The sequence below is a fragment of the Diplotaxodon limnothrissa genome, linkage group LG6, assembly GCF_057381915.1.
Source record: "Diplotaxodon limnothrissa isolate DT_005_m linkage group LG6, D_limnothrissa_male_GT1.1, whole genome shotgun sequence".
NCBI classification, from domain to species: Eukaryota; Metazoa; Chordata; class Actinopteri; order Cichliformes; family Cichlidae; genus Diplotaxodon; species Diplotaxodon limnothrissa.
Window position 1 is genome coordinate 35,216,204 of NC_140601.1, and position 112,692 is coordinate 35,328,895.

General features: G+C 39.7%; 12 protein-coding genes across 15 annotated transcripts; 5 read left to right on the forward strand and 7 right to left on the reverse strand.

Annotated features, from left to right (window-relative positions):
• Positions 1 to 7,069: 7,069 nt before the first annotated feature.
• On the forward strand, positions 7,070 to 14,328 carry taf5 (TAF5 RNA polymerase II, TATA box binding protein (TBP)-associated factor). The gene is made up of 11 exons (XM_085356301.1): positions 7,070 to 7,490; positions 8,967 to 9,195; positions 9,290 to 9,605; positions 9,830 to 9,993; positions 10,146 to 10,281; positions 10,648 to 10,768; positions 10,845 to 10,974; positions 13,003 to 13,167; positions 13,314 to 13,491; positions 13,651 to 13,828; positions 13,952 to 14,328. Exons 1-11 carry the CDS (start codon positions 7,070 to 7,072, stop codon positions 14,164 to 14,166), a joined length of 2,253 nt encoding a protein of 750 aa, XP_085212427.1. The 3' UTR covers positions 14,167 to 14,328.
• Positions 14,329 to 14,456: 128 nt separating this feature from the next.
• atp5mk (ATP synthase membrane subunit k) lies at positions 14,457 to 16,878 on the reverse strand. Its single transcript, XM_085356302.1, has 4 exons — positions 16,802 to 16,878; positions 15,514 to 15,618; positions 15,281 to 15,374; positions 14,457 to 14,569 (listed from the first exon to the last, which is right to left on the reverse strand). The coding sequence occupies exons 2-3, from the start codon at positions 15,598 to 15,600 to the stop codon at positions 15,285 to 15,287; spliced, it is 177 nt and encodes a 58-aa protein (XP_085212428.1). The 5' UTR covers positions 15,601 to 15,618; positions 16,802 to 16,878; the 3' UTR covers positions 14,457 to 14,569; positions 15,281 to 15,284.
• Positions 16,879 to 17,054: 176 nt separating this feature from the next.
• Positions 17,055 to 31,271, forward strand: pdcd11 (programmed cell death 11). Of its 2 annotated transcripts, none has more exons than XM_085356303.1 (36): positions 17,055 to 17,113; positions 17,410 to 17,532; positions 18,197 to 18,340; positions 18,511 to 18,675; positions 18,983 to 19,144; positions 19,224 to 19,344; positions 19,522 to 19,697; positions 19,819 to 19,926; positions 20,041 to 20,253; positions 20,363 to 20,487; positions 20,573 to 20,633; positions 21,294 to 21,440; positions 21,562 to 21,813; positions 21,919 to 22,044; positions 22,127 to 22,321; positions 22,476 to 22,646; positions 22,746 to 22,959; positions 23,115 to 23,264; positions 23,585 to 23,697; positions 23,802 to 24,301; positions 24,415 to 24,477; positions 24,749 to 24,845; positions 25,029 to 25,118; positions 25,204 to 25,306; positions 25,797 to 25,974; positions 26,787 to 26,843; positions 26,936 to 27,058; positions 27,181 to 27,303; positions 27,547 to 27,712; positions 27,990 to 28,106; positions 28,209 to 28,355; positions 28,533 to 28,783; positions 29,913 to 30,081; positions 30,192 to 30,345; positions 30,642 to 30,807; positions 30,960 to 31,271. In XM_085356303.1, the coding sequence occupies exons 2-36, from the start codon at positions 17,431 to 17,433 to the stop codon at positions 31,129 to 31,131; spliced, it is 5,421 nt and encodes a 1,806-aa protein (XP_085212429.1). In that variant the 5' UTR covers positions 17,055 to 17,113; positions 17,410 to 17,430; the 3' UTR covers positions 31,132 to 31,271. The 2 variants fall into 2 exon arrangements, with proteins under 2 accessions (XP_085212429.1, XP_085212430.1); XM_085356304.1 differs by having other exon boundaries at positions 28,212 to 28,355.
• Positions 31,272 to 31,477: 206 nt separating this feature from the next.
• Positions 31,478 to 39,735, reverse strand: LOC146631069 (RING finger protein 122). Its single transcript, XM_085356305.1, has 7 exons — positions 39,112 to 39,735; positions 38,556 to 38,921; positions 36,826 to 36,979; positions 35,365 to 35,407; positions 34,832 to 34,873; positions 34,119 to 34,201; positions 31,478 to 32,337 (listed from the first exon to the last, which is right to left on the reverse strand). The coding sequence occupies exons 2-7, from the start codon at positions 38,578 to 38,580 to the stop codon at positions 32,217 to 32,219; spliced, it is 468 nt and encodes a 155-aa protein (XP_085212431.1). The 5' UTR covers positions 38,581 to 38,921; positions 39,112 to 39,735; the 3' UTR covers positions 31,478 to 32,216.
• Positions 39,736 to 42,314: 2,579 nt separating this feature from the next.
• calhm1b (calcium homeostasis modulator 1b) lies at positions 42,315 to 48,611 on the reverse strand. The gene is made up of 2 exons (XM_085356306.1): positions 48,066 to 48,611; positions 42,315 to 42,824 (listed from the first exon to the last, which is right to left on the reverse strand). Exons 1-2 carry the CDS (start codon positions 48,609 to 48,611, stop codon positions 42,315 to 42,317), a joined length of 1,056 nt encoding a protein of 351 aa, XP_085212432.1.
• A 1,975-nt stretch (positions 48,612 to 50,586) lies between these two features.
• On the forward strand, positions 50,587 to 52,476 carry LOC146631071 (inositol 1,4,5-trisphosphate receptor-interacting protein). The gene has a single exon (XM_085356643.1). The coding sequence runs from the start codon at positions 50,587 to 50,589 to the stop codon at positions 52,474 to 52,476; it is 1,890 nt and encodes a 629-aa protein (XP_085212769.1).
• Positions 52,477 to 52,627: 151 nt separating this feature from the next.
• zp3c (zona pellucida glycoprotein 3c) lies at positions 52,628 to 55,170 on the reverse strand. Its single transcript, XM_085356307.1, has 8 exons — positions 54,619 to 55,170; positions 54,440 to 54,546; positions 54,216 to 54,319; positions 53,529 to 53,712; positions 53,328 to 53,451; positions 53,164 to 53,252; positions 53,006 to 53,079; positions 52,628 to 52,794 (listed from the first exon to the last, which is right to left on the reverse strand). Exons 1-8 carry the CDS (start codon positions 55,168 to 55,170, stop codon positions 52,628 to 52,630), a joined length of 1,401 nt encoding a protein of 466 aa, XP_085212433.1.
• Positions 55,171 to 55,949: 779 nt separating this feature from the next.
• On the forward strand, positions 55,950 to 61,068 carry LOC146631073 (ras-related protein Rab-40C). The gene is made up of 6 exons (XM_085356313.1): positions 55,950 to 56,610; positions 56,712 to 56,772; positions 58,063 to 58,123; positions 58,219 to 58,296; positions 59,291 to 59,513; positions 60,414 to 61,068. Exons 1-6 carry the CDS (start codon positions 56,457 to 56,459, stop codon positions 60,713 to 60,715), a joined length of 879 nt encoding a protein of 292 aa, XP_085212439.1. The 5' UTR covers positions 55,950 to 56,456; the 3' UTR covers positions 60,716 to 61,068.
• A 2,602-nt stretch (positions 61,069 to 63,670) lies between these two features.
• wfikkn1 (WAP, follistatin/kazal, immunoglobulin, kunitz and netrin domain containing 1) lies at positions 63,671 to 65,552 on the forward strand. Its single transcript, XM_085356312.1, has 2 exons — positions 63,671 to 63,931; positions 64,032 to 65,552. The coding sequence occupies exons 1-2, from the start codon at positions 63,671 to 63,673 to the stop codon at positions 65,550 to 65,552; spliced, it is 1,782 nt and encodes a 593-aa protein (XP_085212438.1).
• A 551-nt stretch (positions 65,553 to 66,103) lies between these two features.
• Positions 66,104 to 70,520, reverse strand: mettl26 (methyltransferase like 26). 2 transcript variants are annotated; one of them, XM_085356309.1, is made up of 6 exons: positions 70,226 to 70,520; positions 69,658 to 69,820; positions 68,402 to 68,461; positions 68,229 to 68,296; positions 66,519 to 66,597; positions 66,104 to 66,414 (listed from the first exon to the last, which is right to left on the reverse strand). In XM_085356309.1, the coding sequence occupies exons 1-6, from the start codon at positions 70,417 to 70,419 to the stop codon at positions 66,358 to 66,360; spliced, it is 621 nt and encodes a 206-aa protein (XP_085212435.1). In that variant the 5' UTR covers positions 70,420 to 70,520; the 3' UTR covers positions 66,104 to 66,357. The 2 variants fall into 2 exon arrangements, with proteins under 2 accessions (XP_085212435.1, XP_085212434.1); XM_085356308.1 differs by having other exon boundaries at positions 69,658 to 69,865.
• A 725-nt stretch (positions 70,521 to 71,245) lies between these two features.
• On the reverse strand, positions 71,246 to 90,099 carry LOC146631076 (girdin-like). The gene is made up of 29 exons (XM_085356311.1): positions 90,037 to 90,099; positions 89,865 to 89,956; positions 88,555 to 88,660; positions 86,176 to 86,245; positions 85,809 to 85,867; positions 85,640 to 85,723; positions 85,348 to 85,488; positions 85,008 to 85,186; positions 84,046 to 84,127; positions 83,182 to 83,340; positions 82,867 to 83,013; positions 82,576 to 82,720; positions 80,392 to 81,039; positions 80,093 to 80,298; positions 79,802 to 79,996; positions 79,001 to 79,131; positions 78,753 to 78,894; positions 78,503 to 78,676; positions 78,055 to 78,216; positions 77,638 to 77,915; positions 77,338 to 77,481; positions 77,039 to 77,225; positions 76,700 to 76,845; positions 76,420 to 76,512; positions 74,365 to 74,576; positions 73,624 to 73,704; positions 72,823 to 73,059; positions 72,577 to 72,642; positions 71,246 to 72,330 (listed from the first exon to the last, which is right to left on the reverse strand). Exons 1-29 carry the CDS (start codon positions 90,097 to 90,099, stop codon positions 71,246 to 71,248), a joined length of 5,514 nt encoding a protein of 1,837 aa, XP_085212437.1.
• Positions 90,100 to 94,709: 4,610 nt separating this feature from the next.
• On the reverse strand, positions 94,710 to 108,309 carry pld5 (phospholipase D family member 5). Of its 2 annotated transcripts, none has more exons than XM_085356314.1 (10): positions 108,151 to 108,309; positions 100,593 to 100,729; positions 100,093 to 100,276; positions 99,795 to 99,903; positions 99,165 to 99,292; positions 97,943 to 98,140; positions 97,187 to 97,338; positions 96,796 to 96,961; positions 96,584 to 96,674; positions 94,710 to 94,972 (listed from the first exon to the last, which is right to left on the reverse strand). In XM_085356314.1, the coding sequence occupies exons 1-10, from the start codon at positions 108,307 to 108,309 to the stop codon at positions 94,710 to 94,712; spliced, it is 1,587 nt and encodes a 528-aa protein (XP_085212440.1). The 2 variants fall into 2 exon arrangements, with proteins under 2 accessions (XP_085212440.1, XP_085212441.1); XM_085356315.1 differs by lacking the exon at positions 108,151 to 108,309 and adding an exon at positions 103,201 to 103,233.
• Positions 108,310 to 112,692: the final 4,383 nt, after the last annotated feature.

A 112,692-nucleotide genomic window follows, 5' to 3' on the forward strand; every position in this document is an offset into this window, starting at 1 on the left:
CACACATTTTTATCTTTTTTATCTAGCAAAGCATTATAATCTCTGCTTAAGCCTTGTATTGAACAGCATCCACTGGCTACAGGCACACACCGACAGGAATGCACATCTTATGTATAATTCAACTTTATTGTAATTCCAGTGCTATTTATAGAACTGCATCCTGGTTGTAACTAAAGCTAAAGTTCCAAAAGAACAAAAATCTAGAAAAGGCAAAAGAAAAAAAAGAAAAAGAAAAGCCTTCCACCTGCAGCTCTCTCCTCTCTGTTCTAAGCACCTCCCCCCAGGTGAGACTGGGCATATGGTTCATATGCATATTTTACCATGTGGATGTCATCCTGAGACCAACATTTGTACCATATCCACCAGACAACAACAGTGTTTCTAGTATCCCCGCGTTGGTGTTGTTCTGAATCATCATAATACTGTTAATGCAGGATCAACATTGTAACCGACCATTCATGATGTTGTGATGTCATAGCTTTGCAGGGTGAGGAAAAAGGGACAGAATGCCCTTCCTCCTGTGGAACTAATGGCAAGTGTTTCAAGCGTTTTCTTCAATAATTTATACAATATAATAAATATGTCATCAAGTTAGGTTTGCTGTTAGCAAAATTTAGGTCACTTCTATTGTTTTGCTAGTGATAGTTAGCTAACTTCTTGGCTAATGGAAACTGAACGCTCAGTTAAGAACAAAACCAATGCAAAGATATCAGATTTTGCAGAAAATAACTGCCTCAATGCCAGCGCATTAAAAAAAAGTTGGACTGACTTTGGGCTTGCTAGTATAAAATATAACAAATTTTTAATAGTTATCTAGTTTAACAATAGGACTACAAGCATTTTGGAAAATCACTGGTGTGTGTGCTTCATATCCAGTGAATGTCCAAACTTTCCTGTTACAAGAATATTGTGGATGACAACTTTATATACAAAACACAGAAAGAATTTTTATCCAGTTAAACAAAAATCAGGTTGTTTAACTGTTTAGCTGAAATCTCAGCCACTAGATGACAATGTGATAATTACTAACATGCTAGGATGGTGAGAACGATAATGATGACAGTGATTAGTAGACACAGTGGGGCTGCAAAATTAAGTGAATTTTAATGTCAGCCACAATTTTGGCTTCCCACACCCAAATGAACATGATTAATCACAACTATGATTAAAAAATACTAAAACAAGCAAAAAGACTATATCATGATTCAAGGACATGCACCTTGTTTGTTTGAAAAGATGTTTTAGTTAACAGGAAAACAGCACAATATAAAGGTGATTAAATTTTGTGTAAAGTTTTGCTACATTGTTTTATTTAAAGATTTGTTAATTTTCTTCTACATGCATTGAATTTAGGGGAATTTTATTTCACTGTGTGGATTTGTGCATTAACAGGAATGTTGCACAACATTGCATTTTGTGCAAAACATTTTTTCACTAAAACTCAATGAATATTCATGAAAAAAAAGGGATCTCAACACTGATCAAAGTCATTATGACACTGATTTTGGCCATAATTGTATCATGTGGTATTAGAAGCCCAAGGATAAACAGGCTCTCTTTCCAATGACTGGAAAATAAAACTAAATCATAATTTACAGAGCAAAGTCAGTTTGTTTTACTTCCAAATAAAATCACTTCTAAATAGTCTGGAAAAGAATTTGTTAAGACCTGAAAACTTCATTAGACTTCCTGTTTCCATCTGACTTTCTTTATAAAATCTTGCTTTGTCAGATTTCAGCTGTGACTGGCTGCAGTTGCATCTGACATACAGTGGCAGGTCATATACAAAATGTTGGAAAGCTTTTCTAAAACTTTTAACTTTACATTCAGCACGTCATTAATAAGTGAAACTATCTTAAAAGTATAGTTGAGCATTTTTGGGAAATATATTTATTCACTTTTACCGCATGTTTTTTTTAATGTTAAACATCAAGATACTGCTAAATTAACCCTGTTATTGGGATTTAGCTACACAAAAACCAGAAACAACACTACAAGACAATAAAGCATATATCCAAAACGCCAGCTAAGCTGTAAGACCAGCAAAGCTGATGTCTGCGTGCAGAATCCAGCTCTCCAGTTAGGTCAGTACTGAATAATGCAGACTCCCCACATTTCCGTTCCCCGAAATGGAGATCTCTAGTGCCACAATCACACCCATTATTCCGCTTGGATAGGCAAAAGGTCCACGGTGCATTCACGCACGCACACACAAACTTTCCTGACACAGGCCAAATAAATTAAGGGCCTCTGCCAGACAAGGAATGACAGGCTAGTAGGTGCTTTGAAGGCATTACTCTGACAAAAAGATGGATTTCAGGGCAATTGTTAGCTACCTAACGTGGTGCATGTGTAGCAATCTCAAAGCTTGTTGCACACTGGGTGCAAAACAATGTTTATCCAGTCTTCACAAATGGAGGCTTAAGTGTTTCTGAGGGATTAGTTATTGCGACAAATAATTATATTCAGTTAGCACTTATCAGCCTTTTATTATGGCCATCAAACACTGCAGCTTTTTATGTTTTGTATCATATCTGTGTAATTAAACCAGATAGAAATGAAGTTCTTATCTGTTGCCAATAGCTACTAGAAGACTTCATACCTACTGTATCAAGCCTGCTTCAGTTTCATTTTATACTTCATATGTTTCACACCTTATTCTGCACCTGCCTCTCACCTGTATATGTCACTTTTCACATTCACATTCACGATCATGTAATGTTTTTCCCTCGACCTTCTCTCAGCCGTACAGACTCTCATTTTACCATCTTTCCTGCGTTGTTACCGCTCCCCAAGTGCTGCCCCGCCCCACTCGGTTCCCGACCCTCTCCCCATCCCACACACCATGCTTCTACCTCCACCCTCCTTTTCTCTGCTTTCTCCTTTCATCCCTCCCTTACTCTCTCTTTCGCTCTCTCTCTCTCTTTCCCTTTCCATCTCTTCGGGTATTTTCCACCTCTTCTGAGAGTCACACCTCATGAATTATTTACTCGTGCATGTCAGTGGGGGATTTAAATCCGTTTCTTGACCGTTTATTGCTCAAAGACAGGAAGGCAGTGTTTTGTCAGCGGAAGAAAACTAATGGTTCTTTTAATAAAGGTGATCATTAGATGTCCTTTCAGTCACACTCTCTCTCTCTCCCCAGCTGACAGCAGAATACTCGTCAAAAAATTAAGGAAGGATTAACAGTGAAAACAGCAGGAGCACAAAGTGTTAGCCGTAAGGACACTCAAGGTGAAACAACAGTGATCAAGCCAAAATTACATCATCATTTGGATAATTTATGCATAAATAGTAATGTTCATGTAGTTGGATTCATTTAACTAAATCTCAAGAAACAGATATCCTCCACACACATCCACTGAAATAAAACATTAACAAAAAAAAGAAAAAAAGTGATTAGAAATCTGCCTCATCCCTCTCTGCACTTGCAGGACTGCATCGCATGAACATGCACATACACATACACACTTCCCTGCAAAGTGAATGCTTTTTTAATGATGACCTTTGCCATAAATCTTTTTTTTTGGAATAAATTAATATAAATCAAATGTGACAGAAACTTTCATCTGCTAACACCATCACTGAACCTGCAAACCTGCAGATTTTTTTTCGAATTTGCTGGTGACACCAATTGTAATTATCACATCAAACACCCCCCCAACACCCTCCCCAGTTTTATTGGGTTATATAAACATAAAGCACATCTTCTGTTTCTGTGCAGTAACCATGCAAACACACTCCAACACCCTTTTAATTTAACTCACTGATGCATGTCAGTCGTATCAGCACTCCGCTTATTAGTGCCATAGAAATGTAAGGGTTTATAGCAAGTAGAGAAAACCAGAGCAGTCGAAATAATGATGAAATACAGCATAGATATTGCTAAATGCTACAACTGACTAGATTTTATGGTAAGATTTTTAATTCAAATAGTATATCGTGGCACTAAAGCAGTGCGAATATCAGACTTTAAAGAGCACATGAAACAGTCGCTTTTTCTTTGAGGGTCTGTGTTCGCTCCAGAAAACCTGTCCCTGTTGGGGGAAGCCACACCCTGCTGCCTCGTGACAGAGAAACTGGGGATGGTGGAACAGTCCTCCAGCATACACACCAGCACAGCACACACACACTCTGGCGAGAGAGAGAAAGTGAGAGAGAGAGAACTGAGCAAAGTCATCACTGAGGTGTGAAGAGAGGATGAGACTGAACACGCGTCTCTTTTCACCTCACTCACCCATTTCATTATGACTGCAAAGAGCTCTAGAGCAGCTTCACATAAGATGAAGAAAAGACCACTTAATCAAACGAATGGCTTGAAAAGTGGGTTTTTTACTCGAATGTGGTCATTTAAGTCATTAAAATAAAATTTTAAAAAGGGAAAAGTGGACAAGAAAACAAGTGGCTTCCTATCCCCAGCTGCATTTGCTAGCCTGGCAGCACCGGGGAACTGAGGTTCATGTAGATCAGGGTGGGGCACAAAAAGATCATGCTGTGAAACACTGACACGTGGAAAATAATGGAAACACAAGAAGCTTCTTTGTTTAAACTGTTTCAGATATCCTCACCAGGGTGATTTTTATGAGGTAAAAACTAGAACTAGATGTGAAAAAGCGTTAGTTGATATTTTGCACTTAAAAATTTATACTAAACTGACAACTTATGGGACATTTTTGACAACTGGTAGGCTTTGGTACGCTTATTTACTGAGACAGGGATAGTATTGCTGTGTTGTACGATAGTAGTGTTCTGAATTTCTTAAATATTACAATCTGACAAATAACGCCATTATTAAAACAACAGAAAATAAAAATAACACTGAAACTTATAAAAAATAAACTGGAAATGAGCATGAAAACATTTTTAATGAGTAAACACAGACTGATAAACACTACTAAACCTTTTTTACTCATATTATGTTTCGCTAAATAACACAAGAGGTAGACAAAGGCAATATAAATGCATTTATTTTGCAGTAAAACTGTTGTCATAGTGAAGAAAAATTCTGTTATGCTTCATTGTGTGAGCATAAAAGTAATGTTAGGTGATATATTGTACCTATTTCAGAGACAGTTTACCATAATAGCCACTTTTAGACGAATAAACCTCAAGTAATCGTATCGGTGTCGACATCTGTAAAGAATCATGAAGCATCAAAACAGCTAGAGGAGATTTCTCTCGTTATTACTTTTTACACATCCTAATTTGATTTTCATTCACATCACATTAATCCTAGTAGAACTATTATTCTGTCATTTCAAAAAACAAACAAACAAAAAAGGAAAAAAGCACAACCACAAACTGTAGGGATTCAATACAAGTACAAAAGCAGATGCCGCTGTTTCCTTTATAGATACGCAGGCACTGGAAATTTAAGCCATATGGCTGCGCATGAGTAATCAGGCGCTTTGTAACTTGCTATATGAAGGAGTCACTTACAGATCAAAAACCTTCAGTCTGACGTGTTTTAAAGTGAAAATGAAAACAAAAATATGTCAGCCTACAAAGTAATGTTGTTATCTTTACACCACAGAAAGGAATGGATTTTCTCTCTAATTAGCAGCTTTACAATGGCCCTGTGCTGATGACCACACCCTGAGCTGCTGGTGTTCACATGTATGTCTCCCACTTTCACCAGCCAACCCCACCCCCATCTCTCCTCCACAAGGAGCAACATAGCCGCAGTGTTATACAACGCTTCTTGTGCCGTGAACCCTTCTTTTGTCCCAGTCTTTAAAATCGACTGTAGCCTGCGTGCTGAACCTGCTGCTGAGTTATCAAAGTCTTAATGTCGAGAATGCATTACACAGGTTTATAAGGTGGAGATCAGTTACAACCAGAGCTATACTCAATAATAGACTGCAAGTACATGTTTGTGTTCATTTTTTGTTAGAACTCAGTATTATTGTATTTACAGTACATGTATTATACTTGAGGGTGGAGTCAAATAAAAAAACAAACAAATCCAGATTTTTGCACTATTTCCAGCAGAGACACAATGAAACAAGATCAAGTTCTAATTTTTTACTGACAGGCTCCTTGAAATAAAAACAAATTAACTGCCTCAAAAGATGCACAGTCAGCTGTACATGAATGCATTGACAGACTGTTCGCTCAAGCAAGGTGTGCTGTCTTGTTCGGACAAAAATTCGGACTCAGCAGAATGCAAAGAAAACACCACTCATACTCATACACAGTTACTGTCCTTCTTGTATTTCCTCAGTGATACAAGCTGTCACTTATTATGAAAATGCTACTTATACCTCATCTTACTGTGTCACACATTTTCTGAAGACTCATATTGTATGTCAATAAAAGAGGCAGATGGATCATAAGATAATGTAAAGGTGCAGAAGATTGATGTATCAACAAACATCTATATTAATAACAGTGTAACTGAGGAGATGACGTAGAAATTTGCAAAGTAATTTTCACTTTGTTTTCATTCACCAATGTTTTATAGATTAAAAAGAATACCAGATTGTATTCATAGCAGCAACACATTGTCCAAGGAGGTGGCTGGGACGCTGGCCAGCTGTTGTGTGGGAACAAAGTGCCACCAACTGGTAAAAAATGATATAAATTGGATTGTATAATAATAATTATTATTATTATTAAGATAGATACGTCTTTGGCAAAACAAAGTACTGATTATTTTGTCACTCTATACACATAACAATTCTCTGGTGAAACCTATGCACTTGTGAATGCAGTCTTTATGCTGGGGTACAATTAGATATTTATACTTATATTTATATTATTATAGCATTATAGCATCAAGTTATGAAGTGGGCGTTGCCACAGCAGGTAATTCCATATGTTTGATTCGGCAGACTTTTGACATCAGCTGCCCTTCCAAACGCAAACCTCAAATCAGTTTTTCATCTCGAGCTGAAATCGAACCGGCGACCTTCCGCTCCCTAATGCGTAAACCGCTACACTACACTCACTCGAAGGGCGGGACTTCTGTAACACCACGCTCACTGGTAAGAACCAATCATATGTCTTGGTCTTGTACGGTTAGTGTTTTCCGTTGATTTACGTCGCACATGCGCAATTCATTCTGAAAATGGCGGCCGTACAAGGTGGTATGAGCGACGCTGACATAGAAACGGACATTAAAACAGAACCATCAACCGATGGCTTTGGAAATAACAATGCTAACGATGGTAGAGTGCTCTCTGCGTCTCCCGGCTCCGGCTCTTCGACTGGAAGCAACAAACAAACAGCCGCGGTTACCCCGGAGGACCAGCAGACATTGCTGGCAGTCCTGCAATTCCTCAAAAAGAACAAACTCATCGAGTCCGTCGAGATTTTGCGTCGTGAGGCGGGATTACCGGAAAATTCACTGGACCCGAAGGCAACTGAATCGGCCGGGGCAGGATCGGGAGGTGCTGCCGGTATTGTGGACTTAGAAGGCGGGGATGTGAGCTCTCTTCTCAGCCGAGTTACCGGATCATCCTCCGCCGGAGCCCAGGCGCCAACGAAAGGTACAGTACAGTTAGCTGCCGCTTTTATGTATGAAACACTTAACAAACATCTCCTGATCAACCACGAGTCTGACACAACAGCCTAATGTAGTGGTATCAGTTAGGGATAATGCTCAGAGCGCTAAGAGTTAAGCACTTCTTTACTACAGGGTGTGTTAACTTCGAGTACTAACATATTCGAAGTTTATATAGCTTTAAGTTTTACGGCAGGGTTACTTCGTGTTCATTCAGTGAAGCGATTGCAGTGATAATGTGTTTTTAATGTGATGATACCAGTAATAATATGCCGTGTATGATGTGAAAGTCTAATTGCAAATAGAAAGTGAAACAGCTAAATATATTGTTATTAACTGATCATACCCTTTAAAATTTAAAAAAAAAAAAAAAAAGGAGGCAAACTTGAGTTTATATGCGGTGGAAAGAAACCCAGGGTCAGATACAAACTCTGCAGTTTTTTTTTAAAGAAAAAGAAGGTTTAGCTTTACCAAGCATCAAAGTGTATCAATCAGACTTTTGATATATTGGTGATGGGAGGGATACACTGCAAAATCGAAAAGTTTGGAAACGGAATTTTTATGGTGGTTCGCATCAAACTCGAGATTTATACCTGGCATGCATGATAGAAAGTTCAAGCACTGGGCAAATAAAGGCATCGCAGCAATATGCACAATGTTTAAGGGGGAAAAATATGTTGGGTTTTGAAAGACTGAAGGAAAAATTAGAATTAGGTGAAGATGAACAATTTTGATACCTAAGATAAGTAAGGTATTATTGTGAGGAGGAGGATAAAACTGATCAAATAAAATGAGATTATTGAGGTATTTCAGAAGAAAACGCAGAGAAATCTCTGCTTTGTACAGAGATTTAAGGTCATGCAGAAAGACGTCCTTTCTGTATATTAAAGACAAATAGGATAAAAGAAAAGAAGGAACAAATTTAAGAAGGAACTTTAATTTTTAAAACACAGTGCATGGCCACTAACTCCAGGATACAGAGAGAATTTAACATGATCTGTTTTGTTGTTGTTGTTTTCTTAAGCTTCAAAAACTTGGAGGAATGCTGCATGCTGGAGACTGTGTGGACAAATTGATGTAGAATTGTGCACATGTATTTTGGTCTTGCCAAAAAATAAAGGGGTTGTGGAATAAAATGTGCAAAGCTTTAGGATATGGAATGCAAAAATCATGCAAGACATTCTATTTGGGCGACTAGTCAGATGACACAGGACAAAAGGAGGATGGAAATGTTTTTAATATTATCAGTCAGTTAAAAAGCAATCACCAGTATAAAGTGGGATCATTGACCTCGGAGCATTGGTGGTGCATTGTTGGTAAAAAATAAGTCTTAAAAAAGGCAAAGTTGTATTTACTTTGTAGTTACATTGACAGTTTAGGTAATCTTAAAAAGGATTTTTCCCACGTGGATACAACCAACACACTACTAATACAACCCATCTCATTGGGACTTCTTCATCAGCAGTTGCAGAGGACCAGCCAGATGTCCGTGTGGTACTGTCAGCTTACAGCCAGCAGGGAGATCCAACTCTTTATGAGGTCTACTACAGTGACCTCAAAAAGTTCATAGAAACAGTATTGGACTGTCACAGAGCTGAACTGTCCCAGGTCTTCTACCCACTTTTTGTCCACATGTATCTGGAGCTGGTGTACAACAACCATGAAAGTGAGGCTAAGGCCTTCTTTGAAAAGTGAGTCTAATTGTACATTATTCCAAATATCAACCACACTCCATTTTCCGTGCACCTTAATAACTTTATTTCTTTATGTTCACCTCCCTCTCAGGTTCAGTGGGGACCAGGAGTGCTACTATGAAGAGGACTTGCGTGTTTTATCTGGCTTGACAAAGAAGGAGCACATGAGAGGCAACGAGACTTTGTTGGACTTCCGCACCAGCAAGTTTGTCCTGCGTATCTCCCGCGACTCCTATCAGTTGCTGAAGAGACACTTGCAGGAGCGTCAGAACAACCAGATCTGGAATATTATCCAAGAGCACCTCTACATTGATATCTTTGATGGCATGCCACGCAGCAAGAGCCAGATAGATGCAATGTCTGGCAGCTTGGCAGGAGAGGCCAAGCGTGAAGCCAATAAAACTAAGGTTGGATTTTTACGCCACACATTTGGACGTTTGACAACTTGAATTTTGAACCCATGACCCTATACTGAGGGCATCCAGTAGCTTTTTAAAATTAAGATAGCCTCACATGTATCTGCCACCAGTTTGAGCAATTACTTCTGTCTTCTTTTCATGTTTCTTTACACTTATATACCAAAACCTTTGAAATGACATGTCCTTGTTCCTTTGTCACTCACCATGTGAAGGTTTACTATGGATTGCTGAAGGAACCAGAAATTGAGCTGCCCCTTGATGATGAGGATGAGGAGGCAGAGAATGAGGAGGGTAAACCCAAGAAGAAGAAGCCAAAAAAGGACAGCATGGGCTCCAAGAGCAAAAAGCAGGATCCAAATGCTCCTTCACAGAATAGGTAGGGATTGTTTACACAGTACTGTGCTGTGTGTTTGTTGCACACTACTGTAGAGGCTAATCTAATCTTCTTGGTCAGATATATTTTGAATGTCAAAGTCATGCTTTTTGAATCAACACAGAAAGAGGTCTGATAAAATGTGTCTTATTTAGGATACCCCTGCCAGAACTCAAAGACTCAGACAAGCTGGACAAGATCATGTACATGAAGGAGGCCACGAAAAGGATTCGTCTAGGATCAGATAACCTCCCCTCTGTCTGCTTCTACACTTTTCTCAATGCATACCAGGTAAAGCTTTATGATGCATTTAATTTGTTTGCCAGAGGAGCAGCAGTTCTCCAAAATGATGGTTAGTCAATACCTATTTTTTTGGCCATAGTTTCAGTTGACTTATGTTTTCCTATAGAGGGGACAAATAAAAATGGGGAAAAAATAATTTTATCCCACACCTGGAGACTTGTTCATGAGTGATGAATTTAAAAAACAAAAAAACCTCATTATGTTTCCGGTGTAGGGAAATATGTAGGATTGCGTTCTGATTGTGGGTGTTTGGATATGATATCGGTCGTAGTTTCAGAATTGTCATACCTCTAATGATTGTGCATTGAAGCAGTGAAAACTATGACATAAATTAATTGTATTTATTTTCTTAAGGGTCTGACTGCAGTGGACTTCACTGATGACTCCAGCCTGATCGCAGGAGGCTTTGCTGACTCCACAGTACGAGTGTGGAGTGTCACACCGAAAAAGCTCCGCAAAGTCAAGTCTGCAGCAGGTACACTATTTTATACTGACAACATCTTTACTTTTCTAAAACATTGCCCTTGAATTTTTTCCTATTTTCTTTCAAGACTTGAACTTGATTGACAAAGAGTCAGACGATGTGCTGGAAAGGATCATGGATGAGAAGACGGCCAGCGAATCAAAGATATTGTATGGACACAGTGGACCAGTGTATGGCATCAGCTTCAGCCCGGACAGGTAGAGCCACTCGTCCACCTGACGATAATGGAGATTACATGTTTTTTGTTAAATCCTTTAAAAATTACACTATTTATTAGGGGTGCAACGATACACAAAATTCACGGTTCGGTTCGATACTTTGGTGTCACGGTTCGATATTTTTTCGATACAAAAAAAATGTTCATGCCTTTTTAATTTGTCATTTATTAAATTTTCACGGCACATTCCGCACCACATCTCTGTGCGTTCATCATTTGTTTGAAGCCAGCTCACCTCCTGCAACTAGTTTTTCGAGAATACGTGCTTCTTTTGTGGTTCGGACTCCTGACATTTCTTTGGAGGTGGAGGAACATCACAGTAATTGCTTAAAGGAGCTTCTTCGACATCTTTAAGAGTTCTAAACAAATGTCTGTCCTCCTGAAAATCTTATGTACGCAAACACGCGTTGCAACTTCTTATCTTGTGCGCGTTTTTTATTTTGACAGCGAATGCGCACCTGCGGACCACTTATGTGCAGCCCCGGTTATATAGCTCGTCATATTGCAGCCACAGAAATTATTTTGTCCATGAAACCATAAAGCTGCACTTTCTTTTTGCCTTATAGTCTGATTTGTCATAACTTTTCCGTTTTGTGGTAAGCTTTTCTTTGGCTGTCACTTCTTCACCCTGACCTGTCTTATTTGGCTCAGCAGAACTGAAATATATATCCTGCTGCTTTTACACACGCACTCACATAACGCTCAGCGATTCTCTGCGCGATCAACCTCTCACATGTTTAAGCTTGCTGCGGGAGATTTCACTTGTCATGTTTGCATAGTAAGCTAACGATTGATAAGACGATGTCAGAGGAATTGGTGCGCAAATTATCATCACTCACCAATCAGTGCTGTCGCTCTCTATACACAGTTCGCGCGATTGCAAAGTGAAAGCAAAAAACAAGCGCAAATTCAAACGCGATTTCAATATGTCACATATTGACAGTGGCTCACCGATGCCAATGACATAATTACCCAGCTACATTTCTGAAAGAATGCAAAAGCATTGACATATATTTTTCCTTCGTACGATAGCCCGACGGGCAGGGCAGAGATAGATTTTGGTAGCCCGACTGGAAAAATCGCTAGCCCCAGGACGTCGGGCTAGCGATTTTGCGAGCCCTGTATCTGATTGAGGAATCACTCATCTTTGGAAAAGAGAGTTTATTACAGAGAAATGGCTCTTTCCAAAATAAAAGCTATACTATCCGCTTCTTCTGGGCTATATTCTCAGCAGCATATTAAACATATCAGGTCCCCATAAGGAGGATCATGTGCTAACAGCTGTCTAAATGACTCGGGTAAAGTTTGTAGCATGCGTGCTTGTTGTTTTTGTCTGCTTCCACTTGTCTTTGCACTAGGATGATGTCGGCGTAAATGTGCAGTCATATTCGTTGTGTTCCCACTAGTGCTGTCAGTGTTAATCTCGTTGAAATGACGTTAACGCCACAACACGGCAAATCTCCGTTAACGAGCTACCGCCGATCGCCCCGTGCATGGGGCTGGACGGCCAGCACGTTAACGAGCTAACTGCGCTAACACACTAGCTCCCACCCATGTAATTGAGCATTGCGTGGCACATCCAACATACTGTTTTACTTTAGTCCATGACGCGCTTACCTTCAGGGTCATACATCACATGAAAACCAAAATAGTTCCAAACGCCAGATCTGAATGAGGGTGGAGGAGGTTAAATTTGCCATGTTGCAAGGAGAGCTTAGCTTTCGTCTCGCTAGCTTGCCCTGCGCTCAGTGAATCTGCGTTCGACTACTCCGCCTAGGCTGCACTGTCGAGCGCAGATCCACTGAGCGCTCAACACAGACAGCATCGTCAGAAGGAAAGTTGATCAAATAAATTAAAAATGTTGTATTGTTCGATACATATGCGTACTGAACCGAAAGCACTGTATCGAACGGTTCAATATCGATACGAATATCGTTGCACCCCTACTATTTATTTATTTATACAACAGATCAAGCTGTATATGTCATGAAAATGTTTCTCTTTTCAGAAACTACTTGTTGTCCAGTTCAGAAGATGGTACAGTAAGGTTATGGAGTCTCCTAACGTTTACTTGTTTGGTGGCCTACAAAGGGCACAACTACCCAGTGTGGGACACGCAGTTTTCCCCCTATGGCTACTATTTTGTGTCTGGAGGACATGACAGGGTAGCCCGGTAAGAAACTTCAGACCTTGTTTTGTAATTATTTGATAGCATATTGGAACATCATGTTGTTGTTGATCCACATTGGCTCCTTCTACAGGTGCTTTTCATTGGTCCACCTTCTGCTCTTTTTTTTTTTTTTTCTTCTTTCTTAACAGACTCTGGGCGACAGATCACTACCAGCCTCTGCGGATATTTTCTGGTCACCTGGCTGACATCACTTGCACTCGTTTTCACCCAAACTCCAATTATGTTGCCACAGGATCATCTGACCGTACCATCCGTGTGTGGGATGTCCTAAGTGGAAACTGTGTGCGCATCTTCACTGGTCATAAGGTTAGAGTTCAACAGACATCATTTAGAAAATGTCATTTTAGTCACATTATATTGAAATGTGCATAATTGTTCATGTAATGATGTATAGTGCAGCACAGCTAGAAATAGTAAATGCTGTTTAAACATCTGTGAATCTAATATTTTAATGTCATCTTCCAGGGTCCCATCCATTCACTCGCTTTTTCCCCCAATGGGAAGTTTTTGGCATCAGGGGCCACTGATGGCAGAGTCCTCCTGTGGGACATTGGCCATGGATTGATGGTGGGAGAGCTCAAGGGCCACACAGATACCATCTATTCCCTCAGGTTCAGCAGGGATGGTGAAATCCTTGCTTCCGGTGAGTGTTGCAAGTTTCTTTATACTTTTCCATCAAGCGATTAACCTCAAACAAAAATGATATGACATGGTCACGGCTCAAAAATGCACTATAGCCAGAGTGACAAAGTGTAATGTTTTCCAGGTTCTATGGACAACACGGTTCGCCTGTGGGATGTAATGAAAGCATTCGATGACTTGGAAACAGATGACTTCACGGCAGCTACGGGACACATCCATTTACAAGATAACTCCCAGGAGCTTCTGCTAGGCACCTACACGACTAAATCAACACCTGTTATACACCTTCACTTCACCCGGAGGAACCTGCTTCTGGCTGCTGGAGCCTTCAATCCTTGAGACTATTTCCCTCTGAGAACATAATCAATGGAAGCTAGAAATTATGCAAAACTCTGACTGCCAGAAGTAACTGAGGAAGGTTATGGCACAGTGAAAATAACTATTTATCAGTTTACATTTGGCTAGCATAACAAATTAGGTTAGCCAACTATGAGAGCCAAACAGAGGACTGTATGTTTAAGTCGTTGTGTTGAGTACAGCCTTACTGAATACATGGCTGACATTTCTGTATTATAGTCTTTTATACTGGTGCACACTGTAAATAAAGAAAAGTGTTTTCTATGTTTTGAGCATAGATGTTTTTATTGTTAACATTGGAAAACCAAACACTCAAATTTCATTACAAGCATGTCCAGCTGCTCTTTCCATTCCAAGCTGTTTGAAATGATGGGCAAATGGAAGCCTGTAAGGACAAAAGAGAGTCAATCAATTCAACTGAATAACTACAACATGGTGCCAAAGAACACTTTCACATGTGGCAGAGTAAACGACCTGCTTTGCCATGCAAGCCACAGTTGCTTCCCCAATACTTTTCAAAACGAGCAAGATATGAGTTTCTATTCGTTAGCAATTTATCGTTTTTATGCACAGCAAAAAACATTGTTTGCATACCACAGACAAAATACACATTTAGTGCAAATATGCAAGTGTAGTAATAGATAAGCAGAATAAGCATGGGTGATAAATATGGATCATAACTCTTCTTTCAGCTGCTCCCTTCAGGAGTCACCACAGTGGATTATCAGCCTCCATCTCTCCCCACCCTAGCATCCTCTGTCACACCAACCCCCTGCATATCCTCCTTCACTACAGCTCCATATTACCATATAAATATGGGTCATAAATTCTACCATTAAGAGCAGAATAAAATTCTGTGTAATAAAATATAATTCAAGCTAACAATCAGAATTTCATCAATGTTTTGGTTTAGCAGGGAGTAGTGAAGAGTTACTATCGCAGTTTGAAAATCAGATATATTTAAAAGAAATAAATCACCTAATGACAACAGTAACGTTCTGCTAAAATTTGACTTGACCATAGTACTTGGAAAGCTGGTGGCTGGTTGCTTGCCTACAGACTTAACACTGAAAAGCAGAAAGACTAACATACTTACATAATCACTTTTCTGTGACAGCAGGCTTTTTCTTAGGCTTCAATTTGAAGAAAAGGGCGATGGCTGCAAGGCTAGCATATGTGGCCAAAACACACTAAAAAAAAAAAAAAGGGGGGGGGGGGTATATAAATGCTGTGAGCAATGCAGTATGACAAAGTATGACAGCAGCAGGGACGTAGAGCTTCTTGCTTTTAAACAATTATACAATTAAGCAGTTTATATACACAACTCACATTCCTCCTTCCTGTGATTGTGTATGAATTGAAGTACTTGGCAATTCCAGTGAACTGGTGCTGGGTTCCAGCGTCATGTCCTGCCATGATGGATATCAGATGGTCCTACACAAGAAAAATGGCAAATAAATAATTAGTATACTATATGATAAGCAGATATATTGACTGTACAGAAAAATAACGTCTTCCAGATGCTCCCTTTAGGGGTTGCCACTGTGCATCACCTGCCTCCGTCTCACCCTATCCCTAACATCCTCGACTGTCACACCAAACCTCTGCATAGCCTCCTTCGCTACATTTGTGAATCTTCTCTGTGATCTTCCTCTTATCCTCCTGTCTGGCAGCTCCAGCATCTTATTCTCAATTTAACCACCCTCTTCTCTACACTCAAACCATCCTATCCTCCCCTCTTGAACTTTGTATTCAAAGCGTTCAACCTGAGCTGTCCCTCAGATATATAATAATTTCTAATTCTGTCCATCCTGGTTACGCCCAATGGAAATTTTAACATCTTTAACACTCCCACTTCCAGGTTGCCCACCTGTCTTTCTGTTAACGCAACCATCTCACTACCATCGTCTAAAACTCCATTTTCACTCTTGCTGAAAGAACAAGTTCTCCCAAATGATTATTACACTTTGTAAGTAAATCATGTCTCTATTTAATGGTAGTGATTTGGTTGGGAGCTATTGATCAGAGAAGGCATGACACGACATATTATCATTTTCTGTAAATGTAGAGAGAGGTGAATTCAGAAATCATCAAGGTCCTAACAGAGACTATAGCTAAAATAAATTAATTCCTAGTACTGGGTAGACTTTATGGGTGTTATTTGAGAAGGGGGAGCTCGAGCACGTTTGCAACTACTACTCTGATGCACAACAAAAAACCTATCGGTAAATTAGCTACTTAAAATTAGTACCAGCATAGTTACATAAGAGAAGTTACAGCCTTTATAGTTGCTAGCCCAACATGGTACGTCATTAAAATATGACCGACGTGAAGGACATGTCTTCGCATGAACACCTAAAATGCCAGGTTTTGCTTCTGGTTAAACAACGCTGCAATTCAAATGCATTAATACAAGACATTTTAGCGAGTAATGCACACTCTGTAGTCAGTTAACGTTAGCTTGCTAGGTTAGCTTGCTAGGTAGTTTATTAGTTTCAGATCCATGGCTTAAGCAGTACAACATCACAGATGCATTGTAAAGACAACTTGACTCTACTTATAACTGCTCAAAGCAAAGTAAGTGGTCCAACTTCTTTCTCAAGGTCTTGAGGCTTACCTTAAACACTCGAGCACAGTACAACCAGAATGAGACAGGTGCCCTTCAGCAGAGGCCGCAATGCTAAACTCGCTAGGAAGTCCCGCCCATGGTCAGCGATCTAGGACTGCGCCATTATTTGTTAAAAATACTGTCACTCAAATTTAAGGCCGAGAGCGTTCACTGAATGGCTAAAGTCGGTGCCAATTATTCGTTCTTCGCGGTCATTGGACAAAATTTGAAACGCCCACCGGAGTTTTTCTTCCGGGCTAAGGTCATGGCGTGTTGCTGAACAGCATGTGAGTTTGGATAGCCACAAACCGGAGATTTAATGTAAGAAACCTTTCATGATTCTGATTGTATATTTAAATGTACGTTTACAGCAATACATCATATATTTAAATCTTCAGTCCAGTGGAGGTTTTTTGCTAGTGTTTGTTCGTTTTATACCCGGTATTATTTAGCTCGTAATGTCGTGCATTTGGAGTGATTAGATCGACGAATACAGATGGACTTTTATCACTAAATAAAATAATCTGGCTCTCGCAGTCTCAGTGATTTGAAACTTGTGCACATGTGAACTAATAACAATTAGATGTCTTTTATAATGGCGACATTATTTTTCTTAGACGTCTTAAAGAACTTCATAGATGGCATCGGCGGTGGAGGACTTCCCTCGAGGAGGGACAGCAAAGAAGTCTACTGGGAGTAAAACAGTGGTTCATCGAACAGAAGCGGACAATCTGTTTCAGGTAGATTTTAACTTCCATCTGTTTTTGTCTGTCTTACTGAGTGTAAAAAGAATTGATCTGGGTTCAGAGTGCAGACAAAAGTGATCAAAATTAATAACCACAGGTATGTTTTTCACAAGAAATCCTTTTTAGTTATTCAGTTTCAACTCGGAGTTCCTTTTTTGTAATGTGACAATAGCATGTACAAATGAAAATTAAATTGGAATTTATCTTTTGTTGACCCGAATGTGTTGCTGCCTACATCTTGTGGAGAGGCATTGCCAGATGTACAGTGAAGCCGTCCATATCACTAACCCAGCCCTTCTGCTACTCTGCATCTGGAATCACTTCTGCACAGAAGTACTTCTCAACTCAAAGTTGGCTCTGTTTTGGCTCAGAAACTCTGTGGCTTCCACTGCAAATCAAATTATAAATGAAACAGACATCAGTGAGGCAGAATTGATTGTTACTGCCCCTGATGCATCTAGCACAGGACAGACCTGGCAAAGAGATCTGCTCTTTGCCACACCCGAGCTCCTTAGCTATGAGGTTAGGCCAATATTGTTTAAAAAAAAAAAATCCCTTGATGTCACCTGGTCTTAAATAGGCTATTGTATACTACAACACTAGAGTGTATTATTAAAACATATTTCACATTTGGCAATAATTTGCTTTTCTCTTGCAGTCTAATGAGCAAGCTGAAACCAAGAAAAGAAAGGCAGGAGCCAAAGATGACAGCAAAAAGCTCAAGAAGCAAAAGGCAGAGGAAAAGAAAGTTGGCCTGACACTTAACGCTCCAGTCAAATGTGTGGAAATTCTGCATGTTAAGGTAATCAATCTCCCAATAACCTCTACAGTACATATACAGTATTTGAATGGGTTTTTTACGTTTCATTTCTTCTGTGTTTTCTGCATCTAAAAAAATAACACTCTTAAGCAATTTTTTAAGCTCTTGCAGGATGCTCGTCTCAGTAACGGCTTGTGTGTGTTTTTTCCCAGGATGTGAAGGAGGGCATGCTGATGCTAGGCTGTGTGAAAGAGGTGACAGACTTTGAAGTGACCGTCAGCCTGCCTAGTGGCCTGCAAGGCTTTCTCAGCATCAAGAACATCTGCGATTCATACACCAAGCTGCTGAGTGAGCAGCTGGACTCAGCTGACACAGAGGTTGGCCTATATAGTAATGAACAGAATGTTGTAGGAGATTTGAATTGTCTTGGTGTTGAGGACATTTCTGCTTGTGAGTGTGCAACAGTGTAATTCAGTCCACAATATTCATAAAATCTTTTAAAAAATCAAGACAACATTTCTATATTTGTATATTCTATAACACCGTCTTCACTCACATACTCAAAATGTGTTAGCTGACCCTCATACATAGTAACTCTGTATTAACTGTGTTTTAATTGTTGTGCAGCGTTTTGTGACTTTTAGGTCTGTAAAAGTGCCATATTAATTACTTTATACTTTGTAGGAAATCTGCTCTTTGCCACACCTTTTCTACCCCGGCATGGTGCTCAGGTGTGTGGTTGCCAAGTTGGATGTAACGAAGAGAGGCTCGCTTAGCATCCAGCTGTCAATCAATCCAAAACTGGTCAACAAAAGTCTGACCCCGAGTGGACTGAAAACTGGCATGGTGAGCTGTTAGTGAGAGTAGCTGTTTAAAAACATCCATCAAACCTGCATTTACAGAAATTGTTGTATCTTTTGTGTAGGTCTTGAGTGCGTGTGTGGAGAGCGTGGAGGATTACGGCTACATCATTGACATTGGTGTCAGTGGAACCAAGGCCTTTCTGTCTAAGGAATCCCTGAAATTCAAACACAACAATGCTCAAGGTATGGAAAATAACTTGTTGCTCATTTTGGGAAACAGTTGTTTTGTTTTTCATGCATGATTTGGTTGTGTTTCATTAGGACATTGCAGATGTTTTCAGTTTTTATAAAACAAATGTAATCAGTTGTTTTTTTTTTAAAAGGATCTCTCAAGCATTTGTGGTTTCTCCACATGTACAGAGCTGAAAGTGGGTCAGTATTTGACTTCCCAAGTAGAAGAGGTGAAGAATGATGGTCGCGTGGTCCAGCTTTCTGCTAACCTGACTACGATTGCTCAGACTTGTGCTGAACCCAAGCAGGGCTGGAACCTCACAACACTTCTTCCTGGCCTTCTGGTCAAAGCTGCCATCAAGGAGGTAAAGACAGTGTTTTTATGTTATCCGCTATATGTGTTCTGCTACTAAAACAACATGAAACAATCACCAGTGAAATATAACCTCTGAACTGCATGTAAAAGCCAGTATGTTGGTATTGCAGGTGACCAAACACGGCCTGATCCTGGACTTCCTGTCCTCGTTTAATGGCCAGGTGGATTTTCTCCACATGGAGCCAGAACAGGCTTCCAGCTACACTAAGGGACTTCAGGTAAAGTAGACCTGGCATGTTTAACACAGCGCTTATGATAAATGGGTGTTTAGAAATTTTGATGCCATGTGATAATTTGAGAGTACAAACCTCCTTTTGCATCCATCCATTCAGGTGAATGCGCGCGTGCTGTACATCGAGCCACAGACTCGTCTGGTGGGAATGAGCCTGCGCAGCCACCTTATTCATCTTGAGACTGGGATTGAGCCCGTTCCTGCAGGTAGGGAACGGATTGGAGAGGTGGTGAAGGAGTGCAAGATGACCGCTATGCACCACCTGTCTGGAGGAGTGTTGGAACTTCCGGACAAAACGTTGGCCTTTGTACATGTAAGTCAGCGTGATGCTTTGGACAAACTTTAACTTTTATAAATCTTGTATTTATATATTTTTTCTTCATAAGATGAGATTGAGATCATTTTGTTGTCTGCGTTGACAGCGGAACCACCTGAAGGAGTCTAATGAGCAAACTAATGAAAACAGAGTGTTTGCCCAGCCTGAGCACATCTGCAGGATCCTGGACTTCAGCCCCATGGAGCAAATTCATTTTGCTACTTTACGCAGGTATGTTACACTTCATTTGAGTGTCCACAGTAAATGTAGGCTTCACTGTTCTGATCTTTGCATGCCTCTCTTCTTTTGATTTTAGGAGTGTGATTGGGAAGCCTTTTTACAGATACCATGATGTTCAGGCCGGTCAGGTTGTGGAGGTAGGAACAGAGAATCATCTTTTGTTGGAAACTTGGCTTACATGTAACTTTTGATTATGAAAGTTTGAGTCAATGAAGTCTTTCAATGCATTAAGAGGATAACATCGACTTTATTAGGCAAAAAGCAAACTCATGGTCTGTTACTTATTGGGACAAATTTTAGTTTGTTTTTGGAGAAAACTTAAATTAACACTCACTCAAATGAACTCATTAAGTAACGTATTAAGTCTTACACAATAAGTTTGTTTCTATACAGAAGCAAATGGTACAAATATCACTTGTTTCTATTTCTTGACCACACCTGCGGTGTTGCTGTGAGGTTACTTTGGAACTTGTCTTTGCAAGAAAGCAACTAAGTGTATTTCCCAAAATATCCCTTTTAAAAAAATCCGTCTACTCAGTTTAATTTTTTATTGCGTCAAACCAGAAATGGAAATTCTCCTTGGCAGATATGTTAAAAATATCTTTGACTTAGGAACTCCAGTTTAATAATTTAAAATAGTGATGCTGAATGGAGAGATGACGCACATTAGTTAGAATTGCTGTAAATGAGCCTGAAACGGAAGGTTTAAACTGTGCACAGTTAAATCCTCACCTCTCTTTATTGTTCCCTGTTGTCTGTGTTACATTCTTTTCTCTCAATGTTTCTCTTTCTCCAAGGGGACAGTGTCAGTCCTGCTGAGTCATGGGATGGTGGTGCATCTGTCTGACCACATTAAAGGTTTGGTGCCTCGAACCCATCTGTCTGACATTGTCCTGCAGAATCCGGAGAAAAAGTACATGGAGGGCATGAAGGTCAAATGTCGGGTAAGTGCACTTCTGCCCTAACAAACAACTATAAAACTTCTGATGTGAAGTTTCAGCTGTGAGCGCTGATTTGCTGTTTATTGTTCCACTGAATATTTGTGTCTGCACACTTTGTCTTCAGGTGCTGTCAGTAGATGCAGAGAATAAGAAGCTGTACCTGACCAGAAAAAAGACTCTGGTTGAAAGCTCCTTGCCGTTGTTCCTGAGCTATAATGACACTCGTCCTGGTCGTGTGTCCCACGGCTATATCGTGAGCGTAAAAGACTTTGGCTGCATTGTCCGTTTTTACAATGGGGTTAAGGGTCTGGTGCCGCTCAGTGAGCTGAGCTCTGAGCCCATCGTTCGTCCCGAGGACATCTTCTACGTTGGGCAGGTAAGGTGATCGAATGTCATGTACACTGAGATTCCTGTATGGTCTTGATTTGTGTTGTTTCTGTGATGTATCTCACAAGTTTGCTGGTCTCGATTGATAATCCAGGTGGTAAAGGCTAAAGTTCTTCAGTGTGATCCTGAAAAGGGAAAGATGGCGCTTTCATTTAAGGCAGTGGTCAAAAAAGAAAATGAGGAGACTGAAAAACCTGAGTTTGACTGTGAAGTGGGGAAGGTAAGAAGTCGTCTCTGTGGCGTGTTCAATTGAAAATATAATCTTTTGTCTTATTTTTATTAATTTGTCTTATTTATTGTAGAGGCTGGATGCAAAGGTGCTGAAAAAGTCACTCAACGGTTTGGAAGTGGCCATCCTCCCGGATGAGATCCATGCTGTACTGCCTATGAGCCACCTGTCTGATCACATGTCCAACTGCCCTCTGCTGTGGGAGAGCCTGCAGGAAGGAGATATCATCTCAAAACTCATCTGTCCAAGCAAGAACAAGCAGAATATTGTATCCTTTTTTTCAGTAGCCTGCAGATATTTTGCAGATCTGACCACCCGATGACCTTTACTCAGCTTTGATTGATTCACTATGTCCTCTTGGGAAATTCATACATCATCTATTTTGAAAAATGTGTGTTTCCTTAGCTGCTTCTCATTTAAAGACTCTCACCAAGAAACCAACAGTGAGATGGTCACTGGAGGAAGGAGTGGTTGCCAAAGATTTCTCTGAGATCACTGTTGGACTTCAGCTGGTTGGCTGGATCAAAAATATCATGCCCTATGGTGTCTTTGTGGAGTTTCCATACGGCCTTTGTGGACTTGCACCCAAATCAGTAAGTAAAGAACTTTTAATTTGTAAACTGAAAGGCTCATACTTGTATAACAGTTATATATTTTCCTGGTTAAATTTTCAAATGTTTCTGCTTTTCCAGGCCATGACTGACAAGTTCATCCGAGATACGACGAACACCTTCCAGGTTGGCCAGACGGTCATTGCTAAAGTGACAAACCTCGATGAGGAGAAGCGGCGATTCCTGGTCACACTGAAGATTTCAGAGGTCATATCACCACAGGGGGATGCCCAGACAAGACTCATTAATGGTCTTCAGGAGAGAAGAGCAGTCACTGAAATGTTGGTTATGAAAGGTATGTGTGAAGTCAATTAGATATAAATAGTTGCCTTTTGCTAAGTGTGTCAATAAACGCTGGGAGCTATAGACCCACGAAAGGCCAAATAAGATTTGAGTTGCAGAATTCCAGACATTTAGTGAGACTTAAGTTCCTGTTTTTGTTTTTTCTAGATAACGGTGAACTTCAGCAGCAGCTGGCTGCTCTGTCTGTTGGACAGAAACTGAAGCTGACTGTGGATACTGTGAATGACACCGGTGCCACGTTTAAGTCTGATGCCTTGATTGGTGCTACCATTCTGGCCAATAAGCACCACATGATGGGTATGTACTGAACAGGAAAAAACTAAATATTTCTCATATTATTATTATTATTATTTTTTGCTTTGCTTTGGTCAGTGAAGCTTTAATTTTGAAGAAAATATTAAATTGGTTGGAACTTGTGGATCAAAAGCACAAGGTCAAATAGACGGGTGAGCTATTTAGTGTGTATGTTGTTTTCACAATATTCAAAACAATATTATATTATATCTAATAACAGATGAAGTATGAAGTTTACCGATTCATAACATCAGGAGGTTACAGAGAAGGTATTTTGTATGAAAGATGAGCTCATATGTAACCAAAAACTGTATTTTTTGCAGGTGTTAAACTGACCAACGGACAGAAAGTCGGTGCAGTTGTCCTTCATGTTGACATGCTTTCTGCTTGTGTCCATGTCTCTATCCTTTCCAAGGTGATGGGGAAGAAGAAATCTGTGAGTGTTTATATATATATATATATTTTTTATTTTTTTTTTAATTAGATCTATAAAAATATAAATCCACCATTTGATTGTAATGTTTTTAATTTTTTTTATAGCTGGCTGAAGGGTTGAAATACACAGCAATGGTGCAGCACATAGACAAAGACTTTGCCGTCATCTCATTGGGTGACACGGCACAGCTGACTGTGATCCAGACTTGCAGCCACCTGAATGAGCTATTCCTGTCTGAGTCAGAGAAGCTGAAGGCGGGCATGACTTTGTCAGCTGAAGTTATTGAACCCAGCTGTCAAGAGCTGCAAGGGCTCCCTTTGGTGTCGTGGGAGCGCAGTATGCCAGAGCGAAAGCGCACAGCTTCAGAAAACCAGACTGGCCGCAAGGGCCACTGCTTTGGTGAAATCCTGCAGGGCACGGTGCGGACAGTAAAACCTACCTGCATCCAGGTTACCTTAGAGGATGGAAGCTCAGGTAGCGTGCATGTGTCTGAAGTGGTGGAGCCTGCAGAAGTGCGCCTGGGATCTTTCCCCACGTCATCAGTGAAAGTGGGCAGCGTGGTCACCGCCAGGGTTATCGGAGGACGAGAGGCTTCCAGTCACAGGTAATGATGGCTGTTGTGCCTCATTTTACCTGTTGGAGTAGACATATGATATGTATTCACTTTCTTTGTGTTATGTAGTAATGTAGATGTAATCGCAACTGTTTCTGTTTCAGATTCTTGCCATTCTCCCATCCAAAGTTCACATACACCATTTCCGAGCTTACGCTGATACCCAGGTAAATGTACAACACAAATAAACTTGCATTCTGGTTTTTATATTGCGTCACCTGAGCCTGATCATTATTTAATCCTAAAATATCCAAACAACCATCATTCACACATTAACATCTCCAGCCTTTTCTGTTACTAAAATATTGCACATGTGTTTAAAATGAGTAAAATTTGTTGCACTATAATTTTCATTGGGAATTTCACCCTCCCCAAACTCTTGCATATTTTGTGCTTTTTCTGTTTTTCATCTTTTTGGTCTTTTTTCCCTCTCTGTAGCAAACTGAATGAGAGTGTCGATTTCAAACCAGTTACAGCAAAAGAAAAACTGAGCAGCTATACAGCTGGGGAGGAAATTACATGCTTTGTATCAAAGGTAAGCTTTGAAGATCGAGATGGCTGGCTTTATATTATTTTACAAGTTTTGCCCCAAACTTGAAGTGATTGTACATTTAAAAAATCCAAAAACAATTTCAAAGGAAAAAGAAAGCCAAAAAGCAAGCTTGGAATTTATGTCCTCTTTCTTTTTTCTTCAATGTCTTCATGTTTCTCTCGCCAGTTTAACTCAGACAGAAAGTCTTTGGAAGTCACAACTGATCCCAGTGTTTCTGGAACGGTTGAACTGCTGGCAATGACCACTGATTCTAAAGTAAGTTTGTGTCTTTGCAAATGTATAGGAAGAGCAAATGTTATTTGTAAAAGGTCAATCATCTTACACTTTGTGCTTATTTGAGGATATCGGCCACCCCGAGAAACTGTACAAGCTGGGCCAAGCAGTCCGTGCCAGAGTGGTAGAAGCGAGCTTCCCCCCTCATCGCTTTGTGCTGTCACTCACAGGTAAGAGCTACATGAGGACGATATAGCCTCAACATATAGATTAAGATGTTTCTAGGAAATGTGCAATAATGACATTTATAATGATAAAGAAAAAATGTTATTTTATTTAAAAAAATATCTGCAAACCAAAATAAGGGCATTTTGCATCCTCCTGTTCCATTAAGCTGCTATCAGACTACTGAAGTTACAGTTTGAATCTATTGCCACAAGGTGGCAGCAGCAGCAACATTATAGTAGTAGTGACACAGCATAAGTTCAATATAAGCACTAAAGTAGCCTAGCTAGGTGTTTTAGTGAAAGTGTAACATAACAGGTTAACATTTTAGTTAGCAGTAACTGAAGTAACTTAACTTCATTGTTGATTTAGCTCCATTTTTAGCTACTAAAGTTTTTGTGTTATGTTATTGTTGTTGGATCTTCTAGTTTTGAAATCTGTATCACATAAAATCGGGTTAATTTAATTTCTGGATTCCTTTTTTTTTTTCTCCAGGTGTCCATAAACTGGAGAAAGGCAGCATTACTTTGGGGATAGTAACAAATATTCAGCCACAAACTGGCCTGCTGGTCAAACTTCCCTTTGGGGGCATGGGGACTGTTGCTGTCACAGACCTTGCTGATGCCTACAGGCCAAACCCACTGGCTGTTTACAACAAGGATCAGTTTCTCAGGTCAGTGTGGATGATCTCTGTTATAGACCGTGTGCAGAAAAGAATAGTTTTAAGCTAATCTGCACTAGCTTCTGTTATCCAGTGCAAACTTTACTTTTGCATTTATTTCATTGTTTTTCTAAATTACCAGTAAGCAAATTAAGAGTTAAAACTTTTTGAGTGTAACAACGTTAAACTATATTTATTTAGTGGCTACTGAAACACTACAGCTCCCATCAGCTTGCATGATAAAACAATGCAAGTGTTGCAGCAGCAGTAGATTTAACTGTAACCTGTTTTCTTCTCTTATAAAAACCGATTTTTCATCATAGCTGTGATGTCTGCTGCAGTGTTCAGTTCTCTCTGTCCAGCTGTTACAGTAATGTGACACTCGTTGGCCCACATCTGTGGAGCAAAAATCTGAAAAGCTAAAGTTAGATCTAAAAAAAAAATTATTTTTTTTTAGAACTTTTCTTTTGGAGCAGCACCTGGAAGTTCTGTTTTCCCTTCAGCTTTTTTTTTAAATTCAATATGTCAACCCACACTTTACCTTGTGGATTTCTCTTTTTTATTAGCTGTAATATTGCTGTGCCAGCTTAAATAGAAAAAACCTTTTTCAGTGGTTTAGTCAATACAAGTACATTTGTTATTTGAAGTGGAGTCAAAATTCAGTCTGCAGAATTCAGTTATGTGTCACTGACATGAAAATATTAAAATATCATCACAACTTTAATCTCAAGACTTTCTGATTAAACATGTTTAGTGACTGTGAAGTAAATATTGATTATTTTTTATATTTATATTATATTTATATTTTTAAAATATTTTTTCAGGTGTTACCTTCTCGATAATGAAAATGACAAGTGGCAGTTGTCTCTGCGACCATCAAGGTATGAGAAGGAATCGTTGTAAAAGTTTGATTTGTGATGATTTTTGTTAATAAAGCAATAAAAATGTATCGTGTTATAATGTGTTCCTCCAGGCTGAACCCAGACAAGGCCAAGCCAGCAAAAGACCCAGAAGTGTTGTCTGTAAACAAACTGAAGGCAGGTCAGATCATCAGAGGCTATGTGAAGTCTGTTGGAGAGCAGGGAGTCTTCATCAGGTAACTAAGAGATCCATTCACAGCATACTAATGATTGTTTTTAGAAACATTTCAACATTTATTCTAACATTTCTGCTCTTACTTGTTATATCTTCTTACTGTTCTATATAATTGTCTTTCAGGTTGTCAAGAAGCATCATTGGAAGAGCTGAGCTCCAGCAAACCACCAAATACTTTGTTAAAAATCACAAAATCGTCTCTGAGCACCTGCCTCCCAACGCCCTGCTCACCACCAAAATTCTCAGGTAAAGTCAGCTCAGAGTTCAGAAATCACTCTTCAGAATTTATGCTTTGTTACCAATTTTCTACACCGATCCAGCTTAGAATTATATCTTAACTGCCATTAATGTAGCATTTAAAAATAAAAGGGAAAAAGTTCATTATCATACCAAGTTTCAGAAGTTCTCTGGGACGGCTTTAGGTAGGGACTATTTTCAGACTCCAAACTGCCATCCTACCATTTTAGTTTTTGCTATTCTTGTCTTCAGTATTGACAAGGAGGAGGAGTTTATCAACCTCTCGCTTCTCCCTGAGGACACCGGGAAGCCAGACGTCCTTCCAGAATCGCTCGGTCTGCCGCTGCGTCTCGTCAGAGAGGAGAAGAAGAAACAAGATAAGAAGAGCAAGAAACGCCCAGCATCTGAGAGCGAAGAGGTGAAAAGACACATTCAGTTTCTTTTTTACTTTCACATGTAAATTTATTTCATTTCCTTGTGTTTTTTATTACATTGTTAACTCTTTCATTTTATGCTCTGATATTTTTGAATCATCACTTTGCATTTTTGACAAAAACAAGGCCATTGTTTTTTCATCTTCCATTTATCATCTTTGGGTCTGACAATAATAAATCCTGCACTGATCTTTGCCTAGGTGACTTTATATATGTATTGAATTGTGGTTTACGTGGGTCTTAATGGTTCTTCATTGGCAGATCTCAAAGAAAAAGAAGAAGGAATCAAAGAAGGCAAGAACTGATGATAATGATAGTGGAGTAGAGGTGTACTTCAGAGAAGAGGAGGATAAGGAAGATGAAGGAAAACCTGCAAAAGTAAGCAACTGCTTATAAACCTTTACAGTCTTGTAAATCTCCATAGATTGGGTGATTTGAATACACTTAACCAGAATCTTATGAATACGTTCTCTCCCTCAGCAGGTTACATCCAGTGCATCGTGTCCATCTAGACTGCAGGTGACAGCAGGTTTCTCCTGGGATGTGGGTCTTAGCTCCCTGAAGCCTGCCTCTGCAGCGCAGGAGGAGGACTCGAGTGATGGAGAAGACCAAGAGGGAAGCACTAAGGTGAAAAAAGAAAAAGATGTACATTCTTAGTTAGTGGAGAAACAGAACTTTCAGCACATCAGTTTACCCCTTAAAAGACCTCATTCATAATTTATCCATTCTCAACCTTTCTCGGCTCTATCCCATCTCCTTTTCCTTCCTGTGTTTTACCTTAAATGTGCTCTTTCCGCCTCCCAGCCCCAGAAGAAGTCTCGTCATGAGCAAGAGCAGGAGAAAAAGGAAGCAGAGAAGGCTTTGATACAGAGAGAGGCTGAGCTGATGGATCCAAACCTGCGGCCCCAGGATGCAGCTGCCTTCGAGCGTCTGCTCCTAGCATCACCCAACAGCTCGCTGCTGTGGCTCCAGTTCATGGCTCACCATCTGCAGGCTACACAGATCGAGCAGGCCCGCACTGTCGCTGAAAGAGCCCTGAAAACGATCTCCTTCAGGTAATGGTAGACTTGTAGATGAATACACGCACTTAGCAACTTTATTAGTTACACGTGGCACACAGTACTGCTGGCTTAAGTCTGTATGATAGAGATTCAGCAAGGTGCTGGAAACATTGCGGTACTGACATCATAGTGTTACACAGGTGCTGCTTATTTATAAGAAGTTCTTTTATTGTGGTGCAGTTCTTTTATTCCACCTCATCCCAAAGGCTTTCTGTTGGATTTAGAAGCAGTTTGAGTTTTGAGTCAGTTCATGCTAATGCTTTCTCTGATAAAGGAGATATTTGACGACCTCCCCTGATGAGTTTTGACACCTTAGTATATAACAGTAAACATGTGGTTTGGCACGCTTTAGAACAGTTTAAGGTTTTTTCCCAAGGGGCATGTGTATAGGCAGAGACCATCTCACTAACATCTGATGCACACCCAGTCATTTTGTTCAATAAGCAGGCCTGAAATATGGCAGGAATTCCTCAGTTCAAAAAAGAGCTTCAAAAACTTTACTCCTAGCAAGGTTCAAGGAAGTCAAGGAGATGTGTGGAAGTAGGGAGGCAGAATCAGGAACAAGTGAAGGTTTTGTTAAAGCTTTAGCTATCTTTTTGACTTTAACCCCTGCTGCCACCACCTAAACAGAGAGGAACTAGTCACAAAAACAAGTTAAACAGAAGTTATCAAGCACACTCATATGCACGAGGATGAAGTGGCAACAAAGACATGCTGTCAGAACAATGGCTCTGTTGCACAGGGGCTTTCCTCTCTCTGGTCGCAAGTCCTCTCTTTACTCACTGCTTTGTGTTAGGCATTTAATAATGTGCTTTCTAAAATAGTCAAACCAGCCTTTCTCACATGAATGCCTTTCTGCATTCAGATCACCTTTTTTCTGCACTTTGATGTTCACTTTTAACTGCAGCAGCTTTTGAACTATATTTACACGCCCAAATGCTGCAAGTCTGTTCTAAAAATGGTTGACTAAATAATCGTAGTTTAGTCAACCAGTCAGCTACAGCAATGAGTAGTTGAATTTGTTTAACTGATAAAGCGATCTCTGCATCCAGTTGCAAGAAAGTTTGTGCACAATTTAACTAAAGATGGTTAGATGTGTAAAATTGTGCCTGTTGTGGTTCAGGGAGGAGCAGGAGAAGCTGAATGTGTGGGTGGCCCTGCTGAACCTGGAGAACATGTATGGCACAGAGGAGAGTCTCAAGAAGGTGTTTGAGCGGGCAGTGCAGTTCTGTGAGCCCATGCCTGTATACCAGAAGCTGTCTGAGATCTACGCCAAGTCCAACAAAATCAAGGTACTTTCTCAGAAAATACCAAAATATTTAGGTATGCATATTTAAATAAGCATCTGATATATGCACGATCTGTGTGTTGTTGACTCATTGTGGGGGTTTTTTGTACCCAGGAGGCAGAGGGCCTGTATAAGACGATGGTGAAGCGCTTCCGTCAGAATAAGGAAGTATGGTTTAGCTATGGGACCTTCCTGCTTCAGCAGGGTCAGAGTGATGCTGCCAGTAATCTCCTGCAGAGGGCGTTGAAGAGTCTCCCTCCAAAAGAAAGTAAGAGGGCCTGTTTAAACATCTTGTCATACTAAAGTGATCATAGCGTCTGTATGTACAATACCTCCTATGTACATTTAATGTATGCTGTCCACCAATAACTTAGCGCTCATGGTTTTTGCAGTTATTCTTAAATATTAGGGTGGCTGTTTATACAGTTGCATCCCACCACCCAACACCACCACTAGCACTGAAACTGATGCAATATTTTTAACAATTCCCATTCTTTTCACCTGTCAAAGCTGTGTTTTTCTACAGGACGTAACCTTTTCTGTGTTCTCATCCTCTTCTCTCAGGTGTGGATGTGATCGCCAAGTTCGCTCAGCTGGAGTTTCGTTACGGTGATGTAGAGAGAGGTCGCAACATGTTTGACAAAGTCCTGAGCACATACCCAAAACGTACCGACCTGTGGTCTGTTTTCATCGACCTCATGGTCAAACATGGATCGCAGAAGGAAATCAGGTGAACAGAAACTTTCTTTTCATCGTCATGGTTACCATACGTTATTCCATATGCTATAGCGTCTGTGTTCCTAAACAGTTACACACTCATAAGAACTGACATGTGAGATGGATAAGTGTGTAATATTGTATTACAACTTCTGCCTCTTTCAGAGCGCTCTTTGATCGAGTGATCCACCTGAGTGTTTCTGTGAAGAAGATCAAGTTCTTCTTCAAGCGTTACCTGGAATATGAGAAGACACATGGCACCCCTCAGAGCATCCAAGCAGTAAAAGAAAAGGCCATTGAGTTTGTGGAGGCTAAAGGCACAGAGGGTACCAAGTAAAGTCCAGATATATGCAGGCAAACACCTTATAAATGCAGGTGGACACACGTGACTTGCTGTGTACTTGTATCCTCAGATGAGGAGGAGCATTTTCCTCAAAATGACCAATATTTTAGCTTGTAATTAAGTTTTTTGTAATAGTTGTGGACTCTTGAGTGTTGAACTTGTATGCTACAATACTGTGGGTCTATAAAACAACAGTTTTGTATGATAATGAGTAAATCATGTCATGATGATTGCTGACTGTTTGAACAGATTTATAAAAGCTTCAATAAAACCTTTGTCAGTTGACTCGTTGACCTTTCAATAAATCCAAGGCTGTTACAATACATTACATGACGCTTTATTTAAAATACAAAAGGACAATATATATAGGGAGACATTACATACAATAGATACAGGCAAGACTAGTTTTCTATCAGTCTTTTTTTTTTTTTTTTTTTAAAGGGAAAAGGGCCTGGGACACAATCGGTAACAACATCATCTACTTAAATCGTCGCAGTTGTAATCCGGCTGGTCTGTTTCAGCCAGAGGGTGTAGCTGCCTCTGGCTCCTGGAGCATTTCACCTAAATTGGCAGTATTGAAGATGCATGTATGGCACAGGGTTATAGGGTGATTGACGTGGTTTGTGCTGGCTGTATTGGTAACACCCCTGAGATATTAGAGGTATCCATACTGATCCTGTAATTTGATGTCCTGCTCAATGCCAGTAGAGTCATTTCTCTCCGGCAGTGTTGCACCAGTCGTCCAGTGACAGTGGCAATGATCCAACTTTCTATTGCTGCTCCTTTTCCTGTCTTTTTTTTTCTTTTTTTGGTGAACAGTGCAACATGGAAGTAGAACTAGGAGCATTTTAATGAAAGATCCTATTCATTCACCCTTTCTGACTGATTTGACCAAATCATGTTGGTGCTATCAATATTCAGTTCCCACGAAAGCATAACTGCTCAAAGGTCAGCAGCAAAGCTGCTACTTGGGGCTCTTTAACATTTCTTCAAGATGACCCTTTTGTTCATCTTCTCTAGTGTATTTAATGTGTGTGTTTTCTGTAAAGGGAGTCTTTTCTCTTCTTCCGATGGCTCGTTCACACCTCCTCTGGGTCCATAGGCCCCTCGGCACCCTGGGGAGCGTCCGAGTGTAGCCGCAGGATGGGCTTGTTACACATGGGGCACACGCTGCGGATCTCTAGCCACTTAAGCAGGCACCTGACAGGACAAGAAAAATAACAGCTTGAAATAATACTGCATAGCTGTTTTTTTTATTACTCAGGATTTATTATCGGGACACTATTATTGTTGCTTTAGTTTTGGGGGATTTTTTTTTTTTAAGTCAACTTTTAAAGCTTAAAATAGCAGGAAAGAACTTTGTTTCCTGTTGAAATGAAAACATCTCCCACAGCAGTACTGCTGCGGTGGAGCATGGGTGGAGCGAGAGGGGTACGACATGCAGAAAAGGGGCGCAGGCTGCTGCATCTCAGCCATGCGTCATGTTGTAACCTGTTCACCCACTGAGCTAGACTGACGCCTCTGCACTTTTTGGAGAAAGTAAAGTAACTTTTGTCATTTAAAAGTGCCACCAGCAGAGGTCACACAGGACTCTCTTGCTCTACTTCCTTGGGATTTTCAACTGCTGCAAATGTTTTTCACATCATTTTTGCATTTGCACACATCAATACTAAAGTATTTAGATATGATCGCAAATATAATCTGTAATTTGTCAAATTTTCTACCAGATTATATGAAGCTGTTGGATTATGTAAAATAACATCACTGCTACCAAATTTTGTGACCATGTCTAAATACTACGAAACAGCGTTTTGTTTGTGCCACCTATTATAATAAAGTAGAAGTTCTAAGAGTGGTGAAACAACACTCACACTTACTTTACAAAAATTCTAACTGGATCCTTTTTAGAGTTAATTATTGATGACAGAATGGGCAGTGTGGTGCAAGTTAAAGAACCACTGCTTTAGTGTAACACTGGTTAACCTAAAAAACAGCTTAACCGGTGTTACACAAAAACAAGAAGCTGGGAAAACCAGTCCACTAGGTTGGCTCTGTCCTCAGGTGAGAATATTAAGTAACACTAAAATTCCCCCAATTAAAATTTTACATCCAGCATTTGGTTTAACCTTTTTTTTTCTTTGTGTGTTTCTAGAAGAATAAGAAAAATATTTTTTAACCATTTATGGCCACTGACTTTATAATCAACCTTATGAGCACCCTCTAAGTAGAATTTCACAATCTGCTAATTTTGGGCTCATTTTAATGACAACTAAATCACTTGGCTTTTTACTTTCCACAATAATTAGCTAACAGAACAACATAACAAAACACACCTTGTAGATTCTCATGTGTTACGAAACTGGATTTTTTGAAACTGTAAATGTGCCCGTCTCTAAAGCAGGGTTGTGAAGTAAGGTTTGGTTTGAGATAAAAAATTTTATTTCCCAAAAATCAATAAATGAATAATTTATTTAGCACAATTCAGAGTGCTGCATATTGAACTGAGAGAATAGAAACAAAGCATCGATCCAATCACACTAATATCAATCGATAGTATCAATATTTGATTATAGTTATATTTGCAACCATACAGACAAGCAGCCAAGCTAACAGTTAAAAACAGTTTTGCAGTCATTGGAATAAAAAGGGGAAATAAACAGTTGTGTAAATGCTATTGCAAAACAACCTGTAGCTTTCACTGACGCCTGTTTTATTAATCTAGTGGGTAAATTAAATTCAAATTAAGTAGATTTGTCCTCACAGGATCACTGTGACATTGCAACCCGTTTGTGTTTATTCTTTTCGCTAAGATTAAAGTAAAGGCTGCCTCTCAGTGTGTCCCACACAAAGCATTTAGTTTGTTGTGATCTCGCCACGCCTAATGAGAATGACATTAATTTAACTTAACCGAAGAGAACGGCATATAATTGCAGCTACTATTTCTACTGAGCTTTTCACATCACTGTTTTATTAACACTCACTTCTTGTGAAATGCATGTGAGCACGGACACACTCCCAGCTCATCTCGGGTCCTGAATTCTTCCAGACACACTGCACAGGTTTGCTGCAGAGCACAAACGACACATAGGTTAGTTCGGTTGGCTTTTTTCTGGTTATAGACATCATATATGTATATATATATCCTTACAAACCTAATACACTTGCCTTTTTGTAGCTAAATTTAAGTGGTAAATTAATTTACCGTTTTGCTTTAAAGTGCAAGTATGTCAGTGTTGTGAAAATGTGCTTTTATCTTAACTGTGTTTTCAGGCAGCAGGGCTATTTCAAACTAAAAAGAGAAATTGGATATTGAATTTATACCAAAATTAGCCCTAAGCCTTGGTTTTAAACAAAATACTTAGAAGTTGTTGTTTTTTTTTTAAACAAAATCACAAGAGGCAGGACAGAGATGTTTTTTATAATGCATTTTGAATGAGTGCAGTTATTCCTGGAGCCCTACATTCTGCAGGCACTCTCACACTGACAGTATTTAAGATATTTTCAGCACATCTCCACCCTGAGTACGTGCAGCATGCTAATAACGTCTGAAGGAGAAACTGATTGAATGAACCAACCAAACATTCCCAGCACATAATGATCTCATCTAAACTGGCACATAAACAATGTGGGCAACAAACAGCTGACATTGTTTAACATAGGTCTGGTTCACATTTTATAAGAAACTATGACTTACTCCAAGAAGGCTTAATTTTTTGCTTGCCCCCTTCAGCACCACCTGCAGAATAAAAGGGGAGAGAAAGAAGAAATGTGTTGGGTCATGTGATCTATGCGTCAGCATCATGGGTCAACTGGGGTGTTACACGGCAGAAAAGATACAGTGTAAAACGGGCATTTTTGTGAAAACATAACTGATATGTGTTGATTTACTCCTACATGGTGAAAAAATACATTATAAATGCAGAGAAAACAAAAAAACCTGCAGTTCCTGTTCAACCTTCCCTGTCTGAAAGCATTATTACCAACTGTCAACACGCTACACTGTTAACACTCTGCTACCAGTTTAGTGTATGGGGCCTCATCACACAGATTACCATTTTAAAACCAGAACGTAGCGACACATAGATGGATTCAAGGTCATCTAAAAGAGGGGGTGTTAGATTTCACAGTTGGCGATATCAGCCTAAGATGTTACACTTGTATTTATAACAGGCCTAAGAAGCTGGTGTTACATGTGCACCCACAGTGCCAGATACTGCATTGACATACCTCATTGTAACTGAACTGCTCCCTAGTTCCTTGTTGCTTCAACCTGGGAGAGACACAAAGAAAACAACATCTGTAACAACTGTGACTTAAGTTCTGTGGATCCTGACCTGTGATTGCAAGATAAAACACACACACACACACACACACACACACACACACACACACACACACACACACACAATCCTAACTTAATTTCACAGAACTGCTCGCATTTCCTGTTCCTCCAGTCCATTACTGTGGTTAAATTAGCAACATTTATAGAAACTTGTTTGCAATTTTATTCTCGACTAATATTTCAAAACGTTACTTATAATCATGTTGAGCCTGGCAGGATGTTCATTACTATCTGAAGAAAATCTGATAACAGTATTAGTTGTAATATTTATGTCTTTTTTAAAAAATGATTTGTTTATTTTTTAAATCAGACATTTTTTATGAGTTCTTTACACTAATTGCACTAACCTCATTTATTGGGTGTAGCACAATGGTCCAAAAATACAGTGCTGACATCCTGACAATATCATTTCATGAACGTAATACACTAAGCATAAGGAAATACACTTTGCTTTAACAAACACATGAACTTTATACAACACGCAGCATTCATATTGATTTGGAATGTTGTAAATGAAACTCCAGTAACTTTGTTTCTCTGTTTTGCTTTAGATGGCCAGTGGTCACTAATTTTCCTGCACTGGTGCTGTACACGTGGCATATAGTGGCCTTAACAGCCTTTCGTTGAAATCTAGGGAATCACAGGGTAAGTAATGATATAATGCTGTTAGAGTATGTTGCCCACAATTATCTTACTATCATAATACAAAGATTCTACAACTCTCAACACATTGTAAAACATTCCGACATTGATTTAATAAACCAATTAATATATGGGTAAAATGTATCAATAAACAAAAGAGATCAATGCAGCATTTTGCTGTATTATTATTTCCCCCACCTCCACTAAACCCCCCCCCCCCCCAAAAAAAAATAAAAAACCCAAAAGAAACCCAACACCCATGTATGCAAGAAGAGTGAAACAAAATGACTAAGATATAGTCAAAAATGAAAGACATGAAGTAGAATGTGCTAAAATACTCTGTGGTGAACTGCAGAGTCAGTAAAAATGATTGGAGTTCATGAATAGCAGCAACCTTTTTTCCTGAGTGCTTTGCTTTTGCCTTATATAGAGAATATTTGTTGTTCTACACAAGAAATCCAAGCATAAATTGTGTTTTAACAGTTCTAAACAACATGTCACACCTTTGGCAGCTCAACACTTGCTTGGTAAACTTGCATGACATTCGCTGCTAACATTAACACATCAATACGTGAAGATAGCTGACTGCCAAGGTGGTTAGGAATTAATTTGAAGCTGCCGTGGCAGCGTGTTCCAAAGCTTGCTCAAACTTGCCCGAAAATCTCGAACTACTGGTTTGTTTATCTCAGACTCGCCCGACCTACCTGAAAAGGTAGCAGCAGAAGATGAGGCTGAGCATGAAGACGAAGAGGCCGATGCCCAGAACAATGACATAGACATTGAGCGGCAGGTGATAGATGTCAGACCCCATGCTGCAGTAGTGTTCAGAACGCTGAGAACCCAAACCACACTGGCATCCTACCAGGAAAAGTTTTGAAATAACAGATTACATACTTAACTTGTTTGCCACCTTCTAAGGTAAAAGTCCAACATGTAAAATCAAGTTTGAGGAATTAGAAGACTTTCTCATTTCAACTCTTTGATGGGATGCCCATGAGAGAGAAAAACATAATAAAATCCTGTTTTCTTTTATAGGTCATGAATTTGAAATTGGTTTAGGGTTGCTGTCTTTTTAAAGCTGCATTTCTTCAGCTTTAAACAGAGAGATGCTGAAAAAGAGACTGCAGCATTGTTTAATCTCCCACTATATCCAGCTATCTACAAAGATTTAAAGTATGCAGCCGTTAGCACCGACAGTTTAAAGTGAAACTGATAGCATAAACATTAGACTGTGCCGTTTGTTTGAGCAATTACTCTGGTAGACAGCTGAAGGTAATTTTCCTTTCTAAGGAATAAGGGGAACGCCCAAACTCTTATTGGCAAATCATAAACACTTTATTTCCAATATAAAATGAAAAGAAAGATTAATCATTGAAGACAAGTACACAAACGTTGATCATTAACAAGAACATGGACAAGCTTCTAGTGCCAGTAAAACTGAGTGTGTCTGCTGATGTGGAACTATAAATTGCAAACGCATGTGACACTCTAGGTAAACTCCACAAAAATCACAAGCTTTACTTACAGCATTTGTTAAGGGTTCAAATTTAGTAAGTGCTTAGTTGCAGGTGTGTCTGGGGAACTGTGACTGGCACTGTGGTGGCAACTGAGACGCTCATAGGACTGTGCGTTAATTTGCTGTGAACAAGACAAACATGAAGGGCAGACATCACTTCCGCCACACCACCATCTGTTCCACAGACTACAGAGATGACTGGTAGAGTGTGAGCTCGTGTGTGTGCGCTCGGGGATGGAAAAGCAAAGCTGCGTGGTGTCTGTGTGGTACAATCGAAATATGTGTGCGTTGCAGGTGGCGGGGGGTGTGATGCATTAAACAGAATGAACTTGGGGGACAAGGGCCATTTGGTAAAACAATAGCAGAGGAAGCCCCACTTCCACAGGCCACATGTGTTCCTATTAATTTGTAGCGAGGATGCTCTTTGCCAGCCTCTAAATGTCCATGTGTCTCTCTTTAGAGTGAATGAATGGGTACAGCTTGCACACTGTGGGGGGTATGGGAAGGGTAATTTGACATGGCTGGGGGTTGGGGGATTTACAAGAACCGGGTGGAGGGTTTCATAGGAAAGACCTATTGTAGCATAATGAAAGATACAATTAGGAATCACCCCAAAGAAGAAAAATAAAAATATGGAGCAAGGTAACAGAATAAAATGTCACAGTTGTCAACAACAACAAAAAAACCCAAACGAAACAACATGTTCTGGAAAGCAGCTTATTTTAAGTGCTCTCAGCTCACTCTTCAAAACACTATCTAAGGCCTCCACTCCCTGCAATTTGCCCATTCACAAGCACATCCATTATCTGAATCCCATTAGCCAACAGCCAGCAACTAAGTAACTTAGTTTATGAAGTAAGTACATGTGCTTCCATCTCTCATATATTTAGAGAAGTGCCAAGGAATCCACTCACTTACCGTTACACCATTGGAATGGTTGCATGAAATGTGACTCCCAAGGCAGCCGCAGTAAATTCAGGCCCTGTCAGGAAAAGGCTGGAGACAAGCCAAACTCGTGGGCTGGAGCTTCGGACACTGAAATCTGTTTTGGAGTCTAGATTCAGTTACACTGAGCTGGATTGCTCTTTTTCTTGGGTTGTGCTAGCTCCCGCAAACAACAACCATCAAGATTTGCTCAGATTCCACAAATCCTCTGGAGGTGTGGTTTTGTTGGCTCAGCAATCTGTGCTGCCCAACATTCCCAAATCTGGATTAACCGCTCTGTGTTAAGATTGGGAGATTTGGGACTGAGGTTTGGACCAGGACTGGAGACCTCATGTGCTCCTGGATCCCAGTGAGAATGATGTCATCACAGAAGAGAAAAGAGACAAAGAAAACCTGTTTAGATGAGATGATTGTTTCTCATATATCTCACACCAGGTGCAGCTCAGCAGTTGTTACTGTGAGAAACTGATTCTCGCTTGATCGCAGTGTGGTAAACAACACGGGCTGCTTTGTAACAGGAAATACTTACATTTCCACCAGAAAGGGGCCTCTTTGACTTCACTTTGTGTCTGCAGTGTCGTCCCTTCACGAAACTCAGTAACAGCTAGCTTTCAAAATGACAGTCCTCACCCAGTGAAGGCAATTATCTGACATTAATCTGTGCTTTGTCTTCCTCGAAAAGCTGCTTTTTTTAACAGGGGATTTTCACAAGTCTCATCCCCCTCTTGTCTCCTCTGTTGTCTCCTCCTCCAGTCTTCTGATCTTGCAGTTGATATTTCTCCTCAGCACAGAAGGCAAAGATATGCTTCCTTCAAAGCCCAAACAAAGTGAGGACAGCTCCATGCAGTCAACAACAGTCCTCTTGCTGGGTTTGGTGTTTTGCTTGCGAGTGTGTGTTTGTGTTTCAGTCAGTGGATGTGTGTGCGCGTAGGGGGGGATCCTACTCTCCCTCTAACCATCTGCTGCTTCAATTGAGAAGAAAAAAAAATCTGAGACAAAGGCGGTGTGTGCGCAAGAGTGTGTCTGCGTGTGTCGCATTCAGCCTCTTGCACCTCCAGCTGGCTTTGTCATGGCAGGCTTCCCTTCTTCCTCTTTCAATCTATAATGGTGCTCAGAGAGAGAGCCTGCGATTCGCCTTTCCCTTCCTCCTCTTGCTCTGCTCTGCCTTGGGTTTGTAAACAGATCTCTGCTCATGTGACCAGCCGTTTTGCCTCGCAACTCTCCTCTCCCTCAGCCCTCCCTTGCTACCTCTGTCCTCCAATCTGTAGGCAGAAGGAAGGCAGAATGAGCCAGACACTGACGAATAGGGCTCCTGCAAGCATGCTGATGTGTATGTGTCTGTATGCGCACACCCCTGTGCCTGTATATGTGAGAGGGAGAGAAAAGAGACACTTGCAGCAAAGTCAAGGGAGGCCCCGGTCAATGATATGCGCATGGCTGATGTCCTGACAACCAAAACAAAGCCATTTGTGTGAAATGGAGGTCAGAAAAAGAATAAATGATTCATCGTCATTCCTCACTTCACACATAACCAAACGGTATTTTTGTAATAGTGTGATACTCGCTTTTGTTTTGAATATTTGCTTTGTTTGATCTAATATTATATATATATATATATGTAAATGATGATGTCACTGCTTTGTGACAAGAGAACCAATAGAAAGAACATGAATCAGGAAGTACGTCTGCATATGAGATTGTATAGATAAGATAAAAAGTGGGAAGAGAAAAATGACAGACAAAGACGTTGTGTTCATGCCACCCACACACCAGGAGCCCTGGCTGCCAATTCGCTGAGGGAGAGAACAGCTGTTGGGCTACTGGGCAAGCTGCGAAGCGGTCAAGGGGAGTGCTGCTCCTCTAATCCCTAAGGGCAGGGAAAGAGGGAGGGAGAGAGTTCAATAGGATACATGCCATTTTCATTTACCCCTCCTCTCCTCCTTCCTCCACCATGCTCTAGAAATGGCATTACTCCTGAGTACGGGGGAACAGCTGGATTGGCTGCACAGAAGCACGAGCCTAAATACTCTCTTTAACACAGTGCGTGCATTGTTGGGTTCTTACAAGTTTGACTGACCCGATGTGTTGTAGCCAAAGGTTGTGTTGCCACTGTAGGCATGTGAAAGGTGATGCTTTTGGTAACAGGACGCCCTCTTGTGAAATATGGGAAAAACACCATTGTGTTGACAGCTTGCTGATGACGTGGACAGGAGACAAATTAAAGGAAAAACGTGAACTCTTCACCTCTATAGTGAGGGAGTCCAGCAGCTCTGTTAGGCTGTTTGGAGCATTTTGCTGCTCTTGCGTTGACCTGCTTATCCCTTTAGGGAGAAAGGTCATTCCATTTGACAGATTTTCTGAAATTATGGAAATTTCTGTTGTTCTAAGAGAATGGGCTCTTCAGGGATGACAGTACCCGCACAGAGCACGAGGGGTCACTAACCCTAACCCTTACCCTATGTGAAAATCATAGTTACCGGATCACAATGCAATTAAACCATTTTGGAGATGTTGGACCAGTGTTGTAGATACCATTTCTACCACCGCCATCAGGACAACAATATATTTTGAAAGAAAGTTACCCCAGCTTTCCAGCAGCATTGGACGCTCCACTGATGCTGTCTTAGAGGCATATGATAGCCAAACACTGTAATAAGACGCTTTTTATTACCCATCTTTATATAGGTATATCAAAAAGGTTACATATTCAGCTTTAATTACATTTTTCTGAAATAAATATTTAAAAGCCTTTTCAAATAGAACAGAAGCAAAGTGTTTGCTCGGTGATTGTAAAATAGGGTTTACCAGGGAGTGAGTGACAGAATTGGGGCTGAGCAAGCAAATAAAGAAGATGCAAATGTAGACCTTGTTTTCGCAGTGACATGTAAATTGTTTTGACTGCGGCAACCTTTAGTTTTTGCATAAATCTTAGGTTTGCTTTATTGCAAATGCAGTATTTCTGTAGCGTTATATTCAGAGACAATCCACGTAGTAATCTCAGGTGCACAGCAGCCTCAGTTAGCTGCCATTATTCATCTACAGGCCACAGCAGAAAAGGCAAGAAGCCGTTTCAGAAAAATCTCTGTGCATACAGAAATAAGTGTCCTTTATCGCTAACAAGATCAACTTTTCATCGTTTTTTTAAGATATAGGTTGCACGAGACACAGTGGGTGCTTGACGTAAACGGAGCTCTTCTAAGCGATGTTTTCATTTCTGTTTAGTTCTGCTCTGGGAATATTTATGGTGGCCTTGCACTTGAGAGCAATACAAACATTCATTAGTGTTATCAATGAGAACTCTCCAGTGTGCTCTAATAATGCTTTACTATCAGCCTGATAAAGCAGCACTTATTAGCAGCCTAGAATTTACAGACTTCAGATTTCCGCCAAGCTCAGTCCCTTGGGGAACGATGAGAGCGTGTTTTCGACAATAATTCATGACAAACAGATAAAACACAGAAATGAAAACAACAGACTTTGGATTACACCCAGTGCCAGACATGTTCTCTGTAAACTGAACTGTATGTGAACCAGAAATATGTCGACAGTTTTTGTTTTCTTAAAATCTATTATACATAGCTACATACATATAGATTATACCATCAGTCAACCAGTCAGTTAAAATAGTGTGCGTTTAAATAAAGCTTAAACTGCAGTGCAGAATGCAATAATATATATTCTATCTTTCGCAAATAAAATACTCTGGAAAAAAATAGTTTCTCTTTGAACTCTTTAGACCTTACTGTAATACACCGCCCACTCTTTTTTCTCCACATCGTGAGTGTGGCTCTTTACAAACCCATTTATTTCCCCGTTAATGTTTCCATTCATTTCCCCCTTTTTTTCACCATCTTCATGTTCTTTTCTCAGAGCCAGAGGTGGCTTACAGGTGTGCCAGTTCCACAAAACTTTGTTCATATCATCCTGGGCTCTGATACCCAACAGCTTTTCCTCATCACTCTTCCACGTGTCTTCATCTTCGTTGTCGCTGTCGTGTTTGCTGTGATGGCGGTGGAAGCTTCTCATCTCTCCGCTGATGTTCTCAAAGTATTGCTGGATGCAAACCTTGGCAAAGCTCTTGGCGTGCTCCTTACAGGTTTCATCGAACATCTTGCGTTCAATGTCAATATAATGGGACCAGTATTTGGTTTTGAGGAAGGCGGCCTGGGTGAAGCATGGCCGAATAGCTCGGATCAGGAAGGCAGTGAAGGTCATCATGAGCAAAACCATCCATCCGCATGCCTGTGAAATGCAGAAATGATAAATCCAGCAAAATGACCACTATTTTGAGCTCTCTAATGATGCACTATAAACAAACTATAGATGTTAGAAGGATCACACATAGACATCCTGCTAATCTTCACTCCTTCTGATTTATCTGTGCTTGTGCAGCTACTGAAAATCAGATGTGGTGAAGAAGGCATATTTAGCAGCTTCTTGACAGCGTCATAGCTCATTAACAGAATCTGTATATCAACTGACTTTTTAGAGATATCTTACTTTTAAGCCTGTATAATTGCCCTTCAGCTGATCAAAGACCTAAATAACAGTGTGGGTGTTTTTGGAAGAAGTGGAAGAGGTCCCAGTTCCATGAATAATAAATTTCAAGGCTTATCTATTGCTCTAATAAGCCAGCAGGAAAGCTTCAGTGAGCTCAAACTGTAAAGTGAATTATAGTCTGGCAGGGAGATTTAAGTTAAGAGCAGTCTTTGAGGAATAAAGCGAAGAAACTAAAATTAGTTTTCCTTGTTTTGAAGTTAAAATAGTTCAGTGAAATGACAGCCAGGGCTGAAGCCAGGATTTTAGAGACACTGAGGTCACGAGGGCCCACATTGGTACTCTTTTGATGGTTTTATTTAATTAGATTATTCATATTATTATTATTTTTTTGTGAATTAAATTTGATTGCGTAAATGCCTTTTAAAGGACAACTCTCTACAGTTTAGAAAGATGGTGAATCTTTGGTTCCTTATTTAGCTAAGGGCAGTGTTGTCATTTTGTTGTCAGTCATTTTGACTCGCCATGGAGAAAAACTGCAGGTGGTACTAATAACAGTAACAATACGTCTTTTCTATTCAGCTACTCGAGTGACAATGAGTCAGCACGAACAATACCAAGACTGTGGAATTCAGCTACCATTACTTTTTAATGGAGAAATTATTGACTGATACCAGCAGCTGGACAATACCGACATTTTGTGTTCTATTTATTTTGGTTTTGGCCTGTTTATCCACATTGTTTCTGCCAGGGAAACAAAAGAAATCTGCATAATTAAAAATTGGATCACATGAGCCAGACTTCCCTCAAAAGAGCCTCGAAAGATCCCTTAAAACAGCTTGAAATCTTTCAGCTCTTCATTCTGCTGTGTTTGAAGATGTAGTCAGCACAAACATTGGCCACTCACAATGATAAATGTCTTTTTTTTTTACCGTTGGTGTAAATCAGCAAGGATGACACCAAAGTCCTTCAAGAAGCAAAGCTCACCGCTTTGCTCCCATCTTAGCAAAATCTTTAGGCAGGTATGTGGGGGTTTATTTTTAAACGGCTAAATGAATGGAGAGAAGGCCATAAAAGTTATTTTCTTTATGATCATAGGGACAAACCTGAAAAAACCCACTAACAACTAAAGCTGCTTTATTATGGCTCTAGAGCACAGAATAAAATTCATGTTGTGGTTACAGTAGACAGAGAAAAAATAATATGTTAAAACTTTCAGGAGCATCTATTGTGCACTTGTGTCAATGGAACAACATGATTGGCTCATACACCGATCAGACATAACATTTATCTCCTTATCATCTCACCCTTTAGTGGGTGAGATATATTAGTGTTCTCAAAGCTGAGTTTTAGAAGCAGGAAAAATGGGCAAGTGTTAGTATTTGAGCAAGTTTGACAAGGGCCGAATTGTAATGGGTAGGCCACTGGGTCAGAGCATCTCCAAAATTGCAGCTGTGTGGTGTTCTTGGTCTGCAGTGGTCAGTATCTATTAAAAGTTCAAGGAAAGAAGAGTTGTGAACAAGGGTCACGGGCAACCAAGGCTCACTGACGAGTTTAGGGTGGGGAGGCTGGTCCATGTGGGCCAATCCCACAGATGAGCTGGTGTAGCTCAAAAAACTTAATGCTGGTTCTGACAGAAAGGTGTCAGAAAACACAGTGCCTCACATTATTATTATTATTATTATTATTATTATTATTATTGCTGAGCCCTGTCAACCACCAAAAATGTGTGCATCAGAACTGGACCGTAGAGCAGTGGAAGAAGCTAGCCTGGTGTGATGAGTCCCATTTTCTTTGACATCACTGGGATGGTCAGGTGCATGTGAATTGCTTACCTGGGGAACACTTGGCACCAGGATTCACTATGAAGAAGGATAGCTGGCAGAGGCAGTGTAATGCTTTGATAATGCTCTGCTGGGAAACCTTGGGCCCTGCCATCCACGTGGGTGTTACCTTGATATTACCAACCTAAGCATTGATGCAGACCATTTACACCCTGTCATGAGAACAGTATTCCCTGATGTCTGTGGCCTCTTTCAGCAGGATAATGAGGCCTACTAACAAGCAAAAATGGTTCAGGGATAGATTGAGAAGGACAACAAAGAGTTTGAGGTGTTGACCAATCAAGCATCTGTGGGATGTGTTAGACCAGGGGTCCCCAATCCCAGTCCAGGAGGGCCGGTGTCCCTGCAGGTTTTAGATGTGTCCTTGATCCATCACAGCTGATTTTAATGGATAAATTACCTTCTCAACATGTATTGAAATTCTCCAGAGGCCTGGTAATGAACTAATCATGTGATTCAGGTGTGTTGACCCATTGTGAGATCTAAAACCTGCAGGGACACCGGCCCTCCTGGACTGGGATTGGGGACCCCTGTGTTAGACAAACATATCTGATCCACGGAGGCCACACCTCTCATCTTACAGGATTTAAAGGATCCGTTGCTAACATCTTGGTGCCATATACCAAAGCAGAACTTCAGGGGTCTAATGGAGTCCATGTATCCACAGGTCAGGACTTTTTTTTGCCAGCAAAAGAGGAATCAACACAATATTAGTTGGTCATAATGTTACGGTTGATCGGTGTATGTTTCCCATTTTGGCTATTAATATGCTTTTTGGATGAAGATATATTGGTGTATCCTCTAAATGCAGTGTTTTCACTGTTTATTTCACACTTGTATATTTAATGTTATCTTTTTTTCTCAATTCTACTAAAAGTAACATTCTTGTATTTGGCCCTGACAGTTTCACTAAGGAGGTCAGTCAGCACATCGGCCCCACATCGGCGGTAATTAGATCATTTTCTAAGAAGCTTTTGGTATCATCTTTGAACAACATCTAAAGTTTGAATCTCTAAGCTGTCTAATATCTTAATCTCTAAGAATGTCTAAACTCATCCAGTCCAGTCTATTTCAAAAGTCAGACCTTAACTATCTGGAACTTTTAGTCGACACTTCAATTTTCTCTCGCCTTGATTATTTTAACTCACTTTTCACTTGTATCTCTCAGTTCTTCATAGCAAGTCCTATTATTAACACGTAAAGCTCTACATGAGCAGGCCCCTGCTTATGCAGTGCATCAGGAAAGTATTTATAGCTTTTTACTTCTTCCACATTTCGTTAAATTTATTTTCAACACAAAATTCTGCCCACCCCTTAATGATAAGTTTTCCTAAGTAAAAAAAAAAAGCTTGAAATTCTTACGAATTTATCAAAATGAATAAATACATAAAAATAGAAAATGTACATAGATTTTACAGCCTTTGCTTCACCGTAGGCATGGTATTGGCCCAGTTTCTGCCAGACATATTGCTTGGCATTCAGGCCAAAGAGTTAATATTTATTTCATATTTGTTTAATCTCGTCAGGGTCGAGAGAAAGAGCAAGGCTGGATTTCTGTGGAATGGCTATTGGGTTCTCGGTCACCTCCATGACTAAGGCCCTTCTACCTTGATTGCTCAGATTGACCATGCGGCCATCTCCACAAAGAGTCCTGGTGGTTCCAAACTACTTAAATGTATGGATGATGGGATCTAGTGTGCCCATTTGGACCTCGACAGAATCCTCTCTCTGAGGGTATTAATATAGCACCAAATCACAATGAGAGTCACCACAAGGCATTTTTTATATTGTAAGATAAAGACCCTACAATAAAATAACACTCAATGCATCATGACTTCAGTAACCGCGGCCTATTGCAGCATAACTAAGGGAGGATTCAGGGTCACCTGATCCAACCCTAACTATATGCTTTGTATAAAAGAGTAGTTTTAAGCCTAATATTAAAAGTAGAGAGGGTGTCTGTCTCCTGAATCCAAACTGGGAGCTGATTTCACAGAAGAACCAAGCTGAATTCTCCGGCTCCCATTCTACTTTTAAAAACACTACGTAACAAAAGTAGTCCAGCAGTCTGAAAGCAAAGTGCTTTACTGGGGGTGTTTGGTACTCTGAGATCTTTAAGATGAGATTGGCCCTGATTAATCAAGACCTTGTATGTGAGTTGAAGGATTTTTAATTTCATTCCGGATTTAACAGGGAGCCAATGAAGAGAAGTCAATATTTCTCCCACAGTGGCTTCTCTTCATTGGCTTAACAGGTGTGTGCCTTTCCAATTCATGTCCAATCAACTGAATTTACAACAGGTGGCCTTCAATCAACTTGTAGAAACGTCTAACAAAGGATCAGTGGAAATAGGATACACCTGAGCTGAATTTTGAGTGACATGGGAAAGGCTGCGAATGCTTATGTGCATGTTATGCTTTTTGTTTTGTTTTTTTTAAATAAATTTGCTAAACATTTGAAGCAATTTTCCACTTTGTCATTATGGGATATCGTGTGTAGAATATTGAAGAGAAAAATAAACTTAATCCATTTTGGAATAAGACTGTACCATAAAAAATTGTGGAACAAGTAAAGGATACTTTATGGTTGCACTGTATATCAAAGCTGGTGAGACCTTATCACTCAAATCATTTGATGAAGGTCTCCTATTTGTTCCGTGTGCTTTACATTAAAACCAGAGTCTATCTAGCTTATAACCTTGGAACAGCCTTTGTCAGCCTACGAGTTCAGCCGATTCAGTGATTTCTTTTCAACCACTGCCAAAAAGTCTTGATTGAGGGTAGCTTTCCCTAATCTTTCTCCCATTATTTGGGCCATAGTTTGCATCTATTTGCCTGTATGGAAGTGTGTATGTTGGAATGAATGCCTGAATGTTGGATCATGTGGTGTCTGCCTTTTTTTTTTTCTTCAAACGGGTAAACACTTTGTAACTATGTGTTTGGAAAAGTGCTATACAAGTTAAGTTTTTTGTTTGCTATCGAAGTGGCTTATCAAACAACCATCATGGCATATAGCCACCAGCTTAGCTACTATTAATATTTTTCATAAATGTGGTGAGAGAAATTGCACACCTTGCTTGATTTTGTCAGAAAGTCATACTTAGAAACCACTCACACAGGGTTGCAAATAAACAATGGGATACCTGAGATATACACTTGATGTATCTCGATGCTGCCTCTCTTAATTCCTTATCCTCAAACAGGTCTTTACAAGGGATACGTGCCAGGAATTTTAACTTCTCCGTCTCTGACATTCCTTGAATGACACTGGAATTCGCAAACCTGTCAATATCCAAGCTGATGCTGAAAGCGCAGAGGAAGCTCTTCCCATCCATGAGAGTGACAGACACCCACACTGCAGGGGCAATCAAAGATCTCTGTGTGATTGAGCAAAACATGTAGCGCAGGATTGTTGGATCCTTGATTCTTTTCCCAGTGGGTCTTTTCCACTCCTCTGCCAACACTGACACATTATTGTTCAATACAAAACCTAACAAAAAGAACCATATGGGAGGAATAAGAAGCAGTCCGATCCCATAGGTGTAGTTATACTCTGGCATACAGGGACAGCTGAACTCAAACGCTGAGTACATTTGAGCACTAGCTAGTGCCATGATACCACAGATTCCATTCATAAAAGACTCCTGGTTGGATTGGAGAAACTGGAACATCATACGAAACTTATCCATCTTGAGAAATGTGTCGGGTCTTTAGTTCACAAATACTTAAACCTGTTAGAAAAAGGACAGTAACATGTTTAAGATAAGGCAAAAAAGGCATAAAATCAGATTTTTACGAGAAATGATTATAGGTTCTAGTAAAGTCTTTATTAATGGTTAAAAAATAATTGCAAATATTTTACATGTGATATAGAAATCTATAAAAGATGGCAAAGATCAACTTTTGGAGTGCCATACTGTGAAACAACTATTTGAATGTTGAATTTTAAGGGAAAATAAACCATCAGGCCAAATGCTATATGTGTTATTAAGCAGTCAAGTAAGTGATAAATAGACTTTTGGTTCTGCATTCCTTTTTCTATTGAATTAGAGGCTTAGTAGGTAGAGAAATATCACAACACTGGACTGTCAAAATTTATTAAAAGTGATTATTACTTATCTTTAAAGCATTTGGAACTTACTGCATATTCATTAATTAGGCCATAAAACATAATTTATTAAAGGCACCATGTTAAATAGTGATATTATAATCTCTGTAAACTATGACTTCTACTTTAAAACAGCTTTAATGTGGACTGGGCTATCGGTTTAATATAGAGGAATAAATACAAGAAATACATAAAATACACTTACCTCTTTAAACAAGAGTCAATGAATAGATCAAAGGTTTAAAAAAACCATATAAGGACAGTGTCCATAATAGAAGTTTTGCTGTTGTACTTAGCAATCATCATACCCCTGACCAACTGAAAGGTGCTTCTCGAACTCTCTGTCCAAAGCGAGCAGCATCATCTGTCATCATGCCCCTCCCTTCATAGGCACCTGTCTTTAGTGTGATGCCAAAACAAATTCTGATTCACCCCACATTCTCAAAAGTACACCTGTTAAAGGGAACATATAGTTTCCATCGTTTCTGGGAATGCCTTTATTTGCTAATATGCATGCAGTGTGTGGTGAGGTTTATTCGAGAAACCCGAACTTCGAGGGTGTAGTTGTGTTAATGTGTAGTCGTAACAACGAAGACATGCAAAAACACTTTCAACCCATTCAAATATCTGTGGCTTTGGCTGGAAAATGTAATTGTCTAAGAGGTGAGGTTCAGCCTGTTCTCACTTGCGTAATCAAAACCAGAAGAATCAAATCGAAGGCTTCACTTTTAAAATATAACTACTAATGTTATCACATATTGATTACTTTATTTCACATAACTCTTTTAGAGCACCTGGACCCACTGACTGTAATAGAGCTTGACAAACCAGTTAGAAACCCACAAGAAGATAAAAGACAGAGGCACTCTCTGCTATTCATGCATATAAAACACCATTGTTTTTATTTGAACAAAGGTAGGTGGCTAAATGCGTTCATTTCATAGTATACTATGAAATGATCTAAACAACCTCATACTGCTTACTGGTAAAAACTGTCTAACCGATTCAAAGTAATTGCTCAATTCTGACATTTTGAAATTGCAGTTGAATTTACAGGAAGTCTGTGCTATCTTTTCTTCTGTCTATTGCACAGGAAAATGTCACAGCAGAGCACATGGGCAGGGTGTGCAGGAAATAAGTCACAGAAGGCAACCTACATCTAAAATAGGAAGAGATCACAGAACCTGCGGCTGTGCAAGGTTGATCTCTTAGTTCCGTCTGTATACCTATTCAGTGCGTTGCATTATTGAGATAAACATACTTTCTGGTGCGTATTCTTCTTCTCTTTTAATGTCATGTGCAAAAAGTAATCTAGTATTTAGCATATAAAGTAACAACAGAAAGAAATAAGTAAAGAGAGGAAGTTGCTTCGTTCTCTGTTTTCTTGCATCACTGTAAAATTTGCTAGCAGGAACATTGTTTTTGAATTATTTTAATGGATAATTGCAAGGTTTTAGATTCAGTCGTGTTTTGTTTTATTAATCACTAATTAATCACATGCATTTTTATAATTGACTGAATGCTGCCATTTAATTCACTCATAGACAATACTGACGATGCAAGAAACTCTGCTGAGAGTGTTTGTGGTGGGTCTCGGTCTCCTAATGTGTCCAAAGGATGACCCTGGAGTTGAGGAATGGGACGGTATTGTCAACAAGGACATGCAAAGGCATGAAGAGAAGCTGCTGAGAGAGGAAGAGAAACTCGACCAGGAAATGCCACCTGTCAGTGAGAAAATACACACAGACAAAAATGAGACTGAACATGACAGAAACTTTCATGATGAACAGAAGTCTGATCAAAACGTCACTGAAAAAGACAAACTTTTAGAGTCAGAAGGACATGGCAGCAATCATGAATTACTACGGGGCCGATCCACAGCTAAATCAGATCCAAGTGTGCCTAAAAATGATAATGCTGAACCAGAGGCTGCTTTAAAGACATCACAAGATGCTAATGAGCTAAAGGGAAAATATATCCATACTGACAGCTCTTTTGGAGACCCTGGCAAACCACAGGGGCAGCATGCAAGACCTGAGAAGGAAATATCTAGTTCCAAAGGACAAGACACACCTTTTAAAAATGTCAAGACATCAGAAAATGAAACCTCAGAGAAATCAATTGCAGAATGGGAAAGAGATTACCTCTGGTACATTTGGAACACATTCTCAGTGATTTCCATGATCCGTTTCTGTTGGAAATACCTGAATAGGAATTCCCAAATGACACAAATAGCAGCCTCCCCTGTGACGTGCGCTGCTGATGAAGTGCAGCTACCAGACATCGGCACACTTAACGATTTTTATGCTAAATACGTTCAAGAATCATCTCAAAAGAAGTGGAGGAAGGATGAGTTTCTGGAAGGATTTGCAAATGACCTACTAGATGCTATGAGGACCATATGTGGTAAAAATGGCAGTATGGTGATTGAGGACTTTCAGATGCTCAGTGCCTGTAATATCATTGTCCCTTTGACCCCACCTAAGCCATTTAGTTTTCACATTCAGCTCTGTAACCACAAAGGGAGGGATTTTTCAAATATGCCAGTGTGCGGTCAAATAAAACTTTTGGAAAATAAGAAAACCCAAGATTGCCCCTGTCAGACCTCTGATGCAGATGAGGATATGGTTTGCCTGCTGCATTCTGACCACAATGAGAACGTAAGGACAGAAATTACTGAGGTTTGTGATGGTTTTCTGTGCTCAAAGAACACTCCTTTCTTGTCAAAATCACTGGTCTCCAGATGGTTTCAGAGCACTATAAAACAAGCATGGAGACTGATTTCACACAAGTATGAGTTTGAGCTCAATATTCACTATATTGATGCTCCTGGTGCTCTAGTGATCAGGTTCAAGTCAGGCAAGAAGATCACCTTTAGTATGAATCCCGTGGTTACATTTAATGATGATGCTTATTTTTTCATCACACCTTGGTCCTCAAGTGATGCAGATACTTTCTGGAGACTATCCTTAACCAGCTATGAAGACCATCTCCTAGAACATCTCTCGAAACGCCTGCCTGAAAATGCTTGTCATATTCAAGCACTTGAAATTGCACGTTTCCTTCACAAGAGGCAGACTGCAATGACAGGAAGTAGTGCGCTGAAAGATTTTCATTTCAAAACTGCCCTAATGCATCTGCTTCTCACCACAGACCCAAGACACTGGAACGCAAACTGTGTTGATTCGAGGTTACGAGACTTGCTATCCTTTATAGAAAGAAGCCTTGAGAAAAAGGTACTGAAACACATTCTCATTGGCAGTTCTTTAACTGAGGTTATTGAACTTCCTGCTGAATTAATCAGAGCAAAGCCAGTGAATCTCTTCTATCCTCTTGTGGTACATAACTGCATGTACAGGAACGCTATGATGCATTTCCAGGAGATGCTTAGAAACGCATACATGATGGTTGATGATTACGCAAAATATACTGAAAGAGCAACCTGAACATTTGACGACAGTGCAATTTAGAGTTTTAATTTTCAATTGAACCGTTGACAGTAAACAAGTTGTTGTACATTCATAAATGGCATACTGTGCAGAGTTCAAGAAATAAAGCCGCTATTTTTAAAACAATTCTGATCATTTAAACATTAAATTATTGGTCCCAATTGTTTAGGAAGTCCTTATGTTTTTCTGTATCCGAGTCATCCAAGTTGAACATGCCAGCATCACGGGACTTCATCTTGGGCTCAGACTTTACATGTTCATCTTCACTGGTCAAGTCAACCATCCAAGAGTGACTTGAGATTATCTTCCTAGAAGCTGGTGGAGGAAAAAAAAAAAAAAAAACAAAAAAAAAAAAAAAAAAAGTTTAAAATTTTATTTGCTCACATGTGAGACCACTTTCATGCCTTCAGTGTTCTGCAAGACTGTCTGGTTGTCAGTTTGCATCAAAAAGACTTCATTCAACTTGCAATGAGCTAAGCTTAGCTGAGTGAAAAGCTATTGCATCTCATGTAAATTTAAAAATTACCCCTTTGCTGTGGTGGCGAGCAAGTTGATTCACAACAAGCGCACACAGTGTCATACCCGTAGAGCTCTTTCCAGCTAAAACACAAAGCGGGGTCAAAAGATTTGATGATAGCAAGCACAAAAGTAACACCTCGTAGAATTTCAGTTTAGCCAACTCACCTTCCAGTCACTGGATCATAGTTACAAGCCTTCGAATTACGAGTTGGAGTAGGTGACCCCATAAAGATCTCACAGTGCAAGTACTGTTCCTAAAGAGACATTGCATTTAGTGTTTACATAATGCATTTCATGGCATCCATTTCTATACAACCTATTGAGGCTACCTGTGATGAGATCATGGAAGCAGAGTCCTTGAAGATGACAGCTCCCACAGTCAATCTCTGCACCATCTTCGAGCTACCAGTAAGGAACTTTGACTGTAGCATCACCTTGCCATCAATCATACAGCTAGAATTGGAGATCACAGGTTTATCCACTCGCAGCAAGTCACCCCAGTTTTAATTATGATACTGTAAAATTATTACCCATTGTTGTCAACGACTGTATATTTAGGATTTGAGTCTGGGTTGCTGGAAGGGGTCATGAAGCACTTGTTGATGTAGAGCCTTTTATTTCTAGAGCTTGCTGTGGTGTAAAGTACACTGGCCTCAAAGTACATCGACTGTCCCAAGGTGTAGATTTTGGTCCCAGTGACATTATTTCCAGACGCTTTAGTAGGGTGAAAGTGGCAAAGCACAATAAAAGGCAAAAATAAATCAGGCTGCTGCATATGTTTGGCTAACTGAGTGCATTGTGATGAGTTCTGAAAAATGTTTGTGGAACATTTTATCCTTCCCTAAGCTTTCACCAGTATGGATGCTGTTGTAGCTCCATAGTGTACATTTGCATGCCAAAATAAAAGACAGGCAGCTGTTATGGTATATGAAATAAACATTTGCTTGAACTTAAGCTTGTCTGTGGTGTACTTTCTATAAAAAATTTTTTTAAAAAAGTCCTTGCACAGAAAGGTTTGTCAAATTTCTATTTCCTCATTCATACCTAGAATTAAAAAGGTTTGGATGCTACTTTCCACTTTGATAGAAGACTTTGGGAGTTTAATATTTAGTGTTACCAGCCATATTTGAAAGTCTTTACTTTAAAACATACTTAAGGCCTACCATTTGAAGAATTCAAATTTTGGACAGCAATGAAATTTAGTCTAGAATGTTTACCATCTACAAGGGTGAGGCTGAACATTCTTTTTTGTTTCAGTGCTCTGAAAACTGTTCCTCCTCGCAGTTTGGGGTGGAAGCCAACTTTGTATGAGTGAAAGAACCTGCAATAGTTAAAATGAATTAATTGGAGACAATTTTAAAATTAAGGACACTTGGCTGATTGAAAGGCTTTCACAATCTTTTTTTTTTTACCAAAAAAAAAAAAAAAAAAAAAGTCTTACCTGGGAAACCGACACTGCAGAGGAATTTCAAATGGCATTTCCCTTAAAACTGGAGTGGTTTGTCTGAAGCGGAGAACATTGCTGATGGACAAGTAATCTGCATGACTCTGGAACATAAACATTTCCATTTGGTTTGTCACAGTAAAATATGAAACAAATACATTAGGACATTCACCAACCTCTTTCTTGAATCCACAGCCAGTTACAAAAGAGTAGAGAAAGTAGTAATAGTGCTCATTTTCTTGGTTAACGGGGCATGTACCTAGTTTCAAATATTTGTATGCATCTCTGGATTTGAAGACCCTTTTCCTGATTCTTACATACATTTTATCCACATGGCACAAAATTTCAACCACATTGTCTCTGCCCATTTCTGCTCCTCCAGTTACAGGAGCAGCAGGAGCACTAGCAAGCAATATTTTCCTGGCCCATTCAGGAAGGGGCCTGACTCCTCTTTCTGGCTTGAAAAGCTGCTTTTGGTCATAGGAGGCTGGGACATTGAGATACTTGGGTAACTTCATTGCTTCAGGTGTTGAAAGATCTCCATGTGATGCACTCCTCTTGAGTTGAGGTGCAGAATCTTCCGTTTCATCTTCATCTGCCACTGTCTCCATTTTTTCCTGGTCTAATTCAGGATCTTGCCCAAACACACCATACTCAGCTTTATCTATAAACTGAAAACAGGCAGACCAAAACAGCAGAAATAAAAACCCAGCCTGCATCAGCCCCATTACTATTACAATTTTAAATTCCAGTGGCTGCCTCACACTGCTGGTCCTTCAACTAATAAAGCAGTGTTTCAGCCAGCTTTTGTATTCTTCAGTTCAGAAAGAATTCACACACCTGCTAGAAATGACAATCAGTGCCAACCAATGAGTGGTGGCCAGCAATAATCAGCTTTTTTTAGTGGAAAGTGGGTGGTGTTAAATTATGCTTCTTCCTAATCCTTTTTGATGTTTTTTATGATGATAATTTTTTTCATATGGTTTGTTTTGTTTGCTTGTGTTTTTTGTTTATTTCTTTTTTATTATTATTTAAACATGGTCAAAATAAAGCGACACATTCAATTACATTTCTCACATTTTCTTTCTGGTTGACAGTTTGACACCATTTTTCTTTATTATGTTTTTAATGTTGGTCTGTTGGTGGTTCCCCAAATTGAAAGCTAAATTATACCCACAACCAAATTGTTACATACAGGGAAACGGTGTTCATTTAACTTCTGGCTTCTATTTAGCTTCTGGCTAAATCAACACAGGCTACAACTTAGCAGGAGTTGCCCATGTTCGGTTAATTCATAGTATTCATACAGATGCATATCGTACTTTTTACGATGTTTGGATAATTCATAACCGTATCGTATTTAGGAAATGGTGATTTAAAGTATAATTGTTGTTGTTGTTGTTGTTGTAATTTTATAACTTTAAATCGTGCTAGGATGTGACGCAGTTGATGATGCTGACGCAGTTCCTTACCAGGAAGTTCCAACATAGTACATAGTACAGTACACTGTGGATGTACGTTTTGCTTCAAAGTGGAATACTCCTCGTAGGTATTTTCTTTATAAACAAAGGGAAGAAATCGCCTTTTGATTTTATTAGAGTACATTTATATGTAGGACAAAACAGAGTCGTTTTTATTTTGTACTTGTAGTTTGTAGTAGAATGCGTTACTGTCGTTTTTGTTAACTGGCTAGCTAACAAGCCAGCTAGCACCCGTGGTTGTTTAGATCAGTTAATATTGACGTTACATCAACAGGAACTAAATTGGGGTTCTAGTGCTAAATCGCGGGGTTGTTTTTCCATTGCATTCAGTGGAATAACGAAATAGCTGCATTTTTTCAAAGTGTGTGCGAAGTAAAAGGTAATAGTTAACTTAAATCGTAAGTAGTGCACAAGCTAACTCATTAGCTAAGCCCAGCCGCGGTCGTCTTCCCTTCGGTACCACACTCGGGGACTGCTTGGTTTCTCCAGTGGATGCCTGGTGAGCTTAAAAGGCTCTCTGTAAAGCGGAACCAATGCGTGGGATGATGGGGACTCAGAGTAGTCCTGTCAAGAGCTACGATTATCTCCTGAAATTTCTATTGGTTGGAGACAGCGATGTTGGAAAGGGGGAAATCTTGGACAGCTTGCAAGACGGATCAGTAGAGTCTCCCTATGCGTATAGCAGTGGTAAATATCAATATCGATTTTTCTTTATTATTTTGAGATGACTTTAAAGCCAAATATGACCAACGGTAATGTGATTTGTGTTGGATTATGTGTGATATTAGGAATTGATTACAAGACCACCACAATTCTTTTGGATGGGAGGAGAGTGAAACTTGAGCTATGGTAAGTTTTTAATTTCTTTATTTTTATTATTACTATTTTAACATAAATATATAATATTAAGAATATTAATGAGGAAAAATTATTGAGCAACCCCTCAGTTCTGGCAGTAGTTCTCTAGGCTTTCAGAGGGTCTTTCAAAGTTTTCTTTAAACACTGGCTGCTTTTTCACTCGTGTTTATTCCACTCCTTGTGCCTGCACATTTTTAGAGGAATGTTGTTCTTTGTTTTGTTTTGTGTTTGTTGTTGTTTTGTATGTCAAGCCATTTAAAACTGATTTATGAATCATCCAAGCATTAAAAAGACTTTTAACTAAATGGTTGGACTAATGTTGTCTCCACAACAGACAACTTGCTAAAGAAGTGATTTTAAATTGTATCTTTAACACGTTTTAAAACTAGCAGCCTGTTGCAAAACACACAGAATTTAATCAATTTCTTTAGTAATCTACCAAAAATGCCAAAGAGAATACATTTTGACAAGCATACAGTAGTATTTTTCTCACCAACAAGGTGGTTCCAAAAGTGATTAGATGAAAACCTTGCATATCGGAGCATGTTGTGTAGTACTTCTTTAAAAAATTCAGGAAGTTAAACCAGTGCAGGACAAAACAAGGAGTAGCAGGCCTAAAAAGTATTTTCACCTGATGAACAATATCTGAAAGTTATGTCTTTAAGAAATAAGTAGAAAGCAAAGACCTGACACATCACATGATATATGCATTTGGCCTTTCAGTTGATCCATTTATTTTACACCAAAACCTCTTCTGAAATGGGCTTAGTGGAAGAGTGGCTGTCAGGAAAACAGGGAGATAAAGCTGGTGTGTGCCAAATTACACAAGAACTGCACTAAAAATCAATGCCAACAAGACTCATGGAGGGATTAATGTAGATGTTTTGTTCAAATTGTCATCACCAGTGTGGGATCATGTTGACATAGAAATGAACAAAAGGCAGCCAGCGTCCAAAGACGAGCTTTGGGATGTTCCTAAAAAGCCTGGAGAACTATACCTGAACTAAAGGAATTACAAGAATACTCCCTAAGAGAGTTCAGGCTATGTTTAAGAGTAAAGGTGGTTATGCCAAACGTTGACTTTCAAACTCATTATATTATACACTGTATTTCCATGTATGCACTTTACAAAAAATCACTGCATCCATTTCCCATCTCTCTTGGAAATAAGAGGCATTTCAAGAGTTCTGCAGAGTGTTTTAAGCTGGTAATGGCTGTAGAAATGAACAAACCTGGAGTAGGCCTATTTTTCTAGCTTGTGCTTATGTGCCTCTTCAACAGGGACACATCAGGTCAAGGCAGATTCTGCACCATCTTCAGGTCTTACTCTCGCGGAGCACAGGTGACTGGAAAAGCCATTAGAAATATATATATATATATTTTTCTTATTGTGGAATTCAATATTTATGTTAATCAATAAATGTTTTTCTTCTACAGGGCATCCTGCTGGTGTATGACATCACGAATGGCTGGTCATTTGATGGCATTGACCGTTGGATCAGAGAAATTGATGAGGTAATTTCCTTCAGCTAATCTCTGGAGTACAAAGAAATACTGGAAGCACATATAGATGCATGATGTCCCCTGTGTGAGAAAATCTTTTTTTAATCTCTGGTACAGAGTGTGTATCAGAGCGCTGTTTATAAACATTTCAGTTTCAGTTATGTAGGCAAATTGTTACAACCTCTTTTAATAGTGTGTACTTTATGTACTGTCTGTTATGCAAGTGCCAGCAACAAACCTTAACCTCAGGCAACTAGGCGCCAAAATTAACTTCACATATATTGGTAATTAAAAAAAAAAAGAGAGGCAAATTTAAAAATGAATTTTAGGAAAACGAGCAGCACTGACAAGGCCATCTATCTCAGTCTCTGCATTGATGACGGGTATGACAGCGTAACGTATTTATTTATTAAGTTTTTCAATTGAAGAAAACTTGAATGTAGCTCAAGCTTAAACAAACCAGTATTTCAGCAAAACCATGTGGTAATATAGCGGACGTTTCACAACCCAACTTGACTGATGATACAGCAACGACATCATTACATGATTTTCAGCAAAACCCTGTGGTAATGGGACCGATATTTCACAACTCAACTGGACTGGAGAGAAAGTGACTTGCATTTCAAGCAATTAAAAGAAACCTGGTTTGAAAATACTTTTGAATTTGTGTGTAGATTTTTAAATTATTACCTTGTAAGGGTGGTCCAGAGAGAACCCTTGTTGAAAACCATGTACTTGTTGCCAAATCACAGTTGATGTGGGCAGTTGAGTTAATTATGAGGACCTAGATAATAACGTCTTTAGGTTTTACAATAGATGGATGTCTCCTCGATGGTTCTGTGTAACAAACCATCTGTCTCATTGGTTTGTAAATCTGTGGAACTTCCAGACAGTGTTTTATGCAAGCAACAGTTAGCCTATCACTGCAGCACCCACTATTAATGTTGGTCCACATGTATCACATTACAGGTCGAGTTTTACAGTGACATTATATTGTTTCCTTCAGCATGCCCCAGGTGTGCCCCGGATTCTTGTGGGAAACCGGCTTCACTTGGCTTTCAAGCGGCAGGTTCCAACGGAGCAGGCACGAGCTTACGCAGAAAAGAACAGCATGACATTCTTCGAGGTCAGTCCGCTCTGCAACTTCAACGTCATCGAGTCCTTCACAGAGCTTTCACGCATCGTGCTGATGAGGCATGGGATGGAGAAATTCTGGAGGCCCAATAGAGGTGAGCTGGTTATGTTACTATATTTTTATTTATTTATTTTTTTCTAACCAGACTTGGGAGAAAACATATTTTGTTTTGTTTTTCTTTGTGTAATAGTTACACAAATCCTTCCAGAAAGGGGATCATGTAGATGCATTGCTGCAAGATTTCTTCTTCTGTTACTCAGATGTGAATAAATCAGTTTCAGTACTGAATCCTGTGTTGAATCCCAGAACATCATACACTGTAGTGGACATCATCATTGTTTGCATTTATACTTGTGTCTGGATTACTTTTTTGATCAAAGGTGAAACTCTGCTTATCGTAGGGACTTGGACCTAATAAATATTAGGTAGCCATTAATTTTCCTCAAAGGCAGAAGAGATAAGACTTAAGAAGTGATCTCTATATTGTCATCTGCAGTCTGCATTTCTGCCAATAGTTTTCATAGCATTTACTGCGGGGTAGTCTCTACTGTGCCCCTACATAAATCAAGCTCGCTCTGTGATAAGAAAACTAAGATTTTTATTTATGTTGTATTTAAAACGCTCTCTATTGTACAGTTTTTGTTTTATTAAATATACTCTCATTTACATAATTAAATTTTATGTAGTTGTTTGTTTGTTTTTTTGAATGTCATGACAACACAAGTGTGTTTTTTCGCAAATGGAGAAAATATAAGATTATTATTTTAAAAGTATTCTTAGTTAAGATACTAATTCTGGGTAAACTACTCAGAATTGTCTGGTTTATGTATGTTCACAGTTTACACTGAAGTTTGCAGGAGTAAAAATCTTTAATTCTATCTCTTGTTACGCAGAATATTCTCTTGCTTAGTAAATTTGATGGATACAATGAAAAACCTTAATAAGTACTGCAGATCTCTGACACGTGCTCATCCATATTCCTGTGTTTCCACAGTCTTCAGTCTGCAAGATCTGTGCTGCCGTTCTATCGTCTCCTGCACACCGGTGCACCTCATTGACAAACTTCCCCTCCCTGTGGCCATCAAGTCCCACCTCAAGTCTTTCTCCATGGCCAATGGCATGAATGCAGTCATGATGCATGGACGCTCTTACTCTGTGGCTAACAGTGCCGCCTCAGGTGGTAGCGGTGGTGGAAGCAAAGCTAACAGCCTGAAGCGCTCAAAGTCCTTCAGGCCTCCACAGAGTCCTCCAAAGAGCTCGTCGTTGTCCCCTAAAGGAAACTGTAAGATATCATAGTGAAAGAGCAGACTGATGGTTCCTCCATAGAGCCAGTGTTAAAAGTGTTGTTGCTCCAAGAGGTCATGAGGCCAGAGAAAAGTACGGAGGCCTGCCAGCAATGGATATAGCTGTGAACTTTCCTTGACCTTTTGGGAACTGACTTGGATGGTTGGTTTCTGTTATCTCTTTCCGCGTGCTGGTGCCATCTTGTGGATGTTCGTTTACCTGTACTCTACTACAGCAACTCACTGTGATCAAGTAGAATAAGATTCCCCTGGGACCAACACATGTGAATCGAGGATTACAACTCACCGGTTAACACTACAAACAAATAGAGGGGCTTCTTTTTTAAGGTTTATTGGTATTTAAAATCTGACTTGAAACTGTAAATACATTACGTGCTCTTGTTTTGTTCTGTGGTGATTGTCTTGGGAAGGAATTTCTTATGCTTGTTTTGTTTTGAATGTTTTGGGGAGACCTGCTTCAGTGTTGTCTATCATTGACATTTTTTTCCAGCCTCAGTTGTCATAACTTATTAAAAATTCACATAGTTTTTAAAATAAGATTGAATGTCATGAGAAAATCTTTTTACAAGCAGCCAAGGGCTTAAAGAGAATTTAGGATTTATTAACTGAGAGATGATGTTAGTCGAGGCATTACTTAATCTGTAAAACTGTCTGAAAAAATTCAAGCCAAGTTGGCTTGTTGGCAAGACTTAAATTTCAGCCCATTGAAATAATCCTGTATCTCCATCACTCATTTTTTCAGACAACTGTTTACTTGCTCTGACATTTTACACCTCTAAAGCTTGTTTTCTTTCTTGGATCACTGCTTAACTGGATTAAACCTTCCAGAGCGTGATCAGTTTTAATCTGTTAACTTATTAAACAATTGCTCTGTGCTCATTAGGAAACCTTGTACAAAAACATGTACAGATTGTTTGCTCATTTTGGGGGTTTAATCTTAAAAAACATTAAACATTTGTGTCTTGGTTCTTAATATTTCATAACTTGTAACGGGCGTTGGTGAGAAGAATCTTTTAATTTGGTTGCTTTGCAGATATTTTATATACATGATATGTATTTCTGAATGTAAAACAGTATTCACCTACATTTCTATGGCCATGTGGTTATATTTGAGATTGTAATAATTGGTGGTTGGAATATTCTTTAGTAGTTTCATACATTTGGTTGCACTTCTGCAGTTTCCCAGCATTGTTAAATGTGTGTGAATACTAGAAGAACTTACAGTCGTTCTTTACAGATGTGCTGTGGATATAATGCGAGCACAATGTAAGGTTGGATAAAGATTTCAGAAAGGATGTTAAGTATTTTAACCATGGCTACTGATATTTTCTTTTATTAATTGAACAATCTAAACAAATATTTTAATTTTGATCTGTACTCTTATTTTTGTTCCACGTTCAAAGAACATTGGTGAATTCCCACTTCAGCATTTTCATGGTTAAATACATGTATTCGGCTAATGGGGGGCCTACAAAAATTGGTGCATGTTTGCTATTGGCTCCTGTTCTATGTGATTTATTGAGACCAGAACAATGGATTAACAACTCTTGGGTGAACATCTAAAGCACTATATGTAAATGTTTGATAATGATTGTTGCTATCAGCGCTGTGTATTGGGATGAAGCCTTAATTCTTATTTTATCTCCATCAAAAACAGTCAAAATAAAGAGTAAAACTAAGTTGCATTTCTATTTTCATTTATTGTGTGCTTTAGATTGGGGGGAAATTTTTCATTCAGACATTTATCAAGTTCACTGTGGGAATTGTGGGAGTATTTTTGTCCTCTTTGTCAGGTCAGAGGCATTAAATCCCGTGGGGGGGTTGAATTGATTAGCTGCTCTCTTGGTATTGGCCAGCTTTGGATATTGGTCTAACATGGCTAGGAGCGCATGAATGCACAGCGGTCAAATGTCACCCAAAGGTTGCAGGGTCATTTCCAATGAAAAGACGAGGGGAGCTGCTTCTCATTGCCCCTGAGCTGGAGCGAGACAAAGATGATTCGCACACAGATGAAAATGTGGCGCTTTATGTCTTCCCACCTGACCGTGGCATCTCTGAACTCCGCGTGAATGAGGGATGGTAGTAAACTGACCCAAGTCTAGACAAGGAGGACGTGAACAACATGTTTTGCGAGACATGATGCGACACGCCCCGTGTTTGGTTTTCACGCTTTCCGCCTTGCGCCACCGACGACTTATTACATTTTTCTCCTTTTCATTTGTGCACGGAACCTGCTTAAATATAACGTGTATAACATCTGAATGTAACTTACAAAAAAGCAAAGAAGAAGAACAATAACCACCGGCTCTCGTGAAATTAAACAGCAAGTTAACCTTTTTCTTTTACAATTGCCATCTCTATAAATTCTGTCTGGACACATTTAACATTGGATTTCTCACCGGAATGTGTATGTCTGTGCACGCATGGTGAGACAGCTTGAAACCACGACTACACGTTTTCTTTGATGTTTTTACAATGTTTGTCCAGTTGCTTAGCGCATAGTGCTGCTTCATAAAAGTTTGAGACACTGGACGACCATGGGGGCGGATAGAGGGACTGCCCTTTCCACCTCCATTCTCACGCTGAAAAGCTGATATTGCGTTGTCCGCTCATTGTGCAGTTCAGCTCGTTTGTCTAGCTGCTCGACAAAACACACGTCGATTTTTCCTCAGTATTGCACAAGTTTTGATTACCAAGGCGAATATTTTACACAGCCTATTATTTATTACTTTGAAACATTTGGGTAATTTAATGTCCAGCGCACGGGAACTCGTGTTGATCATTGGGAATACAACTTTTCTCTCTGCGCAAAGAAAAGTGACTCAGCGCACGTTTACGCACAAAAAGGGCGGACGCATTTGAAAATCGACAATAATCGTATTCCTGTTGTGAAGACCCAAAGTTGGAATGGAATTACTTGGTGGTCTACTCATACAAAAGGTCAAATATGCGTAATTTTCCCCTACAGTTCCTCGCGGATAGCCATATAAAGGGTGCAAATTGCCATAGTGCACCAAACTCAAGCAAAGTACAATGGACACGTGCATATTTGTTGACTCTCCTTTTTTGCGATTTACTCGAGGTCTCTTTGTGTGAAAGTGTGGCAGGAACCAAAGTTGAACACGAAGGATTTTGTCCAAACAAGCTGAACGCTAATCTTTGGGTTGATGCACAAAGCACATGTGAGAGGGAATGCGACATCGATGAGGTGAGTTAATCTATGAATTTTAATTTTATTCATCACAGCATTTTGCGATTTGTTCATTTAAATGTTAAAATGCTTATTGTTTTTTATATTGTACGTTCAGGACTGTGCTGACTTTGAGAAATGCTGCACCAATGTGTGTGGCTTCAACAGTTGTGTTGCTGCTCGTTTCTCTGATGGCACCCCTGCTCTGCCACATGAACAGGGTGAAGGGAACGGTGATGCTACCTCCGCCTCCACAGCTACCTGTGAGGGCTTTATCTGCAGCCAGCAGGGAGCAACCTGTGACATCTGGGATGGACAGCCCATCTGTAAGTGCCAGGATCGGTGTGAGAAGGAACCCAACTTCACCTGTGCATCGGATGGCCTCACCTATTTCAACCGCTGCTATATGGATGCAGAAGCTTGCATCCGGGGGGTGACTCTAACTGTGGTCCCCTGTCGATTCTACCTCGCTGGCCCCCCCACCAGCCCCCTGCCTCAAGACACTACAGTTCACCCAACCCCAACATCCTCCCAGGAGGATCCCATGCCTCCCACGCTGTACTCCAACCCTCACCACCAGTCCATCTATGTTGGAGGCACAGTCAACTTCCACTGCGATGTCATTGGAGTCCCTAGACCAGATGTAACATGGGAAAAGCAAAGTGACCGGCGTGAACGCCTTGTCATGAGGCCTGATCAGATGTATGGCAATGTGGTTATAACCAATATTGGACAGCTAGTAATTTATAACGCCCAGGTTTGGGATACCGGCATCTACACCTGTATAGCACGGAATTCTGCAGGAGTTCTTCGCGCAGACTATCCTCTGTCTGTTATTCGCCGGTCAGATGATGACTTCTCTGAAGATCCTGAGATGCCCATGGGACGGCCTTTCTCTCCAGCAGATTGCCTGGCGGAAGTCGACCTGAGTGTGTGCAGTGGAGAGCGTCATGTTGACTGGTATTATGACAGCAAGCTGGGCTCCTGTGTGACGTTTAGCAGTGGTGGATGCGAAGACAGCCGAAACCGATTTGAGACTTATGAGGAGTGCAAAGCCTCTTGCCAGAGAGAAGACATGGGGATCTGCTCTCTGCCTGCTGTTCAAGGTCCCTGTAAAGCTTGGGAGGCACGCTGGTCCTGGAATTCCATAACAAAACAGTGCCAAGCCTTTGTCTATGGTGGCTGCCATGGGAATGCTAACAACTTCCCCACCAAAAAGGAGTGTGAGGCCAACTGCCCGCAACCAAAAAGGAAGCCTTGCAAGACCTGTCGTGTGAAGGGGAAAATGGTGCCCAGCTTATGCCGCAGTGACTTTGCTATTGTGGGCCGACTGACAGAGCTTGTTGAGGATCTGGACTCTGGGTTAGCCCGTTTTAGCTTGGAAGAAGTCTTGAGGGACGAGAAGATGGGCTTGACTTTCTTCAATACCAAACATTTGGAGGTGACTATTGCTAAGATAGACTGGAGCTGTCCCTGTCCCAACATCACTGTTGAGGAAAACCCTTTGCTGGTGATGGGTATGGTGCAGGACGGCATGGCTATCATCCACTCAGACAGCTATGTAAGAGCCATAAATGAACGCAGGCTGAAAAAGCTGCATGATGCTCTGGGTAAAAAGGCCTGTGACACCTTACTATGACTTAGACTCGTTCTGTCCACAGATGGGTTTTAGTGATGTATGTGTTTGAAATGAAGACAAGCATCAGAACTGCAACAGAAAAGCTGATATTTAATAACTATTTATCAAAACAGAGTAGAACAAGTTAAATACTGCATGCTGATGTAGGTATGAGAGTTTTTTTTTTTATTCCAACACAGATATAATAACATTCCAGATGTGTTGATTCCCATTGTATTAATACTAATGCTAAATTGCTGTTTTCAAATAGGTTTAAGATTTATTTTCTTATTTGTGAACTTTGCATTGTGAAAACAGCAGCCAAGATAACAGACACACATGTTGATCATGTTGCAAACATCCCTAGCTTGTAATACTAAACAAATAGACATCTGTATTATAATTACCGTACTTTTGCTAATGTTATTTTTTTCTGCTCTTCACTTTAGTTTATCCATCTTTGTTTCATAAAAAATGTCTTTTATTTCATATAAAGTACAGTATATTCTCTTAATTTTTCCCTCTTCAAAGCACTTCTGCCAAGTCAGTTTCACGCTTACAAAACAAAAAAAAGAATAGGCCATTGTCTTAAAGAATATATAGCACAAAGGCAACGTGTTTGTGAGATTTATTAATTTAACTCATGTGCAATACATAAGAATATAGGTTATAGGTTTGAGCACAACAGTTTACATTAACTTAGTTAATCTAATACCAGCATGTGTTAAAATGTGGAGAAAACATGATCCGTTTACGGCTCTTGAAAATTTGGCAATGTATCTGAGCTCCAAGTTAAGGCATTTTGACCATCCTGCATCAGGATGCTTCACACCAAACTTTCCTTCCTGAAAAGAAGACATTTGTTGTTTGCTGGCATGTCCACCTGAAAAAAAATGGCATCAGTAAATCAGTATACTACAAAACTGTTCTCATATTTTGCATGCTGACTTAAGATATGCTGGTTGCTTAAATGGGTTCATTACTTACTATTCTCTCCAGGTACAAACCATTGCTTTGTGCCAGAGAATTGAGGAGCGAGATATCCCTGAGTCCCCATTCTGGGTTTCTGCAAAATTAAACAACATTTTTTAAAATCCCCTGGTCACTTTTGCTTATCTTTATTATGTAATTACAAAAACAATCAAAATTTTTTCTTTGCATGTATTTTGTGAGTTTGGCTTCACAAATTATACAAGTTTATTAATTCTACTGTGTGCTTAAGGAAAAACATTTTCAAAAGACTATGATGATCTTAGTTGATTTTAAATATACTGTGTAAAGCCTTCTATGAGCAAACTGACACAATAATTCAGGCCGTCAAACCGACTCCTTCTCAAGACACTTTGCTCACACAGAAACAATAGACTATCCATGTGTTATTTAGGGCTGCCGCCAAATTTTCACTGTCATCTTCACTATGACAGTAAACCCCCAAAGAATTCCCTTTACTGATATTACGCTATATAACACAGTGTTTCTTCCTGTGTAATAAGTGTTAAATCCTGATTGCTTATGCTTAAAAGGTAGAAAAAATCTATTCTTCTTATTTATAAATCAGTTACAAGTTAATGGTTGTAACAAAAGCAAATTCTGAAAAGAATACCGGTAATATATATTTTCTCTACTTTTGAGTCCTAAGCAATCTGGATATACCCCTTACTACCAAGAAACAAGAATCCTATTTTTCTGTTGCAGCATGTTACTGGCTCACTACACTATTTTAAACAGAACAGCAGTGCTGTCAGCAGTGTATTTTGTCTCTATCTGGCAAATGAATTACATTCAAAATAAGAGTGTGGGAGGGTGGACAAATTCTGATCCACATCTCTACAAAAGCTGTGCAAATGGAAGAGTTATTCATATTAATAACATGACATCTAACATTTGATTTTTAAATATCACAAATATCAATACTAGTAAGTACAATAAGGGTTCACAATTCAAAAATGCAGGTCACACGCACACACATATATATGTATAGTCATTACAGCTTTATATTAAACAGTTTTATATTAAGTGTTGTTTTTGTTGTTTTGATGAAAGAACCTGAAGAACCCATAGAAATCGTCAAATGTTGCGTTTCTTCCCTGGACATCGTCTGCCACACTTTTACTTTACTGTGTTGTCCTCAGTAGATGAAAAACATACTTAAGTGGGTTGAGATTAAGTGAAGGCCTAGCCCACTGAAAAAAAAATCTAACGTCTAACGCAGTATGATCTAATTCATTAACCATTTCCACTGTCAAGTGCTGTCCAATCAGTTTTGTATCGCTTGGATGAATCTGAGACGAGTAGAGCCCTGTACGCTTCAGAATTCATCTGCTACTTGTATCAGCAGTCAGACCATCAACAAACACTTATTTCTGAACATTTAGCTGCATCTCCTTTTACTCTCATCCTCTCTCGTCCACCATTCTTTTGACTGTCAATTATCACACCCTATCTCAGATGCTGTGATGAAAGCAGTGTATTTAAGCAAGAGTGACAGAGTCGCAAATGATGCATGAATTCTGAGCCTTTACTCCTGTTGACCTATAATATCACTGCTCAGGTTTACTTTTCACAGCAGGCTAAAAACCGTGGGCCAACAGGAAATGTTCTGGTAGTTCTGACAGGCAATCCACGACCGAAGCCTCCTCGTAAGATGACTGGCTTAAACAAAACTGTAAAAGAGCCAGAAAATACAGATGCCATTACCTCTGCCGTAGGCTGTAGTCAAAGTCCACATTGCTTTGAGGGACGATCTGACCATTCACTGCATACGGCTGAGAAAAGCAATAAAACATGTCACTATTACACGTTAAGTTTAGACTTGATAATGGCTTGTGATCTATGTCATGTTTTGTGACACCAAACGTTTTGCTACTCACCCCATAAGTCAGTAGAAGGCCCTGAGATTTCAACATTACTCCAGCCCCTCTGAATAAACCCTAAGAGAAGATAACATCTTAAGAACCACATCGCAGGCAGGAGGACATTTTGTTTTTGGTTTCTGTTTTATTGAAATAAGTGAGGCAGATATTGTGCAGAAGCAGGCTTAAAGTGATTATCTGAAGAGTTGTGGTGCAAGCATACTTCAGTTGGTATTATTTACACTTATGGCACCATAAATATCAGGGCCAATGAGTACAATGTCAAGCCAAACGAGGTGAATTTTATAGTAGAAATAGCAAATTATTGATCTAAAACAATCACAAAATGAAGCAAAACAGTTTTGCTGCTACAGCTTTAATCATAACTGAACCTCACTTCATAGTAGCCAGTTACAGCTAACGTCAATGTGTTGTGCGGCTGGTATGTATGAGATTGAGAGCCTTCTACATTTAGGTTACTATTACACCACTCGTGGTCACAGGGGTCTCTTTTCAACAAAGGTTACAAAGAGGCAGTTTAAGCAAATATGAAAAATGTCTTGACTATGTTAGCAATTTAGGCTTCTCCTTTCAGGAATTGTGCTGACTTTCTTTAGTAGAAATGTGTTTATATATGCATTTGAAAAGGACAAAATACATCGATATTACTACTACTACTAATAATAAAGGAATCAACCACATTTTAACTTATGATCCTTTTGTAGGTCCATAGGATTAAATTATAAATCCATATGACCACAACAGGTCCCTAAGGTCATGTCATCAGGACCTGTTGGATGTGCATCATACAAGGCTGAGAACTAAAGGAAGCAGAGCTTTTGTAACGGTGACTCTGGAACTCTCCCTCTGAGCCTGAGATCTGTGGACTCAGGGATCTCTATTAAAAACAGCTAAAAACTCATAGTTTTTAACTTGATTTTGAGTAACTGTTTGTTTTAATGTTTTAGCATTTTTTGTTATTTTGTTATTTTGAAAGGTGCTTTCTTATAAACCCAGAGACAACAGTTCACTTAAGTGGTGAACAGGCTGAAAAATCATCAAAATCCCAGACCCCTATTTTTTTAATTAAGAGAAATAATAAAATATTCAAGTTGAATATCAGTGGAAAACGAGATGGCATTATCAAACGTTTCTTTGTTTTGTTTTTTTCTCTTCATAAGTCATATCACTCCATTTTCCCCTTAGTCCTCCATGCCTATAGTAGTGGCTCCATGCCACACAGTTTGAGAGAACCACTGAATCAGCAGTCCTACCTCTGTACAAGCCAAAGGAGAAATATGGATCATGTTGATGTTGAGCACCAGGTCGAGGCTCTCTGGCTGGATTCCTCCCCAGTATTGATAGGGCAGAGAAGCATCCAGGTGGATGGCAGGCTTCACATTGTTCAGCCGGTAGCGGGCTCTATATGCTTCTATACTAATGGAAACAAAAGACATTATGGGAACCCTCCAGGCCATCATTCTGGAGCAGGTAGAGTGGTATTAGAAAGACGAAGCATAAAACTTTCCATCAGATAAGAACTGCTGTGAAAACACAATTAATTAATTAATTATAATTTCCTGCATTAGATCAGATCAGAGAAACTTTATTGACCCGAGGAGAAATATGAGTTCTCATTCAACATACAACAAAACAATCGTATATAAAAAGTACGATTATAAACACAGATATAAATAGATGAATAAAAAACAGATATAAATATAAGAGATAAATATTAACACTAACGTTTCTTGGATATTAACAGCTAATATAGGTGCACAGATGTCCCAGTATATTATCTGTATTTCATAGTTTATACGCATGCACACATCTCTTGTTTACCTGACTATAGACTGGCGATCATACTCAGATGGCTGCCAGGTTATATTCGGCAGGGCCTGAGCAAAGTGTGTGACATGCTGCCCAGTACCGGAGGAGATCTCCAGAGCCAGCAGGGGTCTCCCGGTGTGCACACTATCCCGGAGCACCGCCAGGATGGGCTCCTTGTTCCTTTCCGCGGCGGCGGCGCTCAGCATCGTGCCAAACCCCGGGTATAACAGTCGACTTATACGGCGTAGTTTATGAAACCACTCCAGCAGGTCGGCGTAACGTTACAGCAGACTGAGTCACTCAATTCACCACCCCCGAATGTTTTGCTTTTCGACCGAAAATGGTCTAGTTCCGCATGTCCTCACGTGACTGATCTCCCATCCAATAAGAACACGGGGCGGGCCCAGGTTACAAAAGAATGACGAGCAAAAATTTTTCACATTTTGCACAGGTTTCTTTATTTAAGGGAAAATAGCGTTCACGTAGTAGAAGATATACACACGTCTTACATATGAGCAACACTTCCCACCTCAGATTCAAATACAAAATAAAAGAGACTCTAAAAGCAGTGCATAATAAGTTATAACTCGTGTATGAGGAACAGAACATAAATAGAAGTTACAAAAATGAATACAATATTTTTGGCAAACACGAATATATTTACAAGTATGGCTAAGGTCTGAATGACACGCATAAATCTAATTAATTAGAGGTTAAACAGGAGATCTATCTACGTATCACTGAATGAAATTAAACATCATTTGTGCAAAACAATAACCAACGTGTAAATAATACTGTAACACTTTTGATCTGCTGCTCAGGTTGATTACTAAAGCAATGTAAAAAAAATATCAGAATGTCTTTTTATTGAACACACTTTTATAGGAGTTATGTACTTAGGTAGCCAGTGTAATACAGTGCAAACATACTGATTGCTTAAAATCCTTGTGTGCTGTGATGAATAATTGCTTCATAGCCACCTGCTTTATTTGAGTGACTAATTGTACAGTGATGTGACAGTGACGGCTGCTTTCATGCAACTGTGAGCTGCTCGTCTTTCCCTTCCAGCCCAGCTGCATGCTCTGGATTTTGACTCTGCTCATCTGCCATATTAAGAACTGTTTGCGGTGTGTTTTCGACAGATTTTGAGATTTCTCGTGAACAGGTTTGATCCAGAGGTGAATTTTGACAGAGGACGGTTCGGTTGGTGTCAAGCCCATCTAGACTAGTTGTGGTGGTAACCACAGAATCACCAAAGATTGTATTGGAAAAGACAGATTTGAAAGTGAATGAGGAGTCAAAAAGTGGCTCCTGCACAGCTGCTGGGTCTCTTGGAGGTTTGACAGGAGGAATGGGCGCAGGCTCACTGTTCTTAATCTCTGGCTCTGGTTGTTGATTCGGGCTTGCTGCTTCGTCCTTAATATTGCTCTCTGAATACTCTGAAACCTGGACAGGGACCAGGTCAGTCTTGACTATCACCTTGTAGTCACTGCTGACACTGGATCGTCGGGACGAGCCCTCTGCTGTTGAAATGACACTGCTTGCGCGAGGGAGACTTTTGGGAGACCACGGCCCTTTAAGTCGCCCTTCTTTTCCCATCGGGGAAGAGAAGCAGTTGAGGCAGCCAGACATTGAGGATGACTTGCCCTGAACATACAACACTGTGATTGGTGAACAAGCAGAGGCTTTGGTAGTTTCAACTTTGCTTGTGCTCAGTTTAGGATTCATCCCATTGAGTCCTGGATTGATTTTGCCTGTACCTCCTGAATCTGATGCGCGCCTTGTCATCTTCCCCCTTGACCCTCTTCGAATACTTTTTGTGCCCCTTCTAAGCCAGAAGTCCTGAGGCAGAACAGGATCTCTCTGTTTTGGTTCACATTGGATATCTGAAATCTTACTGTTAGCAGTGGGCATGGTAGAGGCTTTCTCTTTGTGCTGCTGCTTTGTGTGCAGGGGGGTTGAGGCATCACTGGGTGGTTGGTAGGAGGAGGAGGAAGAACGACGTGACGGAGGGTGCTGGACAGGGCTGCTTCCATTTGACCACGGCTCATTCTCCAGGCTCAGGTTGAACTCAACACTGCTCTCACTTTGGGCCCTGCTCTCAGCGCAATTCAGCCCTGAAAAGAGATTACAATGTTTTTTCAGAGCTAAAATTTATATGAAAATCATTTTAAAAAACATCTCTCTGCTCTTTCACCTTGATATGCTAAATGACCAATAGGGAGCAGCAGTTAACAGTTGCTGGCACTAAGGATCAACATAAAGATTAATATGAAACAAGGTCATGATTGCGATTTGATGGATTTAGTCTTAATTCCTGCATGTTTGTTGAATCCTCTAAATGAGTATCCCAAAGGTTTTACCGTGATTTTGCAGCTCATCATTGTCCTCAAGTCCAGATGGCAAATTGCTGTCATTTGAATGCTTATCTGTGGGGCAAAGAATAAAACAATTATTGTGTGAATGACACTTTTCTATGCTTAGGCAAGAACAGCGCGTGACAGTGTTTTAATTCAATTACTCTGCACTTTATTTTACTATATAATCAATTAAAATTAACAAAAGAAAAAACAAAAACAAAACAAACACTAGTTAATGGATGCCTCTACCTGTCAACTCAGAAACATCTGGAACAATGTCAGTGGTGGTGCTGTCGAGATGGACAGATGGCAGAGTGGTGGTATGAGGAAGGGGGAGGATGGACGAGATGGAGTCGGTAAATGATGAGGTCAGTGGGTCTTTCCTGCTTTCCTCCACATCAGCTTCTGACTCTTCCAGCTGTACTGAGCTGTCAGGCAAGCAGTTTACCTCTAATGGGGGCGAGGGACAGACTAAGCTGCTCAGGGCTTCATTGTTGGATGAAAGAATGGAAGAAGTGGGATGTGGATGACGTAAAGGAACAGAAAGATGAAATGGCTGTGAAGATTATGAGGGTTTTTTTTTCCAGTAGTGTGGTCACTATATAAACAGATGTAAAGGATGGAGCTTTTACATTATAATCTCAATCTGTTTCGCTTTCACTGCAGCCTGGGATTACAAAGCTACTGCCACAAAAGTCTCTTCCTGCAATGCAGCATTTCTTTGACCTCTGTGGTTCTAATAAAATACCCCACACTGTTCCAAATATAGCCACTCTGTTAGAAAATAAGTCCTGCAGCAGCCTGTATCTGCAAGAACATGCAATATCATAACAAATAACTTTAAATTAGGCTGGTGAAATGAGTTTGCCAATGATGTCCACACTGCTAACACATTACCCAGTTACTTTAGAACTTGGGGACAATGACAAATCAGATATGAGTTAGTGGTATGCTAGCATTAAAAAAGCATAAAGCACAAAGCTGTTGGAATTACTGAAGTAAGTAAAAAGGGCAAGATGAAGCCAGACAACGGACCACAGTCTTTCTTACATATGGAACGCCGAAACAGGGACTTGACTTTGTCTCTGTCCTTCAGCCGGTTCCTCATACGGGGAAACATTTTCAGAGTGGCTTTTTAAGAGTGACCACATGGGAGACACGCAGAACAGATAGAAGGGAGGGTGTGGATGCCAGCAGAGAGTAAGGGGAAAGAAAGAGAGGGGAGAAGTAGGAAGGGCAAAGACAAGGGGAAAAGAGAGCCGAGGGTGTTGGGAGGAGTGAATAAAAATAGAAAGACAAGAGAAAGACAAAGGGGAGAAATACTGAGGATTCCTCAAGAAACTTGACACACCTCATGCACTGGAAAGAATGATGCTTTGAACATGAAACACACACAACATACTCTGATTTTTAATACACTAAGTATGCTTCTGTAAGTTTTCTTTCTGAGTTACTGATAACTAGTTTGTTCACACACTGCCATTGGTATATGTATAGTTACCAAAATGCACATATAAATGATGTGGAAACAGGTTTAGTTTAAAATACACATATTTATTTAAGCTTTCGCACCTTGATGGAAAATCTTAAGGCAGAAAATGGCTTTTTTGTCAAATTCTGGGAAGATGAGCGTCCTTCACACGTAGATGTACATGGACCTGATTTGTCCGTCACTTCACTCATGCATCTCTGTACAGTGGCTGTGAATTGGATCTTACATGAACGCACCTGTATGATCTGCATGTTTCAGCTCTGATGATGATCTTTTGAATTTGAGAAGGAAATACTCACTGCTGTTACGTTGGGGTGAGATGACATCACATGCTGATGTGGAGGCTGAGCCTCCAGAGCCATTTGAGCTGATGAAAGAACTGTTGTCGTGACAGGAGAGCTGAGGCTCAGGAACGCCTGAGTGTGTGGGTGTGGGTGGGCGTTCAGGCCCATGCTCGCGGCTATTGGATTTCATCAGCTTCTTCAGCTTCAAAGTAATCCAGTTCCCACGTCTGTGGAAGAGCAGATAATTCAAGGGAAATCAAATAAATAATATAACACAGAGGATGGTCTGCACAGAAAATGCACTGGGCATCGATGTGGTTAAGCATCACCACTTACCCATCGAATTAAGCTTGAAATTCTTGTGATCAGATTAAACAATCAATACTTGAAGTTCGTTCAGGAATATCTTAAAGATGTAAAAATGGTAAATGGTAAATGGCCTGTATTTATATAGCGCTTTACTAGTCCCTAAGGACCCCAAAGCGCTTTACATATCCAGTCATCCACCCATTCACACACTGGTGTGATGTATCCCAACAGAGACCTTCACTCTCAGTGTGCAGGCTTACTTCTAGTTCCAATTAGGGCTGCTCGATTATGGCAAAAATGATAATCACGATTATTTTCACTGAAATTGAGATCACGATTATTTGACGATATTTATTTAACCCTTTAAGACCTACCATAGAACCAAGTCCACCAGAGCTTATATATATATTATTTTTTTACATGCTGTAGTGCCATTTGTGGGAGCATTTCAAGTTGCTATACATCAATACAACTGTTATAGCCCATATTTTAATAATATGTATGCATTAAGTCCATAGTAATTACATAAATTGCAAAAAAGTGCAATAAACTACAAAAAAATTGAAAATCGCTTTTGTTTTGTTTACATATATTTCTACTTGGAGAAATTTAAGAGGTTTATCCCTCAAAACTTTAAATACAATAAAGTTGCAAAAAAAAAGTTTCCCACCACAGGAAATTTATTTTGAGTGTCTTCATAGTTTTATTTTGGAGATACAGCAATTTTTATATACTGCAGGAAAAACAAAAAACAATCCTATGATGCAAATTTGCAAAGAAAACAGCATGTGCATCATTTCACTGTGGGAAGTGTTACGAACAGCTGATAGGAACGGCAAAGCGTGTTTCTGGAATATTATGTTTTTGTTCCTGCAAGCGCTTTTTATGCAATTTTTGCAAAGCTATATGTGGAACGAAACCGTGACCGAGGACAAGCTGATGGCATAAGATGTAAGTACAACTCCTCCGGTTTCATATGCAAAACAAATTATTGCGCTAGCTTACACGGTTCAGGTTCTACAGGGATTTAAAAATAGTTACGCAAAACGGAGCATGCTGCTCTGACTGGCTTTAAAGGGTTAACAATGACTTTAAAAAAATAATATAAAATAGTGTGCAACACCACTGAAGTTTTTTTTTTTTTTTAAACTCTCTTTTCAACCAACAGCAGTCACTCTCCAAATAACTTCTGCTTAGCTTTCCGAGCTTCCCTCGGGTCCTCTTAATCAGCGGTCTCCACCCTTTTTTGCGCCACGGACCGGTTTATGCCCGACAATATTTTCACGGACCGGCCTTTAAGGTGTCGCGGATAAATGAGGGAGGGGCTAATAATCGGCTCAGTCATTTTTAATGATCGTTGAAAGCCCAGATCGTAATCGTGATTAAAATTCGATTAATTGAGCAGCCCTAGTTCCAATGGTTTCCAAAAGTTGAACAGGAGGCAGAGCCTTCAGGTATGAGGATCCTCTAATTAGTATAAGTATAAGGCTTAGTGACTCACGTGAGCCTGAAGCTAGCCTGAGTTATGCAGCTATAGGTTCAGGCTGCTGAGGGTCTTGCCATGATGCACTGAACATTTCACTTTTCTTTATCCTTATGCATTCACATGCCAGAAATATGACTACATACAAATGAATCATGTTCCATGCTATGAAATTGCCTTAATTGATCAAATAACTGTCTCTATGAACTGGAATTTATGTAAAAAGTTATAAAACTTGTTTCATCAACATAAACATGAAAATAAAGGTGTCCCCTTACCTGCGAGGAGGCGAGGGCTCATAAAACTTATATTGGTCCATTATCTTTTCCTCCAGCTTCTCTTTCTGCCTCCTCAAATGATTAAGCTTGTCACTGAAAAGAGAGAGATTATAGGTTAATCATCAATAGAATTTAGGTCTCACTAAAGGGGCATTTTTGATATCCTAATTAGCGAAATGTTTTGTTGTCTGCAGGTACCAAACATTGTTAAGTCCATTAGCAAAATACTATAGCATGAAGATTTGATCATGGTAAACTTACTATTGTCCTGTGCACTTACATATACTGGCGTTCTTCAACATGAAAGAGATCTTTGCTCTCCATAGTCTGCTCCAGCAAAGTCCGGTTCTGTAGCATCAGGGTCTCAATCTGGGCGAGCAGGTGGCGGTTCTCTTCCTCGAGGTTGCCCTTCAACTGGCTCAGCAGCTAAGCGTCAGATGAACATGCATGCTTATAAATAAACATCTATCAAAAGTCGCACTGATATGCAATTGTGAAAATAGGGTTGATAGGTTTCAGCCCCTTTGGAATTCTGAATTGGTTAAGCATTTGAAAAAAATGGTTGAAAGTTGTTATTTTAATGCAACCGTCAGATTATTCACAGGATTTGAAAGCATACCTCACACTGGTTTGTGAGTTTTGTGCACGTGATGTCGAGCTGCTGATAGTCCTTTTTGAGCTTCGAAAAGTCTGCCTCTAGCCACGTGTGCTCCAGCTTGGCCTCATTCAGCTGGCTCTTGAGCTGCTTGTGATCTGATGTCAGCGCTTCGTTATCGTTAAGAAGCTGGCGGTATGTCTGGTTCAGCCTTAAAAAATTATGTATCATGAGAAAAATTTCCTTTGTTGATATATCCACATATATATACATGCTCTGGAGTTTGTGTGTGTGTGTAGGTTTGTGTGCATGCACGTTCTCACCAGTCTTTCTCATCACGGAGTCTGCAGCACTCAGCAGCCGTTGTCCTGTGCTGTTCTTTCTCCAAAGCCATCCTCATCTGCTCCTCCTTGAGGGCTTTCTCCAGGTCTTCTAATTTGCTACGTTGCTGCAACAGGCTGTTGTATCTAAATAACAATCCAAACATGAATATGAAGTTCATGTTTGGGTTTAGGTTAACTGGCAATGCTCAGATTAAAGATATGAATGATCCTTAAGACAAGTGGTTTAAATGAACTTGTATGCAAACTTTTACCATCGTCCACAGCTCTCTTGTGACCTACCTGTCTTGAAGAGTGCGATGCTCCAGTTCCAGTGTGCGGTGGGCATTTTTCAGACAGCCGTGTTTGCCCATCAGGGCCTCATACTCCATGGCTTGTCGCTCATGCAGGACTGCCAGGCGCTCATGATCTCGTAACAGCTGCTCTTGAGCACCACGCAGCTCTTCACGTTCATGTATAGCACTGTCCCGTTCACTTTCTGCCTTAGACTGCTGCTGCTGCAGCTGAGTGTTTTGGGCCATAAGGGAGGCGCTCTGTGAATTCAGTGTTGACTTTTCCACCTGGAGAAAAACACCAAGGAATTAATGTAACATAAATAGTTTATGTATGCTGTTTACAAGAGCAGAAGCTTACCAGAGGATATTACAGAAGCTTTTATGTGAATTCTGTTACAGAGACTAGTGTGTATTGTAATGACACCTGCAGGGTTGCATTGTGTGTCTGCAATGCTGTGTTGTTCTCCTGCAGTGAGGCAGCCTGCCGCTGCAGGGCAAGGACCTGAGCCTGCTGGCTGTCAGACTGACTTTCCAGCTGTTTTAGCTGGGCTTGTAAAGCCTGGCGTTCTGCCTCCAGTGTCGCATTCTGCATAAGAGAGCAGGAAGATATTATGACAAACTGTAGCGTGGTATTAGCTTTAGCATAATTTGTGTGCCATTATCAAAAATAGGGAATCTCTGTGTACAGGAACCCATGATATAATTTAATATTGTACAGCTTTATGTGTTCTATGTTCCTCTTTATGTGTTTACAGAAATGTAAATGGACTGCTACTTATTTAGACACTTTTCTATTTTAACTGAGCACTCAAAGCACTTTTTACTACGAGTCTCATTCACCCAATCTCTCTCACACACACAGTGTCACTTACATTTCTCTCGACTTCAATGAGGCGATCTTTTAGCTTTAGCAGTTCTTTGGTAGCTTCCTGACTTTCACGTAGCCATTCACTCATGGCCTTGCCAGTTTCTCTTGGAGGTGTGGAACTTGATGTTGTCCTCTCTTCCTCCTGCCTCTGTTGCAGGGCTTCATAGCTCAGCTTCACCTGTGTGATGGAAGACAGTCGTTCAAGTGGATCCAGAGAAACTAACAGGTCTGGGAAGCTTAACTTTATTCCTTACACTCTTTAGTTCCTGGCGCAGCTGCTGATTCAGAGAGGAGGATTCCTGCAGACGGGCCTCCAAAGAAGCCAACTTGTCGTCTTTTATCTGCAGAGACTTTTTCAGAGATGTCTCCAGCTCAGACTCGAGCATTTTGAACCTGCTGTGTATAGAAAATTATTTTGCGTTATAAAACTTTGCATTTGTTATAACATTCTCTTAAATAGTTACGTGATGGGAACAGAAAGCTCCAAAGAGTATGCACAGACCTGTTATCTGGTCTCTCTTGTTCAGCCTGATGTGCACTCTCCTGGTTCAGGACCTTCATTTCCAGCTCATGGGAAAGCCTCTCTAGTTCATTGTCTCTTTGCTGGGTTCTCAGCTTCTCGCTAACTAGCTCCTAAAGATAGACAATACATTTCAAATAAAACAAACAGGTTTCCATAATAGCAGTATTGCTTAATCAGAATCAAAATCAGAATACTTTATTAATCCCTAAGGAAATTATGTAAGGGACGGCAATGTCATTTAGTTGGCCTGAAGTAGTTATATGAAGACTGCCACTAAAGGTTAAGGTGCTTAACACATTTATTAGACCACCACTCATAAAAAATAAAGAAAATATGAATATTTTAGAAATCTGTCAAAAGCTTGTGTAAAACTAAAAATTATATTGTTATTTATTAGGTAAATAACAAAATGAATTCATGTTTATACCTAAATTTGAGCCAGCAAAGTAGACAATTTTTACTGCAAGTAAACAATTAAAATTTGGGATCTTAATCAAAACATAATGATGTTCTTTACTATTTTTTCAGTATTTTTAGTAAAACTGTAAATTTGAAAATTCATGAATAACAACAATATTTTTATTTTAGTGTTAAAAATGTAATGTTGATATAAAAAGCTTGTGCTTCTGGTGTATTAATGATTACAGAAACACAAAATAAAATCATTTTAGTAATTACCAGTACGGTTAGGCCAGCTTTGGCATAAACCTTAGATTGGGTGACAGTCTAATAAATGTATTAAACGCTGTCGGTCATGTTATGCATCCAGTCAGTCCTCACTTCTCTGAGGGTTGCCAGGGTTCTCTGGTCGATAGCAGCCTGCTTGGTCAGTTCTCTGTTGTCTCTCTCCAGGCCTTTCACCCTCTCAGCAGTTTCCCTTAATCCGTCCACTTCCTTTACAAGAAAACGCATCTCCCTTTCCAAGCTAGCCATACAGACATTACTGCTGTCTAATTTGGCTTCTTGGATTTCAGCCTGAAATACAGGAAAGTAGAACAGTCGATAAGGTTTCCAAACATTATCTAACGCTAGAAAACTGATATCTTTATTTTTTTTTAAAAAATTGTCCACCTGTTGCCGGAGTCGTCGATTCTCTTTCTCTAGCTGCCTCTTGTCTCTCTCCAGGGCAGTTGTTTCATGCTCCAGGGTCTGCTTCTCTGTTTCTAACTGCTCCAGGCGTCGTGCAGAGATGCGAAGTTCCTCTAAAGAGGCCTGCAGGCTCTGATTCTCTGCTTCCAGCTCCTCAACCTCTGCCTCTAGACGCTGAACCTTTCGGTCTTGAACATGGAGAATGATAGAAGAAATAAATTAATCTGAAAATGTTTTGCTATATAAGTACAAAAACACTACTTATTTTCTATGGGACCTACCAGTGTTGTCAAGTGAAGTTTGTAGATGCTGATTTATTGTGTCCAGGGCCCTGCATTTGGCCTCTAGCCGCTGTGTGTGCTTGCTGGCATAGGAGGAGCGTGTTGGCAGACCTGTGAAGATGCTTTCATGGCGGGGACTGCTGTTCTTTGAGCCAGGCGAGTGATCATGTGACCTCACAAAATAATGGCGCCTATTGTGATTGTTTTCTAAGACTTCCAAATCAGACATCCTTTCTTTGAAATGGTCTCCACTATCTCCATCCTCTAGCTGTCCTTTCTCCTGGATATTACGCTCTGGATTAGCTGTGAGATGGTTCACACTCTGGACTCGCTCCAACTCCTCGGTGTCTAGCTGCTGATGGCAGCTTAAATCCCCATTTAGCATCGACTCTGTTACAATACTGAGGGAGACTCCATTAGAGTGATTTTTAGCATTCGAGCAGGAGGTCTGCAACACAGAGGACTCGTCTGTTGATGAGGTACAGTTGTTACTACACATCGCCAGGTGGCTATGTTTGGTTTGTGTGATGTTATTAACAGAAGCTCTGAGCTCCTCTATAATCTTCAGGAGATGTTTGTTCTCTTTCTCCAGTTTCAGCAATCGACTGCAGGCCCTCTCACTGACCTCCTCACTCAGGGTCTGCTGGCCTTTTGACAAACACACAAACACACAGTTAGTTTGCAAGACGCTTGAGAGAAACAAGTGAAAATAGCTCACTTTTCTAGGAATGTTATTAACTGGTCACTTTCACATTCTGCAATGCTGCTATTTGCAAAAATATCATTAAAAATAAGTTTGGTATCAGTAGAAGCGCCACTCATATGTACAGACATGCCTCTGATTCACTTTTTGTAACAGAGATTCATTTAACAAAGACAATAAAAGTCACATCTTAAGCCTGATTGTTGAGTATTTCAAGTAAATAACTTATTTAAGAGATGGCACAATAATGCATGCACACCTTTACATAACTTATCCTTATCTACTCTCACTGGAAAGTACACTATATTGCCAAAAGTAGTCACACATATGAACTTGAATGACACAGCATTCTTAACTCGCAGAGTTTAATATGATGTCGTCCCATCCTTTCCTGAAATAGCAGCTTCACATTTTTCTGGGAAGCCTTTCCACCAGGTTTAGGTGTGTGCTTATGGAACATTTTGACCATTCATCCAGAGGTTGGACATGATGTTGGACGAGAATGCCTGGCTTGTAGTCTCAGGACTCTGTGCAGGCCAGTCAAGGTCTTTCAGGCCAAACCTGCTGATCCATTTCTTTTAGGACTTTGTGCACTGCTCATCTGAATGCACTGGGCTATCTTCAAACTATTCCCATACATTAGGAGCATTAAATTGTCCAAAATGTCTTCATTCTTTTCACTGGAACTAAGGGGTCTGTCAGGGGCTGGGTCTGTAGCCTGACATTTTGAGGTTGTTTTTGTATTATTGGTGCCTTATGTTATATTGGAAATATGTTAAGTTCTTGTGTTGCTATTATTAGTTAGGACAGGGGTGGGCAACTCCAGGCCTCGAGGGCCGGTGTCCCTGCAGGTTTTAGATGTGTCCTTGAACCAACACAGCTGATTTAAATGGCTAAATTAGCTCCTCAACATGTCCTGAAGTTCTCCAGAGGCCTGGTAACAAACTAATCATGTGATTCAGGTGTGTTGACCCAGGGTGAGAGGTTAGCCACACCGGCTATGCAGCCGTGACAGGGCCGAGCCCAACTGAAAATCAATCCCATGCCATAATCCATCCTCCACCAAACGTTACACTTGGGATAATATAGTCATAAAATTATTATTCTCCTGGAAAACTATAAAACCTAGATTTATCCATTGGATTGGCAGATGGGGAAGTGTGATGCATCACTCCAGAGTCCAGTGGGGGCATGCTTTACACCGCTGTATCCAATGCTTTGCATTGCACTTGGAGATGTAAGGCTTGGATACAGCTCTTCAACCATGGAAACCCATTCCATGAAGTTATCTACACACAGTTCTTGAGCTAATCTGAAGACCACGTGAAGTTTGGAGGTCTGTAGTGACTGACTCTGCAGAAAGTTGGTCACCTCTGCACACTACCTGAATTCAGTGATTTGGATGGGTAAGTGAATACTTTTGGCAATATATTGTAGATTAGCCTAAGCTCTCATTATTCCTTCTTTACACCCACTCTTACCCTGGGAGCTTTCTGTGGTCTTGGAGAGTTGCTCTAACTCCCAGCCTAGGTGCTGGGACTCCTCCATACTCCTCCTCTGTGCCAAACACAAAGCCAAGTTGTCCGTTTGCAATTCCTCAATGCGCCTCCGATCTGCCTCCCTCTCCTTAAGTGAAAACCCAAACTATAAGCGGTGGTATAAGAGCGCTACCTGTCCAGCTGGTGAACAAGCTAGATGAACATTAAAGATGAAATCTAACCTTCCAGATATTTTAAATGATATTTCTGGTAAACTCTGTGGAGATGTCTGACCTGTTCCATGTCATGGACCTGGGCCTTCAACAGCAGATTGTGTTTCTCCAGCTGGTGGATTTTATCTGAGCGTGCCCTCCAGCCTTCCAGTTGATCTTCCAAAACCTCTTTAGTCTCCTGGAGTACCCTATTATCCTCCTTTAGCTCCTGAAACATGAAAAAATATTTAAATTCACCTTAAATACTAAACCACACTGAATCCCACCCAATCATCATATTTCTCTTTATTTGAATCTTTCACTACACTAGTTAATTAAAAGTCTATTGTATGTTTGTAATGTATGTATGTTCTACATGTATTTATTCTGCCTCAACCTCCACTTTGGCTTTGTAGAACTCCATCTTGTGCAGTTGCTCCCTGTAGCGTCCCACTTCACTCTCCAGCTTGTCCGCCTTGATGGCTCGCTCTCTCAGGGCATCCAGTTCATCACGGTAAGTGCGGGCTGCGCGTGCATCCAGAAGCAACTGGGAATTCTGGTAAAGTTAAGAGAAAAGAATGTTTTATAACAAAAAAGTCTTAAGCTTGATACAGCTTTTTATAGTCAGAAATTTCCGCCATAAACTCTAAAGTTCATCATCAAACATCAGTTCAACATCAAATAGCTAAAACAGCAGAGAACACTGACTTAGTTTAGTTGGAAACACGAATGGAAGATTTGTGTGTTTTTTGTTATGGTAAGACGTGAACATCCAATCTGTTGTCATGTGATAACTTTATCAGGGAAAGCCAAGGCACATATAAGTAAGTAAAATGTTATTAATAAAGAACCTTTAGAGACAAAGATCATGATTAAGTGTTTCACAACAATATAAAATTTAAGGTGATATAATAACTTTTTCCATTCCACTAGACAAAAATGGCTGTAAGAAATTAAATACTGCTTTTATTTTCACTAAATATTTAATTGTTATAAATATATGAACCATGTTAACTAGTGTGACCATCTAAGCCACAAATGCAAATTGAGATTTCCCGAGCAGACAAATCCACAGGGGCTTTAGCTGTACATCTGAGTCAGTGTTCAGAGGTTTAAGTTAGTAGTTATTAAGCACGGAGCTGCAGCAAAGTACAGCGTTCAATAATCTGCATAAGCTGCAGAGAGGTCAGGAGGTTACTGTTTGTCACCATTAGCTGTGATTTTTTTTTTTCTTTTTTCAACGTGTTCTTTGACTTCAGACCTCCTGCTGGATTCTCTTCAGCTCAGCCTCCATGTTCTCCAACTCATGTCTGCAGTCCAGCATTTGTTCACTCTTCTCCTCTCTGGTGTCATGTGTGGATCACAGAGAGACATAAAGTTGGGAGGTTAGCATGCGCTACATTTTAAACACGAATTGAAAATGTTTAAATAATAAGTAAGCATAACAGAAATATAAGCCATTCTGACAAAATGGATCAAACATTAGCTGTTAAGCTTCATTTCTTTCCTTCCCACATGCTGATGACAAAAAAAGTGTGTTAATTTTCTTATATAAAAAAGAATAGTCTAAGGCCATTCAAAAAAATCAGAGCATGGCTTTATGTGACATTGTGTTTCTGAACAGTATGTGAGCTGATGGGATGGACAGCAATGATGGAACTGAGATCTTGATTGGATCAGCTTTAGCGTGCGTGTGTTCGTGTGTGCAGTATCTGCAGATATGCAGAGCAAATATGGGTCAGTGGTAGTGCATAGGCATTGAACCTGCCAAGCAGGCAGTAATGTGGGCCAAACTCTGCAGGGCATCTCTTATCCTGTACTATCTCTCTCTCTCTCTCTGCCTCCTATTTATTCCCTACTGGCAGTTACACAGAGGAAACCCATTTACCAATCAGCACCGTTAGGAGGAACTCTACAATGCTTAACCTAATAATCTTTTAATGTGGGAGAAAAGCAAACGCTTTACTCTGCAAACATTTTGGTGACATGAAGGGGACAAAAGATGAAATAAATCTGGGCAGAAAAGTTCTACAAAAATTCCAACTTACTACAACCTCTTTTGTATTAGTTTGCCTTTTTTTAACGTTGATCCAATCTATGTAGTAACTTTCATATGAAAATGTTCTGATCTCCAGTTAGTGTAAAATATATCTTAACTTTTTAAGCTAATTTTAGTCAACAAACAAAGAAAACAATTATTTTTCCCACCTATCACATACTTACAGTTCTTGTCTAAGTCGTCTGATCTTTGCCTTAGAGTCAGCCAGTTCGACTGCAAGGTGTTGCTGGGTCCCCACCTGCTGCTGCTGAATTGTAGGAGAGTAGCTGGCAGACTGTGGGCTGGAGGGGCTACTGAGCAAACTTACCACACCCTCTTTCTCCTGCATTAGCTCTGCTATAGTCTGCAAATAGGAAGCAGGATTAATACTACAGGTTGAACATTAGTGATGAGTGTACAGTATCTGAGCTCAGTCTAAAATGAAAAGCATCTTAATAAAATAATATCCATTGTTCCTATAAAAATATGTAGCTAATACTGTTTGTAAATATGAAAATTAAGTACCTCCAGATGGGTATCCCTCTGATCCAGCAGGTGTCGGAGGTGTGTGGTCATGTTCCTTACTGCTGCCTCCATATCATCGGGGTGCAGCTCACTAGACTCCAACCACTGCAGATCCAGCACATTGTCTTGACTGTGAGTCAACTGTTAAACACGGGACATGACAATCAGCATAGTTGAGGAAAGAATAATACAAAACACAGCAACTACACAAACAACTGCACAAAAACAAATGATTACCTGTAAAAAAAAAACGCTGTAGCATTCAAAGCATATGTCATATAAAGTCAAATACCTCCTGAATATGAGCAGCTATTGCTGCTTTTGTCTCAAAGTCAAGTGTCTGGATTCTCTCAATGTACTCCTCTTTCTTCTCACACTGTAAAAATGCAAAAATGCACAAATCTGACCCAGAAACGTAAAACATAAACACCATTTTAAAATATGAATCACTCAGTATTTACCTGAACTGCACATCCCAATAGTAATAGCAAAAGTTTCCTCATTTCATCCAGGCTTTGTTCTATGAGAGTAAAGAAATTGAATTATTGGAAAACAAACCCACTGGATCGAAGTAGGACTGCTGTCACGGATTTAAACTGAACACAGCGCTGGTTGGTGTATTTGGGTCATCACTTGCCGAAGCATTGCCATCAGAAGTTAGTGCGGCTATCAGACTGATAGCGGTGTGCAGTTGAATTAAAGGAGCTGAAAAGAGTCTGTTTCATTTTACAGACTCAAAGGTTTTCATTGTTAACTATTCAGAAATCACTGACCACTGAAAATCAAGCGGTGCATATTGGGAATGTATAATCGTTTTAAAGAGCATACCACAGTAAGGAGTCCTGCCAAGCAGCAACACATTTGGCAAAGGAGTCATGATTAATTGTCTCAGATTATCCTACAAAAGAAGAGACAGAAAAGAGAAGAGAGATGGTTAGAGGAAAAACCCCACATTTGGGTTAAAGTGAAACAAGGACAAAACACTTCTTGCATTCTAGCCAAAGTGTTTGAATAGATGGAGAAGTATGTATGTACAGCACATAGGACCTGCTCAAATACATGTATAGAAACACTGCCAACAAATGGTGAGTGCTCTGAATGGGTAAATGACAGAGCCAGTTTCCCTGGTGCCGTGGTGAAATTCTGTAAAACTGCTGCAGCCTTGTCCCTGCCTAAGTTTCCCATCATCCTTTCTTTTTGAACCTTATGCGAAAGCTCCTCTATAGAACTGCACTTGTTATTATTCTGTCTCTTTCATATTGAATCACTGCATCTCCTTAATGTAAGCTTTAGCTCCATTAGGTCAAAATCAAACAAAAATACACTAATTCAAACAGCTGCAGCTGCACTATTTGTTTAGCACAAATTATTAAATGACAGCAAGCTAGATGCTATACTCATGTTGTAATTGTAGACAGCGTCATACATACTAAACATGTTAGCCTTGTAACTTTGAACCATGTTCACACACTGACATTTAGCTGAAAGTTCCAGTTAAACCAGTGCAGCGGTCAAGTCTTTTAACTGATCTTAGAGAATGAAAATAACCAAAAATAGACTGCAACACTTCTAGATGCCCTAGATCTACAGTGCCTTACTAATAATAATTTTAATGCAAAAATAAACATGGCACGCTGCAGTTTATCTCAGACTGTCTCTGTTTCCATTCACTGGGGACAAACAACTTAAAATGTGTACAGTTAGGTCCTGAAGTCTTTGGATAGTGACACAGTTTGTGTAATATAGCTGTTTGTGTAACGTTACTGTATAGAGAAGTCGAGTGCAGAGTTTCAGCTTTAACTCGATGAGTTTAACGTAAGTATAGCATTAACTGAACTGCAGACGTTTTTATACATAGTTCCTCATTTTCAAAGTTTCAAAAGTAAGTGGACAAACTGACATAATTTTAAAGAAATAAGGATTGTTCTAACATTTGGATAAAAAAAATCATTTACAGCAAGTCTTAAGTCTAGAACCCATGAAGATCACGAAATGCTGTTTCCTCCGTTGAGATGCTCTACCAGACTTTTCCTCCTGCCTGCCTTCTGTTGGTTCTCTCCTCCGTCAGTTATGCCCTCAATAACTGAAAAGCCTGTTCTACTGAGGTGAGATAAGATAACTGATTTGGCCATTGAAGAATATCCCACTTCTCTGCCTTGATAAACTCTTGGTTTGCTTTTACAGTGTGTTTGGGTCACCATCTATTTATGCTGTGAATTGCTGTTCAATCAATTTTGCAGCATTTAGCTACATCAGAGTAGAGATCATAGCCCGGTATAGTTCAGAATGCACAGCCCGTTCTCACTCCCGAGGCGTAACATGTCGACGTTTTGTCACCTAGCGTAAAATGTTACGCTTTGGGAGTGAGAACGTGTTGGAATGCACCCTTTTTAAAGAATAATTTGTCCACTGTTAAAGTTTCTGACAGATTGATTCTAGTTTTTCAGTCTAAAGATTATCTTCACTTGCATGGACATCCCTTTGGACCTCATTACTGAGTTTGTCAATTGTTCTGTTACTTTTCAGCCTCTAAGATTAGTATAAAAATAGACGATCTGTATAAAATTGTGTATAATTCCTAAACAATTAATGCATTTTTTTGATTTCTTGAATTAAAGATGAAAGTCTGAACTTCATTGAATGTTGACTCTTTGATTTAAAATGCATTGTGTTGGTGTGCAGAGGTACTATTAACAACATAACTAGCAGACATACATGTATGTTTTCAAAAAGCAACTACAGTAGAAATACTGCTACTGTGGTTTCATTTGTGTGGATTATCCTTTCCTTAAGATAATCAATTCATTGTCCTGTTCTCAGTGAAATTGCTTCTCTGGTGATTCTGACTGATTTCAAGGGTTAAATTGTGCTTAATTACTCTGACACAGACAGAAAATCCAAGATTTTAACACCACTGGTGTCTGCCCATGAATTTTGCAACTTTATACGTCAGTCTAAAGCTCTGTCTGTGACTCTGACTGCAGCTTTACTCTGGCTCTGGCTGTGCTCTAATGCCGCTCCTGTGCCGATTACACAGATGTTCACATGACTGAAATTTAGGCCATGCATCTTAAGAAGAACTAGTTGATCTGCTAAGTCATCCAGTATGTTGAAGTTAAAGTAAACCCAGACTATATTATAATCTGATGTTAAGGGAGATTGAAAGCTTAGCTGCTGCTGTATCTATAAAAAAAAATGGGAACTCACCAGGTAAAATGTCTTGATCTGCTGCACGAGAAAGTTCAGGTTCTGGATCCTCTGACTTGGATCCTTGCTCATTTTCTTTGCACCCTGAGATGAAGCTGAAGGATTTCTGAAAATGTAACATAAAAGTGTTTTACTTGACATTACTGCCATTTTCAAACCAACCAGCAAGCAGTCAAACATAATTAACATGTTTGGATAAGAAGAAGCTGCAACTGATAGAAATCTTGACTCGGAAACATTCACAAGATCCCTATTCATTCCCAACTTTAGCCTGTGTGACATCATTCCTTCCTGCCAACAAACTGGAGTTTTGTTTTGTTGTGTTTCTAAAGCTTGATGTTGTTATAGGTTGTTATGGAGGTAAGATTTCATTACTGAGAAAGTGAAACATATATATACGCTTAATATACGATGATAAAAAGAAGAAGGCAAAGCGTAAAAAGAGTCAGTCATAATTATTGAAACAGACACAAATATAATGCTGAGCTGCCGAGTCTCCCTCTGTGTGCTGTTTGTCCTGTTCTGTACTCTTTCCCCCTCCCATCTGTGTCCCAGTGGCACTAAACACCAGGCCCTAATCCCAAAGGGTCTTCCCAATCCAGGAGATTATCCCGCCTCTTCCCCTGTAGAACTGGTTATTGTGACCCTGGGGAGATAATTGGGGTGAATGGATACTATAGATTTGCAATGGCTAAAGAGCATTATCCACAAGTGCACTCGATCATAGTTTTTTTCCTCTTTCTTTGGAGTGCTTCAGTTTTAGTTAGGAGTCATCTATCAATCTTTGAAGTGTCATTTAACTTGCACATGAAGGCTTAACACACTGGTTTGGTAGTGTTTGCTAAGGACGAGGGTAATTCCCTCAGAACATAAGGCAAAACTATCATAATCTCTTAAGTAGCATCTTGCCAGTATGGATGAGGTCTCTCATGTTTTGGTTAATCTCTTGCCTTCAGTCTGGTCTGTCTCAAGCCGTACATCTCTGGGTAACTTTTATGCTAATTCTAACATTTATGTCAGACACCCAAACCTGTCAGTAATGAGGAAGTCTGCAGCTGACTACAAAGATCCCCTTTATTACTGCAGAGTAACAAAGCTGGTACTGTTGATCCCTGGATAAGAATGTTAGCAGATGCTTCATACAGTATCAGTGGATGCTACACCATGAAGCAAGAGGATCAGAAATCAGCAAAAAAAAAAAGATTCTTTATTGACCACAGTCAGCCAAAAATCTGAATTTATCTTGACACAACTTAGATTGAAAATCAGATAAATGAACAGGAGGCTCAAACTGGGATAAAATTACTTACATTTGGGTCATTATGTCGTTTAGAAAGACTCCATCCAGCAGTTCAGAAAAATCCAAGTGCATGCCCCCATCATTTGGCACGAATGTCCTCACCTAAACAGCAAAGAGAATATGGGATTTGAGGTCGATATCACAGTATCTGTGAGGAGACCAGAGCATTGTACATCACTTACCCAAGTGACAAGTGGGCTCAGCATGAACTGATCCAGACAGGGCAGAAAAACTCCACTCTCCATCGTTAGCTAGGCTTTGAGTGACTGGTCTCAATAGAACATCCAAGTTGATTTAATCAAGAAAAAAAAAAATGATAGCACGAAATACATCTTTTAAATGAAGTGATCCAATCGTCTATTCAGGTCGTCCCGTCCATCTTCTTTAGAGAAGAATTCCCTCTGACACTGCGCTTTGAATTGTCTTTGCTTTCTCTCACAAACTCGTAAAATCTCGCGGTTTAATTTTCGATAAGTGAACGTTTAAACATGTGCGGATTTTGTCCCGGAACAGCACACACGGACATACATCCTCTCTGGTCCTCTGCTGCAAAGGCATCTGCTGTCAATCCTCCTCCTCCTCCCCCCCCCTCCTGCTCTCTGCTCGTCGCACTGAAAGAGTTGGCACTGCTGTATTAGGGATGTTTAAAGGAGCAAAGAAGTTTGAAAAAGTGGCATTTGAGCCAAATAGAAATATCACCTCCCTAATATAATTTAACTCAAAAAAAAAAAAAAAAAAATCCCCTTGGGTTCATATTCTGAAGTTACTGCAGCAGAAACGCCGAAATAGCTTTGCCTTTAATCTGTTACCATGGTGATAGCGCCCCCACCCCTTCCTTTCAGCAGCAGTAGCCTCTTTTCCACCGGGCTGCTGCTGATACATCCACTTCAGCTGTAGCCACTTAGCATTGCTCGTAGATGCTAAGTGGAGCTATTAAATCCCCCTACTCCCCCAAAAAGAAAATGCAGCCCACCGGTAATTTTATACAGAAATACACAGTCCAACCCAGAAAGCACAGCAATCACTAAAAGCGTTAATCTGAATTCAAAAGGTTGCTAGACTAATCTAGAAACATATCAGAGACGTCGTTGAGGTTCTTACCTCTGAATACATCAGAATACATCCAAAATAAACTCACAGTACAAAACTTTGGCACGCAAAAGACCATAATGGTGTAACAGCACCACCTCGTGTTTAAGTTATACATTTTTTGTGCACAATTTCTAGATAAATTATGTTTCATCTTGTTCTCTCTATAAACTCCACAAGATGCTCGGTTGAACTTTCCCTCGTCCGATGTAAACTTATTTTAAACTCTTAATAAACAGTCATGAGTCTACTTCTCACCTTCCGGTGTTACACTCTCAAGACTCCGGGCGGAACACATGGGTAAATGCAATTCCCATTGCTACAAATTACAGTTTATACATTTAAAATCGTAAAGTTGTGTTTATATTAAGAGTGTCACAATAACCCTGAATGATATTGATATCTGGTCAATATTACTCGTAAGATAACATCATGAACAATTGTGCAATTGATCTTTCTATATGTTTTGTTCATTTATGATTCCAACAATAACTGTAAATGTGTACTGCTTTAGAACAGTAGAATGGTGGTTCCTAAAGTGTGGGTTGAGGCACCCTGCTAGGCATCAAAGGTACTGCAGATTGGCTGCAGAAATAAGAGAAATTGTGGTTGAAATTACTCACTCAAGTGAGTATGTACAGTTAGACAGTTTGATTTATAAGACAGAATTCAAATTGGTAATAGCAGGTTAGTTTGTGGTACGACTCATTAATCTGACCTAAATTTTTTTGCTCTTGTACTGAAAGTGGGTCATACATTGGCCTTAACACTAGGTAGCATTAGCAATTTATAGCCAACAGCCTGTGTTGCTTATATTTTTTTGAGTAAAATGTTCAAGGAAATACATCACTTTCATTTTGTTTAAAGTTAAGATTTAAGGCCCCACTGAATTTTCTGATTTGTGAGTGGGCTGCACCACTCTTGACTTTAGTAATTGTTGCTACAGAAAGATACAGAAATTAATTACTCGATATGACATATGATCCTCCACATTTACTTACAAATAAACATTATCATACATTTTTATACAGAAGAATTTTTCTTCTTGTCTCCCATCACTCACAGTACCATGGGTTCAGACGTTTGCTTAAGGACGAAATCTTTAAATGGCTCAAATGAGCAGGAGAAATGAAAACAACTTGGCCTTTAATACATTGCCTAGAAACAAATACTTCTGTTTTTAGTGTACAGGTAACACTTTTCTCTCTCCTTTTTGGGTATTTTCTTGTAAGTTTGCTGTTTGTCTGTCCACCCTTGAGTGGCCAAAAATATTCTGAAAAATATTTTCCTTATTTTCCTTTTTCCACAAACCTTGACTTGATCTCAGAGGATAGATGTTTTATTTGGCCATAGCTCAAATGTGGCCTCTCACCGTATGACAGCTGGGATAGGCTCCAGTCACCCCATGACCCTGAATTGGACAAGCAGTAAATGGGACGGATAGATTAAGCCTTATAACCTGTCTTATCCAAGCATTGTCTGACAGTGTTTGAACAAACTTGGCTTTGTCAGTCTTTAAGTGCCTCCGTTCAAGCTTGAGGTCAGATATGTCACAGTTTTTAGGTTAAGGACCCAAATATAGACTCAGGATACAGGTGGGATAAACAAAATGCAACTTTATTGGTGGATAAAAGCCCAATAAATAATAAGTTTCATAAATCCAACAGCAGAGGTGATACATGCAAACAAACTAGGAGAATAAACAAAAACTGCAAGCACAGACAAAGAGAAGACAGCACTATGTATACTCACACAGTAAAAGTTAATCAAGGAAATGAGACACTGGTGCACAGAATCAACACAATCACAGGGGAGGAAGAAGGAACTGAATATGAGACACAGAAGACAATTAACGAGTAAAGTAATTCAGAAAGAAAATAACAATAACTAAACTGGGAACCTCAGACACAAAAGTAAATTTAATAAAGGGAAAAGACACCAAAGGAAAACAAAGAGAAAGAACTGAGGAAACGAATAAACTCTAATTAAAAAAACAAAAAAACAAACTCGAACTAAGAACTCAAAATAGCAAAATCATGGGCAATGACAAGATTATTTTGTACCAATCCTTGATGTTCATTAGTCTTAAATATATCTATATCTATATCTGGATGCCCATTGTGATATTAGATATATTCATTAATATATAGTAGAAGTAATTCCTTTGAGCTAGAGAATCTCTTTAGCAGGGCTATCACACACAGCTCTGTCTGTGAGCATGGCAGCACTATCCTCCTGTTTGTGATGGGGCCTTCAGTTAGAGGAAATGTGGCATTAAAGGGTAAAGAGTAATTTTTTTCAGATAGTGAAAGACTGTGGGGCTGAACCAGTGTCATGTAGAAGATAACTGTAAATCCCACATGGTTGATCAAATGGACTCCCAGAAAAAAAAATACAGCATGAGCATACTAGATCCACTCTGAGCTGTGTGTTGGGAATTACTAACCTGCTGCAGTATGAATGCATCTCCTTAACCTACAAGGACCTGGCGTCCACATATGTGGACATCACATTTTGGGTTATTTAGACCAAATTACTCAATTTTGCTCTACAAGGGCCTGATATCCACTTAAAAGGACATTATACTGCTACTGTTCTATCAAAGTTTTAAACGAATATCCTCATATGTGGCTCTTATTTTTCTTAAAAACAAAAATAAGGTAAAAAAAAATCTGGTAATTTTTTGTTTTTACATTCATCGGGCCCCAATATTCCCAAATATCAAAGAGAAATTAAAAATGCATGCCGTGGAAGAGTTCGGGTCTTAAGAGGTTAAAGATGTAAACCACAGGCCTGAGCACGTGTTTGAAGAACAGAAATTCCTCTTGCTCAGTCGATATAGGTCCCCCCGACCCCTAATTGTTCAGCACAAAGTTACGCCAATGGTCCAGCTCAGGGCAAAACAATCCCAGTCCTGAATACTCCTGCTGTCATGTTAAAAAAGTGTGGGTGTTGTGGTGCTGACCCAAATCTCAAACTTGGATTTGTTAGTAAATTTGTCTTTTTCCAGTTATTAACTGTGAAGTGCTGGTAAGATGAGTCACTTGAGAACTCTCAAATCCTTTATTTAAATTATGCATTTTTAAACCAAAACTATTCAAGGCTTATTTTTTGTCTGCAGGCTTTTGAGCATTTAACTTGCAGCTTATTACTGGCTTGGATGGAAAGACAGGATAAGGCAAAACATACCTATAAATACTTTTGTTCTGTCAGCAATACAAATTTGTATAGTGAAACATTTTGGGCACTAAACATACCAGCAGACTGAAATAAAAACAACACCAACAAGGAAAAAGCTATGTTTTATGAAGACAGATGAATAATTTAAGAGATATGATGAACAGAATAAAACTACTGCATATGCCGGTGTGTGCCATTTCAGGATCTGACCTGATTACAGTTGCAGCCAAACTGTAGATTTAAAAACATATAAAATGCAATGAAGGACTTAAAAATAGTGGATGTATGTAAACTGTTTTGGTGGGTTACACATAGAGAGAATTGTTTTTGTCACATTGCTTGTGCTAGTATATAGTTAATACTGAGTTAATACTGAGATATTGCTTTTGGTATGCATGCAGTATTACATGCTTATATAACAGTCAACAATTAAACATATATTATTATAATACTGAGTCAAAGCAATACTTTGGCAAGTCATACAGTATAGAGTAGGTTTACATTCTTATTTGTGTACATATTTGTAAGAACTAGCATATTTAGGCTTATGGGGCTTTAAGACATACTGGGAAAAGACATTTTGTGCTTATAAATATAAAGGGTAGTTCCATTCATTTTCCTCCTTAGTTTCCATATTTTTTTTTCCCTGTTGCAAGTTTCTGTATTTTCCCTGCTGATCCTTGACTCCATGTCGGCTCTGAGCGTAGCGGGACCTCCAGTCCCTTTCAAAAGTAGCTTTGACATGTTCCAGGATTGTCACTCCTCTGTCTTCAGCACTGCCGTTCATTTTGACCACCAATCCAACTCCTGCATTAATAGCAAAATCACTGCCAACCCAGTCATGGTTCCCTGTGAGCGACAAAGACAACAGTGTCAGATAGCGCCCGTAAAAGTCATTATTTAAAAAGAAATAGCTTTACATTACTGTATCTTGAATCTTGATATGTGTCTGCATATGTATATACCACTTGGTGCTTGTGTGTCTTTGGATGAGCGAGTAAGAATCAAATATAGCAGTGCTAGTTTAGTTTAGCAGTCTTAGTTAAAAGACATGTCCCCTGTTTCACAAAACATCCTCTCCTGAACTGTTTCTTGGAAAAGCACAGTAACTTTCTGGAATTTTCTCACAAACCTCTGTGATGATATGACTTCCCATAAAATGTACTGTAGCTGTAAGGATTGAACTAGCCATATGTGAGACACTTTGTGGTTGTGACTTGTCCTTTGACTTAAAGCAGCGGTCTCCAAACTTTTTTGCGCCACGGACCGGTTTATGCCCGACAATATTTTCATGGACCGGCCTTTAAGGTGTCGCGGATAAATACAACAAAATAAAACTAGTACCGGTACCGAAAAAAAGAAAATTTATTCATAACACACGTGAAAAGACCCAGGAAAACCGAGTAAACGATAAAGACGATAACAAAATAACGCTGAAAACCGATAAAAACCCTGAAAACTATACATTTCACACCTGAGCCTCAACTCTCGCGGCCCGGTACCAAACAACTCACAGACCGGTACCGGTCCGAGGCCCCGGGGGTTGGGGACCGCTGACTTAAAGTATTTATCTGAAACTCACAGTCTTTTATTTTCTTCTCATCTTGCTCTTTGTCTTTTCTTGTCTATATGCTCATAAAGCAAGCCAATACAGCAATGTTTGAGCTATTGCTCAAGTTAAAATGTTCAAGTTTTATACATTTTGCTTTGGTATGTGGTATGACTCACTAAACCCAGCTACTAAAAAAGCCAATAAAAATCTGTACCTCAAAAAATTTATTTCCCACTGTTTTGTTTTATATTGAATTAACAAATGCAATGTAAGATGATCTTTTATTTCCCTTTGGACAAACAGGCTCATTGTCCCATTTCAATCTTTGGATAAAGCTATGATAAAATAGATACCTCCTGGCTATAAGTAATAAAAACAAAAAGAGAGTGGTAACAGCATACTTATGTATCTCATAGCATTTTCCAGTTGAACATCTGTTAAATGCCAACCCTAACTTAGTATGCTTGCTGACCTTCTTCATCCCTTCATGACCACAGTGTACCCATCTTTTAAAGCAGTTTCCAGCAGCACTCACTATGTCACAAAGCTCAAATCTTCTTGAACATGACAATGAGTTCACTGTTCTCAAATCTCCTTTACAGTCACTATTCTAAATAAAGTAGTGCACCTCTTGGGAAGTCGTGGAACAGGACATTCTTATCACGTGCTGCTTGATAAATCTACATCAACTGTTTGATGCTTTTATGTCATTATGGACAAAAACCTTTGGGAAATGTTAACATTAAGAATTAAGGTAGTTTTGAAGGCAAAAGGGATCCAACTCCATACTAGCAATGTGTACCTAATGAAGTGGCCAGTTAGTCTATGCATATTTTTGTTGTCAAAAGCTTTATATTAAGATACTTTGAAACCTGCAAAAACCCCAAAACACACATTATATTTCCTACCAATGTAGACTGCATTGTCGGTCACCATGTACTTGTTGTGGTTGAGCCCAAGCTGAATGTCATCGTTCTGCTCCTTGTGACTAAAAAAACGCTAGAAAAAACAACAATTTAACAAAAAGCATGTATAATAAGAAATAATAATTCATAAGTGCAGTATGAATTAAAACTTGTCCATGAGTAGTTAAAACTACAGGTGTAAGTGATTCGCTTACCACTTCCAGGGAACAATTGTAAAGCTGAACGCAGAGTGACTTGAGGGAGGTCACAAAATTAAAGGTGAGTGGATGAGTTTTCTTCCAGAAGCTTATGAGCAGACGAACTTTGACCCCTCTTAATACCACAGCTTCTCTGATGACTTCATCGATAGACGACCAATACCTAAAAATCCAACTAGTGTTATTATTGTGGACAATGCTTTTCAGTCTAAAGATACTGAAGGGCATAGAGTTCGAAAATTCCACGTTGCTATATTCTGGGTATATTCTAGTTTGCCATGAATTGTGTCCTCTGATACAGACACACATGTACAGTATGAATGTAAAATGACCTCATAAATGTTCCTGTAAAAAGGATTTAAATGTCAAAGCTTGCCCCGGCACACACCTTGTGACTGAGGTTCCTCTGAAACTCCTTTTCACCAGAGGGAGATAGTCTGTCACTGATATGAAGATAAATGTCTTTGCACTCTGAATGACTTGATAGATGGCATCTACATCTCGGGTGCGATCTTTGGAGCAGAAGAGTTCAGGAGAGGTCTACAGAAAGGACAAGGCATGTTTGGTCCCCAAAATTATGTAAAAATCACAAAAATGAAACAACTGAGACACACGGTTAAAGTTTAGGATAACTTTCAAAAATGTGTGTGTTTCAATTCAACAAAGAATACACAATCCACTAATAAAAATAGGTATATACATTTCAATGTAACATTTCTGCAGAGAAAAAGGAAAGAAAACAAGAAAGCACATTTCAACGACCATTTATCATTACTAGAATAAGTGGGGCAAAAGATCAAGGTTGGTTTGCCAACAGCCTTGACAGTATGGCTCCATTAGTTTCCTATAAGATGATAAATGTTTTAAATGTAGCTGATAAATGTCTTGTCGCTTTGAGAGCAACAAGATTCATTAACGTAGTGAGATATTCAGACTCAAGTTGCTCCTTAGTGCGATAATAAGATGATTAATCATTTTCTGTTTATATTTGTTATTAATATGTAATAACACTCTTATAAAGACATTCACTATAAGCCCCGAGGCAGGAAATTGGTGCCTCAAGAAGTATATGAACCACTGCATTTTGTGAAGAATTGATTTATGTATGCACTAAGTCCTGTAACATAAGAAAGCTGTTACTCACAGACACATAAGCGGTGGCGGGGGTGGAGTTAAGTTGTAGCTGCAGGGCATTGTTCTTTCCATAGAGAGCAGTTACTCTCTTTGACCAGATGGAGGGGATGTAGTCCCTTTCGTGGAGCTGCCAGTAAAATGAAAAGACTCGGTGGAGGTCCAGAGCCAGACAGCTGCAGTTATACACCACCACCCCCAGTTCTTTCCTCTGTGGTGTGTGAGAAAGAAGTAGGAAGAGGTGATGCAGCAGAAAAGTTAAAATATTGAGTGTGCTCTGCAGACGTTATAGAGGGTATAAAAGAATTAAAGAAAGGGACTGAGTTCAGAGAGAGAATAGTAACGTTTCATGGATTGATGATCTTCTATTAATTTTCAGATTAAATAGGATAAAAATGAAGAGCGAAAGGTACTATTATAGAATATCACTAATTTAAAGGTATTTAGCCAAAAATAATATATGATAAAATGATGCTAAAAGAGGAAAAAGAGGAAAAGTCAAGACAATAACAAAGGCAATAAGCTGGATGTCATCATAGATATATAATCATTTCAAAGGAATCTGTCTAAAAGCGAATAAGCTGGATATTATTCCAGTCCTACCAAAGAATTTAAATAACTGGAGCACAAGCAGGCTAACACTGCAATCCACAGAGCTGCTAGTGTGGGTAAAAACAACAAAATGAAAGAAGAAGAGACAGATGTCCTAAATACATTCTTGTCTGCTCATTAAATAGATGGCAGAAAATTTCTTTTGTGTTTGGTGTTTCTGTTTTTTGTCTGTTTCTTTTTTAACGTGTGCCCCTGAAGGAGGAACACAGAGGTTTCAGTTTGTTACCACAGAGGGTCAATTTCAGACATATGTGTCTGGCTTGCAGTGCTTACTACACACATCCAGTGTATGTGTGCTATTCCTTCATTCCTTCTTGCTCATTGTGACTTACACTGATACAGCAGTCCTACCTCCAACCAGTGCTGAAGCACCAAAAAGGGCTGGGCAATCACTTCAGGTTACAGTATGCTAATGCATTCTGGTTCCTGCTCTATTATGAATTACATACTAAATGAAAAGTGAAATGCTACTTGTCTTTCTGACCATCTCAGACAACAACCTTAAATCATTCCTGATTTCTGTTGGCAGTGCTGCAGTACCTGCATAAAGAAAGCGTGGCTAATTTACATTATGTGTTACTCTTTAAAGACCCAGCAAACCAGATGCTGATGTGCGCTTTTACCTTGGAGAGTGACCTCCAGTCCATATCAGCGCTCCCGATGTAAATGTGCTTCCGATCCACTATCCAGAATGAGGAATGGAGTCCGCCTCTGGTAAAAAGTGTCATGTTAACAAAATGAACCTCTGCATCTAATCCGTGTGAAGGATAAAAAGAGACAGAAAAGAGAGAAAATGAAAAGTTTAAGAGAAAAAGAAAGAGAAAATTGTGTAAATCTGACAGTTGGCCTTGTACTGTCTGACAAGAACAGGGGCCAACGCAGGCAGTCTGAAAGGCAGTATTTGACAGGAAACCAGACTGTACATTTTCATCCATTCAAGGTTTTTTGGCCTTGATTGTGAAGTCTGGCAGATGCATATGGTGTAGAGCTCCTGGGTGCTGCTGCATGCTGTAAATGCATCTGTTTTCCTTGAGGCAGGTCATTGATATTTCATGCCATACCTACAGTGTGGTTCTGCTGTCCTAAAGTGGGTTGCTTAAGAAACTCAACTAAATGTATCCTGGAGGATGAGAATCTCGTTAATAAAACTCTATAGGGTTGTCGGATGAATTGTAAATGTATATCTTCGTTGTTGTTTGCCAAAGTGACACAACAAATTGCCTTTCTGAAATAAAAATGCCACATCCACTCACTGTGTGCTGCCAAGGCCTTCAGCTCAGTCGAGTTTGTCAGACTACTGGCAATCTTCAGCTTAACCCCACGAGATTTTAGCCTGAGCAGTCTCTGGAACAAAAGCTGACCCTGAGGAAGAGAATGATGTTCTGTGTTACTGTAGCGCAGCGACTGACCAATGTTCCTGCATTTCTTTTAGAAGGGCAGCTCTTATTTCGTTGCAGGAATAACCTTATTAAATTGCATTTGGTTTTACAGATCAAATGGGAAATGCAATTGGCTCATTGTTCTACCGGACTGGTTACTGTGACTTTGTACCTGTTTGGCGGGGTTTGGGATTGTCTCCAGGTCCCAGGAGTTTAAGTCCCAGGCAGATGACACCACTTCAATTGAGTGCTTCGCCTGGTCCAACAGTGTGTGAAAGCCAACGGAGACAGGAAGGTGGGGTCTGCCATCCATGGAGAAAGAGAGGTCGTCTGGAATGTTCTCCACAAGTACAATGCTGAAAATAAAAGATTCCTTCAGTGTCTGGAGCTTTAAAGAGGAACACCACCAACACAACAACCCAGCAGCTCAAAGCCTTTACACATAAATCCTTTTATGGGTCTAGATTTTAACAATAAAAAGTGAGGTACAGATCCACATCAGAAATCTCTACCAGAATTAAATAATGAAATAGTAATATGTAATTCTGAATTGGTAATGATTGAGTCCAGATTAAGACTATGTTGAGTTAGTAGAGACAGTCGCTGTGAATACACTGTGCTTTACATGAATGGAACCTCCACAATTTCCTTTAATCTTGCGAAACATCCTACTGGCAGTCTTTGCTGCAGTTTTCCTCGGTGATTCCATCTTCATCGTCCCCCCAAATGTCCACAGATGAGAAGATCAGTGCTACCAGAACAGCAAAGCAGCAAACAAGGGCAAAGATGGCAATGCACTTCTGCTGGGTCTGGAAGATACATTAGAAACACACACGACACTAACAAATGTCAGACACAATGTTTTATTTCTGGAGGGGTTTTTTTTTTGTGAACAGTGCTGCAGTAACTTTTCTGCTTTTTTTGTGTGTCCCTTTTGTGCACTGTGGGCACATAAACACTTGTGCAATGTGAATAATGACGATCAAAATAACAACTATGGCCTTCGTTTGACAGCAGAAACCTTGCTTTGATAACCAGTATACTGCAGATTTCAATGCTCTGGAGCAAAAAATCCCCCAGCTTCAACGATCCCACTTTATGCTACAGAGCCGGACAAGTGAAGTAGAACATTCTCCAGCTGACAGCAAATTGATGCACACTAAATCCAGTCTATAAGGTGTATTGGAAAGTGCAAGTTTTTGCTTCTCGTCATACCGACTGCTTTGTTGTCCATGCAATTCCCATCTGAAAAGGGGTTTTATGAGCTTTGTGTCAAGGTGGCAGCCAACGTTACACTTATGTTAAGCAATATTGCAGGCAATATTTGTGCGCATGTATGTGTGTGCAGTGTATGTCTGTAGGGTTTGTAATATAGGTAGAGTGACAGTCAGTATGAGGTCAGAGGTTGTAATGTTGGAGCCCTGATCCAGCCTGAGGAGTCTTGATTTTCACAGTTTTAAAAGTGCACTTAGGCGTTTTTGTTTTGTTTTGTCAGTTGGTGAGCTGTCAACATCACATTACATATTCTCTTTTGTTGTGTTCTATCAGTCAAATGAATTGCATCCCACTGATTATCTTGGCAGCATAAGCAGGGGGTTTTTCCTTAAAAAGAAAATTTCCGTCTAAAAATTCTACAGCTTTTATTAAAAAAAATAAAAAAATAAAAAAAAGCAATTCAGCATCAAAATATAGAAATATGAACAGCAGGAGGTTTGTGGACTCAAATATTGCCTCGGGCAGTGAGGCTGAAAGACAGGTGCTAGCTGGGTGCACCATACACTCTTCTGTTGGCCTCTGAGGCCATTGAGCTCTTCATTACATTTAGCAGAGTCAAGGACCATGCTTAACTTGTGGATGTGCACATGGCTGGGAGGAAATGAACAGAACTGACAGTGTGAGATAGGTCATCCACTTACAGAAGGTACTGATGCAGTATGTCGCTGTAAAAGGACAACAACACATCTAATATACAGGAAAAAATAGCCTAATATGGCAAGGAGTGAATAGATAGCTGTTCCAATAACTACTAAATAATTTGATCCATCCATTCGCTTCTGTTTATCTATTTTAGGGCCGTGGGTGGCGCTCGAGCCTATCCCAGCTGTCTTAGGGTGAGAGGAAGGGTACACCCTGGTCACCAGTCTTTCGCAGGGCTAACACATAGACACAGACAACCATTCACGCTCACATTCACTCCTGCACTCAGACCTATGAGCAATTTAGTGTTTCTATTTAACCTAACCCAGGGGTGCCCAATCCCGGTCCTCGAGAGCTACCGTCCTGCAGCTTTTAGATGCATCCTTGTTCCCACACACCTGAATCACATGAATGGCTTGTTATCAGGCCTTTGCCAAACATGATGGCATGCTGAAGAGATCAAACCATTTGATTCAGCTGTGTCGGAGTAGGGATGCATCTAAAAGCTGCAGGATAGTAGCTCTCGAGGACCGGGATTGGGCACCCCTGACCTAACCCCACTAACTGCATGCCTTTGGACTGTGGGAGGATGCCAGAGTACCCGGAAAGAACCCACACCAACTTGGGGAGAACATGCAAACTCCACACAGAAAGATGCTGGCCTGATGGTGGAATTAAACTCAGGACCTTCTTGCTGTGAGGCAACAGTGCTAGCCACCGTGCTGCCCTAAATAATTTGAATTATTGATAAAATAATTATTTATCAAGCAAATATTATGTGAGTGGTTACAACTTCTGAATACTTCCAGTTTGGACACATTTGATTGGGTTCTGGGCAATTGTTTTTGTAATTTATTAAGTTATTTTCTTAACTTTTGTAATGTTTGCTACTGCATTTAAAACAGTGTTTGTAATTAATAAACTTATCTTACATAATTGTTGAAAAAAAAAGCAACATTTCCAGCTCTTATATGCTAATAGTCTCTTTCTCAAAATTATTTTACATCAGATGTTTTTTGGTGGCAACTGCAACTACTGTGCACCGAGCTATAAGGATGGCTGTGTTATTTGCCATTTTGCATCATTTAAAGACTAAAGGAGAGACTGATTTATATTAAAAAAATCTTGGATAGTAAAAAACACTTTGACGAAAACCTAAAGTTTTGATATACATATGAGCTTTTAGTTTTAATATGGTTTAAAAAGATAAGGAATTTAAGAGTTTAATCAATCAGGCAGTGAAACACTGGTGTACTGAAACCTAGAGAAAAAAGTCCAAGAAAAAACATGCATTGCAATCCACCTATGGCCAAAAGGAGACTAACATTGCCTATTAAATATAGAAAGAGCTGAAAAACATCACCTTTAATGGCTCCTGTGGGGTTGGTCCTGCCATGAGAGCAGCATTCCTTTAAACTACAAGGTGGGAAACAGGAGCTCAGTCACACATCTTTGCCTCTCTTTTCCACCCAGCCCTCAGCCTGTTCAAATCTGATGTCTTCACTCTTGGTCCTTGTCTTCATCCTGCAGGTACCTCAGTGTCCCAAAAGGTCTGTCTGTGTGGGCATCAGCTTCTGGTTTGTTATGTGTCCTGACATGGTTCTTCTAGCAGCTGATTGTGTGTGTGTGTGTGTGTGTGTGTGTACTTGTGTGTGAACTGTGTGTGCGGTTCACTGTCTGCCTTACAGTCGAAGCGGTGAGAGAGAAGATGAAAGACCAACCCCCTCTTGTTCAAAATGGCCAATAAAGAGCCGTAGCTTTGAGCTCCAGTACCCTCCTCCCCCTCCCTCACTTTCCCTCTTCTCTTCCTTTTCCAGCTGTATTTCCCTCCTTTATCTGCCAAGTGAATAAAACTCATCTGGCAGCAAGCAGTTGGTCTGTGCTTAGAAGGGAGCGATGCTGAAACATGCCATTAGTAAATGTGACAGCTGCAGCAAAACTCCCCCAAAATATTTTGGACTCAGTAGATCGCACATGCCTGCTCACCATACTGTATGCAGGCGCATGCACACCCACACTCAGCATTCACGGTTACACTCAGAAAATATTGAGGCATCTACAAAAGCCCTATAGCTCCCATTAATAATTGATATAAATGGAAGTTGGCATAATTATCTTCTTTAATTCCCACTTTGTTTAAATCACTGCAGTAGATTTGCTTTATTCCAGTGGAATGAACCATGTTTCAATTCTGCTATAGCTTTAAGAGCTCCTCATATTATTGCACAGAAGGGTCTCAGTGGGGAAAAAAATGAAATATGTAAAATCCTTTTTCCTTCCTCCTCCCCCCCCCCACAACTCTTTCCTCACAGATGAATATATGCTTAATGGCAGCAAAACGACATATGCTCCAAACTGCAGGTACGCTTCTGTTATGTTTATGAGACCTGTATGTGAGGTCGAAAAATGTTAGGAGGAATCTGTATGCACTACTGCATTTAAGTAAACTTTAAAGAAATGTGTTGATTTTTCTAATTTTAAGTTATACATACCAACAATTTCATCAGTAAAAAATTTGCTTTAAATTTCATATCTCCTTCATGCTGAACTGTAGTAACTTTAGCGACTCCCTGAAATCTTATGCAGAGCCATCATCCGGTGCAATTTTCAATTTAAACATTGTTTAATTGATGAACAAATACCTGCAAAAATAAAACTTCCATCAGGGTGTGCCTCAGCTGTGCTAATCAGCAGATGCAGTTGTCTCACTCAGCATTTATATAGATGCATGTTAGTAACATTCTTGCCACAAAAAAAGCATTAGCACTTAGCTATGCCACAGAGGCTGGAGGGGTTTTTGCTACATTCACTCTCTTAGGCAAAAACAGATGTATTTGCATGGCTGGGAGCAAATAAGAATGACTCTCAGAGACAGGTCAGTAAATTATGCTACTGATATAGTAAGATAGAACTGCTTGAAGTAACATTTATCAGCAGACTCTGTAGGCTAGCAGCAAAATATTGCAACAGTGCTAGTATTCCATAGCTTTGTGGACTTTATCACAAATTAACCCGTCAAACAAGCAATTTGTGCTGTAGAGTTTTGGAGTGACTCTTTTAATACAACTAATACTCATGAATACATTCTTTCTTCAAAGTTTCAAACACATTAATACACAAAATGCATGCAGAGTACAAAGTTTGAATTTTAACTAAAAAAAAGACACATTAAGACGAGATCTCGTAGTAGTGGAATAAAAACGTAACAGGGAAAACTGCTTTGCCTGTCTAGGACAGGTGCCCTCTGCACGTCAAACTGCATTTGTGTGTGTATGTGTGTGTGTGTGGGTGACAGAGTGAGAGAGAGAGAGAGAGAGAGAGAGAGAGAGAGAGAGTGAGAAAGAGAGAAAGGGATGGGTCAACAAAACTATTTGAGTTACTTCCCATGAGAGGTGAATGTTCCTAAAGCTGCACACATGGGGTCATACAATCACACTTTCAAACTGAGAAAGAAACAAAGTGACATGCCGAATTGGATTTTCAGTGTTCCCAACCATCACAAGCTCAGACGGAGTTATAAAGGGCAATTTATAGCTCAGCAACAAAGTGAGTGAGACTCTGGTCACTGGCGGTCATGACAGAAAACTGTTGACATAAACAATTTAGTAACTGCACAGTCATTTCACTGATAGACTTTTGAATAGTAAGGCATGGAATACCTACCAAGCAACAATGAGCAAATGATCCAAATATAAGGGTTCTATAGCAGTAGAGGTATGTGTGAAAAATGATGATGGTGAAAGTATCTTGAGGTGTAAATGTTTCAGCTAGCTTTATTGCTTCTGTTTTACAAAACAGGAAATGGATCCTAAATTTCTTCAAATTTTTTGTCCTTTCTGTTAGAATTAAATGTTTCAAGATGCATTTAAAGCACCTGCTTTTTAAACTCAATTTAAAATGCTTTATTACTTTTTAACAGGCCATCTGTACTGTCCTTTGAGGCTTACATTTATAATTACTCTATATGACATCTTGTCTCCTTTTACTAGCTCCACATTAATTAAGGTGACCTCCCCTCCCGCTAAAACACCCCCCCTGTGATTGCCTGTGAAGAACGCTTCTGTGTATAGGTGTTTCACCTTCACACCGAAAGCTCAACAGCAGGTTTTCCATGAGCGCACAGGACGTGGTGTTTTCTAACGTCATAGTCAGGGTGATGTGCTGAGTGAAAGCTGACTGGGCACAGCGCCACAGGAGACAGCTAGGCAACATGCCAAAGGGAGTGTGGATGGGGTGCAGATAGGGATCCAGCAATGAAAAATGATCCTGTTAGGTTGTCTCACTCTATCAGTAATTGTCTGTCCCCAGCAGAGCACTGGGTTTACTAGTTCTCTTCAGCTAACAGGCCACATGGTTAAAAGACAGACAATCAGTTAATGTTTAACTTTTTTTTCATGACCAAGAATTTGCTTGATACAAAATTATTAAGATCTCAAGGTAAGCAGTCATTCCAGAAAACTGTTTACAATTTACCAGTAATGGAGCTTTGTTTACTAATTTATTGAATATACATTATATTAATAATGGTGATGCTTCACATGCTCTCTTTTGAAGAAATGCTTTCTGCAGGAGGCTTCAGAGGTCACAGCAAACTTTACACTTCGTCCCTTCCTGTCTCTCTGTACAGGACATTTTCTTATGTGCAGTAGAGTCCTCCAACACAAAGAACTAATTAATAGTCTCACATTTAAGAGCCACACAGTGCTAACACATTAGTATGTGTAATTATGATGATTTAAAAACCTTGCCATGCACACATTTTGGCTTTATTACTACAAGAATGAGAACAGGGTTAGCTAGTTTTTCTTGACAATTCTCTTAAATGTAACAACAATATCTCAGTGGGCATTTAAGTTACTGAAATGCAGATAAAGTGGATTTTTATGCTATGATGGACAATTTGCAGCAATAGGAAAGGGAATGTAGAGAAAATGGCTTTATACCGTTCTGCTGCTTATAAACAGGAAAGAAAGTAAGTGAATCTCTTGGAAGGACACCCCGTAAATGCATAGCTTCATCAATTCTGCTCAATATTTTAAGTATATTAACTGGCTTCCGAAGATCTAATTGGCCTAACTGGATCTAAATCATGTCTGGAAAGATTCGATTCTGAGTTAAAATTCTGTGCAACAGAACTGTGTTGGGAGTAATGGTGCAATGCTTTAAAAGGAATTAGAAATATTAGACATTTTTCCCTTTTTGTGAAAAATGCTAACACATAAAATGGTCAGAGATACATATCAGATTGATATTTATCCAGCCACCAAGCAGGAGGTAGCATAGGTGAAGATTTTAAGATTTTCATAGGCAGTGACCATGATGGACAGGTTTAGAAATTAGTCTATAGAAGCTATCAGCTTAAGTTAAGTGATTTAGAGCTAAAGTTAGAGAGGCATGACTGAGATGGTTTGAACATGGTGCAGGATAGCGGATATACTGGCATAGTTCACTGATATGAAACTACCAGGGGAAAGAGGAAGATTCGTGGAAAGTGAAGGGGGACATGCAGAGGGCTGGTGTGACAAAGGATGATGCTAGAGATGAAGTAAGATTGAGGCAGATGATTCGGTGTGGTGACTTCTAAAGGGAGAAGCCATTGCATAGCTTACTTTTCCCTTTTTGGATAATTCCTTATTTGCATCATGTGATTTTATCATTCTGAACAAATCATCAATCTTCAATCTTAAATATAATCAGCCTATCTCTATTTATCGGCTACCATTGGCCTTAAAGCTAGCAGTAGTTAAACTGTTACTTGAAAAGCCATCACTTGAACCAGCTGTCTTAAACTTTCATTTTATCTCAAAAATTTCTCGAACAATTGTAAAACAGCTAACAGATCATCTGCAGGGGAATGAAGAGTTTCAGTCAGGTTTCACAGCTTTAAAGCATAATGTTTAAAGAAATACTTAAGTAAACGCGAATGCTTATAAAGACGAGAACGGACTCAAACTCTAAGAAATCTGCAAAATCTGGTAGGTAAACCTGAGCATTTGTCCTTTTTGGGTTGATGTGGATTTGCTGGGTGTGAACCAGCTGGAAAGAAAGTTGTAATTTATTTTCATTGGAGGCAACAAACCTCAGCTGCATACTCCAGTGTTAAAGCAGATACATCACAAGCATGCAAAGTGAATGGATTTCCAGCAGATGGAGTGAATCGCTCCTCTAAACTCACAGAATGGCTCATTGCATATTTGACAGTTGCTGACACCTTTTTTCTTCTAGCTAGTTTTACACATCTACAATAATCAAGGTTTAACTTTACCTCTTCACTTTTAAAAAAGTAACTGATGTTTGTAAGGAAGTTGCTTACCCTTTCCAGCTTTTCTCTGTTTCGCAGGTAGATGGATGCAGAGTAGCCATGCTGCTGGATTGCACTGTAACTGCTGGTTTTCAGTTGGGACACATAGGGCAGAGGTGTTGGGGGAGCCTCGTCTTGCTCCCTTGACCTTGGATCATCTGACAGTTCCATTGATGACCTGTGTTCTGCTGCTGTCTGCTGGGGTGCAGAGATGCTCTGAAGTACACACACACACACACACACACACAGAGATGCTGCCACTCCTGTCCTCCTTTTTTTTTTCTTCTCCAATCTATCTTTCAGAAGCTGAATCAGCCACTTTTACTCTCTGTGGTGCCTGAGCTACAGTTTGTAGTACAGTCTCCCAGGCATAATGGGAGGGGCAGAAATGGGCTTCTGTAAGCTTGTGAACAGGGCGGAGGTGCAATTTGAGCAGCTGCATGGATGTACTGAACAAGACAGAAAGCATCAGAAAGAGATTAATCTTATTGAGAAAAGTGTGAGTACGCTGTGAGACACGTACACATTCTCTTTCCCACACACACAATTGTAGGAAATCGAATTTCTGCCATTTGCACTTCACATGCGGATACTGATACTGGCAGAGACAGAATGTCCTGAAGTACTCTAACTTCACCTTAAGAAACCTTTTATACAGGACCATATGCCAGGGGAGCACACACCGCACACACAAAGATTTTTATAGCCACGACAGTTTATGTTGTGAATACAAAAAGGCTGCTGGTGTAAGAAAAACTGACTTTGCCCCGACCTACTTCACAACACAAGTAACCCTGTGACCACTGTGTTCATAGTACCACAGTGATATTTACATTATTTGTCTCCTCATTGATTAAAGATTGATGGCTGAAATTATTTTAAACAATAGAATTTTGGAAATGCATTGAATGTGTTGTTTTACAAACTGATGATTTTTAACATTAATGTAATGATTATATTGTTAGCAGCCAGTTACTTTATGTTAGCATAAAGACTAAAGCCAGGATGAACCTAGCATGTAGGCAATCAATTCAGTGTAGCATTGTTTTGGTATTTTCTGACACATTGTACTTGAGTATATTTGATCCAAAAGTCCAGAAAATTTGGAAAGTGTGGAAAATGTGCACCAGTGAAGTCATATTAAATAAGCTGTTTCCTAAGTCTTTAGGAGGTGGCTTACATGATGTCAGGCTAACATTTGGAGGCTGCATTCTGAAGTGGAGCATTTTGGCCATTAGTGTTAATGTCTGGTTAACGGGAAGGCAGGGCAAGCACAGAGCATCATTCTTGTTACCGTTCTTCAATAGAGATTATAATATACAATTCCCTTTCCTTCCAATTAAAAAGCCATATGATAATCAATGACCATTACATTCACATTTTATTGACAATAATCTAAATTATCTCTCTGAGCACGGTTTCTGCCATCTGTACCACTCTATAGTTAATTTGAACACCCAGTTTGCTGACAAAGCTTCTCCTGTTGTTCTCCTCTCCAATGCAGTTCCACACTGATGAACATTCATCAGTGTGGAACTGCAGAATATGTAAATTACACAAGTAGCCCAAACAGTCACAGTGTAGCATCATACACCTTACTCACACTGAGGTAACAGGATTACTATTGCTGTAATACTACTATTGCAAGTTAAACTGAATAATGTGTAGCATGTAAGCTGTGCATGACCTAACACATAATTTCAACATTATATATGTTTAAACAATTACTTTTGAAAACTTTTTTTTTTTTTTTTACAAACTACCAAACAGATACCTCAGATCTCAAAAACTGCAGTGTTATGAAAACTTTATTTATATGCAATAAATGCAGTGTGAGGGTGGTAAAGCCCATAGGGAACCTGAACTTAATGAAACTAAGTGGGAGCAGTTTAGTCAAACTTAGCATTTCCAGTAGATGAGCACCTGCACAATCCCTGATGTGCACCAGCAGTTGTGGTGAAAGTTGTTCACAGGGGAGAAAAACCCTGACACAGCTTTAAAGGATTAAGGAAGTGGAGCAGAATATCTGAAGACACACAATTAGTAGTGCGGTAACTCTAGCAATGTGGCCTCTAAAACCTAATTTGTCGTGTGTACTTTCTTCTGCAAAGAGTTGGAGTGAAGCCAGACTGGGAGGTGGATTGGGCAGATTGTGGTGGAAGGATGGCAGTTCAAAAGAGATTGTGAGGTGATGAAGGGCAAGAAGTGGAAACGTAAATGTAATTAATTAATTAGTATTACTAAAGTTAGACAAATAAGTTTAATAACACATTATTAATCATTACCAGTTACATTTTTAGTGGAGGATGAGGGAGTTTTAAATACTTCTTAATTCAACCAAATATAGAAATAATATTGTTATAAGCAATGCAGTTAAACTCAACCAGCCTTTTGTCCCCCTGAGAGTGGAGGCAGTTGAAAAATCCATCCATCGGGCCATTTTCTTCTGCTTGTGCAACTGGCCCAGAGCCTATCCCAGCTCAGAGCCACTGAGTAAGCCGTGGAAAACAGCTCATGATTATCATGCATTTTATTGAAAATGAGAAAAACACTGATATTGCAAGGTTGACATTTAAACCTAACATCAATACAAAAAAAGCTCATACAAAACATCCAAACAAAAAAATCTCCAAATGCTCAAACAAAAGGAAAGATAAAGTATGCCGAGCACAAAATGCAATTATTCATCTTTATTAAAGTTGTTTTGGCTAAAATGTTATTCAACAGTTCTGATCAGGATACATTCATATGTAAACATTGGTATGAGGCAAGACATTGGAAAACCTACCCAGTCATTACACTGTGGATCATTCAACAACAAAAAGCAGGACTTGGAGGTAGTCCCTGTCTATGCTGGTTCAAACACATTTAACTTGCAATCAGAAAGTAGTTTGATAAACCGTTCATCTCATCACGGTCAAAGACATAAACATGATAAAGGAGTAGCATTAGGGTGCATTACATCCTGGTCCCTCAGAGAATAATAGCAACATATATTGGCTTTGAAATGCAAAAACAAAAAGACGTCTACCTCCTTCTCGCCATCTTCCTTACATTGGACTCTCTAGTATCTAGGATTATAATGATTGTTTGAGCCAGGGCACTTGTGACAAAATGCATTTGGAAGAGGAAAATCCTATTCTGGGAGCTACATTTCAGTTCACAATTTTCATTAACACATCGGGTTTATCTTTGATAAACTGTCTTCAAATGACATCAGCACAGGAAAAGGGGCATGGATGTAAGTTTTAAACGTAACTACTTTATAATATAACACTGGTACATAACAATATAGGCACCCAGTTCTTTTCCCAAAAATAGGCACGGTGGCCGTTTCTCATGGAAAATCATTACTGAGGCTACCTTAGGCATTGCTATTGCAAACAGGACAAAAATATATAATTTGTAGGGGTGCAACAATACATCGTTATTGAACCGTTCGATACAGTGCTTTCGGTTTGGTACGCATCTGTATCGAACAATACAAAATTTTTTATTTAATGTATCAACTTTTCTTCTGACGATGCTGTCTGTGTTGAGCGCTCAGTGGATCTGGGTTCGACTACTCCGCCTAGGCTGCACTGTTGAGTGCAGATCCACTGAGCGCAGCGCAAGCTAGCAAGACAGAAGCTAATCTCGTTGCAACATGGCAACTGCCTCAACGCTACCCGAAATTAAACCTCCCCCACCTTCATTCAGATCTGGCCTTTGAAACTATTTTGGTTTTCAAGTGAAGCATGACCCTGATGGTAAGTGCGTCATGGACAAAAGTAAAACAGTTTGTCGGATGTGCCACGCAATGCTCAATTGGTGGGAAGTAGTGTGTTAGCGCAGTTAGCTAGTTAATGTGTTGACGCCGTCAAGCCCCATGCATGGGGCGATATGCGGTAACTTGTTAATGAAGATTTGCCGCGTTATGGCGTTAATGTCATTTTAACGAGATTAACAGCACTAGTGGGAACACAACGAATATGACTGCACATTTACTCCGACATCATCCTAATGCAAAGACAAGTGGAAGCAGACAAAAACAACAAGCACGCATGCTACAAACTTTACCAGAGTCATTTAGACAGCCGTTAGCACATGATTCTCCTTATGGGGACCTGATATGTTTAATATGCTGCTGAGAATATAGCCCAGAAGAAGCGTATAGTATAGCTTTTATTTTGAAAAGAGCCATTTCTCTGTAATAAACTCTCTTTTCCAAAGATGAGTGATTTCTCGATCAGATAGATTTTTTTTATTATTATTTTGTTGTTTCAGCAACATTACATTTAAAAACTGTACTTTTGAGTTAAAATATATATTTATAATTTTAATAAATGATAAATTAAAAAGTCATGAAAATTTCTTTGTGTCGAAAAAATATTGAGTATCGAACCGAACCGAACCGTGAATTTTGTGTATCGTTGCATCCCTAATAATTTGATAAATAACTCTTAGGCAGGACAGAAGAACACTTTCAAACATGGCTCCTTGACACTATTGCACCTTTTCAGTTTGGGTTTCCATGTTGGCTCTAAGTCTGTCAAGCTTTTGTGTCACTTGCAA

What these genes read in the sequence shown, in the direction of transcription:
- taf5 (XM_085356301.1), top strand. Translation starts at nt 7,070, where the DNA reads ATGGCGGCCGTACAAGGTGGTATGAGCGACGCTGACATAGAAACGGAC. An exon ending in AATGCTCCTTCACAGAATAG is followed by an intron (nt 9,994 to 10,145) that starts GTAGGGATTGTT and finishes TGTCTTATTTAG; the next exon opens with GATACCCCTGCCAGAACTCA. An exon ending in CTTTTCTCAATGCATACCAG is followed by an intron (nt 10,282 to 10,647) that starts GTAAAGCTTTAT and finishes TATTTTCTTAAG; the next exon opens with GGTCTGACTGCAGTGGACTT.
- atp5mk (XM_085356302.1), bottom strand. Translation starts at nt 15,600, where the DNA reads ATGGCAGGACATGACGCTGGAACCCAGCACCAGTTCACTGGAATTGCC. An exon ending in CAATCACAGGAAGGAGGAAT is followed by an intron (nt 15,375 to 15,513) that starts GTGAGTTGTGTA and finishes TTTTTTTTTTAG; the next exon opens with TGTGTTTTGGCCACATATGC.
- pdcd11 (XM_085356303.1), top strand. Translation starts at nt 17,431, where the DNA reads ATGGCATCGGCGGTGGAGGACTTCCCTCGAGGAGGGACAGCAAAGAAG. An exon ending in GAGCAGGGAGTCTTCATCAG is followed by an intron (nt 27,059 to 27,180) that starts GTAACTAAGAGA and finishes ATTGTCTTTCAG; the next exon opens with GTTGTCAAGAAGCATCATTG. An exon ending in GGATCGCAGAAGGAAATCAG is followed by an intron (nt 30,808 to 30,959) that starts GTGAACAGAAAC and finishes TGCCTCTTTCAG; the next exon opens with AGCGCTCTTTGATCGAGTGA.
- LOC146631069 (XM_085356305.1), bottom strand. Translation starts at nt 38,580, where the DNA reads ATGCAACCATTCCAATGGTGTAACG. An exon ending in ACCATTCCAATGGTGTAACG is followed by an intron (nt 36,980 to 38,555) that starts GTAAGTGAGTGG and finishes TTTTCCTGGTAG; the next exon opens with GATGCCAGTGTGGTTTGGGT. An exon ending in AGCAGTTCAGTTACAATGAG is followed by an intron (nt 34,874 to 35,364) that starts GTATGTCAATGC and finishes TTTATTCTGCAG; the next exon opens with GTGGTGCTGAAGGGGGCAAG.
- calhm1b (XM_085356306.1), bottom strand. Translation starts at nt 48,611, where the DNA reads ATGGATAAGTTTCGTATGATGTTCCAGTTTCTCCAATCCAACCAGGAG. An exon ending in ACATCAAGTGTATATCTCAG is followed by an intron (nt 42,825 to 48,065) that starts GTATCCCATTGT and finishes TGCATTTCACAG; the next exon opens with GCATGCGGATGGATGGTTTT.
- LOC146631071 (XM_085356643.1), top strand. Translation starts at nt 50,587, where the DNA reads ATGCAAGAAACTCTGCTGAGAGTGTTTGTGGTGGGTCTCGGTCTCCTA.
- zp3c (XM_085356307.1), bottom strand. Translation starts at nt 55,170, where the DNA reads ATGGGGCTGATGCAGGCTGGGTTTTTATTTCTGCTGTTTTGGTCTGCC. An exon ending in CTTCCATGATCTCATCACAG is followed by an intron (nt 53,253 to 53,327) that starts GTAGCCTCAATA and finishes ATGTCTCTTTAG; the next exon opens with GAACAGTACTTGCACTGTGA. An exon ending in TATGATCCAGTGACTGGAAG is followed by an intron (nt 53,080 to 53,163) that starts GTGAGTTGGCTA and finishes TTTGTGTTTTAG; the next exon opens with CTGGAAAGAGCTCTACGGGT.
- LOC146631073 (XM_085356313.1), top strand. Translation starts at nt 56,457, where the DNA reads ATGCGTGGGATGATGGGGACTCAGAGTAGTCCTGTCAAGAGCTACGAT. An exon ending in CTTACTCTCGCGGAGCACAG is followed by an intron (nt 58,124 to 58,218) that starts GTGACTGGAAAA and finishes TTTCTTCTACAG; the next exon opens with GGCATCCTGCTGGTGTATGA. An exon ending in ATTCTGGAGGCCCAATAGAG is followed by an intron (nt 59,514 to 60,413) that starts GTGAGCTGGTTA and finishes GTGTTTCCACAG; the next exon opens with TCTTCAGTCTGCAAGATCTG.
- wfikkn1 (XM_085356312.1), top strand. Translation starts at nt 63,671, where the DNA reads ATGCGTAATTTTCCCCTACAGTTCCTCGCGGATAGCCATATAAAGGGT. An exon ending in GGGAATGCGACATCGATGAG is followed by an intron (nt 63,932 to 64,031) that starts GTGAGTTAATCT and finishes TTGTACGTTCAG; the next exon opens with GACTGTGCTGACTTTGAGAA.
- mettl26 (XM_085356308.1), bottom strand. Translation starts at nt 70,419, where the DNA reads ATGCTGAGCGCCGCCGCCGCGGAAAGGAACAAGGAGCCCATCCTGGCG. An exon ending in GCCTTCTACTGACTTATGGG is followed by an intron (nt 68,297 to 68,401) that starts GTGAGTAGCAAA and finishes TGCTTTTCTCAG; the next exon opens with CCGTATGCAGTGAATGGTCA. An exon ending in GACTACAGCCTACGGCAGAG is followed by an intron (nt 66,598 to 68,228) that starts GTAATGGCATCT and finishes TTAATTTTGCAG; the next exon opens with AAACCCAGAATGGGGACTCA.
- LOC146631076 (XM_085356311.1), bottom strand. Translation starts at nt 90,099, where the DNA reads ATGGAGAGTGGAGTTTTTCTGCCCTGTCTGGATCAGTTCATGCTGAGC. An exon ending in TCTACAAAGCCAAAGTGGAG is followed by an intron (nt 83,014 to 83,181) that starts GTTGAGGCAGAA and finishes TTCATGTTTCAG; the next exon opens with GAGCTAAAGGAGGATAATAG. An exon ending in AGGTCCATGACATGGAACAG is followed by an intron (nt 82,721 to 82,866) that starts GTCAGACATCTC and finishes TTTTCACTTAAG; the next exon opens with GAGAGGGAGGCAGATCGGAG.
- pld5 (XM_085356314.1), bottom strand. Translation starts at nt 108,309, where the DNA reads ATGGAACTGTCAGATGATCCAAGGTCAAGGGAGCAAGACGAGGCTCCC. An exon ending in ACAATTGTTCCCTGGAAGTG is followed by an intron (nt 96,675 to 96,795) that starts GTAAGCGAATCA and finishes TGTTTTTTCTAG; the next exon opens with CGTTTTTTTAGTCACAAGGA. An exon ending in CGACAATGCAGTCTACATTG is followed by an intron (nt 94,973 to 96,583) that starts GTAGGAAATATA and finishes TGTCGCTCACAG; the next exon opens with GGAACCATGACTGGGTTGGC.